General features: G+C 44.3%; 1 protein-coding gene across 2 annotated transcripts; it reads left to right on the top strand.

The window, feature by feature from the left end:
- Positions 1-61,584: 61,584 nt before the first annotated feature.
- On the top strand, positions 61,585-133,020 carry KLHL30 (kelch like family member 30). 2 transcript variants are annotated; one of them, XM_033959204.1, is made up of 8 exons: positions 61,585-61,646; positions 63,704-64,544; positions 76,465-76,621; positions 94,583-94,669; positions 102,582-102,737; positions 108,773-108,961; positions 122,355-122,500; positions 130,783-133,020. In XM_033959204.1, exons 2-8 carry the CDS (start codon positions 63,771-63,773, stop codon positions 131,029-131,031), a joined length of 1,758 nt encoding a protein of 585 aa, XP_033815095.1. In that variant the 5' UTR covers positions 61,585-61,646; positions 63,704-63,770; the 3' UTR covers positions 131,032-133,020. The 2 variants fall into 2 exon arrangements, with proteins under 2 accessions (XP_033815095.1, XP_033815094.1); XM_033959203.1 differs by having other exon boundaries at positions 61,596-61,721.
- Positions 133,021-144,179: the final 11,159 nt, after the last annotated feature.

Genomic DNA, 144,179 nt, shown 5'->3' with positions numbered 1-144,179 from the left:
CCCCTGTCCATCAGCATCTCTTTCGTTCTCCCCCTGTGCAACAGGTGCTAGAGTAGACGACTGTTTTTTTTTCCTTTCTCTCTCTGTGCTTGGATGCTGTCTGTCTGTCATTCTTTCTGTCTGTGTCTCTGTCTTGCGCCCTGCCTGCCTGTATTTCTCCATTGCGCCATGCCTGCCTATCTCTCTGTGGCCCCCTTCTCTTCCCCGGCATGATTGGTGTGTGCCCCCAGAACACCCTTCCCCCCAAAGCAGCCCTGTTTCCCAATGCCCCTGCCCCCTTTTGTGCCATGCCTGCCTGCTCTGTGGCCCCCTTCTGTTTCCCCATCTATGATTGCTGTCTGGCCCAGCAAACCCCTCACCCCAAAGCAGCCCCCTTTCCCTCTCCCCTTGTTGAGCCATGCCTGCCTGTTCTGTGATCCCCTGCCCATGACTGCTGTGTGCCCCCAGCACACCCCTACCCCCAAAGCAGCCCCTTTCCCTCTCCCCCTGCTTGCCTGCCATGCCTGCCTGCTCCCTGTGCATCAGCATTTCCCTCCCCCTCACCTGTTCCTTCGTAGCAGCATGGAGATAAAACGGCTCCCTTAGTTCTTTGCTGGATTTTTTTTTAAGTTTAAAGATGCCTACGCGGCTCCTCTCACGATCCTGCCTGCGTCGGAAGCCTTCTCTGACACAGGCCGGGATCGTGAGAGGAGCCACGGCGGCAGTTTTAAACTTTAAAAAAAAATGCAGCGAACTAAGGGAGCCGTTTTCAAAGCCGCCGCCGCGGCTCCTCTCATGAGCTGCACTTATATTATGTCGGAAGATGAGAGAGGAGCCGCGGCGACGGCAGCAGATTTCAAATTAAAATAATTTATGCAGCCAGCCGGCTCCCTCGAAACCCTCCCCCCCTTTCCCTTCCCGCGGTCCGTCTGGCTGCGTTGTTCTCTTCCTCATTCTCAAACCGTCCGTGCCAGCTGAAGTGGGAGTGGGGGGGACTCAGCACCGGCTGGGCGACTCGAGCCGCCGGCCCCCAGGAGCTCGAGGCCGACGGCGGACATGGCTTGCGTTGCCGAGTTTGGTGACGTACAACCCGCGCATGCGCACTAAAAAAAACCCGACATCAGGGAACACGTTTTTTTTAGTGCGCATGCGCGGCCTAGCATTTTATTATATTAGATTAGGAAGGAGGACATAAACAGATGAAACTACAGGTTACCATTTGGAAACAGATGGGATGACATACCCGTATATAGTATAAGAGGGTGCCCAGTTTTGGCACTTTGAGAATAATTTCTCAACAAAGATATGGATTAAAGTCTTCTTGTGATAATTTTCTCCCTCTACAAATATAAAATATTATTTGTGGAGTCTTAATTATGGCATTTTTCATAGAAATTGAATTAAAAAATAACTAATTGAAAATGTGTACATTGGTGCAAGTTATTAATCTAAGGTAGCCATATTGGATAGGGAAACAGTAACCTGTGCTCACAACCCAGTTGAATTTTCAAGATTTCCACAATGAATATGCATGAGATTTATTTGCATATAATGCTTCTATTGTATCCAAATACATCTCATGCATATTCATTGTGGAAATCTTGAAAACCCAACTGGGCTGTGGCCCTTGAAGACCATGGTTGCCAACCCCCGGAATATAAGATCATTGTAGAGTTTTCAGCTGTTTTTTAAGATTCAGGAGAATGAGGAAGGCAATTCTGAATTTCTAAACCAGTAAAATGGTGAAAATTAGTATTACTATTTAGCAGCTGCACTTCTGAAATGTAGAGCAGTAGAGAAAGGATACAGATTTCTAAATGCATAAATTTTACCTAGCGATCTCAGACTCCAGGTCTCGCTCCATATTTTCAAGAAAGATTTGAAGACTTTTCTATTCAGAGATGCGTTCTCTTAGGCAATTGAACCTTTCAAACATGCAATATGAGAGATACACATGGAGAACAATTAGACTGTCCTTCATCCCATAAGCATTTCCCTCCCCCTTTCTTTCCTATCATAAATTAGAGTTCTTCCCTTGTCCCTCTTATATTGTATGTTATTTTGCTTTTCTTTTATTTACTACTATTTTTTAATGATGTTAATTTTATTGTACGTTGATATTAATTTGAGTGTAAGCAACTTAATTACTCTGTGATTTGCAGGATATGAAGAAATAATAATAAACTTGAAACTTGAAAAGTACAGTCCCATTACCAGCTGTCAAATAAGCTTCCTCCTCTACAAATAGTTTAAAATGCAGATAAAATATAGAGGACACAACCCTAGGAGTTATCTTTATTTATTTTTTTATATTTAAGTATTTTTATTGATTTCAATATTATATCAAGTAAACTTGTACAGAAAGCAAATTTAACCACAGCATATTGCAATCATATAAATCCATACTTAACAGTGTTAAGCAGATTACAAAAGAAACTATTATGGTAAAATTAGCTGAAGTCCTCATTGGATCCAAAAGTTAATTGTGAGAAAACATTAAGAAAACTATCAAAGATGTAATGCAATTCCTATAAATCGGGAAGGAATTAACTATTTTCTTTAGAGCTTAACCTTGAGTTTTTTCTTTGTCCAGACGGGACATCGCTAGAAATTAGTCAAATGTTGAGGTTCAAAGAATACATATTTAATTGAATGGTAATGGACAATGCACTTACAGGGATGTCTCAAATAAAATGTAGCCCCTAATGAGATGACCCCCGGTTTCAAAAGAAGAAAATCATGTCTACGTTTTTGCGTTTCTCTTGTAACATCAGGGAACATTTGAATTTTACAATCAAGAAATTCCTTATGTTTATTCTTTAGAAATAGTCTCAGTAACCAAGATTTATCAATAGAGAGAGCCAAAGTGGCTACTAATGTTGCAGGTGTTACCACTTCCTTATCTGATTTCTCCAAAATCTCAATAATAATTAATACTTGTCCTTCAGTAGGCTCAGGTTGCTGTTGATGCGGAGTTTTACTGGGGAGATAATAAACTTGAGCAAATAGTGGAAGGTTACCTTCTGATATTTCCAAAATTTCTGATAAATATCTCTTAAGCATATCTCTAGGAGTTACCATGGTTATCCTTGGAAAGTTTATCAAACTCAAATTATTGCTATGTGCCCGATTCTCTAAAGACTCCACTTTTCTTCTAAGGTTCAAATTGCCTTTAATTATAGTTTCCTGGAGTTGTTTTATTGAAACCATATCCTGCTGAGTCTTTTGAAGTAAATTATTAGAAGTCATCCAATTTTAATTTTCCCAGTTCTTCTGAATGGTGGATAAGTTTTATTTTCAATCTGTTGGAAATTGGGACTAATTACCTTCGCAAAATTTTCTACCAGGTCCCATAAGGCTTCTAAGGTCACCTCAACAGGTCTATCCCAAAAAGTAGCTTGTATTATAGTACAGAGTTTCTCACCTTCCTATGGATATTCTGGTTTCTGTTCCCTCTGGTTCAGTCCTCCTCCAGTTGTTATGGACCCCACAACGTCTTCTTTGGAGATTACCTGAACCAGAGTCTCCATTTCCAAGTTTCCCAAAGTTAGATTGTCTGCCTCTGGGGAAAGTAATACCCCTTTCTCCAGGGTTTCCTGACCCGTGGGTGAGCTGGCCAACTGTGGTGGAGGAAGTGGTGCTCTGACATCCGGGCTAAGAGTGGTGTCTAGCCCAGAAGGGGTCCCGTCGGTCTCACCAACACCGGAGATCCTCAGGGGGCTTATAGCAGCCGGATCCACTGGAGCAGCTCCCTGCATCCTCCAAAGAAATTGCTCAATATTGCCGAGGGACGGCATCCCGGAGCGCCGCGAGGCACCAGCAGCGCTCCTGCCTTTCCTCTTCGGCATCGCAGGTTCGTCCAGGCCAGAAAAAACAGTTTTCAGCCGAAAATCGTTCAGGAAGAAGCACTTCAGTTAGGGGCTTGTACCCAATCTCCTGCGGCCATCTAGGATCCGGTCGGAGTTATCTTTATGTAGCTTTTAATATGATTTCATTTCTCAGAAAGGAGTAAAGACATCTATTTTTCCCAAAAATTGAGACTGAAGCTTTTTCACTATCTTAAAATAAACATACTTTTTAGTTCTGAACTGCGTTATTTGGAATATATTGGACCCCATACTAAGCAGTTTCTGTAGACCCAAAATGAGAGAAAACCTTCAGATCACATCAGTGCTGTTATCTTCTATGAAGTACAGAAATAGCTGTAGCCCTGCTGGCAGCCCAGTAACAGTGATTGATCTGTTATTGCAGCTGTGGTGTTTATTTCAAGGGGGGGGGAGCAGTTAATGTATGTGAATTATTTCTGTTCTATTCTAATGCTATACAAAGCAGTTTTACCACAAAAGCCCCTGAACCTTTCATACTATGGCCTTGGTAAAGATCTGATTCAATCTCCAATGAAAGAATAACATGAATATAAACACAATTGACTCATATTTTTTAATTAGCTCTTGGACCAGTCTTTACCTCCAGTTATCAAAGGCAACATTCTATTTAGCTTTATCCACATATAGCCCAATACAAGGTAAAATGATTATTCTTGGAATTTCAATTGCTGCTTGTTTGCTTCACTTACAGAAGCACCTCAAGCTATTTATGTTGTTCAATGCAATTGTTACCATCTGTAATGCTTTCACTCATGCCAAGTGTTCCTTTTTCATATGCACCCATCCTATTCTTTGCCATCTCTTTGGTTGTGTAATGGTTCAGTTATCACATTCTGTCACATCATTAGCAGTGCCTTGCTACACACAGTTGGCATAATAGATATTGCTGCATTTTGTGTGGGCCATCACCAGAGTCACAGATGGCAGACTTCATCAGTGAACCTGCACTTGGTCATTGTCTTCTTTAAATGCTTATCTTCACTGCAAAGTCAATTGATTGAAGTATTGACTTTTGTATCTTTTTTTTTTTTTTACAGCACTTTTTGAGATAAGTCTTGATAGCTTTATGAATGAGATACTTATGTTGTGATTTCATCTGTTTCCAAATATTTGCAAAGGCTTGCAAGTTTAGTATTTTGTGCAGAGATAGCACATCCATGTTCTAGCCCTTGGCTTTAGATGTTTCAGGAATTCTGGGTATATATTGAGTGGATGGCGGCAGAGGGTAGTGATCAGTGGAGATCGCTCTGAGGAAAGGGATGTTACCACTGGTGTGCCTCCAGGTTCTGTTCTTGGGCCTGTTCTTTTTAACAGTTTTATAAATGATATTGCTGAAGGGTTGTCAGGTAAGATTTGCCTCTTTGCGGATGATACCAAAATATGCAATAGAGTAGACATACCGGATGGTGTGAACAACATGAAGAAAGACCTGTGGAAGCTTGAAGAATGGTCTGAAATTTGGCAGCTAAAATTTAATGCTAAGAAATACAAGATCATGCATTTGGGCTGCAAAAACTTGAGGGAACGGTACGGTTCAGGGGGTGAAGAACTTATGTGCACAACAGAAGAGCGTGACTGATTGTATGTGATGATCTTAAGGTGGCCAAACAGGTTGAAAAGGTGACGGCTAAAGTTAGAAGGATGCTAGGTTGCATAGGGAGAGGTATGGCCAGTAGGAAAAAGGAAGTATTGATGCCCCTGTATAAGACTTTAGTGAGACCTCATTTAGGATATTGTGTACAATTCTGGAGGCCGCACCTTCAAAAAGATATAAAAAGTATGGAATCCAAGGAAAGCTACTAAAATGGTTTGTGGCCTTCATCATAAGGCATATGGGGACAGACTTAAAGATCTCAATCTGTATACTTTGAAGGAAGGGCGGAGGGGAGATATGATAGAGATGTTTAAATACTTACGTAATGTAAATGCGCATGAGTCAAGTCTCTTTCAATTGAAAGGAAACTCTGCAATGAGAGGGCATAGGATGAAATTAAGAGGTGATAGGCTCCAGAGTAATCTAAGGAAATACTTTTTTACAGAAAGGGTGGGGTGGTAGATGCATGGAACAGTCTCCCAGAGAGGTGGTGGAGACAGAGACTATGTTTGAATTCAAAAGGGCCTGGGATAGGCATGTGTGATCTCTCAGAGACAGAGATAATGGTTACTGTGGATGGGCAGACTAGATTAACATAGAAACATAGAAAAATGATGGCAGAAAAGGGCCAAAGCCCATCAAGTCTGCCCACTCCAGTGACCCTTCCCCCATGAGTTTGCTCACCAACCTCCTGCCCTTACCTCATTAGAGATCCCACATGAATATCCCATTTATTTTTGAAATCTGCCACGCTGTTGGCCTCAATCACCTGCCGTGGGAGTTCATTCCAATGATCGACCACCCTCTCAGTGAAGAAATACTTTCTGGAGTCCCCATGAAACTTCCCTCCCCTGATTTTCAGCAGATGCCCTCTGGTGGATGAAGGTCCCATAAGACGAAAGATATCCTCTTCCACCTCGATACGACCTGTGATATATTTAAATGTCTCAATAATGTCTCGTCTCTCTCTTCGTTCTTCAAGTGAGTACAGCTGCAATTTATTCAGCCTTACTTCATACGGAAGATCCTTGAGCCCCGAGACCATCCTGGTGGCCATCCGCTGAACTGACTCAACTCTCAGCACATCTTTCCGGTAATGTGGTCTCCAGAATTGAACACAATATTCCAAATGAGGTCTCACCATGGACCTGTACAGTGGCATTATGACCTCTGGCATCCTGCTGATAAAACCTCTACGGATACAACCCATCATTTGCCTTGCCTTGGAGGAAGCCTTTTCCACTTGATTGGCAGTTTTCATGTCATCACTAATGATTACTCCTAAATCCCGTTCTTCCGTGGTCCTAACTAAGGTCTCACCATTTAACGTGTAAGACCTTAGTTAGGACCACGGAAGAACGGGATTTAGGAGTAATCATTAGTGATGACATGAAAACTGCCAATCAAGTGGAAAAGGCTTCCTCCAAGGCAAGGCAAATGATGGGTTGTATCCGTAGAGGTTTTATCTGCCATCATGTTTCTGTAAATCTGTGATGATGTCTGATCAAGGTGTTTAAACACTATCTAATTCTACAGTTGAAAACAGCTTGAAGGTGGTAAAAACTTTATTTTGTATTTGAGCTTTCTTTATCAGTCATGGACTTGACATGGACTTAGCCCCTTGTGCTCTTGTTTAAAGCTGCCCTGGCTGCCTTCAACTGATATTTGAGTGCCTTTAGGTAGGTTTATGCTGTGCTACTCTGAGCCGATGGAGTAGGTTCCAGCTTTTGTGACCGATACGAGTGCAGTCAAGCTGTGTCTGTTTAAGCCAGGGATCTCAAAGTCCCTCCTTGAGGGCCGCAATCCAGTCAGGTTTTCAGAATTTCCCCAATGAATATGCATTAAAAGCAGTGCATGCACATAGATCTCATACATATTCATTGGAGAAATCCTGAAAATCCGACTGGATTGCGGCCCTCAAGGAGGGACTTTGAGACCCCTGGTTTAAGCTGTCAGCCACCCTGGGATCACCAATGGTTTCATACTGTTGTAGGATCAGAGCACTTTCTGCTTCAAAGCATGGTGTGTAATCTGACCTAAACCCATGTGAGATATAAGGAGCAATTCCATAAAGGTAGCCCAATGTTAGGTACCAAGGTGTAGTGTGTTACACACTTATTAAATTCTAGTGTAAGTTAGCATTTATGCCCCAACATTGAAACATTCCCACTGCTGCCATGTCAATAGTGTAAATGCACCTGCTTAAATATGTACTTAGGAACATAATTTACAGTTCTTTGTCCTACACTTGTCTTACCCATGTGCCTTCCCCTGCACGTCCCCTTGAAATTACATAGAAGGCAGATAAAGACCATATAGCCAATCTAGTTTGTCTAGCCATCTACTATATTTTCCTCTCCCTTAGAGATCCAATGCACTTATACCAAGCTTTTTTGAATTCAGGTTCCTTTTTTTTGTCTCCACCACTTCCACCAAGAGACCAAGTCTCGCATTCATCACCTTTTCTGGGGAAAAAAAAGTATTTTCTAAGTTTACTTCTTAGTCTATCCCCTTTCACTTTCGTCCTATGCCCCCCTCCTTCCAGAGCTTCCTTTCAGTTGAAAGAGACTCGCCTGATCCATATTTATGCCACATAGTTATTTAAATGTCTCTATGGTTCTCCTCTTACCTGCATGGAAGATAGTTTCAAGTAAAGAGTGGTGGTATAATCTCCGAATTACAAACAGTAAAGAGAGATGTACTGAAGGAATCTGCCTTAGCTTTATTATTTCACATTTATATGGTAGAAATAGTCACAGTCTTTCAGAGTTTACAGGTGCATTATAGAATATATGCTGATGATATTTTTTTTTGGGGGGGGTTCCCTGTAGGTAGGGATGAAGAGGAAATTGAAATAAGACTGAATTTTTCATGGAAAAAGTTGTTCATTAGATGAGTATGCATGATATGCAACTGAATGTTAAGACGGAGATGTTAATAGTGAGAAGAGATAAAGAATGAGATTTGTGTGTGTGCGACTATCTACCGGGTCCGGAGTACCATACAGATTAGAATAAAATGCCAAAAACTCCCGTCTGATCTCCGAATCTACCACCTTTATATCCCCCAACTGAACTCCCCGTATCCGAGTTATTGTGGCCCTATTCTGCTTAATCTTGATATATCTAGCCAGTTGAGCACCGGCCTTATTGCTATGTTCGTAAATTTGAAGTTGGAAACGTTCTCGCATCTTGTCAATATCTTCAACCTGGAGTTGGTATAATTCATCTCGCACCCTCTGTAATTGGGTCAATACCTGTGCCTCCCATGTCTCTTGATGAGTCCGTTCCAACAATGACAACCTCTGATGTAATTGGAGGAATCTCTGGGTTCTTTGCCGTTTATATCTAGCCCCCCATTTAATAAGTTCCCCACGAACCACTACTTTTAAGGCATCCCATAATACAGCATCGGTAACCTCCCCGTTATTATTCTGATCTAAATATTCAGTTATTGTGCGTTCCATTGCTGCATTCACTGCCGGGGAGCCCAAAAGAGACTCATTAAGCCTCCAGTATTTGCGCCCTCCTTGATCCAACATACCAGTGCAGGCCACCCAGACGGGAGCATGATCAGAAATATGCATCGGCTCTATTTCAGCCCGGGAAATCCCACCCATCTGATTTCGATGAATCCACAACCCATCCAGTCTAGTATAGGTATTTTGAGCATGAGAATAAAATGTGAACAATTTCTGGGATCCATGAAGTAAGCGCCAACAGTCTACTAAGCCTAATGAAGTCCTCAAATTGCCTAACGCCTTAGCAGGACTGTTTAGAGATCTACGCCCCCCGCCCGAGTGGTACAATACTGGATCTGGGGGAACATTAAAATCACCCCCAAGATAAACTGCCCCTCTAACAAAAGATCTCAAGTTGGATTGAAGACCCTTAAAAAAGGCGACCTGAGCAGAGCATGGCCCATAGATATTAACAATTGTCAACGGATGACCCTGCAACACTCCTTGTAAGGCCAGGCAGCGCCCTTCCTTGTCCCGGTATATGTGATCCACCTGAAGACCTAAACCCTTTCGTACAAGAATGGCCAGCCCTCCCGCTCGTTTAGTGGCACCCTCGCCTTGATGTGTCCAGATCAAATCAAATTGTGGTCTTTGAAGGAGACCAATATCTCAGGGTCTCAAATGTGTCTCTTGTAACAGACAGATGTCCCATTTCATACGTGTTAAGTCTCGAAACACCATGCTCCTCTTACCGGGACTATTTAGCCCATTGACATTCCAGGATCCGATGAGAATCTCCGGTTCCCTATCCCCTACGCTTTGCCTGGTTAGCTCCCTCCGTCTAGCCAATCCCCTCCCACCCCCCCACCCCCCCTCCGATTAGCCGATCTATCCAATTTGGAATCAGCCTTTATGGGAAATGTACGTCATATCAAAGAGGCTCATCTTGATTGCTTTCATGGTCTCTACAGTCACACAAGCCATTCAAGCATTCATCCCACTCCCCCACCCTCCCAGCGTAACTCTGCATTCAACAACCATACATACTCTTCCCGTACTGGAACTATAATAAAACATATCTAATCTAATCTAATCCTTAGGTTTGTATACCGCATCATTTCCACGTTCATAGAGCTCGACGCGGTTTACAGTAGGAGATATAGGAAGGAACTACAACAGAGGGTTAGAGGTAGAAGTGTGAAGAAAATTTAGAGGACTTGGGATGCCAAGATATAAGAGTTTCCTTGATTCCTAAGTTGGAGGGAGACTTACATTTTTTGAGAAAAGCCAGGTTTTCAGATGTTTGCGGAAAACTTGGAGAGAGCTCAAGTTCCGAAGAGGAGAGGTAAGGTTGTTCCAGAGCTCAGTGATTTTGAAGTGGAGGGAGGTCCCTAGCTTTCCTGTGTGGGAAATGCCTTTTAGCGAGGGGAAGGATAGTTTTAATTTGTGGGAGGATCTGGTGGTATTAGGGTTTGAGGAATTCCAAGAAAGAGGGATAAAGGGAGGGAGGATACCATATAGGATTTTGAAAGTTAAACAGGCGCATTTATAGTGGACCCTGGCGATTATCGGAAGCCAGTGGAGCTTGGCCAGGAGCGGGGAGACATGGTCACATTTACTTTTAGCGAAGATGAGCTTGGCCGCAGCATTCTGAATCCGTTGGAGTCTGTGGAGGTTTTTCTTAGTTAGGCTTAAGTAGATAGAGTTGCAATAGTCCAATCTGGAGAGGATGATGGATTGGACAAGGAGGGTAAAATGTTTTTGATGAAAGCAGAATCTAACTTTCCTCAGCATGTGAAGGCTGAAAAAGCATTTTTTTACCAAGGATTGGAGGTGGTCATTGAAGGACAATGTGGAATCAATGATGATGCCCAAGACCTTGCTCGAAAACTCAAGCTGCAGAGAGGAGCCACAGGGTAGTGGGATGGAGGTGGGTAGGTGATCTAGTTTTGGACCGAGCCAAAGAAGTCTTGTTTTGGACTCATTCAATTTCATTTGCACAGTGTGGGCCCAGGATTGTAGGTTCATTATACAAGAGGATATGTTCTTAGACAGGTCGGTGAGGTTCGAATCGGTCTCGAGGAGGACGAGGATGTCGTCTGCATAAGTGTAAATTGTTTCAAGGGGGGATAGGTGGAGGAGTTTTAGGGAGGACATATAGATGTTGAAAAGGATAGGGGATAGTGGAGAGCCTTGCGGGACTCCACAATTCGGTTTCCAAGGGGAGGATGAGGTGCCATTCATGTTAACAATGTAAGAACGAGAGCGGAGGAATTTAGAGAACCAACCTAGGATTGTGGAGTTGATACCTATCTCAGAGAGTTGGTAAACAAGAATATCATGGTGAACAATGTCGAAAGCAGCGGAAAGGTCAAATTGTAGGAGGACGGCGAACTTTTTTCGAGAGTGAAGTTGTTGAACCCTTGAAATCAGGGAAGACAGTAGGGATTCGGTGCTGAAGTTAGGATGAAAGCCATATTGATAGGGTAAAAGAATAGAGAATCTCTCTAAGTATGATGAGAGTTGGGAAGAAATGATGGACTCTAGCATCTTGGTTAGGAGAGGGATATTTGCAATTGGGCGATAGCTGGATCTAAAATTCAACCAACCCTCTCAGTGAAATAAAACATTTGCAGGTGTCCTGTTAATTAAAACATCGCAGTACGAAACAGACTAGTCAATGACCAACTCCCAACAAAAAGAGCCGGTGTGATGCATGTGAAAACGATAAACTGAACTTCTAAAGGAGCCTGCCATTTTAGGAAGGAATAACCAAGAAGAGCAATACAAAGGAAAGGAGAGCCGTTCAATCGCCTTAACTGGACAGTCAAGGACTGACCAATTTAGACACAGCCAATACATGAAATGTAAATCAAAACGATAAGGCTCACCCTAAAAGGTGGCTGTCACACTCCAAACATACAAGTCACTCTTCCCTCCTCCCCAACCGTCCATCAGCACTCTCCATTCAGCTAACAGTCATGCATTCCTAGCATTAAAACTATAAAAAGTAAATAAGTAAAGTTCAACAAGCTCTTGGAGGGAAGTCCAAGCATTAGTAGGCTGCCTCCCACCCCAGTCACCCCATAGGATATCAAGATATTCATCAAGGAACACACACATATAGAATATCATGGAGAAATCTGGCGTAAACAGCAAAGGTAAACTCCGAGTGAACCAACTACAGGAAGTAATCAGAACAGGAAAAGTCAATTCCAAGGACAGCAAAGCAGTTCAGGTCCCTGATGTTGATGGCTGAGGAGTCTCAGGGAAGACTCCCAAATCCCTGGTACCAGATTCATCAACCTCCCCTGTCGAGCACCGATCGCGACTGTCCACTGGCAATCGGCATCCCAAATCCTTCAGTGCAAGCCAGGCATCTGCCAAGGAATCCACACGGCGATGTTTCCCATTCACTGTAAGTAACAATCCAAACGGAAAGAGCCAGCGATAACGATAGCCCTCGGCCCGCATGAGTTGAGTCACTTCTTTAAAAGCACGGCATTTTTGGAGGGTCACAGCAGCCAGGTCCTGATATACCCCCACCGCTACTCCTTGCCAGGTAAAATTAGGGTGACGCCTGGCTGCCTGAAGGATCCGTTCCTTAAGCGGGAAGTCTCCAAAGCATTCTATGATGTCTCTATTGCCCGTGCCCCGAGCTGGACCTAGACTCCAATGAGCACGTTGCAAAACTATAAGACTCCTGTCCTCCTGGTCTTCTTCCCTGAGCAGATCGGTACAAAAGTTCTTAATCACTGTTCTTGCATCTTTATAGTGTTCCGTATCCGGAAAGTCCTTAAAGCACAGATTATGGCGCCGCGATCGATTTTCTAAGTCCTCCACTTGACTCCGCAGGTCATCTAGCTGGGACACCACCACGTGCAGTTCTGTGGTACATTCTTGTACAGTGGATTCCACGTGAGTCAAACGGCCCTCAGTCGCCGACACCCGAGTGCCCAGCTCGCTCACCTCCGAACGTATCTTGGCCAGGGCCACTCGAACATCCGAGCGTAGCCCCACCATTTCCTCCTTAAGATCCCGGAACCACTGCTCCAAATTCCCTTCCAGTAATTTGTCTCCCGTGTCGGCGCCGGCCATCAAAGCTCCCGCTTGTTTAGGCCCTAGCTGCTGCGCCATCTTAACAGAAGCCGTCGGGGACTCTAGAGCTCTTGGAGGGAAGTCTAGAGCGTGCGACCTCGTTTTCACACTCACCGCACCCGGATACTGAAATTTCACCAGCTTTTTCCTGCTCGCCATACATTCACGAATGCAATTCACCGGTGAATGAACTCCCACTAAACTGTAGAGATGTTTGATTAAACTGACATTGTCAAGCCCCTCTGGAGCTCGAGAATTAAGCGGCCATGCTTCTCGATGACTTCACTTCCTCCTTCAGAAATATACTGTTTTATCTTGATGCTCCAAATATCTCTAAGACTATTTTTTGGCTTCTTATTTAAAAATCACTGAGCGGCCTGATGTCCTATTAGATCTGTCTGGTAGCAGAGGATCTACAAGCTGAAATAAGTTTTTAAATCTTTCCATTCAGAGAACCCACTCTGAATAGCCTGCTTCAACTACAACCACCTATATTGTTGAGACTTTAGAATGCCAAATGATTGTTGTAGCTGTGAAAAATCAAGCAGTTTTCCCATTAGACATAACATCATCTAATGTCCTAATACCTGCCTGCATCCAATTCTTCCAGGCGATCCCAGCACCGCCTATTTGAATCTTGGAGTTTAACCATAAGGACTGCAAAGTAGATTTCATTATAGGAACATTTGTCAGTTTGTCAATAAATTTAATTGTTTTCCATGTATCCAATAAAATTATGTTGTCCTTAGCATATCTAGGTAACCTGATACTTAGTACATCTCCCTAAGGTCCTCTGTATCTACCTAGCAATCTTACAGATCTTCCGGTATTAGGCCTTGTGCATCTCATCCGTCAACTACCATTACTAATAATAGAACGGTTCTACGGACATAATCTATGCCTTCATTTCTATCTTGGAGCTTTGCACTTTGAGCCTTGAATGTTCTTATACCAAAAGAGACACAAAAAGCAGTGGTTAAGTGGATCAAAGAGAATCTCACTTGTTTGGCTAAATTAATTGCCTTGTTCATTTGCCCTGCATATTCTGGTCTAATAAAGAGGCCTGATATAATCTTAATTAATATATGATCTTAATTAATTCATCTGCATCTAGTTTCTCATCCTGCTCTAATTTCCACAGTATCACATAGGCATGGGGAAAATTATGGGGGGTCTATCTTGCCTACTTGCTTTGTTATGACTTCCATATCTGTTTGGGATAAGAGCTGCGAGCTGACTGGCTGTGTTACTCCTCCTGCCATAGGCTGGGATTGTGATACTTTTATCACTGCGGACACAGGCTTCATTGTAGCTCTATTTGTATCTGACTGCTTGTATAGAATCCCAGTAATGGCTGAAATTTCTAAATGGGAGTCCTGAAGTTTTTGTTTTAGGCCTTGTATTTCCCTGTGGCAATGAGCATGGTCTGCATTTTCACCTAGGGTGGGGACCTGCAATGTGAGCTCCCTAACTAAATGTTGAAACCTGGGACCTGGCTTGCTTGTATTTCTAAAGCTGCAATCTGTGTTTGCATTTGATCTTCCTGAGATATTTGCTTTTGGACATGTTCTTCTAAAGATTCTGACTGATACCGTAAGCAAAAATTATGTGTTACTAAAAATTAATTTTCCTGTTTCAATAAGGCACATTCGTTCTCTTTACTAATCAATTTCTCCTTTAAATCTGCATTATCGTTTAGCATTATTTTTTTTTTTTACAAATGGACCATGTTAACCAAAGGCAAGCTACATTTATTTTGTGCTCTGACTTCACAGAATACAATGAGCAATATTGTTCAAATTTAGATTCCACATCGGAGATGGACGCTATATCGTCCAACACACATGAAGTCCATGGGTTAGGCCCAGATGAGACTACACACTGCCTAAATAAGGTGGGAATGTCTACACCTAAAATAGGGGGTGTCTCTGGGGTACCTTCAGCATATGCTGCAGAATCAGCTCTCTTTTTACACCAGAACATTTTTTTATACCCTGAATTTCCCTAATTCACTTGTTGGTCCCGGGCCAAAGCTTGGTGTATTTAGAAACGCTCTCTTTTTTGGAGAAGAGAAGCTTAGAAAGATAGCTTTGAGGACATAAATTTCATGGGAGATCAGTAGAGATTAATGGCATGAAGACCGCCGTCAAAATGATCCCTGAGTACAAAGTATGCACCATCCTTAACAGTTGGAAGTTTTAGGAGGAAATACAGTTTAAGGCACGGGTAGGGAACTCCGGTCCTCGAAAGCCGTATTCCAGTCGGGTTTTCAGGATTTTCCCAATGAATATGCATGAGATCTATTTGCATGCACTGCTTTCAATGCATATTCATTGGGGAAATCCTGAAAACCCGACTGGAATATAGCTCTCGAGGACCGGAGTTCCCTACCCCTGGTTTAAGGAGAATAAAGAAGTCAGGCATCAGTTCCCATATATTTTAATAATATATGTTCTCCAAGATGCAGGCTGACTGGAAGATGGATATAAACAGTTAACAGTGATAGATTAGAACAGGGAAAGATGGGTCCACATGGCATTTAAAAAAAAGAGCTCCAATACAATTTCAATACTTTATTTTTTCTTTAAAGCACAAAATATACCCTTCTTATTTTCTTTAAAGCACAAAGCAGAACACAATTCCTATTTACTTTTAGAAAAGAAACTTTGTCTGTGCACTGTTAATCTTGCCCGCACATTCTGCACCATAATAATATTACGTTATAATTACTGCCCACGTTCTTTACAGCTGCCCAAGAAATCCTGACTGATGGGAGAACAGGAGGAGAGGGGATGTTGAGACATAGGTGGGGGTTCCCAGGGTAGAGAGGGAAGGAGTTGGGTGAGTATTGGGAGACCCTGTGCTGAGTTTCTGCCTTTTAAGTATGTCTCCCACAACAGCACCCTGGCCTGTGAGGCTGCCAGTGGTGTATTTAATGGGTGTGGGTTACAAGGTGTAAATGGGTATCCATTGGAGCAGTCAGGGATGCTGTGAGGGCCCTCTGTGGCCAGTGTGCTGTTCTTCATCACTCTCATGTTTGTCAGATGTATGTATGATGTAGGGGTTAGAACTGAAATGCATCAAGGAGGGGTCTGTAGAGACTACCTTTATTTTTTCCCCCAGCTGCTGCAAGGTAGAAGATATGAGTATGTGGCAGGTTGTGGCCTTTTGGATTGGTGGCTGCTGGTGGACAAATACCACCCCTCTCCCCCAAGCCATATCATGTCATCTCGTTTGGGATTCTGGGGATTTCAGGCACACTGAAAGGAAGGTTGCTATACAGTGAGGACAGGGAGGTTGCAGATGTGCTGTGGGTAGCCCTGAGTCACAATCTCATGCGCTAGATGAGGTTGGGATCCTCTAGGTAGCGGTGCTGCAGAGACTAAGTCACGGTGGGCCCCAAAGCACTTTCAAGACACAAGTTGTGAGAGACTGGGTTCAGATGATAGGCTTTCCTGGCTTTACATACGTGATTGTTGGGACATTCTGTGCAATGCTTCTCACATGGCCTGGGACAGATGACAAGGAGCTGCTTGCAGGGAGGGCTAAGGGGAGGACTGGCTAACATGGCCGAAGTGGATTGTGTGCTGGGGTGGACATGGGCCCAAGAGTGGACTGGTGACCTCTGTGTAGAGCATTTACACTGTTGGGGACAGGCAGGTGTCTGGGTGTACTTTAGTGAACTAGCCCCAAGATTAATCTATCTATCTATCTATCTAAAATTGGATGTATCTATGTGTGTGTTTGTATGCATGTTCCAGCATAACTCTGAAATGCATGGACAGATTTCAACCAAACTTGGTCTACATATCACTTACTATCTGGGAAAAAATACTGTGGGGTAGGAAGGGGGTGACATAAAAATTATCAAAAATGACAGATATTAGTGTCTAAGCCATAGTTTTCGGGGATAACTCTGAAACGCATAGAGAGATTTCAACCAAATTTGGTATACATTTGACTTACTATCTGGATGGGAAGGGGGTAACATGTAAAAATGATTGAAAATGACAGATATTAGTGTCTAATCCATAGTTTTTGGGCTCGCTGAGATGAATACTGACACTCCCAATACCGTTTAAGTCCAAGTTCAGCCCCATAGACAGGGCCATTCTTGCTGCTAAAAATGAAGATGTCCATGAAATAAGCAATCAAATGCTTCCTGTTTTACCAGGTGTAATCACTGAATACAAGTATATCAATACCAGAAGATAACTCTAAAACGCATGATAAAACTCTAAAACGATTTCAACCAAACTTGGTATACATATGATTTACTATCTGGGAAAAAATACTGTGGGGTAGGAAGAGGGTGTCATATAAAAATATTTTAAAAAGACAGATATTAGTGTCTAACCCATAGTTTTTGGCCTCGCTGAGATGAATACTGACACTCCCGATGTTGTTTTCCAAGTTCAGCCCCATACAGAGGGCCATTGGGATAAATAAATATCCGGGCAACGCCAGGTGATCTGGTAGTCTAACTATATAGGCATGGGGCAAGGGGGGAGAGGGAAGTTGGTCTTCCATTTGTGGGGCCCATCATTTTGGCAGGGCAGAGGTGGGGCAACCCTGTGAACTGCTCATGCTTTATTGTGTGTATTGTGCTTTGTACAATGGTGTTTTTTTTTCCCTTTGTGAGGCCATGAGCAATTGTATTTATTGGAGGCCTGTGTCTGTTGCTTACACATGAGCATTGCAGTGTTCCTGGGGGTCACAGTTTCCCCACTCACCTATGTTGGTTGCTGCAGATGGCTATCCAAGCTCTCGTGGAGACACTGAGGGGGACAGGTGGTAGAACTTGAATATGTGCCTTTTTTAGTGGAGGCACAGGAGCACCAGGGCCTCATTTTTTTTTTTTGGGGGGGGGAGTAGTTGGGCTCCCTCCTGATGGATATGCTTCTATGTTGACCCTCGACCTCTCTCTCAACCTCCTACTCTCTCACTCTCTCCTTAGAAACATAGAAACATAGAGACATGATGGCAGATAAAGGCCAAATGGCCCATCTAGTAAGCCCATCCATAGTAACCATTATCTCTTTTTCTCTCTGAGAGATCCCACGTGCCTATCCCAGGCCCTCTTGAATTCAGACAAAGTCTCTATTTCCACCTCCTCTTCCGGGAGACTAATCCACCCTTTCCGTAAAAAAGTATTTCCTCAGATTACTCTGGAGCCTATCACCTCTTAGCATCATCCTATGCCCTCTCATTGCAGAGTTTCCTTTCAAATGAAAGAGACTCAACTCATGCACAGTATTATTATGTAGGTATTTAAATGTCTCTATCATATCTCCCCTCTACCGCCTTTCCTCCAAAGTATACAGATTGAGATCTTTAAGTCTGTCCCCCATACGTCTTATCATGAAGACCACACACCATTTTAGTAGCCCTCCTCTTGACCGCCATCCTTTTTATATCTTTTTGGAGGTGCAGCTTACAGAATTGTACACAATATTCTAAATGAGGTCTCACCAGAGTCTTATACTTCAGTATTTGTGTTAATAAAGGATGTTGTTTTTCTTTTTACATTTGTCTGGTTGTAATTCTGAAAACCTAGGCTTAAACTTTGCACACACTTATGGAAGTATAAGGAATGAGTGGATCAAAGAAAAATTGTGGTACACCAAGATGGAATGCTTGATGGACAGTTGTAAGTATCTTGAATGGAATGTGAAATGGAATTGGTAACCAGTGTTCTTCACATTACAAGGGAGTAACCATTACATCTTTGGCAACCCTTTTTAGCTCAATGCTGATTTCCAAAGAGCAGCCAGGAAAGACAAGAACAACTTCCTGATTGCTCGATGCATAAACCTCAAAGAAGCCTATAAGAAGGGCCACACCAGGGAATTATCCGCCATGGTGAAACAAGTGAAAAAGGTTCTCTCACTATGCCAATCAACCATCAAAAACTGTGATGGGAATGAAATTAGTGATCAGCAGGAACATCAAGCAGAGATGGAAAGAATACACAGAGGAATTATACATCAGCACCAGCACTATCTACCATGAAGAGTTTGGAGGTCAAGATGAAGCAGAACCAGACCTATTAGAAAGTGAAATAGATTGGGTGCTGAGGGAGCTACCAAACAACAAAATACCTGGTATTGATGGAATCCCTGCAGAACTGCTCAAACCAATCCCAACAGCCACACTGACAGCACTATGCCAGAAGATCTGGAGGACCTCCACATGGCCAAAGGACTGGAAAAGATCAGTTTTTATCCCACTGAACCAGGAACTATACCAACTATAGAACAATCACCCTGATCACCCACGCCAGCAAGGTGCTTCTAAAGATCATCCAAAGGCACTTGGGAAACATCCTTGATCGAGAACTTCTTGATGTCCAAGCTGGATTTCGTAAGGGCAGAAGGACCCGTGATCACATTGCTAACTTGAGGTGGATCATAGAAAAGGTAAGGGAGTACCAGAAGAAGCTCTACCTATGCTTCATTGATTATACCAAGGCTTTTGACTGTGTTGAGCATGACAAGCTTTGGGAAGCATTGAATGAGGTAAGAGTGTAGGGCACCTGATCAGGTTAATTGGATTGCTCTACTATGATCAAGAAGCTACAGTGCAAACCAGGTATGGAGATACAGAATGGTTCAAGATCAAAAGTAATTATGAGGAAGCTGGGCTTAGATGATTCGAGTGCTGGAGTGAAAATTGGCAGATGAACATTGTAATCTGAGATACGCAGATGCTACTAGTCTGCTGGCAGAGAATGAGAAGGAATTCAAGAAGTTGATCCTGAAGCTTAAAGAAGAAAGTTTCAAGTTTAAGTTCAAGTTTATTATATTATTTGATTAAACGCTTAACAAACACATGAAACAGTAGGAAAGGAGGGAAAAAGAAAAAATACAATTAAAAAAAAAAAAATGTGTTAATCAGATTGGGTTAGAACATAAGGATGGTGTGAGAAAAGAATTTGAAAACAGGAAAATCTAAAAAGAGGGGGTATATAATCTGAATTAAATACAAGACGATAAAATTAGGAATCAACCAGAAAATAAACTTTTAGTTAAAGGCTTCTTTAAAGAGGAAACACTTTAAGCTATTTTTGAATTTTTTCAAATCTTGTTCAAGTCTTAAATATAGAGGGAGTGAGTTCCAAATAGTTGGGGCTGTAACCGAGAAGATCAGGTCACGGCGAGTACCAATGATTTTTAAAGAGGGGACATATAGGGAAGCTTGTGAGGATGATCTAAGAACTCTTGACGGGCTATAAGGAATCAGGAGCCTATCTATAAATGCAGGAGTATTATTTCTTATTGTCTTAAAGACTAATAGAGCTATTTTATATGTAATCCTATATGAAATTGGTAGCCAGTGAGCGTTTTGAAGCAGAGGTGTGACATGATCGAATTTTTTTGAACCTGAGATTACCTTTATTGCAGTGTTTTGTATGATTTGGAGGCGCCTTATATCCTTAAGATATGCCCCCTTTAACAAGGAATTGCAGTAGTCTAGTTTTGAAATCACTAGAGAGTGAATTAAAGTATTGAGCGAAAATGAATCGAGAAGGGGAACCAATGAACGAATCAGTCTTAGTTTATAGAAACAATTTTTAACCAAAGCACTGATGTGTAATCGGAAAGTAAGATTATTGTCTATAATGACGCCCAAGATTTTTGTATTGGTTGTGAGATTTAGGGGTTTGTTATCTATTAAGATTGGGTTGATGAGTTGTACACCTTCTTTCCCTGAGAAAAGCATAGATGTAGATTTATTGATACTTAAAGAAAGTTGATTATTGTTCAACCAATCATGAACTTTGGCCAGCTTACTATTGATTTCAAATATATCCTGGGAACTTGAAGAATCTATGGGGTGCAAAAGTTGAAAATCGTCCACGTAGGCATACACTGTGAACCCTATAGATTGACATAGGGTTAAAAGGGGGGTCAGATAAATGTTAAATAGTAATGGGGACAATATGGACCCTTGTGGTACTCCATAATTTGTTTGATATGGCTTTGAAATAGAATTGTTAAAGTGTACTGTAGAAGATCTATTGGTAAAATATGACTGAAACCAATCTAAAACTTGGTCTTTGATACCAATGGAAGAAAGGCGGTGAAGTAATAAATGGTGATCAATTGTGTCAAAGGCTGCCGCTAAGTCTAAAGAAATGAGAACAACAGATTTATGTTGGTCCAGAAAGTAATGAATAGTTGTGACAAGACCTAATAAAGAGTGTTCTGTTGAGTGATTCTTACGAAATCCTGCTTGATTAGGATGTAAGACATGAGTTTTGTCTACAAAATCTGACAACTGTTGAAAAACTACTTTTTCAGTTAGTTTTGCTAGGAATGGAAGACTCGCTATTGGACGATAGTTAGAACAATCGCAAGGACTAGTTTTGGAATCCTTGATAATTGGTAGAAGAACTGAATGTTTCCAGTCTTTAGGAATTGATGATGTAGACAAACTTTTGTGAATAATTTGAAGAATGATTGGACCGAAAATTGAAAAGTAGCGTTTAAGAAGAAAAGGAGGAAAAACTTCGATTTTAGAACCTTTAAGTTTTATTGTTTGAAATAACTGTCTTAGTTCAGATAGAGTAGGAAGGATAAACTTGGAACATGTAGCTTGAAAATTAAATTGATCTTCATCAGAAATAGAAGAGGTTTTGTTAATTATATTAGCTTTGATAGTGGTAATTTTTGTGTAAAAAAAATCAGCTAAACAGTCGGCAGTGAGGGAATCATTTGCAGGAATATCCGGTTTATGTTTAAAGGTAGTTAATTGTTTTAACATTTTGAAAAGTGATGAGGAATTCTTAGTCATAGATATTTTTTTATTATAATATTTTTTTTTTTGCATCGTTGATCATTAGGCGATAATATTGAGAGTGATTTTTGTAAGTATCCAGATTATTTAATGTAGGTTTTGCTCGCCATTTACGTTCAGCTGAACGTAACTGTTGTTTTAGTAATACAAGAGAAGAGTTGAACCAAGGGTTTTTTTGTTTTTTTGGAGAAATTGTTTTAATTGTTATAGGAGCAATTTTATTTAAAAGAGATTGACAAGTGTTGTTCCAGGTAAATAGTTGGTCATTTATAGATAGAGATTTAAAATTATCCAAATCCAGTAATGGTGCAACGAGAAGCGAGTCATCTATATTTTGGAGGTCTCTTACTTTAATGACTTTGGGAGTTCTAATAGGATCATGAGGGGGGTGAATAACCAGTGTTGATTGAATAAGATTATGGTCAGACCATGGGACTTTTAAAATTTCGGGATCTGAAAAATTTTCAAATATTTCCCCTGAGGCAAAAATCATATCTAGAGTGTGACCTTTAATATGTGTTGGGCCAATTTTGAAAGGTATAAGGTTAAGATCTTTCATGTGAACAAGAAATTCAGAAGTATAAGGATTGGATTTATCTTCGAAGTGGAGATTAAAATCTCCAAGAAGTATAGTAAATGGGGAAGTGGTAACAAAATTTGAGACAATAGATAATAACTGAGTGAATGTAGATTGATTGTTTGGAGGAGGGTTGTATAATAGAAGTAATTTAATATTTGGATTCGAATTAAGTTTTAATTGAATATATTCAATGGTACCAATGATTTGAGTGATTTCAACTACTGGGGATAAGTTAGCTTTGTAAATGATTGCAAGACCACCTCCTTTTTTTCCTGTGCGATGATTAAAACAAAAGTTGTAATTAGGGGGAGAAGCATAAGACAGATAAGCTTCATCACCCTCCTTGAGCCAGGTTTCTACAATACAAAGAATATCGAGCGATTGGTTGGTTAAAAGATCTTTAATAATGTGATGTTTGGAACGTAGTGATCTGACATTAATTAAACCTATTTTTAAAAACTTTTTTGATGTTGCTGGAATAGTGCATTTGGATGAGAGTTTATTTGATGACTGAAGAGAAGTAAACGAAGTAAGGTTAATTAAGTTAGAAGGGTTAGAAGTGGTCAAGGAGTCTGCTGGGGGAGGTCTATGACCCCATTGAACCTGAATTTGAGATGAGAAAGGATCCATGGATAAATGAATGGTGAGAGACCAAAATAAAATTAGAAGAATTCTAGATTTATAATGGATTTTACTAAAAATAGATTTTGAATTTAAGACGAAGAGAAAAAAAGAAAGCGCTAAGTAAAGACAAAAGAGTAAGCTGAATAAATCATAAAGTTGGCCACAAAGTTGCGCACAAAGGAGCGCAACAAGGAGCAGGATCTGCTCCTTGTTTGCGCTCCTTTGGCGCGCGCCGCAAGAGGGGGGAATTTAACAGCATGTACCAGCTGAGAGGAGGCGTGTCCAGCGGGCCGCCGCTTTGCGGCGGCGATTCAAAATGGTGGAGAGAGACTGAAGGAATGAAACACAAGACAAAAGATTAATAATGTGAACCTGCTTGAATAAGGGTGATAAAAGAAAAACTATAAAACTTGAAATATAAACTTATTTAAAGTAATGACTTTGGTAAAAACCTGTAGAAACCTAACACAAATAAAATAGAACCATTACAGCTAAAAGTTAAGTTTACAGATAAAATAACATAAAAACTTACAGGTAGAACTTACAGGTAAAAGATAAAACATGCAAATAGAATAAAATTTAAAACTTATGGATAGTGATGTTAGGAAACAAACACAATGAAATTAAAGACTTACGTACAAACCGGAGTGTGAGTGTTCTTAGAGTTAAATGGTGCTTAGTACAACGAACATAAAAACCGGTTAAACGGGTAAAACGGGTTAAACAATTTATGGTTGACAAAATACATCTAAAACCTTGATAACAATAGCGAAACAATCTAAGGTCTTTGGCGTAATAGGCGTGCGCCGCAAGAGGGGGGGAATTTAACAGCATGTACCAGCTGAGAGGAGGCGTGTCCAGCGGGCCGCCGCTTTGCGGCGGCGATTCAAAATGGTGGAGAGAGAGTACAAACCGGAGTGTGAGTGTTCTTAGAGTTAAATGGTGCTTAGTACAACGAACATAAAAACCGGGTTAAACAATTTATGGTTGACAAAATACGTCTAAAACCTTGATAACAATAGCGAAACAATCTAAGGTCTTTACCTGAATATCAAGACCACCAAAATCATGACTACCGCCAACAAGAAAGTCCACATGATTCGATTTCATTCATTGATGCTATGAAATGTAGGTCATTTATAAGCTGTCTGACCTGTGGACCATCAAAAATTCCTGCCTTCAGTTTTTTCATGGTAAGTCCAGGCAACATATGCACTAAGAAGTTCATAATTGAAACAGAAATACATTGAAACCCACCTAAATCGGCACTTGGACAACCTAAAGACACGTCGTCCAAGTGCTGATAATCAAAACAGGTTTTTAGACCTATCCTGGAACTTTTTAGGCCTCTGGATGCCACTGTACTGAAAGGAGCATTTTAGGAGGATTGGTGAGGGCAGGATTTGGTTGGGATGTGGGCCGATCTAGACTTAGTCATACTGCAAGTAGAACCAAAAGTTTTACGAGGATGCGTGGATGAAACTTATACGTTGTGACTTAGGCGATCTAAAAACAGGTCTAGGTGCCAAGAAGGTATCCGGAATGACCAGATAACCACTGAAGACACAAAGTACAGACCCCCACACACATAAGAACATAAGAACATAAGAAATGCCTCCGCTGGGTCAGACCTAAGGTCCATCGCGCCCAGCAGTCCGCTCACGCGGCGGCCCATCAGGTCCAGGACCTGTGCAGTAATCTTTTATCTATACCCCTCTATCCCCTTTTCCAGCAGGAAATTGTCCAATCCTTTCTTAAACCCCAGTACCGTTCGCTGCCCTATAACGTCCTCTGGAAGCGCATTCCAGGTGTCCACCACACGTTGGGTAAAGAAGAACTTCCTAGCATTTGTTTTGAATCTGTCCCCTTTCAACTTTTCCGAATGCCCTCTTGTTTTTTTATGTTCTGAAAGTTTGAAGAATCTGTCCCTCTCTACTCTCTCTATGCCCTTCATGATCTTGTAAGTCTCTATCATATCCCCTCTAAGTCTTCTCTTCTCCAGGGAAAAGAGACCCAGTTTCTCCAATCTCTCAGCGTATGAAAGATTTTCCATCCCCTTAATCAGTCTTGTCGCTCTCCTCTGAACTCTCTCGAGTAACACCATATCCTTCTTAAGGTATGGTGACCAATACTGGACGCAGTACTCAAGATGCGGACGCACCATTGCCCGGTACAGCGGCAGGATAACTTCTTTCGTTCTTGTTGTAATACCCTTCTTGATTATCCCCAGCATTTTATTCGCTCTCTTGGCGGCCGCTGCGCACTGTGCCGTCGGCTTCATTGTCATGTCCACCATTACCCCCAAGTCCCTTTCTTGGGTACTCTCATTCAATAACATCCCTCCCATCGTATAGCTGTGCCTCGGGTTTCTGATTCCCACATGCAATACTTTACATTTCTCAACATTGAACTTCATCTGCCATCTCTCTGCCCATTCTCCCAATTTGTCCAAGTCCCTTTGCAATTTTTCACAGTCTTCCTTTGTCCGAGCTTCACTAAATAGTTTGGTGTCGTCCGCAAATTTTATTATCTCACTCTTTGTTCCTGTTTCTAGATCATTTATGAATATATTAAATAGCAGTGGCCCGAGCACTGAGCCCTGCGGGACACCACTCGTGACTTTCCTCCAGTCTGAGTAGTGTCCCTTCACCCCTACCCTCTGTTTCCTACCCGCTAACCAGTTTCTGATCCATCTATGCACGGCTCCGTCCACCCCATGGTTCTTCAGTTTCCGGAGTAGACGTTCATGAGGCACCTTGTCAAAGGCTTTCTGGAAATCTAGGTATATGATGTCTATGGGGTCTCCTTTGTCCATCTGTTTGTTAATTCCCTCGAAGAAGTGCAATAAGTTGGTCAGACACAATCTCCCCCTGCAGAAACCATGTTGGCTGGTTATCAGAAGTTCGTGTTTTTCAAAATGTTCATCAATTTTTTCTTTTATTAGTGCTTCCGCCATTTTCCCCGGAACAGAGGTCAGACTCACCGGTCTGTAGTTTCCCGGGTCTCCTCTTGATCCCTTTTTAAAGATGGGCGTAATGTTGGCTATCTTCCAATCCTCCGGAATCACACCTGTTTTCAGAGACAGGTTGCAAATTTGCTGTAGTAGTTCCGCTATTTCCTCTTTTAGTTCCTTCAGCACCCTTGGATGGATTCCATCCGGACCCGGGGATTTGTCAGTTTTTAGTTTTTCTATCTGTCTGCGCACATCATCAAGGCTCACTTCTATGGAAGTTAACTTTTGTGCTTGATTTCCATTGAAGAATTTCTCAGGTTCCGGTATGTTGGTTGTGTCTTCGTTTGTGAATACAGATGAAAAGAACATGTTAAGTCTTTCTGCGACCTCTTTCTCTTCCTTCACCGCTCCCTTCCTGTCTCCGTCATCCAGTGGTCCCACCTCCTCCCTAGCCGGCTGTTTCCCTTTAACATATCTAAAGAACGGTTTGAAATTTCGTGCTTCCCTGGCTAGTCTCTCTTCATACTCTCTTTTGGCTTTTCGTACCACACGGTGACATTCTTTTTGATACTTCCTGTGCTCTCTCCAGTTTACCTCAGTTTTGTCCCTTTTCCATTTTCTGAATGAATTTTTCTTATTGCTTATCACTTCCTTCACTATTTTAGTTATCCACGCCGGGTCTTTTATTCGACTCTTGTTGCACCCTTTTCTGAATTTGAGGATATATAGATTTTGCGCCTCGCTCACCGTGTCCTTGAAAAAGGACCAGGCATGTTCTACCGTCTGCCATTTTTGGGAAGTGTTCCTAAGTTTCTTCTTTACCATTCCCCTCATTGCTTCGTAGTTACCCTTCCTGAAGTTAAAAGTTGTCGCTATGGTTCTCTTTCCTTTCAGTATTCCTACTTCCATCTTGAACTTGATCATATTATGATCGCTGTTTCCCAACGGTCCCACTACTTCCACTTCCTTTGCAGGTCCCCTTAGCCCATTTAGGATTAGATCCAGAGTGGCATTTTCTCTTGTCGGTTCTCTAACAAGCTGTTCCATGAAGCAATCTTGTACAGCCTTCAGAAATTCTGTCTCCCTAGCGCATCTTGAGCTTCCGAGACTCCAGTCTATCCCAGGGTAGTTGAAGTCTCCCATAATAACCGTGTTACCACCTTTGCATTCTCGCTTCATCTCGACTTCCATTTCTTCATCGATGTCTCCGGTTTGTCCGGGTGGACGACAGTATAGGCCTATCTTTATTTCAGGCCCTTTCCTTCCCGGTATTTTAACCCATAGTGATTCTAGCTTGTTGGTCGTCTCCGCTGTGTCCATTCTTGTTGATTGTATGCTTTCTTTTATGTATAGTGCTATTCCACCTCCTTTCTGTCCTGACCTATCCTGGCGATAGAGCTTGTACCCCGGCAGTGCTGTATCCCATTTGCTTTCCTCATTCCACCATGTTTCAGAGATTCCAATGATGTCTATGTCTTCTGCAATGATCATGGCTTCTAATTCCCCCATTTTGTTTCTTAGGCTCCTTGCATTAGTATATATGCAATTTAGCTCCTGGAATTTTGCTGCCTTTAATTCCTTTCCCTGCGCTTCGGTCTTTAGATACTTCTCTTGGGCTACAATCTTTCTAACCTTCTCTTCTTGGTTAGTCGACTCCTGTAATTTGTCCATTGTTTCTTCCCAGCCTTTTTTCCCCTCAGTATCTTCACGGGATACCTTTTTCCGAAACATCGACGCTTGGTCGACTGTCGGCTTTCCCCTTCTTCTTAGTTTAAAGCCTGTTCAATTCCTCTCTTGACATTGTTTGCTAGAAGTCTAGTTCCCGCTGTGCTCAGGTGCAATCCATCTCTCCTGTAGAGCTTGCTCTTGCCCCAGAACGTCGTCCAGTTCCTCACGAAGTGGAATCCTTCTTCCTCACACCATCTCCTCATCCACGCATTTATTGATTGTAGTTCATCCTGCCTTTTCACATCTGCCCTCGGTACCGGTAGGATCTCTGAGAATGCTATCTTCTGGGTCCTCATCTTCAGCTTCCTTCCCAGAATCTTGAACTGTTCTATCAGCGAACTTCTTTTGTAGTCTCTCCTGCTGACATCATTCGTCCCAATGTGGATCATTACTGCGGTCTCTTCCGTCTCCGCACCTTCCAGGATCCTTCCAATTTTGTCCACGATGTCCTTGGTTCTCGCTCCTGGGAGGCAGGTCACCAGTCGGTCCTCCCTCCCTCCTGCTATGTGGCTGTCCACATGCCTCAGGATCGAGTCCCCCACTAGGATCGCTGATTTTCCCTTCTTCAATGTTCGCTTCGGTCTCAGGTCAACGTCCTCGGTGTGCTTCGCTCTCTCTTCTTCTGGGCATCGACTGGTCAATTTCTCTTTGTGGGTGTCTTCTTTGAGGTCTTCTGCTTCTTGTTCTCCCTTCGATGTAGGTGTAGCTTCTTCTATCATCTGAAGCTCGTTCTCTTCCACCCTCCTCTTGTATGCTTCTTCAATGAATTTCTCAAGTTCCCTGACTTCCTCCTCGATGTGTCTCTCGCTCGTGAAATCTTCAGCTGTCCTGACTGGGTCTTCCGTGGTGTAAAGTCCTTCTAGTTCCTGTATCTTGTCCTCTAGTCGCTTGACTTCCTTTTTCAAGCTTTCCAGCTCCTGACACCGACCGCATACATATGACTGTCTCCCCGAGGGGAGGTAGTCATACATATGACAGCCGGTGCAGAACACTGGAAAGCTCATCTTCTGGTTTCCCTCTGCTTCCATAGTCGTTCCTACTTTAAGATAACACTTAAGATTACGTGCTCCTTTTGTGCCTGCTTTCTTCAGCACTTTCTTCTTGTGTGTGCTGCCCTCGCTCTACCTTACTATACTTTGTTTGTTTTGTTCTTTGTGTGCCTGCTTCTTGCCTACTTCTTGTGTGTACTGCCCTTGCTCTACCTTACCTTATCGTTGTTTGTGTGTGTCGTTCCTTCTGCGCCTGCTTCTTCCGTACCTTTCAGTCTTTCCCTGGTGTTCCTGGGTGTAGTAACTTGGCCCTTCTTGAGGCCCTTCGCAAAGGCGCTCTCGCTAAGGCGAGCGCCTTTGCCACGCGCCTTCGCCGGGCGCCGAACGGCTGGGCGCCGCTGGCTCCTCCCCCTTTAAGGGTTAGTCCGGCGCTGCCTCTGACGCGGGGGGGGGGGGCGGAGCGAACTCTCGCCGCTTCCCCGAGCCTGGTTCCTGCCTCCTTTCTTCGGTGCTCGGCACCGACGCTGTCTTCCTCCCCACTGAGCAGTGAAACGCTGCCTTTCTCCTCCTCTCTTCGGCACCGCGTGTGCCGCGCTGGCTCCTCCCCCTTTAAGGGTTAGTCCACCATAAAAATCGGAATAAAAACGTACATATCGGGGGGTCACGTGATGTCGAGCTGCTGAGCGGACGTCAGTGGAGTAAGGTCCCGATCCTGTTCCCACCATCAGCAACTTTTGCACCCCCGAGAGCCGCGATTTTGCCTCTGCGGTCCGGCGCTTGGGTCAAGGTTGACTTCCGCCTGCATTATTTGGGAGTTAGGGGCTTTATGACCAGCAGATTGCCCCGTCGGGAGAGGAATCGCGGCCGTGCGGGTGATTCCAAGATGGCCGACCGCGAATCCCCCCCGCCGCTCCCGGCGCCGACCGCGTGGGTTTCGGAGATCGTGGCGGAGGTGAAGCTTCTCCTAGAAGGCTCCCTGACAGCGAAATTGCAGCCGATCGTAGACAAACTGGACACGGTGGATATACGCCTGGAAACCCTGCAGGGTGAATTTTCTTCCTTTCAACACCGTTTCACTGCCCTGGAGGACCGCGTACAGCAACGCGAGGGGGACCATCAGCAGCTTCGTGCTCGACTTGTTACCATGGAGGCTAAGATTGAGGACCTTGAGAATAGGTCCCGTCGGGGAAACCTGCGACTGGTTGGCCTGCCTGAGTCGGTGAAGGATGGTGAGCTCCATACCTTTTTGGAATCTTGGCTGCAGCGCACTCTACACCTAACCACAGCACATGGTCCCCTGAGAATTGAACGAGCCCATCGGTTGGGCCCACTGGGTGAGCCTGGTTCGAGAGCTCGCACCGTTATACTTAAGTTGTTGAACTCAGCCCATAAACAAGAGATTTTGCGAGCTATCCGTACTTCGGGCCCCCTGATGTATGAAAACTCCAGGGTGCTATGCTTCCAGGATTATTCTCCAGCTTTGCAAGCTAAACGGAAGGAATTTACCCCCATCTGTTCCCAGCTGTTTCGGATGAAAGTGCCTTTTGCCTTACTGTATCCAGCCCGGTTGCGGATCAGACATGCTGGTCAGACCCGCTTCTTCACTGTGGCGGCTGAAGCTCTTCGATTTCTCCAGTCCCTGCAGGCTCCTGAACCAGCTCCTTGACTGATTTGGGTTTAGCTATTTTGATTCAGGTTGGACTTTTGTGTGGAGCATGGAACCCAGTGTTTTGCCTCAGCTTGCTGCATCCTGAAGGTTTTCGTGCCTGACGAGCCGATCACGAGGTGGTTTGACTGTTGCTGTGCCCTCTTTTGCCGGCTTGAGGGCCTTGCTCTGGGGCCTGGGGCACTGGATTGCTCTGGACGTTTTTTTGAGCCTATTTCTTTTCCTTCTTTTTGGAATGTGTGGATGGCTGGGGGGGTGGGCCTGTTTGTGTTGGTGGGGATGTTATGCCATTCCTTGATGGGGGAATGCCTGTTTATTGCAGATGTTGACTGGTTGTAGGAGGGGTACACATGTGTTTGCTAAGGGTGGGGATGTATGTATGTCGGGTGGGTGATAATGGAGATACAAGTGGCGACTCTCTGTACCTTTCAATGATGTTCACTAGTATATTGCTTTGTTAGGATTTACGGATGTCAGTTCTTGCTGCCCAACCTGTTCATGGGCATCTTACATGTTATGGCACTTGTGTTTGTACGGGTTGGGTGGGATATCGGGATATTCCTTTTTTGAGAGTCTATAGGTGGAGGTGTGGGCTTGGAGGGAGGTGGTTTATGCTAGGTCTAGTTTGCTGGGAGGGGGAGTTGGGAGCTGCTCCACAGGACCCTTAGACCACTAGTGGGTCGCATGAGGGAGGGGGACGGGGTGGTGGGGGGGAAGAGTGGGTGGGAGGGGGGATATGCTGGGGTTTTTGTCTGCTCTTTCTTTATATTCTTTTTTTTCTCTTGTTTCTCTTTTTTCTGCTTTCCTACTTCTTTTTTTGTATTCCTGGTGCTCTGCTTTTGGCCTTTTCTCCTTGGGTGGATGCAAGGGTCTAGATCAAGGTTTCGGGAGCTGGTCGCTGGCTGGGACGGCCTTGCTCTCAACTATATATTGAGATTTCATTGGATTTTGGCCATATCCTTTTTTTCTCATGAAACCTCTTAGATGTATTTCCTGGAATATAAATGGTGTCACTTCGCCTATTAAACGACATAAGATTTTGAGAGCCTTGAACCGCCAGAGAGCCGATCTAGCTTTCTTGCAAGAGACGCATCTGTCTGCGGCGGAGCATGCTAAACTTCAGACCTGGTGGGTTGGCCATCATGTGGGGGCGCCGGCGAATAACCGTAAGGCGGGAGTCTTGATATTGATTCGGAAGGGAGTATCCTTTGCTATTCAACAGCAGTGGACTGATCCAGGGGGTAGGTATATCATCGCCAAGGTGCTACTTAATCGTCAGCCATTAATCCTTTGTAATGTTTATGCCCCTAACAACTATGACTCTCGGTTTTTTTCTTCTCTTATTCGCCTTCTTGGTCAACATTCGGATATTCCCTTGCTTGTAGGGGGGGATTTCAATTGTGTCCATGACCCCTTCTTGGATAAATCCATTCCTGCTCCCCAAGATCGGGTGCATCCCGCTAGAGGCATTTCCCTACTTTGCTCATCCTTAGATGTTATTGACGTTTGGCGGACGCTTCACCCAGGTGACCGTGACTATACTCACATATCTAGAGCTCATGCTTCTTTGTCCCAGATCGATTACTGGCTACCCTCTAGCTCCCTGTTTTCTCGAGTTGAATCGGCTACTATTGGTTCCTTTGATGCTTCTGATCACGCCATGCTTTTGTTAATCTTGCATTTGGATGTCTCTTCTCCGGGCACCTTCCGTTGGCAATTCCCGCTCCGTTTGTATCAGGATCCGAGATTCAAGGACTTTTTACTTCAAAAATGGTCTGACTATCAAATCCATAATAATGAACATCGGACTGACTCTCCACTCTACTGGGAAGCCGCGAAAGCGGTACTCCGCGGTGAGATTATAGCATATTCCAGCCATCAACGTCGTGCGCGAGACAGGGAGCTCTTACAGTTAGAACGTAAGATTGGCAACCTCCATCGCCTTTATAGTCAGTCTCACGCTCCATCCTTACGTTCCCAGCTTTTAGCCTCCCAGTGTCAGCTTCAGGAATTGTTGCATGCTAGAACCGTCAAATCGCTAGCTTACTATAAGTATCAACTTTTTCGCCATGGAAATCAACGTGGGGCGCTCCTGGCAAAGGTGGCCAGAAGGTCGGCGGGTCGTACTCCTATCTTGCAACTTCGCTCAGTAGGGGGGGATATGGTCAGGACGGATGCCGAGATTAATGCAGTGTTTTTTGATTATTATAAAAAGCTTTATTCCCAACAACCTGATTTAATGGAGGGCTCGGCATATTTGGATGGCCTTTCCCTTCCGTGCTTATCTGATGAGGCGGTGGCCAAACTTAATGCCCCCATAACGGCAGAGGAGGTGGCAGGAGTCATACAGAAGGGAGCTTTGTTAAAGGCCCCCGGACCGGATGGTTTCCGGATGGAATTCTATAAACTTTTACATCCTACAATAGCTCCTGTATTGGCTGATACCTTCACAGCAGCCATTCAGCGAGGTGCCCTTCCGGTATCTCTCACTTCAGCTCAAATAATTGTGCTCTTAAAGCCCCATAAGGATGCGGCCCTCTCTTCCTCTTACCGCCCCATTTCGTTGTTGAATGTGGAGGCCAAGGTATTCGCCAAGGTTTTGGCTAATCGATTGGCTTGTGTCCTTCCTGAGTTGATTGCATCCCCGCAGGTGGGATTTGTGAAGGGGCGTACTAGTGTGAAAAACATTAGATCCATATTGGCGTCTTTGGAATTCGTGGAGAGAACCAACACCTCTTCTCTATTGGTCAGCTTTGATGCTGAGAAGGCCTTCGATCGGGTCTCTTGGACTTTTTTATTTGAGGTTTTAAATCGGTATGGCATAACGGGTCTTTTTCAGGATGCGATTCGGGTGCTTTATCATTCTCCTACTGCTTTTGTCTGGGCCAATGGACTTTGTTCTTCTTCATTCTCAATATGTCGGGGCACGCGTCAGGGATGTCCCCTTTCCCCATTGCTCTTTGCTCTGTCGTTGGATCCTCTGATCCGTGATATTCAGCTTAATGGAGCGATCTCGGGTATTCGAATTGGTTCTTCTGAATTTAAGATCTCGGCCTTTGCGGATGATCTTCTGGTCCATATTTCGGACCCTGTGATATCTCTTTCCAATCTGATGACCACGTTTCAAGAATATGGAGATTATTCTGGTTTTAAGCTTAACCTTGATAAATCCTTGGCGTTGGCCACATCCTCGGTTCTGCGGGACTCTTGGCCTGGACCGTTTCCTCTTCAATGGGCTTCTTCCTCGTTTCGTTATCTTGGGATCCAGTTGACGCCTCGTACTTCTGCGTTATATCGAGTAAATATTGATTCTTTGTTCTGCGCTTCGGCTGACTGTTTCGCTCGATGGTCTCCTCTTCCTTTGTCCTTGTCAGGCAGGATTCATTTGTTTAATATGGTCCTTTTTCCTAAATGGCTTTATACTTTGCAGATGCTTCCTTTCTGGCTTTTGAAACGAGATCTTATTAGACTACATTCTATGCTTTCTCGATTTTGTTGGGGGGGAAGACGACCACGGGTAGCACTGCGTTATCTGTTGGGAGCGTGGGGTGGAGGGGGACTGGGGTTGCCACATTTTCGGTTGTACAATGCTGCTTGTTTGATGCGATTTCTGGGAGAGTGGCTCTCAGATCGTCAGGATTTTATTCTAAAAGCTTATGAGAAGGAATTTTTTGCGCCCTGGCATATTTTGTCTCTGGTGCATGCGCCCCGTTCTACCCTACCGGCGCCCCTCCGGGGGAGTTTGTTGTTGCACTCGCTCCGCATTATTTGGTCTTATGTGTTGGACTCATGGAAGGGTACTCCCTCGATTACTAGATACTTACCTATTCAGGGGAATTTACAATTCAGCCCCGGCATGGAGAATGCGAGTTTTCGTAAACTGGCATCCCGGGATTTCACGTTACTTACCCATGTTCTCCAGGTTGATGGCTCTTTAATATCCTGGGATGCTGTGGTCCGGGCGGGGTTTTTTTCAGCGGGCGACTTTCTAGCGTTTCGGCAACTTCATCATTACGTCCGTTCCCTCCCCCGGACCGCTTTGGCCTTTCCTATTGAAGACAAATTAGCGGCACTGTTGGATCCCTATTTGGAAGATGGGTTTACAGTTTCGGGCCTTTATAAAGACTTCCACCTTTTATTGGGTTCGCCCGATCGTGCTGTCCTACATGCTCGTTGGTGTCAAGATCTGGGGATAGCGCGAGACGCTTTGGATCTTCCTTCCTTGATTGCACGAATCCCGGGAATCTCTGTTAATGCGGATCTACGGGATTGTCAGTTCAGGGTACTTCACAGGGGATATTTCACGAAGAGCCAATTGTATTATTCGGGTTACACGGATTCTCCTTTATGCCCCAAATGTCTCCAGCTGCCCCATTCGTTTCTTCACGCCTTTTGGACTTGTGTGAAAATCAAACATTTTTGGCGTCAAGTTCTATCTTATGTGGAGCGTGTGTTAGGCACTACATTACCTTTTTCTCCAGCTGGACTCCTGCTGGATAAGTATGAGGCCTTCCGTTTATCAGATTCGGGTCAGCGGCAGTTTATGAGACGGGTGGGTGTCTTGGGGAAGAAGGTAATTCTATCTGTTTGGATTGGGGAAACTTTACCTTCCTTTTGGGACTGGAGAAATCGTTTGCATGCTCTGCTGCTGCTGGAGCGAAAGGATGCGTCTCTTAGCTTGCGAAGAAAGCGCCAGTTTCTTCGGACCTGGGATTCTTATCTTTTTTCCTTATCACCACGGGCTAGAAGTGACATTCTAAATTCCTTGTGATTTTTGAGAACCGGGCTTGATCTCCATCTTTGCGGGGCGCCAGGTATACTTCTCTTTCTTCTTCTTTCTTTTCTTTCCTTCTTTCTTTCTTCCTTTTTTCACTGTTGGAGTCAATTATTGTCTTTAGCAGTGGGCTATCAGAGTCCAAGCCTACTGCAGTACATTATCTCTGCTTTAGCCTAGGGGGTTTGGGGATGGGGGGTGGGTTGGATGGGATTGTTGGATCTACTGTTTTGTTTTTGATTGTTTTCTTCTGTTGGTGTGGTTAGGGCATATGAGATTGTTTCTTGTTATTTGAAAATAAAAATCGATTCAACATAAAAATGTACATATCTGCCTCCAGAACATCAACACCTGGCATAGGAAAGCCTAGTAGAGCTGCACAGAGGTGGCTTAAGAAGTCTGGGGGAGTGGGCTAATGAACCATAGAGAGAAGGACCCAGGCCCATAAGCCACTCTAACCACTGCATTCATGGTGAAAAATGTGAGTCCACCCCCCCCAAACCCTACTGTACTGCCATATAGGTGCTACCTGCAGCCATAAGGGCTACTGGGGGTTATAGACAGGTGGATATTGTAGGTTTTATGGGTGTTGGGGAGGGGCTCACCAAGACCTGCAAGGGAGTTGTGATGAGATGTTTATGTGGCACCCTTTTTGTGAAGTTCACAGCAGTGCCAATGTACAGTAAGGTGCCCCACTACTGTTTTGCCATGTTTGGGTGACCAGTCCATCACTTTGCTGGCCCCTCCATTGTCTAAAAAGTCATGTTCTGGGTGTTTGGGACTTGGACAACATTTTGGATGAGAATGCAGTATAAAGATAGATGAGTTGGCAGTCTGGACGATCAAACGGCTGGACGTAGAAAAAGAAGATTTTCGGAAAAAAAATATTTGATGTATTTTTTGAGAATGGACTTTAGATGCTGCTGACTTTGGGTGACTAGTGCCCTAGGCCCAAAATGGACTTAGACACATTTTTGATTATGCCGCTCCACATATTCAGTGCACGAACCGTCTTTATATGTATGCTGGCAGCAGGGCCGGATTTAGATGAAAAGAGGCCCTAGGCTGTTCCACTTATGAGGCCCTTTCACCTTCCATTTTTAAGTTTGTAAATTACATGAGAGATAATAAAATACATCATTACTGTGATATATATCAATATGTTAAATGAAACATGTTGTTATTGGTACTAATCTTTAAAAAAATGTGACACGGATAATAAATAAAAAAAAGTCGAGAACACTTATTTGGACATTTATTCTCAGCACAATATATAGTACTTGTAACAATAACTAATCAAACATGACACACAACATTGCCCCTTCCTATGTCCATAGTACCCCCAGTGCGTCCTTCCTCACCTCACTCCCCTCCGATGCCCGCCTGCCTTCCATCCCCCTTCCATTGAACACCCCCATGCCATCCTGCCTGCCTGCCTTCTATTAAACCCCCACCCCCCCTCCGATGCCAGCCTGCCTGCCTCCCATCCCCCTTCCACTGAAACCCCTCACCCCCCAATGCCAGTCTGGGCCGCCCTGTCCTGACGGATCCTCGTTTTGCCTCTCTCCCCTTGGGGCTGGGCTTTGCCCAGCTGTTTCCGGACTGACGTCTTTCCCTCCCCGTTCCTCCTCCCAGGGCGAGAAAAAGAAAGGGAGAAGCCGAGTCGGCGCCCCGTTGCAGCCGGAGCTGGTTCCGATCCCGAAGCGTAGAATTTCTCCTTATTTTCGGTTCAGTGTTTTAGTGTTCACTCTTTTTAGAATAGTGTAATTTTAATTTTGCTAACAATTTGAATGTAGGCCCCTCTTGACAGGGCTGGATTTAGATGAAAAGAGGCCCTAGGCTATTCCACTTATGAGGCCCTTTCATCTCCCATTTTTAAGTTTGTAAATTACATGAGAGATAATAAAATACATCATTACTGTGATATATATCAATATGTTAAATGGAACATGTTGTTATTGGTACTAATCTTTATAAAAAATGTGACACGGATAATAAATAAAAAAAAGTCGAGAACACTTATATGGACATTTATTCTCAGCACCATATATAGTACTTGTAATAATAACTAATCAAACATAACACAACATTGCCCCTTCCTATGTCCATAGTGCCCCCAGTGTGTCCTTCCTCACCTCACCCCCCCTCCGATACCCGCCTGCCTCCCATCCCCCTTCCATTGAACACCCCCCCCATGCCATCCTGCCTGCCTTCCATTAACCCCCCCATCCTCCCTCCGATGCCAGCCTGCCTGCCTCCCATCCCCCTCCCACTGAAACCCCCACACCACCCCCACCACCCCGATGCCAGTCTGAGCCGCCCTGTCCTGATGGATCCACATTTTGCCTCTCTCCCCGCGGGGCTGGGCTTTGCCCAGCTGTTTCCGGACTGACGTCTTTCCCTCCCCGATCCTCCTCCCAGGGCGAGAAAAAGAAAGGGAGAAGCCGAGTCGGCGCCCCGTTGCGGCCGGAGCCGGTTCCGATCCCGAAGCGTAGAATTTCTCCTTATTTTCGGTTCAGTGTTTTAGTGTTCACTGTTTTTAGAATAGTGTAATTTTAATTTTGCTAACAATTTGAATGTAGGCCCCTCTTGATCTTGAGGCCCTAGGCTGAAGCCTAGTTAGCCTATAGGAAAATCCGGCCCTGGGTGGCAGTATGATTCTCTCTCGTGCTACCAAAGGTTCATTGATTACATTTTGTCCTCCAACCACCATATATTCCCTCAGAGACTAATCTTTTTTTGCCCAATGTTCATGTTTGGCTCTACTATCCCAAAGGCATATCTAAGAAAGTAGAGCTGATGCGGTCTATCCAATGCAATTTTCTGAATCCGTGCCCCAAATAACCCATGGAACAGGTCAAAAAACCCAAGGCACCAAGAAAAAAAATGTTTGTTTATTTTTATGTTGGCCTGCGTTATAAAGGGGAGGGGGAAACAAGGCATGGGACATCTGCCAGCTTTCTTATTAAAATAGCCACACAGATGTCCTTGCAGAACAGAGTAACTTGAGGCCTCTTCTATCAAACTGTGCTAGCAGTTTTTAGCGCAGAGAGCCACGCTGAATGGCCCGCACTTCTCCTGACGCTCATAGGAACTCTGTGAGCGTTGGGAGCAGCGTGAGTCATTCAGCACGGCTCACCACACTAACTGCTAGCGCAGTTTGATAGAAGAGGCCCTTACTGGTTAATGTGGACTGCAAACTTTCCTTCATTCTATATAGTTCATGTCTTATTTTAAATGATTTGAAAAGATACTTTAGAGATTTTCTATTATTTGTATGTATTTCAGCCTTAAACTTCAGAAGAAATTCTCAATTTCTATTTGTCAAAGGTAAATCCATTTTCTAAGGTGTCCTTTTACTAAGCTATGTTAAAAAGTGGCATTTTTTCTTCTCTACAGCTTCAACACGAACGAGGAAGATATGCTCTTCTAACAATAAATAATTTCTTTGTTGAAAAAGCAATAAGTCACTTGATACCATTAAGGAAGAGTAATAGGATGTATTCCTTCACCAATTTCCTGATGAAGCTCTTAATAGAGTAAAATGGAGTCACTCTGTTGAATCAGCAGTGATCAGTAAATACTGGTCGAGCTTTCTTTACAGCTTCCTATAACAAACTGTCAACATCAAAGCTACAACAATACAGCATAAGCTAAGTACTATGTACTTTACTTAACTAGCTGGTCTTTAGGGAATAATATTAGTAAAAAGAATATAGAAAAATATAAAAATATTCAAAAAGGGAAATATAAAAAAATATAGAAAAAGAATAACAAACAGGAAATTAAAGACCAATGATAGTCCACAGTTGGTAGTCTGAGTAAGATGATTCTAAATCCCAGTCTGCAGTGGATGCTTGAGGTCTTTTAGCCTTAAGAAATCCTAAACCTGCATACTATGCATACATATACTTTGGGGTTTATGGTATAGAATTTCCCTACTTTTCATTGGTCTTCAAGGGATATTTATTTAGTCGCCAACTTCCCTCCATCCCATTTGTAGTAGCTAGGGAATCTCATCTGTGAGAATATGCTGCCTGCTTGTCCTGGGATATAGCACAGTTACTTACCTGTAATAGGTGTTATCCAGGGACAGCAGGAAGATATTCTCACAATCCTCCCACCTCCCCTAGTTGGCTTCTTAGCTTGTTTACTGAACTGATGGTCCTGCGAGCCGATGTCGGGTGGGAAGGCACTCACATGTGCGGTATCGGCAGTCTTGAGACTTCTAAAGTAATTAAAATGACAGTACACTTTTGCCATACTGGACACAGTGGATGATGTCACCCATCTGTGAGAATATCTGCCTGCTGTCCCTGGATAACACCTGTTGCAAGTAAGTAACTGCTTTATCTTGTCTGGCAGGGCCCCACCAGCTGAAGAGTCCTCTCTGAAGTCCCCCTGAGCAGTATCATCCCAATGGTAGTTAGAAGCATATTCCAAGCTGTCAACACTGGCACTGCCTTGCCCTAAAGCATGTTCAGTTCAGTTCCACCAGCAAGCCTGTTGCCACAATGCCGAAGGAAGCTATTACCTGATGGTGTATGCTGAGCCAGTGTGGGGCCTTGAGGATCTGCGCATGTTCAAGGTCTGCTGGCTCCCATCTTCTTTGAGATTCTTGGAGGGGGCGGGAATTTACAGGACTTGAACATGATCAGGAGTTGATCATGTCCCCAGGACAGCATTGAAGTCAGCTTGACTGAGCACCAGAGCTGGAAAGGAGAATGTGATGGCGGAAAGGAGAATGTGATGTCGGGATGGAGTGCAGGGTAGTGCAGTAGCACCGGTCATCGGGGGAGGGAAAGCAGCGCCACTCATCAGTAGGGCTTGCAGGAGTACAGCACCAGTCATCAGGGGGTGGTGGGAATGCAGGAAAGCAGCGGACTATCATTAGAAAGGGAGGATATCTGGTAGATTCAAATATAAACCAAGATCCTCATTTGTGGGCCATTTTTGGGGGGCCCAAAAATCTCAATTTATTGAACAAGATGAATTCGTTAGGACTAGGAGAAACACTCACAACATGGGTAAAAGACTGGCTTAGCGGAAGACTTCAAAGGGTAATGGTAAATGGTATTCCCTCAAAAACATCGAAAGTGACCAGTGGAGTGCTACAGGTCTTGGGCCCGATGCTATTTAATATCTTTGTAAGGGATCTGACTCAGGGACTTCAAGGCAAAATTACATTATTTGCCGATGACGCTAAACAATGCAACATTGTGGGCAGGGCAACAGAACCTGACAGTGCAACCAGGCCCAACACTATGGAGCAGGACCTACTTTTACTGGAACAATGGTCCAGTATTTGGCAACTGAACTTTAATGTCAAAAAATGTAAAGTAATGCATCTAGGAAGCGGAAATCCATGCAGAACATACACCTTGAATGGTGAAAATTTAACCTTGAGTACTGTGTCCAATTTTGGAGGCCACACTATCAAAAGGATGTGAAGAGAATGGAGTCGATCCAGATAATGGCCACTAGAATGGTCTCAGGACTTAAAGATATCCCATATGAAGAACGTCTGACCAGATTGCACTTATATTCTCTTGAGGAGCGCAGAGAAAGGGGAGACATGATAGAAACATTCAAATATATCACGGGCCGCATTGAAATGGAGGAAGAAATCTTTTTTCTTAAGGGTCTCACGGCGACATGAGGGCATCCGCTAAAACTTAAGGGGGGAAGATTTCATAGTGACAATAGGAAATATTTCTTCACCGAAAGGGTGATTGATCGATGGAATGGTCTTCCACGACAGGTGGTCGAGGCCAGTAGTGTGATCGACTTCAAGAGTCGATGGGACAGGCAGGTGGGGTTGCTACAGAGTTATGCTTAAAAGATGGTTTCTCAAGGGAGGGAAGGTTCTTGAGTGGGCAGACTTGTTGGGCCGCCGTCCCTTTTCTGCCGTCATACTCTATGTTTCTATGTTTCTATAGTATGTACTCTTTCATTCAGATCTTTGGGGGGTGGGCATAACAATCTTTCCAGTGATCATTTGGCCACTTTGGTCACTTGATGCTTCTAAAACAGGTCTATGTCTTATATTCCATCTAGGATGTCTTTGGAAAGGTTCGATTATAGCCGCAAAACGACCAAGTCTAAGCCCGCCCAAAGTTGGTCTCTAACACGCCCCTTTACCAGTTAGACGTTCTGGAGGAAATACATCCTGCAAAACATCTAAGTTTCTTGTTTCAAAAATCAGCACTTGGACATTTTAGCAAGAAAAATGTCCATGTGCCGACCAGTGGCAAAGTAAGGGTGAGCAGTGCCCCTCCCCTGTCTCGCGTGCGCCCCCTTCCCTTTCCCCATACCTTTTTAAGTTCTCCGACGTGAGCAGCATGCTCACATCAGTATCAGCTCACCCTTTGATGTCACTTCCTAAGCATGAGTCCCGGAAGTAACGTCAGAGAGAGCCGATGACAACGCGGGCAGCAACCTAGCGCTGGGAAAGTAAAAAAGGTACAGGGGAAGGCAAGGGGCACGTGCGGCAAGAAGAGGAGTGGGTGGTGGATGGAGAGGAGGAGGGGTGCTGTGCCCTTAGGAAGATCACAGCCAGAGCAGACTACTCCCCCCTTTACTATGCCACTTGTTCCAACTTATTCATCGTTATGGATGTTTGTTAAAGTTTTGAAAATGCCCCTAATTATTCCACAAAGCTGCATAGCACTGAAATAAAGGACTATACACGTTTAAGTTATTTTGCACATCACCGAGGCTTTCAAGTTTCAAGTTTATTAGGATTTTATATACCGCCTATCGAGGTTATCTAAGCGGTTTTTACAATCAGATACTCAAGCATTTTCCCTATCTGTCCCGGTGGGCTCACAATCTATCTAACGTACCTGGGGCAGGGGAGAATTAAGTGACTTGCCCAGGGTCACAAAGAGCAGCGTGGGGTTTGAACCCACAACCCCAGGGTGCTGAGGCTGTAGATCCAACCGCCGCGCCACACACTCCTCCTCCTTAAAATATTCCAACATGGATTATTAGTCTCTTTATGGCAGTACACCAGCCTCTCTATTAAACTTTCTAGGGGGGTTATGAAGCAAGCAGCTGCTAAACAATTGTAAGATATCCTTGACACTGAACATTGGACACGTAGACACTTAGAAAAGTGTCATAAAATGCCAAAAGTATGCAGGTTAAAAAGTATTAGGTTACGTAAGCTATCGTCAATATAATGTTTTTCAACATGCTAAGAGCAGCACGTTAATTTTCTGAAAAAAAATAGAGGGCGCTCTTTACTTAGTAAGTTTCAAGGCAAATACTGTTTAGTTTCAGTTTCGGAAGAGACAGAAAAAGGGAAGTAAGAATAGAAAACAACGATTTCCTATAGAAGCAGCAGCAAATGTGGATGCTTGGACGGGTCTGGGTAAAACCAGGATTTGCAGGATCTCCAGGATCCTCATAGACTTGTATTGAGCATGACCTCATGGCTCTGTGGGTGTCATTAAGGACAAGGCTGTTTATAGTGGTGCCCCACATTCTAGAAATAAAAGGCCTTCTTGAAACCTCATTTGCTATATTTTTGTTTGTTTTCCAAATACAGCAGTAACAGCCTGTAAGCCTCAGGAACAGCAATGACAGGGCAAGAGTGGCTATGGGCTATTTTGAGGTGAGATCTCAAATTTACATCAGGCAGGAGATTGTGTGGCAGTGGTAGGTTTTTTTCCCCCAGATCATATACACTCTCCTCTTTCCCTGGCATCAGACCCGGGGTTAGGTTCCCAGCAGCACCTCCTGTAATGCAGTGCCTCAGACAACCACCTTGCTTACCCTACCCTAAATATAACTTTCATCTGTACTGAGACCAATGTTTTGTTTTTAGCATATTGAATAAAAGTTTTGAAAAAAAATGAGTGAAGTGATTAAACTTGCAGGTGGCAGTTATTCAGAGTTAAATTGTGAGCAGATTGAGTGTAGTCTCTAAATCAGTGTTTCTCAAACTTTCTTAAGCCGGGGTGCAGTAAAGGTAGTGGTCACGGCTTAAGGCACCCAGAGGTGTGCGGACGTCGCCATGATGACATCACGCATATGTGTGACATCACGCATATGTGTGACATCACTTTGACATCTGTGCATGTGCAGAGGCCCTCCAGATGGTGCCAGCAGAGAAGAGGGCCTGAGATAAGGAGAGGCACTGGTGCCAGCTGATTGTCTACAGCAGTGTTTCTCAACTACTTCAAGCTAAGTACCCCCTAAGTCTAACAAATATCAACTGAGTACCCCAACCACAGACCTCCTTAGGCCCATCCAAGCTCTGCCCCAGATCCCATCCCCTTTACTAATTGTAATTCAATTTTTTTCATTCATTTTTCATATACACACAATATACACAGCAGATATAAATTCTCAGAACTGACACATTTCAATCACTATTGAAAATAAAATCATTTTACCTAACAGCGATCCTCTGCAGGCTGCTGTAATTAGCTTTAAAGGTGAGAACGGGAGGCCAGGGGGGAAGCCAGAGGATGCTAGAGAGAAGGGGGAAACATGCAGGCCTTCAGCAAATCAGGCAGCGCTGCTGCTGCACCGCGTAGGGAAGTCAGCTGGCAGGTGCCTCTCTTCCTCCTCAGTGTGCCACGGCACACCTGGAATCTCAGGAGGCACACTAGTGTGCCTTGGCACACAGTTTGAGATACACTGCTCTAAATGGTAGATGAAATCAAATGTGGACAAGTGCAAAGTTAGAAAGGGAAACACAAGCAGCAGAACTGCAGTAATATGTCAAACAGCAAACAAAACAGAACTGCAGAGATGATGTACAAAACAAAATACCAAGAGGGGTATAATAAAAAAAAAAAACCCGTCTAAGTCCCCTTTTGGCCTAAGGCCTTAAACGTTGAAAGTAGAAGCAGGGAAAATGTCCATTATAAAAAAAATGTCCAAAAGGAGGTTTTTTTTGTTAATGGCCTGCCACTACATTCAGCTGTTTAAACGCCCAGACCACTACTACATCTACACTAACACCATATAATCAACCTAAAAAAAGCCTAACTCCCAAACGCCCAAAACAGGAGCTTTTAGGTGAAGGAGGAGCCAGTCCTTCACCTAAAAGCTGGATTCTGTAACCGGTGTCTGTCAAAAACAGCACTGGTTACAGAATCCCCCCCTACAATGATCCGGGCAGGAGGGAGACCAAGATCTCCTGCTCTGGCACCCCCGAACTCCCCAACACTATCGGGCAGGAGGGAGCCAAAGCCCTCCTGCCCTGGCACCCCAGAACCCCCCCGACACTATCAGGTAGGAGGGAGCCCAAGCCATCTTGCCCTCGACGCAAGGGCCCCCCCGAGCCCCCGATCGCCCCCCCCCGCCGACCCGCGACCCCCCCTTCCCGTACCTTCAAAATCGTTGGTCGGACGGACAGGTGCCAAGCCCGTCCGTCCGACAGGCCAGCCATCATTGAATGGCTGGCCTTAGGGCCTGATTGGCCCAGGCGGCTCAAATCCCGCCTAAGACCCTGCCCACAGGAGAGGCCCAAGGCTATTCCGGTTGGCCCACCTGTGGGCGGGATTTGAGCCGCCTGGGCCAATCAGGCCCTAAGGCCAGCCATTCAACGATGGCTGGCCTGTTGGACGGATGGGTTTGGCACCCGTCTGTCCGACCAACGATTTTGAAGGTACGGGGAGGGGGGTCGGCGGGGGTCTTGGGCTCCCTCCTGCCCCGATAGTGTCAGGGGGTTCGGGGATACCGCGGGGCAGGAGGGCTTGGGTTCCCTCCTGCCCCGATAGTGTCGGGGGGTTCAAGGGTTCCCTCCTGCCAGCGATGGTGATCTCCCACCCCCCTCCGAACTGCGGCACTTCGGGGTGAGGATCGCCAGAAGGGGAGATGCCCTGCCGCAATACTCACCCCAAAGTGCTGCGGTTCGGAGGGGGGTAGGCGATCACTATCACTGTCAGGAGAGATGAGCCACCTCTCCTGCAGCAATAGGCAGGTTCCTGGGGCCGCTGAGCTGCAGTGATCAGCTCAGCGGCCCCTTTTTCAGTACTTATACCTGTTTTGACTTGGTCTAAGTCAAAATGTATAAGTGCCGACTAGGCAACGTGCCTAAAGTTTTGGTTATACCTACTGTACGCCTAGGTCTAGGTTGGCCCACCTCCTGGCCACCTCCCACTCACCCCCTTTCCCCTACTCTAAAAACACCTCTTTTGGCTCTATGCGTTTAGAGGCAGGGGAAAGGCCTAAGCTGGTTTTAGATACGTCTAAAACCAGCTTTAATTATGGGTACTTGGACAATCAAGCTTTTTGATCGTCCAAGTACCCATTTAGGCCACTTTTTAGACGTGGTTTTTTTTTTTAAATTATGAGCCCCCAAGTCTTTAAGCTTAATGTTACCCTTCTCCTCCACTGCCAATTCCAGACTTCATTCCTTTCATGTAGCTGCCCCCTATGCCTGGAATAAATTACCTGAGTTTGTCCTTCAAGCCTCTTCCATGTTTAAAAGCAGATTGAAAACCCTGTTTAGATTGTAAGCTATTTCGGACAGGGACTGTTTTCTTACTCTTTGTGACTGTATAGCACTGCATGCGTCTGTAGCTCTGTAGAAATAAAAGTAGTAGTAGTAGTAGTAGCTAATAGCAATAAGCAGTTTGTATCCACTTTTTCTTTCAGTACACCACTGTGAAGGAACTTACAGGATTCATTTTTCTGTCCACCAAATTGCACTTTTTTTATCCAGTTGTATACCTAATGGTTCCCTAGAATGTGGTTTTAATACCTTTAGGACCCCTGAGGAAGGAGTGGTTTTCGAAACACGACCGTCTGCATTTTCCCATGCTCTCTCATCCTTCCCCACTCCCACCTCTGGGCTAACAAAACAGCTCCAGGGGGCTTTGCAGTCCAGGCATCTCTTCCCCTTCTGTCCATCTCCCTCCCTACCCCTCACCTTCCCAGTCTCCTTTGAAAGTCAAAATCCTCTGTTTCAGAGGGGCCCTGGCATGGCAGCCAATCTCGCAGGCTGCCCAAAAGCTTTCCCTCTGCCACAATCCACCCAGGCGGAAACAGGAAGTTGCCTAGAGGGAGGCGGATCATGGCAGACAGAAAGTTTCGAGGCAGTGCCGATTGCCTGTGTGAATGGCTGCCAATTTTGAAAGGAGACCAGGAAGGCTGTGTTGCACCTAGTATATTTGACACCCGGAGCTGCTAATTTTTTAACACCCCCCTCTATATTAAAAAATATATATTTTTTAGTAATCATGAGTCACACAAGAGTGCACCTAGGAAAAGGCAGCATCTTAAATGAGCATTAGAACATCAATACACCCATTGTAAAACTAAACAAGCCAGATTAATACATTTCAGTCTTGACAGTCAATGCTAACAGAAAACAATGTTCTTTTCATATACAGTGTTCCCCCGATTGTTCGCGGTATGCGGTCCCATTCATTCACGGTATTTTCCAACCGCGAACCGCTGACAAGGAGAGGGCAGCGGGAAAGGCAAGAGAGAGCAGCCGGAGTGCCGGCGAGTGCAGGAAATCACTTGCTGTATGCTCCAACCGCCTCTTCCTGCACTAAGTCGGGCCTTATCCATTCAGGAGCTGCTTTGACACGCAGCTCCTGATTGGTAAGGCCCGACTTAGTGCAGGAAGAGGCGGTCGGAGCATACAGCGAGTGATTTCCTGCACTTGCGGTGCTCCGGCTGCTCTTTCCTGCCTGTCCCGCTGCCCTCTCCAGTCTCCCCCATGAGAAACCGTAATCGTGGTTTTTCAAGATTCGCGGTACTGTATACAGAACACAGATACACTCTTGTCTAATATGGAATAGAAATATGTAGACAAGTTAAACTGAACTGCCAAGAAGCCAGACTGCATACAGTAAAACACCACAGAAACAGTGACACAGGCTTCTAATACTCTGCAAAATATAAAGATAGCAGATGAAGTTATTCATAGTAGTGAGGAAGCAAAGGGATTGCGAAGATCTGCAACGTGACATAACCAAGCTCGAGAAATGGGCATCGACATGGCAAATGAGATTCAACATGGATAAGTGTAAAGTGATACATGTCGGTAACAAAAATCTCATGCACAAATACAGGAGAGACCTCCCAGGAAATAAAAAGCCCGAGAGCTTGTCTCGACGGGCGGCTCTAACGCGGAGCTGGGAGGCCCGCGTTGCCGTCCGTCGGGAAGATAGTTAGGAAGGGGTGGTTAGGCAGGTAGGAAATTTTAAAGAAGGGGGGAGGTCTGTCCCACCGTGGGACGGACCTCCTATAAGGTCAAATTGGGGCCGCAGGGTTGGGTGGGTGGGGGGTATATAAGCTGAACGCTCGGAGGACTATAACGGTTTCCGGTCCTCCGAGGCAGCTTTGGGCGTCGTCAGGGTGGTGCGATCGGGCCTACCTCGTGTTTGCTATTCGATTCCTGAGGCGCCTGCTGTGCAGTCGGGAGATGGCCAGTTCGCCCTCTGTTGACCCCTCCGATGCCGTCGAGCTGTCCCTCCTCGCCGGTGACTCCCTCGACGAGGCGGACCCGGATCCGGTGAGTGTGGTGGCTGGGGGGGGGTAGAGACTTGCTTCCTCGGCGCTCGCGTTCAGCCGCCCGAACTGCGATAGCGCTGGAGGTGAGAGGGGAGGTGCCGGCTGATTGCAGTCCTGCGGGGTCTACCCGCAGGGGCGGTTGCCGCCGGTCGGGTGTCCGGGGGAGGGGCCGCGGCGTGTCCCGGAGTGTTGCTGGGCCGGAGGGAACTTTGTCTGGGGCTCTCGGTGGGGTAAGTGGGCCTTTAGCTGTTGGGGTCCTTCCTGCTCCTAGCCTGCCTTTGACTGCACAGGGTGCTGTGGGGCAGGTGGGAGCTGTGCTGGAGTCTGGCCGGTTTGGGGCGGCGTCTTCTTCCTCGGGGGAGGGTGGTATGGTGGGGGAGAGGGCGGTGGAGCTTCCGGCTCTTCCGTCGACGTCTGGGATGGGTCCTGGGTTGCCTGCTGGCCCTCCTGGTTGGTGGCCGCCTTGGATGTCTGGGCCTTGGGGGGCTCCTTGGGGCTCTGCCCCTTGGGCTATGGTCCCGCCCCCGTTTCCCGGGGTTGTTACTCCGCCGACTTGGGGTTCGGGCGCTGCGGTTGGAGGTGGCTCGCGGGGGTTTGAGGTAATGGGAGATCGGCAGGCGGGGGCTTGGACTCCGGGGCTAACGTTCCCTCATGCTGTGCAGGTTGCTGGCCCCTGTCTGGATTTTTTCCCCCAGGATGTCGTCGCTGGACGTGAGAGCCGGGCAGGGCCGTCTGCTGCGGGAGTATCGAGCGGAGGACATGCAGCAGCCCAGCGGCCGTGAGTCGAGGAGCCGGTGCGGCCAGCTGGAGGGAATTCGGATATGGTGGTTGGTGCGGACGGCGCCACTCCTGGAGCAGACGTTGCCGGATGCAGGACGGACAGCGACAGGATAACGGGTAACATGGCCCTCGTGGCTGGGACTGGTGGCAAGGGGAGGAAGGGGAGGGGGAAAGGAAAGGGGAAGAGTAAGAGGGGCCGTCGGTCTAGGGCTTCTTCTTCGTCCTCTTCGTCTTCTCTAACCTCTTCTTCTTCTTCGTCATCGTCTTCTTCGTCAGGGTCACCTCGGCGGGTTACAGGTGAGGGGCAAGTGCAGGAAGGAGATGATCGGGGGGCTCCTGCCCTTGTGGCCTTATCTGAATTGTGGGAGAAGGTTCCGAGGTCCCTCCGTCGCAAGATTAGGAAGCGTGCCTGTATTGACGTTTTTCAGCTTTTGGAGGGTAGAGTGCGCGGGCGTAAGAAGAAAGGCAAGAAGGCGGTGGGGAAGCCGAAAGTGGGGTTAGTCTCTCGTAATGTATTGAACTGGACGCGCGCGTTCTTGAAATTGGCCAGTGTTTGGGGGCGGGAGCATCCACAGGACTACGGTCTTTTGCTGGCTTATGCGGACTCCATTCTGGATGCGTGTCAGCGATTCGGCGGGTGGGCGTGGCTCAATTACGATGAAGCGTTTCGTGACAAGATGGAAGAGAACAGGCACATGTCGTGGGGCACGCAGGACATCAATCTGTGGTTGACGCACATGGCAAAACCCGGGGGGTCTGGTATGAGTGCTTCGGTGAAGCCGGGGTCTCAATTCCCTGGGGGGGTTCGTTCCTTTCGTCCCCCAGGAGGCCCGGGGGCGGGGGGTGGCCCGGGTGTCTGTTGGCTGTTTAATAAATCTTCCTGTTCCTTTCCCGAATGTCACTTCCGCCATGCCTGCTCCTTGTGTGGCCAGGGGCACTCGGCGCTCAAGTGCCCCAAAAAAGGAGCTGGGTCATCTCTCGCCCCAGCCAAGTGACCTGGGAGTTACTCGGTTGCCCACCCCGGTCAGGGTGGATGCCATGCAGCCTTGGTTGGATCAATACAGGGATGCGCAGGCGGCGGTGGTTCTGGCTCGGGGATTTAGCGAGGGTTTTGTGATTCCTTGTACGATGCCTCGGTCCAGTGTGCAGGCTTCTAATGCGTCTTCCGTATCTCAGTTGCGGGTGGAAGTGAGGCGGAAGTTGCGTGAGGAACTTGACAAGGGGCGGGTGGCGGGTCCCTTTTGGGAGCGCCCATTCCCGGTGATGGTGTTGTCTCCTTTGGCGATTATTCCTAAAAAGGAGCCTGGTAAATATCGTTTCATACATAATTTGTCCAGGCCCGTGGGGCGCTCCGTGAACGATGGCATTCCTCACGATCTCTGTTCGGTTCGCTATGCCTCCTTTGATAGTGCGTTACAGTTGGTGCGCATTGCGGGCCGTGGTGCCTTGTTGGCCAAAGTTGACATTGAATCGGCCTTTCGGTTGTTGCCGGTTCATCCGTCCTCATATCCGTTACTGGGGTTTCGATTTGAGGGTGCATTTTATTTTGATAAGTGTCTGCCGATGGTTGTTCGGTATCATGCGCCTTTTTCGAATTATTTAGTTCGTTTCTCCATTGGGTTACAGTGCGGCGAGTGGGGAGGAAGTCGGTAGTTCACTATTTAGATGATTTTCTTTTCGTGGGGGGGCGGGTTCTGGTGATTGAGGTCTGTTGAAATCTACGTTCGAGCGCCTGGCGGCGGAATTTGGGGTGCCGTTATCAGCTGATAAATCGGAGGGGCCTACTTCCTGTCTCACCTTTTTGGGTATCGAAATCGATTCGATGGCCATGGTGACACGGCTTCCACAGTGCAAGGTGCGTCAGTTGCTTTCCTTGATTTCCTTGGTACAGAGCACACGAAAGCCTACTTTGCGGGTTGTTCAGTCTTTGTTGGGGTCCCTTAATTTTGCTTGTCGGGTCCTGCCTACGGGACGGGCCTTTTCCCGTCGTCTGGCGGTGGCGACGTCGGGTGTTCATGATCTCCGTCACTTCGTCCGGATTTCGGCTGGGATCCGGGCGGATTTGCAGATGTGGTCTTTGTTCCTCACTCGGTTCAATGGGTCTCTCCCGATTCAGTTCCTTGATGTTTCCAGCGTGGATCTGGACCTGCAATCGGATGCTGCTGGTGGTGTGGGTTTCGGTCTTTATTGTCAAGGTGACTGGTGCGCTGCTGCGTGGCCGGAGAGTTGGCGTCGGGCTGGTGTTACACGCAATGTGACATTGCTGGAGCTTTTCCCCTTGCTGGTGGCGTGTGAGCTGTGGCCAGAGAAGTTGCGGAATAAGCGGGTCGTTTTCTGGTGTGACAACATGGGTGTGGTTGAGGTGGTGAATCGGCAAGCTGCTCGATGTTTGCAGGTGAATGCGGTGATGCGGGAACTTGTTCTGCGTTGCTTACGTCTCAACATGTACATGAGGGCTCGCCACGTCCCTGGGGTTCAGAACAGGCTTGCTGACGCTCTTTCTCGTTTTCAATTCTTGCAGTTCCGAGAGCTGGCGCCAACAGCGAAGGCGGACGGATCACCGATGCCAGAGCGTTTGTGGAGCCTGGTGGTGAGCGGATCTGACGAATGTTACAACAGTCGGTAGCTCCTGCCACTTGGACCCGGTACAATCGAGGTTTCTTGACCGTGTTCGGATTCCTGCTTACTCGGGGTTGGGTCCCTGGCCCTGTATCAGAGGTTTTGCTGGCTGATTTCTTGGCAGGTTCTCATCTGGAGGGCTGTTCCCGTAGTGCGGCGGCGGGCCATCTAGCGGGATTTGCCTTCTTTTGTAGGGCCTTTGGTTGGTCCTGCCCGGTGTCCGGGTTTTTGACCCGCAGGATGTTGGCGGCCTGGGGCAGGGTGGCTCCGCGGCTACCTGATTCCCGGTTGCCGGTCACGCATGCCTTGTTATCCCGTCTTCTTGAGATGTTGCCAGCAGTGGCGAGTTCAGCTTTTGAAGCCTGTTTGTTCCGTGCAGCCTTTTCCTTGGCCTTCTTCGGGGCCTTGCGAGTGGGGGAGCTACTGGTTCATCCGGCAGACGTCTCTGGTTTGCGGGGTCTCCTGTATAGCCAAGTTTGGGTTGATCAGTGTTCAGTGCGTCTCTTCATCGCCCGATCTAAGTCGGACCAGCTGGGCAGGGGGCACTCGGTGGTCCTGCACCGTGTGGAGGGTTGTGCTTCGTGCCCATTCCAATCCCTGGCTGCCTATATGGCGGTTCGTCCTAATTTTGATCTGGCATTGTTGATCCATGCGGATGGGGCTCGGCTCACGCGTTATCAATTTTTGGCGGTCTTGCGGCGGGCTCTGATTCAGTGTGGTGAGGAGCCAGCGCGTTATGGCACTCACTCCTTCCGCATCGGTGCTGCTACTAGTGCTTTTGAGGCGGGTGTGCCCGCTGAGGCTATTCAACAGCTTGGCCGTTGGTCGTCCGCGGCCTATCGTGGTTACATTCGTCCAGCGGGTTCTGGACTGCCGGGTTCCCAGTCGGGTAGACGGCGTTAATGGGCGATACAGTTTGTGGGGGATGGGGTGGTGTTGGTGGGTGCTTGCATTGGGTGTGGCTGCGCTGATTCACTGCATGGCTTTCTGTTACTAACCCCTTGGTTTCTGAGGACTTGTGCGTGACTGCTGAGTTTTGCCTTGCAGATGCTGTACAGCGGGTACTGTCGGTTTGGATCATTGGGCACTCCTTCGTCCATTAGGCAGGGGAGCGTGCAGTGGTCAGACCGTGCGGTCAGCATTTGGGCCTTCATCGGCGCGGAGTCTTCGTCTCGTGGTGGGGTCAGCGAGGCATGCGTTGGCATCAGCTGCTGCCTCTTCTAGAAGACCTTCGACATCGTGCTTGGCACCCAGATCTTTTGCTGCTTCATCTTGGGGGCAACGATGTTGACTCGCTTAGTGGAAAATGCTTAATTGACACTGTCATTGCTGATCTCGGGGTGATTTGGGGTTGGTTTCCTGCTGCCCGGATCGTTTGGTCCGACATTATACCGCGCCCGAAGCGGTTGGTGTCGCGTAGGTGGACCAGAGGGCTTATCAAGGTGAATCGTCAGATCGGTCGGTGGGTGGAATCTAGAGGGGGGTTGCAGATTAGGCACACTTGGGTTGATGTCTCTTGTTCTGGGTTGTTTTACAGGGATAGAGTGCATCTTTCGGACATCGGGTGGGATCTCCTGTTAGACGATTTTGCTTCTTGTTGTGAACGAGTGCTAGACTTCTAACCGCAGCTCTGTTCATTGTTTGGGGGGGCCTGTAATGGGTTTCAGGCCCGTGGCGGTATCCCGAGCTACTGGCGGCTGGTCTCATCATGGGATGAGTGGTAGGCCGGCTGGGAGCCGTGCCTGGTGGGTCGGATGACCCTGGACAATGGGGCATGTGGGGACATGCCACCCCTCGGACCCTTGCTTAGACGGCAGGGTCGGGGGCCATTTTCATCTATGCCGGTAGCTCGGGATTGGGGTCACAATGGTGGGTACCATTGTGGCGGTTTAATTAGATAAAATGTTATTTACGGATGTTTATAATATGTTGTTTACTATATGTAAATTGTTATTTAAATATGTTTTGTTACAATAAACAGGGCTGCGGCCAGGTTTATCCACTCAGGTCTACGTGTATTTTTGGTGAGGGGATTGGATTGGTATTCGAAGGGTGGAAAGGTATACATCGGGGAAGCGGGCTGCTCCAGCTTCCGCTTTTAGAGACTTGGGAGTTCTGATCGACAAGTCAATGAAGCCATCCGCGCAATGCACGGTGGCAGAGAAAAGAGCAAACAGAATGCTAGGAATGATCGGAGAAAGTTATCATGCCGCTGTACTGAGACATGGTGTACCCACACATGGAGTATGCATCCAGCACTGGTCGCCATACTTGAAGAAGGACACGGTACTCAAAAGGGTACAGAGAAGAGCGATCAAAATGGTTAAGGGGCTGGAGGAGTTGCCGTACAGTGAGAGATTGGAGAAACTGGGCCTCTTCTCCCTTGAAAAGAAGAGACTGAGAGGGGACATGATTGAAACGTTCAAGATACTGAAGGGAATAGACTTAGTAGATAAAGACAGATTGTTCACTCTCTCCAAGGTAGAGAGAACGAGAGGGCACTCTCTAAAGCTGAAAGGGGATAGATTCAGTACAAACGTGAGGAAGTTCTTCTTCACCCAGAGAGTGGTAGACAACTGGAACGCTCTTCTGGAGTCTGTCACAGGGGAAAACACCCTCCAGGGATTCAAGACAAAGTTGGACAAGTTCCTGCTAAACTGGAACGTATGCAGGTGAGGCTGCTAGGCAGGGTGGACCGCTGGTCTGACCCAGCAGCGGCAATTCTTATGTTCTTAAATTTGGGAAAAAACTAGCAAATAACAATCACCACTTTACAAACTAACAAATAGAAATAAAACAAAAATGGAAATAAAAAAATACCATTTTATTGGACTAATCAATTTTTCAATTAGCTTTCAGAGGCCAAAACCTCCTTTTTCAGGTCAGTATAGTATACTCCTGTTACGGTATCCTGTCCTGACCTGAAGAAGGGGATTTGATCTCCAAAAGTTAGAAAAAATATATATATTAAAATTAGTCCAATAAAAAGATTACCCTATTTCCATTTTCTGTTTATAAACATTTATCAGTACAACTACATTACTATTTTATTCTAAAGCAACAAAAAAATATTTTATCTACCTTTTTTCGTTTCTGTCCCCTCTCTCTCTCTCTGTTCAATGCAGCATCTACCTCTTTCATCCAGCCTTTGCCCTCTTTCTCTGCCCTTTCCATCTACACTGTGGACTCTCTCTCTTCCACCCATTGTCCACCCACTTCCCTTTCTATATGTTATCTTCCCTCTTTCTATGTTCCTTCAATAAACTGTCTATCCTATATCCCTTCTCTCTTTTGTATATGATTTATTTCAGCTTCACTTTCTCTCCATTTTGCTCTCTCTGTTCCTACCCCCTCCTCTATGATCTCAAATCTCTCTTATCCTTTCTTCCTTTCCCCCATCTCCCCCCCCCATGCCCTGGCAATGGCATCGCTCTCCAGTGGCTTAGTGAGAGTGAGAGGTGCCTGATATGGTGGTGCCCCTCTCCTGCCCTCAACACTATTGCAAACTTACATTTTACTTACTGTCAATCTTAAGGTGTCTCCCTTTCCCCTTTGAGTTACATTTAGTATATAATGTGAATGCAGTACAAAAATCACACATTGTTTTTGATCTGTCCCTGCTATTCTTGTGTCACAGACTATAGAAATCTGCCCAGTAGTGATGTTATATCCCAGTCTCTGGAGTTGCCATCAAAGCTCACTCCAGCCCAGCCATATTTGCCTTTCCATAATCAGTATACAGAGTGTAAAAGTCTGCTCTCTGCCATCTTTGAGATACCGTGTTTCCCCCAAAATAAGATAGTGGCTAATGCTTGCCATACTCATCCAGCTTCCAGCATTGGATGATGAGGAATCCTCTCAAATGGTTCTGTTGGGAGTAAATTATGTGGCTCCTGTTGTGAACTGAAAAAGCAGACCACATGTGGACAAGGATTAGCAAGTTCTGTCCTTTTTGGAGGTCCAAGTACAAAAAAAAGGGTTTAGTGCCTATGTGCTTCTATAAAATCAGCCCCAATAGCATGCAAATGGTGCACAATTATACCAACTCCAGTGTTATTTTAAAGATGTGTGTGCAATCTTGTATAGCTGTTATAGGGGAATACACCCTCCAAGGATTCAAGACAAAGTTAGACAAGTTCCTGCTGAACAAGAACATGCACTGGTAGGGCTAGTCTCAGTTAGGGTGCAGGTATTTGACCAGAGGGCCACCGTGTGAGCGGACTGCTGGGCTTGATGGACCACTGGTTTGACCCAGCAGTGGCAATTCTTATATGTTCTTATAAGTGTATATTGCAATTATGCCACCAGAAAATACTACACACTGCAAATGTATAAGTACATGCACTTCAGACTAGAGAGCTGCATGGGAACGAGAACTACGGGAATCCCGTAGGACCTATGGGTTCCCCGTTCAGGTCGTGGGGATCCCATAGGGATGCCCCCTCGGGTCGCAGGGATCCCGCAGGGTTGGAGGCAGCACTGCTTGAGCCGAGAGGTCCGCTCATCTTCCTGCCTGCAGCATGCTACGCGTAGCTGACCCGGAAGTCTTTCCCCGAAGGGAAGGCTTCATGTCAGTCACATGCAGCGTGCAGGGATCTTCTCAGAACAATGCTTTTTAATCTCCCTACCAAAGGCTCCATAGAAGCTGACTTTTGATTGGACATTGGAACGAAGTAGAAATCAGCTGATGAGTTTTAAGTTAGCAGCAAAAGAGATGCTGCAGCCATGCTGTTCAAATTACTTCTACAGAGTGTTTGGTAAGAAGATTTATTTATGTGTGATGTTAATTTACAGCGACAAGTAAACGTTTGAAGCTATTGTGAACAATGCTATTTTACCTTGCAACCATTACAACCCCTGCTGTTATCTGGACTCATTTTTAATTCTTGATAGCTTTCACTCCCTCTAGGTTTTTTGGGGGGTTTTTGGAATGAACTTCTTTAGTTTTCTTTCGATGCGATTCACACCTTTAGAGGTCCACCACAGGCTCTATGAATGCTGTTATTTGCTTATTAATTTTAAAGCCTTCCACAGCTGTTCTTTTACATCGGTTCATATGGTTATGGCTTAGTCCATTTAGCTCGCAACATGATGTTCACACATTTTTATTCCGAATATGTGAGTTTTTCTGTTATGACTGTCCATTTCTTATCAGTATTTAAACGGGCTTGCCATGAGTTTTAAGTCGGCTCTTATTGATTTTCATGTTTGATGTGATTTTTTTTTTATGCCTGGTTTATGAGTTTTTTTCCCTGTTATGATTGTCCATTTTTTGGTATCTAAATGTTCCTGCTATGTTTTAAGTCTGCTCTTATTGATTTTTATGGATGATGTGATTCTTATGCATAATTTATTCCTGTTGTTTGGGCTCTTTATTGTTATGACTGTTTAGTTTTAAATTGGTATTTTAAAGTGCATGCTATGAGTTCTAAGTCTGTCTTTATTGATTTTCATGTATGATGTTGCTCTCACGCATAATTCATTTCATTCACAGCTTTAGGTCCTCGTATTGTTTTACATGTATGATGTGGTTCTTATGTATAATTTATTCCATTCACAGTGTAAAGACATTCATTCTGTCTTTAGTCTGCATTTGTTTTCTGGGGGAATAGAAAGGGAGAATTGGGCATCGGTGGACAGCAACAGAAGGATTTACAGAAGATGGGAAAGTGGAAAAAAGAAACTGGGACCAACTTGATGGAAAAATAAGTCTTGAGACAACAAAGGTAAAAAACAGAATTTATTGACTAAAATATATCAGCTTATGGGAAGTGTATATAGCAGATGTCTTTGTATGTGTTCAAAAGAAAAGGAAATGCATTTCTGGGTTTATTTCTACTGTTGCTAACCCTTGCTGTGGCTGGTGGGAAACCCCATACACAGCCAGCAGAGGACCTCCTCTAGAGACGGCCAGAACTCCCCTCCACCAAGCACAACAGTTGCTGGCAGCATCTGTTATGCCCATGGCTAGCCAGGGCATGGCAAGTGGTCACTTTGGCTATCAGGTGTGAATCTTCATGTCTGCTTGCTTTTTAGCTGCAATACTTGCCTTACATCTGTGCCAGACAATTAGGCAGCCTAACAACTTACTTTCATGAAAGCAAGTTGTTTATTGATCTGTATCTGTTCCAACTTTCACTTTGTTTTAATGAAAGCAAGTTGTTTCAACTTGCATCCTGTGCTGTTTCATGTCTTGCAGAGGAAGGGTTCTCATGCTACTGTGATAAGGGAGGGTTCGAGCAGCAGTTAATATTCCATCTGTGAGAATTAGGAGATAAGGGAGACACCTGTTGTTACTGCAGAAACAGCAGTCTGTGTGTATGAGAAATTCAGCACTTTTCTGTGCTATATAAGACTGAGAGTCACATCTTAGAATTTGAATTCAGCCATGGCCCTGGGAACTATGTACTGTACCGACCTATTGATCGCTCGAATTCCTGATCAGGATCAGGCAGAATGTGGCAGACATAGTGAAGTATTCTATTTGGTGTATATAGATATTCTCTGCTTATATCCTGTATTTTATCTGATATCTATCTGCATTATTTGGCATTATCTGATGTTTATGCAATAAAGAATCATATTACTCTGAAGCTTTGTTGGAGGTGACTTCTACATACCCTTGTTAGATAAACATGTGGCAGAACAGCATCCAGGAGCCACTGAGGTGAAAACAAAGAAGAATCCTTCTGAGGCTTTGGGCAGTGAGCTCCCTGTTCTCCTCTGCCTGCTCATCTGATCGGGGCTCTGCTTGTTCTCGGAGAAAGCAAAGATACTTACTGATAGCAGATGTTCTCCAAGCAGTGGCATACCTAGCATATGTCCACAATGACTCAGATATCATGAAAAGACAATGTATAAAATAATAAACACTTTCAATAATAATTGATGCTATGATGTCCTATAATATGATATGAGGACAGCATAAGCTATTCAATAGCTGAAAAATGAAGGAAAAAGCCTCAGAAAAGGGCCTTCCCACCTCCACCGAAGTGGTTTGTTAAAGGTAGTTGAGCGGTCACCTCATTGGCAAAAAAACCTTCACTATAGTGAGAGCCTTATGCTGTGCTTCATTTAATGAAAAAACAAAAGATAGAAGAAAATCTTTTCAACTTATCTTCAGCTGATTGGTACACCAACGGTGGCCAACGTTTCACAAATCTGCTGCCTCAGGGTGTATCCCAACCGATCAGACCTCTTTCAAATGGGACGCCGAAAAAAACCGTCTCATGCATTAAGTAAAGCACAGCATAAGGCTCTCACTACAGTGAAGGTTTTTTTGCCAATGAGGTGACTGCTCAACCACTTTTAACAAACCACTTCGGTGGAGGTGGGAGGGCCCTTTTCTGAGACTTTTTCCTTCATTTTTCAGCTAATGAATAGCCTATGCTGTCCTCATATCATATTATAGGACATCATAGCATCAATTATTATTGAAAGTGTTTATTATTTTATACCTAGCATATGTGACACCCAGGACCCATCATTTTTTGACACACACACACATATACACCCCATCTGTATGAAAAATATGATTTTTAGTAACAATCCACACATCGCACAACAAGAGTGTAACTGGGAAAAGGCAGCATCTTACATACTGCAGTGAGCAGTAGAACATCAATACACCCATTGTAAAACTAAACAAGCCAGACTAGTACAGATTGAGCATGCACAGTCAGTGCTAACAGAGAACCATATTTTTTGTAAACACAGAACACAGAAAACACCTTTGTCAAGTATGGAATATGTAATCACAAGCTACCCCTCTTTTACAAAACTGTAATGTGGTTTTTAGCCACGGCAGTAACAGCTTAGACACTCATAGAATTCTGAGGGTTGGAGCTGTTACCACCACAGCCGGTGCTAAAACAAATGCTCTATGGATTTGTAAAAGGGGTTGTTACGCGGTTTTGCAGCGTCAGCACAGCCTGCTTATACATGACGGAGATACAGTCTGTTAGCCAAGTGGAAATAATTATCTTGGAAACAGCAATTCTTAGCCTATTAGAATAAAAGGTGAGAAAAACTGGGAGGGCCTTCTATATTACTACCACTTATCATTTCTATAGTGCTGCTAGATATACGCAGTTATGTAAATTAGACATGTAAGAGACAGTTCCTGCTCAATAGAGCTGACAATCTAATTAAACAAACAAGACAAATAGGGGTTAAGGAATTTCTTACAGAGGGAATGATAAAACAGACATGGACAGTGGCATGGTAAGGGGGGGACATACTGCCCTGGGCGCTGTCTTAGAGGGGGTGCCGACACCTCTCCACCTCCCATGCCACACTCTTTCCCTTTCTCCCCCACGCCTCTTTAAATCTTTGCCAACGCAAGCAATTTCTCCGGCCTGCTGCTCGCACCAGCCTGCCTCCTCTCTGAAATCAGATTTAAAGATGTATGGGAGGAGGCACAAGTGTGATTGTGTGTGTGGAGGGGGGAGAGTGGAGAAGGAGCAGGGTTGCATGGAAGAAGCAAGGGAGCACCACCGTCCCTCACTATGCCACTGGATAGGGAGACAATGAAGTGACTTGAGGAGAGGGATAATGTGAGTGTAGTGAAAATAAAAAATACCTGCTGGGGAGGGGGGAGGGAGCTAGAAAAGGCCCAGACCCCAGGAGGGCTGTTAAAGACTCCATCGTGAGTCTGACGATGGATCCGGCAGTCACACCAGATCTGCAGTTGTCACAGCCAATTCTGGGCCATTGGAGTGAGTGGGAGCCGGAGGAGCCCTGCAGGATATAGCGATGCTAGAAAAGGTTCAAAGAAGAGCAACCAAGATGATAAAGGGGATGGAACTCCTCTCATATGAGGAAAGACTAAAAAGGTTAGGGCTCTTCAGCTTTGAAAAGAGATGGCTGAGGGGAGATATGATTGAAGTCTACAAAATCCTGAGTGGAGTAGAACGGGTACAAGTGGATCGATTTTTCACTCTGTCAAAAATTGCAAAGACTAGGGGACATTCGATGAAGTTACAGGGAAATACATTTTAAAACCAATAGGAGGAAATATTTTCTCATTCAGGGAATAGTTAAGCTCGGAATGCATTGCCAGAGGTTGTGGTAAGAGCGGATAGTGTAGCTGGTTTTAAGAAGGGTTTGGACATTTATGGGAGGAAAAGTCCATAGCATTGAAAAAAACATGGGGCAAGCCATTGCTGGTGTGGGTGATACTCGTCGCTGATGTTTTGTGTTGCTTGGATCTAACAGTGCAACAACTTCAGCTATATTCTTCTTAACAAATTCACCATCAGAATATGGGTGTTTAGATGAGCAATATTCCATGATATAACAAAATTAGCTTTAGTCGTATCAGCTTTCATACTGGGATGGTTTAGATGGGCTGGAGTGAGATTTGAAGGAGACTTCAGTAGATGGAATCTAAGCACAGTTTTGGGTAGAGCTCTGGGTTTCTGGCCCAGAAATATCTAAGAAAAAGGACAATTTAAATTAAATCATGAATTTATGGAGCATGTACAGTTGGGCAGACTGGATAGACTATTCGAGTCTTTAGCTGCTGTCATTTACTATATTACTGAACATTGTCAACAATGTCTGCTGGCTATTTAGTGATGATTTTAACACAGTTAACTTGTTTTTCTGTAATTCTAATTTAGATGGATAATTGGATAAAATATTTTGTGATTTGTGACCTACCCATCACATGCTGGAGGGCCTCTGTACAAGTGCACCATTTGCTGTCTCCTAGTATTCTGGTCTGCGTGGGCTCACATGACACTTTGCTTTTTTGAGCTTGCATCTGCTGATTCTGCACAAGAGCATTTGCAGAGACCATTGCTGCCCCACACATCATACTCCACCTTTGCCTTTTCAGTTCGAGTGGAGGGCAAAAAAATGACATAGTGGCAGTACTGCTTGAATAAGATCCTCTGGATTCAGGCATATAGGTAGGTACCCACAAACATATGAACCAGCTCTGTGGGTGCTTGTGCACCCCCAATATTGAGCAAACTCTATGACTGTGTTCAGTAATGGGTTAATTTCCATTGAGTTTAATACCCTCAATCATTTTGAGAAGTTGGCTTCTATGGCTGTAGATACTTGAGCACTCTCAATAGTGAGCAAATGATTTAGTCTGTCCAAGGAGGTGTCATTTATAATGGGTTTAGCACCCCCAATCATTCTGAAAAATTGGCTCCTATGCCCACAAAACACAAAGAATTCACCCTATTGGGTGCCTTTTCAAGGTTCTGTGGGGATCCTGAGAAAGTTAAATTGCATTCTTGACTTTCATCTGGCCTTGAAGAATGTTCAGTATAATGATGGCATCAAGTCTGAACCATTCATAGCTCCCCCAATAGTGAAGGAAATAATATCCCCTCTTCTAAAGAAGCAGTGTTACTTCAGAAGGCTTCTTCCCAGCAGCACATCTTTGGATGTGCAGCTTTAAGAGCAGGTGGCCTGGAAACGATAAGCATACCATTCAAATAGCTCCCCTTCTCCTCCTCCTTCCACCAAGTTCCCATGTGTAGGGAATAATCTAAAAATAGACACCGACTAGACTGCTGGTTTAGTCTCTAGCCAAGGACTTAGTGAGATACCGAGTATTATATGAATTTAGAATCCAGTGTGGGCTTCCATTTTTCTTTATTCTCTCTTTCAGGTAGGACAGCTGTATTTTTTACCTGATGTAAGAAACTAAAGGACACACAAGACAGAGAGAATTTCCAAAAGAGAGGTATGAACTGATTTTTATTATTTATTACAGAGGCTTAATATAGATAAGTCAGAGAAAGTTGTCAAGTCATGGGAGAGTGGGGAGAAAGGAGCGGGAAGGCAAAATAAAGAAAGTGGAAAAGAGGAAGGAAGGAAGGAAAGGCAGGAGAAGTAGAGAGGGGGAAACGTGCCAGGGTAGAGGAATGAATGGGGTAGGAAGTTGGAAGGGACTACTGCTAGACTGGAAGTACTAAGAAATCAGAAAGTTATTTGAAAACTGAATGAAGTAGCCAGGTTCTGATTTGTTTCTTGAATTGAGGGAAGGAGTTCCAATGCGATGAGCCAAGGTTGCAAAACACAGAGGCACCATGCTCAAAAGATTTCCATGCTGGTAAGACTCATAAAAGCACAGCCTAGGATTTGTTTTATTTCAAGCTGAGATGAAAACAATCCTGCTGAGGCTTTACAGCCAAGGGTGTTGGGGTTAGGTTTTTTTTTTTGGTAATTTCAGACAGAGCTGAAAACAAAAAAGAACCCTTCTGAGGCTTTGGGCAGTGAGCTCCCTGTTCTCCTCTGCCTGCTCATCTGATCGGGGCTCTGGAACCCCATCAGATGAGCAGGCAGGGGAGAGCACTGGTGGCAGGAGTAGTTGTGGCAGGAGGGGCAGGGGAAAGGAGCTGTGCCCACTGATTTGCTTTTCTGAGCAGGTGCTAGGCACAATTCCCTCTTTTACCAGGCATATGGTATTCTTGAATAACATCCATGCATGATGTGAATTTTTGACCTTTGCAGCTGCTCCTTTTAGTTCCTTTTTTGACATTCTCTTCATATTATCATGGTTTCCTTTTTTAAAGTTAAATGTTATTGTATTAGATTTCCTGTGTGAACTTATTCCAGGGATTATATCAAATCTGATCATGTTATGATCACTGTTATCAAGTGGTCCCAGCACCTTTACCCCTTTCACCAATTCATGCACTCTACTAAGTACTAGGGCAAGAATTGCTATACCTCTTGTTGATTCCTGAACTAGCTGCTTCATAAAGCAGTCCTTGATTTCATCAAGGATTTTTATCTCCCTTATATATCTATTATTGTCGGGATAGTTGAAATCACCCATTATTATTATGTTACCCAGTTTATTAGCCTCCCTAATTTTTGATAACAATTTCAACATCTGTCCGTTAATCCTGGTCAGGCAGATGGTAATACACTCCTATCACTATCCTTTTCCCCTTTACACATGGAATTTCTACTGATAAGGATTCCTAAGTGTGTTTTGGTTCCTGTAGAATTTTCAGTTTATTATTTTTGAAACCTTCCTTAACATATAATGCTACGTCTTCACCAATTCGATCCACCCTATCACTGCAATATAGTTTGTGCCCAGCTATAACAGTGTCCCATTGGCTATCATCCTTCCACCAGGTCTCAGAGATGCCTATTATATCTATCTTTTCATGTAGAGCAATATATTCTAACTCTTCCTTCTTATTTCAAACAATGTTTGTCATATTTACAATTTGCTCAGCAGTTGGCAAGGATAATTTATAATTTACAATGTTTAAAATCAGCCTTCTCTGTATTTAAGAAAACCTGGTCCACAGTGACCTTTATTGCATTAAGAGACAAATGGGATGCCCACTTGCTTCTGTCTCTGGCACCACCATTTTGAAAAATGACAGCACCCAGTCCTACCCGGTGCATCTGCCATATAATTCCCTTATAGCATTAGTATCTTGCAACATAAAGAATAATAAACAGAATTAAAGTTGGTTCAGGTTAAACCGATATTTGCTATGCTTCAAAAAGCAGAAAAAACTGCAGTGGTAATTTTATATAGTTTTGTCAAAACATTTAAGACTATGGGCAGTTCTCAGAATTGAAGGTTGTTTTAAAATCCTTTTAGTCTGGGTTAAATTAAACTGAGTTAAACTAGTCATGCCTTTTTTCTACAATGCTGTGTTGATTCATTCCATTATTTGTTTTATTTTTTTGAGCAAGAGTTGTACCTTCCCAAACGGAAAACCTGGAAATCCCCGCACTCTAATTCCAATACAAAAAAGGCACAATGGTGAGAAACATTGATGACCTGGATTTCTGTCTCCCTTCTCATGCTGAAGCCATCCTGGATGGATTGCAAACCTTGCGCTCTAGTCCACATTTTTCTGATGTCACCCTCCTTGTGGGTGAGAGGGAGTTCCGTTGTCACCGTAGTGTTTTAGCTCTCTGTAGTTATTATTTTCATGCCATGTTTGCTGGAGACTTCATGGAAAGCACTTTAGCCCGTGTGGAGATCAAGGATGTAGATCCTGCTGTTATGGAAACACTGATTGATTTTGCCTATACAGGAAAGCTCACTATTAATCAGGGAAATGTGGAAGGCCTTATTCGGACTGCCAACCAGCTCCATTTTCCAACAATCCGCAAAGTCTGCAGCCGCTATTTGCAGCAACAGATGGATGCTAGCAACTGTTTGGGGATCTGGGAGTTTGGTGAAATGCATGGTTGTTTGGAAGTGACAGCAAAGGTCTGGGCCTTCTTACTGGAGAATTTTGAGACTGTCTCTCATCAGGAGGAGTTTCTCCTTCTCTCTAAAGAGCGTCTGGCAGAATACATGTCCAATGAGCTACTTCAGATTCATGAGGAACAGAGCCGTATCGAGGCCCTACTCCGTTGGGTGAAATATGATGAGGCATCCAGAGGTTCAGACCTTCCTCAGCTTCTAGAGTTGGCTCACTTATCCTCATTAACAGATCAATACCTACAAAACCTGATTTCTTTAGAGCCATTGATCAAAGAATCTGAATCTTGTCAAGCTATTATCTCCAGACACCAAAGCCAGGTGAGTTTTGTGTACCATTCCTTCACTATGTAACTGTTGGGATGAGTGTTGCCTTCACCTATGGACTCTATCCAAATGCCATTTTAAGGAAGGAGAAAAATACTGGAATGCTTTTCATTGTTCTATGATAAACTGAATTCTGTAATTTACTCAATAAAACTGAGTAAAGGCATCTTTGGTTAATACCGTTTTTAATAATGTCATTAGAAAGAAATCCTTAACTAAATTTATGTGATCACAAAAGATGGATTCAGGTTAAAAGAGTAAAAATTTATGTAGAACTGACTACTGAAGCAGAAATCCATTTTTGTGCATCATAGTCCGATATTACTTAATGTGAGAGAACTATATTTATGCATCTTATCTTGCGTGAAAAATACTTCATACAGATTTTTGACATTTAAGCAGTGATTACTAAATGAGAAATAAATGATAAAAAATAATGTAATACAATTTTACCTACAGGCTTGCACCACATTTTGAAAGGAAATTACAATAGGTTGCCTTTGAAAATTACCTTGGGGAAAAGTATTCACAATGATATTTGCACCTGCCTTTTCTGTAGATACATTTTCTATCTGACATAATGTGCATAGATTTGAAAATGTACATCGGTGTCTCTCAAACTGTGTGCCATGGCACAATAGTCTGCCCCAAAGAGATTTTGGGTGTGCCATGAGAGATTCCAGAATTTTACTTTATTCTTAAAAATTCCCTTCATAAGTATACATTATAATAGATGACATGTACATTGCATAAGCAAGAGTCTGTCAATGTTATGAGCATCTGTGTGCATTAGGATGCAACTGCCTAGACAAGCATCATTCGTTGATGTGATTGGTCCTTGAAAACTAACGGTAAGTAATCTTAGTTTTATTTTTTATGCAGTAACTGGAGAAACAAAGCAATCAAGGCTTTGTTATCGTTTGGATATTTTTATCTTTGTAAACTTAGATTGGATCTGATCCGTGTCCTTAGTGAATCTAGCCCTTAGTATTTATACAAGGGTTAAATATTCTTGGCAAGGAACCTAAAAACTGATGTCTTTGCCACTGGATTATTTCTCAAAAATCTGCAAAATAGTAATCATCTGTGTCTTGGTGAGAGGTACAAAAACATTACCAAGTATACCAAAGTCTAAAATATAAAAATTATCAAGTGTTCCTTCCTATCTATTGGGGATGCACTGGAGTTTGGTCCCTCTCAGGTTAGACTGGACTGTCTAAGGCACTTTAGCATGATGAACTTTCCAGGTCCTTCAAACTCCTGTAAAATACTCTCTAGCAGCTTAAACCTTCAGGTAACATGGTTTAGATACACCTCCCCCTCCCCCTTAGTTTATATAAAAAAGTTACTGGCCCCAGCTTTACATCCAAAAATCTCCTTCAAAATTATATGATCTACAAGGGGCCGCAGAAAAGTTCTCAGCCCAACCAAGAAGAGAATGATGTGGAGCCATGACACTTACAAGTTATTCCACACTTTTCTTGACACTTTTCTTGACACTTTTCTTTTCATTTTATATCATTGAAACAAAGTGTCAAGAAAAGTGTGGAATAACTTGTAAGTGTCCTGGCTCCACATCATTCTCTTCTTTGTTGGGCTGAGAACTTTTCAACGGCTCCTCATATTTCTCTTTTCTGTTCCTCTTTTTGCAGTTTGGTCAAGTTGGCCTGGTAAGCCACCTTTCCATTTGTTCAAGGCTTAGTCAGCCCTTGCACCTCTTAGGCTCTAACAGCTCACTCAGCAAATATTGGCAAAATATCTGCTTCTTGGACCCAGGTTAATAAGGCCTTTTACACTTCTCTCAAAAACACAGGGGGGACACACTCCATCAGTGACAGACACTTTGGTCCTCCCTCCATTACATTGTTAGCAGAAAGCATTAACTCCATTAACATGTTAGCTGCTGAATGGAATGGCAAATAAATATGTCCACTGAATAGATAACTTTGAATGACATTCGTGGGCCCACCTCTTACCAAGCTCTTTGCGAAAACCTAGAACTGGCATTTTAGCTATTTAAATTACCAAAGATATGTTTACTTGCTGCAGATTACAAAAACAGACCGTTATGTGATCAGTGTAACCATCAACTGCATGCCTGCTTCTAAATATTGACCCAGTTTTTGGTTTTCATTTTGTTTTAGAAATAAAAGGGGAAAAATCCAGGAAATTCTGTTTGATTTCCTAAGAAAACCATACAAATTAATAGATGCAGAGAGAGCTTTCATAAGATAAGAAGGGGTTTCAATAATAAGCATATCAGTCCTGGTTGGGGGAATGTTTTATTTGTTTGGATTTGTAAAGCACTTTGATTGATTGTTTTTATTAATAAGTAAGTGATATTTAAAAATTTTAATTAAATAAATTAGTTGCAATTTACTTTTTTAGCTGGTCAGATAAGAGTTTTTCAAACTACACATTAGAACATAAGAACATAAGAATTGCCGCTGCTGGGTCAGATCAGTGGTCCATCCTGCCCAGTAATCCGCTCACGCGGTGGCCCTCAGGTCAAAGACCAGTACTCTAAATGAGTCCAGCCTCACCTGCGTATATTCCAGTTTGGCAAGAACTTATCCAACTTTGTTTTGAAACCCTGAAGTGTGTTTTCCCCTATAACAGATTCTGGAAGAGCGTTCCAGTTTTCCACCACTCTCTGGGTGAAGAAGAATTTCCTTATGTTTGTACGGAATCTATCCCCTTTCAACTTTAGAGAGTGCCCTCTCATTCTCCCTACCTTGGAAAGGGTGAACAGTCTGTCTTTATCTACTAAGTCTATTCCCTTCAGTATTTTGAACGTTTCGATCAACTCCCCTCTCAGTCTCCTCTTTTCAAGGGAGAAGAGGCCCAGTTTCTTCTCACTGGACGGCAACTCCTACAGCCCCTTAACCATTTTAGTCGCTCTTCTCTGGACCCTTTCGAGTAGTACTGTGTCTTTCTTCATGTACGGCGACCAGTGCTGGACGCAGTATTCCAGGTGAGGGTGCACCATGGCCCGGTACAGCAGCATGATAACCCTCTCCGATCTGTTCATGATACCCTTTTTAATCATTCCTAGCATTCTGTTCGCCCTTTTCGCCACCGCCACACATTGCACAGACGGCTTCATTGACTTGTCGATCAGAACTCCCAAGTCTCTTTCCTGGGAGGTCTCTCCAAGTACCGCCTCGGACATCCTGTATTCGTGCATGAGATTTTTGTTACCGACATGCATCACCTTACACTTATCCACGTTGAACCTCATTTGCCTTGTCGCAGCCCATTTCTCAAGCATGTTTATGTCACGTTGCAGATCATCACAATCCTCCTGCGTCTTCACTACTCTGAATAGCTTAATATCGTCCACAAATTTAATCACCTCGCTCGTCGTACCAATTTCCAGATCATTTATAAAGATGTTGAAAAGCACAGGTCTAAGCACCGAGCCCTGCGGCACCCCACTGGTGATGCTCTTCCAGTCTGAGTATTGTCCATTTATCCCCACTCTCTGTTTCCTATGCTCCAGCCAGTTTTTGATCCACATGAGTATTTCACCCTTGATTCCATGACTCACAATCTTCCGAAGTAGTCGTTCATGTGGAATCTTGTCGAACGCCTTCTGAAAATCCAGATAAACAATGTCGACTGGATCGCCCTTGTCTATCCCCCTGTTTACCCCCTCGAAGAAGTGCAGCAAGCTTGTCAGACAAGATCTGCCTTTGCTGAAGCCATGCTGGCTGGTCCTCATCAGACCGTGTCCATCAAGGTGATCAATGATGCAGTCCTTTATCAGCACCTCCATCTTTCCCGATACTGAGGTCAGACTCACCAGTCTGTAGTTTCCCGGATCTCCCCTTGAACCCTTTTTGAAAATTGGTGTAACATTTGCCACCTTCCAGTCTTCCAGAATCTTCCCCGATTTGATTGACAGGTTGGCTATTAGTTGAAGCAATTCAGCTATAGTCCCTTTCAGTTCCTTGATGACCCTCAGATGGATGCCATCCAGTCCCGGGGATTTGTCGCTCTTTAGCCTATCAATCTGTCTGCATACCTCTTCCAGATTGACTATCAGCCCTGTCAGTTTCCCGTCTTTGTTTCCAGAATAGAGCCTGATGGGTTCCGGTATGTTGCGTATATCCTCTTCGATAAATACAGATGCAAAAAATGTGTTCAATTTTTCAGCGATTTCTTTATCTTCCTTTAGTATTCCCTTTATTCCATGGTCATCCAATGGCCCCACCGCTTCCTTCGCAGGTTGTTTCCCCTTAATGTATCGAAAGAATGGCTTGAAGTTTTTCGCCTCTGTAAGGTTTGTTAGTGGATGGCCCCCACAATGTATGGTTGGTGGGATTATATTAGAGGCGCCCTTACAAACGCCAGGTCCCAGGTTCAGTTCCCTCACTGAAGATTCACCAGGAGTAGAATTCAATAAGAAACACAGCCAGAGGTGATTGCATAAAGAATATATTATAGAAATAAGCTTACAGAAAAGCAATATTTATAAGCATTACAATTAAGCATTACAATTAAGTAAGCAGTTTCCCTGCCTTACAGAGTTCAGAGGCAAAGACACAGAGAGTCTGAAGTTCTAAGGAGAGCAAGAGAGAGAGAGAGAGAGAAAGCGGGATGGGGTGATGGTCTAAGTTTCGGGTTCCATAGATAAAGAGAAGGATAGACAGAGAGATAGACAGAGAAAGAGATAGCTCAAGAGAAACAAGAGAGGACCACAGTGCCAAGAGCCAAGAGAGGGGGGTGATGCTGCAAGGGGGCTTTTATAGTTTGGAAACTTATTCTAAAAACCAGAATCTATTGAGCTTCAATAGAAGTTAAATCTCCCCCCTCCTTCGTAGACAGGAGAAAAATAGGCTGTAGTCATATGTAATTTCCAGTCTGTCTCTGACAATAGTTTCTGATTAACTTTAGTTATCTGTGCACCTGGACCCATTGTCCTAAGCACCCTCTTAATCAGACATTAACACCTTTTAGCTAATCATGATTTAATCAGGGCTACTTAAAACAGTCTCCCTGCCCTCAGGGTCTATCTGCATTCACATGCCAGAGTCAGATTGATATAAGAACATAAGAACTGCCATCTCCGGATCAGACCCATGGTCCGGCGATCCGCACACGCGGAGGCCCAGTCAGGTATACACCTGATATAGTTTTAGTCACCCATATCCCTCTATGCCTCTCGTAAGGAGATGTGCATCTAATTTGCCTTTGAATCCTAGCACAGTGGATTCCTTAATAACCTCCTTTGGGAGAGCATTCCAGGCGTCTACCACTCGCTGCGTGAAGCAGAACTTCCTGACATTTGTCCTGGACTTGTCCCCCCTTAGCTTCAAACCATGTCCTCTTGTCCGTGTCATGTTGGACAATGTAAATAATTTATTTTCCTGCTCTATTTTATCGATGCCTTTCAGTATTTTGAACGTCTCAATCATGTCCCCTCGCAGCCTCCTCTTCTCAAGGGAGAACAGTCCCAGTTTCTTGAGTCGTTCCTCATATTCCAAGCTCTCCATACCTCTTATTAGCTTCGTTGCTTGTCTCTGCACCCTCTCCAGCAGTTTTATATCCTTCTTTAGGTTGGGAGACCAATGTTGGACACAGTATTCCAAGTGTGGTCTGACCATTGCTCTATAAAGCGGCATTATGACTTTCTTCGATCTACTCGTGATTCCTTTCTTTATCATGCCTAACATTCTGTTTGCTTTCTTTGCCGCTGCTGCGCATTGTGCCGATGGCTTCAGGGTCCTATCTATCAGTACACCCAGGTCCTTTTCTTGTTCGCTCTTACCCAGAGTTGCGCCTGACATTCTATACTCGTGTTCCTTATTCTTACTACCTAAATGCATTACTTTGCATTTCTCCACATTGAACTTCATCTGCCATTGCTCTGCCCATTTCTCTAACTGATACAAGTCGCTCTGGAGTTACTCGCTATCCTCCTGCGATCTGATTGTCCGGCATAGCTTTGTGTCGTCTGCAAACTTAATGATCTCACTGGATATTCCGTCTTCCAGGTCATTGATATAAATATTAAATAGGATCGGCCCAAGTACCGAGCCAATGGGGCACACCACTAATCACTTTCTCCCAATCTGAGAACTTCCCATTTATGCCCACTCTCTTCTTTCTGTTTTCCAGCCATTTGCCTATCCACCTTTGTATATCTCCCTCTATTCCATGGCTTTGTAGTTTCCGGAGAAGTCTTTCATGTGGAACTTTGTCGAACGCTTTCTGGAAGTCCAAATATATTATGTCCAACGGCATTCCACTATCAATTTGCTTGTTCACGGTCTCAAAAAATTGAAGTAAATTCGTTAAACATGATTTCCCTTTCTTGAACCCATGTTGACTGGGTTTCAGCAAGTCGTGTGTATCTAAGTGCCGGACTATGCTATCCTTGATCAGTGCTTCAACCATCTTTCCAGGGACAGACGTAAGGCTCACAGGTCTGTAGTTGCCCGGTTCTCCTCTTGATCCTTTTTTGAAAATTGGCATGATGTTCGCTATCTTCCAGTCGTCTGGTATCTGTCCAGTTCTGATTGTCAGATTGGCAAGTTTTTGCAATAACTCTCCGATTTCAACCTTCAATTCCTTTAAGACTCTCGGGTGAATTCCATCCGGTCCAGGGGATTTGTCACTTTTAAGTTTGTCGATCTGGTAGTATATCTGGTCCAACTCCACTTCAACTGTGGTGAGGCTGTCTTCTATTACTCCACTAAACACTTTCACTGCTTCTGGTATTTTTGCAGTATCCTCCTCCGTAAAGACGGACGCAAAGAAGGAATTTAGTTTGTCTGCAATTTGTTTATCTTCCTTGATGTACCCTTTTCTTCCCTGGTTTTGCAGGTTTTTTCTCTTTCACGTATCTAAAGAAGGGCTTGAAGTTTTTGGCCTCTTGCACTATTTTTTCCTCATAGTCCTTTTTGGCATCCCTCACCGCCTTGTGACATTTCTTCTGATCATATTTATGTTTTTTCCATGCTTCGGTTGTTTTCATGTGTTTCCATTTTTTGAAAGAGTCCTTCTTTTCTTTTATTGCTTCCCTCACCTGTCTGGTAAGCCATGCCGGTTCTCCCTTACCTTTTGTTCTCCCTTCTTTGGAAATCCTCGGAATGTGGAGATTTTGTGCTTCTGTGATAGTATTTTTCAGTAGGGACCATGCCTGGTCTACCGTTTCAAGTTTGTCCACCTTTTTCTTGAGTAGTTGTTTCACCATGGCTCTCATTAGTTATGCCAACTGAAAATGCTGAATGCTAGCAATAGCTATGCTTACAGCCTCCTTGGCTATTTTTTCCTTGTAGTCTCTTTTGGCTCCTTTTACCGCCTTATGGCACCTGCGTTGATGTTGTTTGTGCTTATTCCAGTTTTCATCCGTTTTTGACCTTTTCCATTCCATAAATGAGGTTTTCTTATCTCTGATCGCTTCTTTCACCTCTACAGTGAGCCACGCCAGTTCTTTGTTCTTTTTCCTCATGAATCCTTTGTTGATATGTGGTATATGAAGATCTTGCGCCTCGGTGACTGTGTCCTTGAAAAGGGACCAAGCCTGCTCTAGCGTTTTTACAGCGCTTATCCTCTTCTTAATCTTCTTCCCCACCATGAGTCTCATCCCTTCGTAATTCCCTTTATGTAAATTCAATGCCGTGGCCGTTGTTCTGGTCCAATGTTATGCCCCTATATCCAGGTTGAAGCGGATCATGTGATCGCTGTTTCCCAGCGTTCCTTCTACTTCTACATCTTGTGCCGGTCCTCGTAGTCCATTTAGAATTAAGTCCAGTATTGCATTTCCTCTAGTATTTTCCTTGACAAGTTGTTCCAGGAAGCAATCGCCTACAGCATCCAGGAACTTGGTCTCCCTAGCGCAGCCGGAGGTGCCTAGGTTCCAGTCTATCCCCTGATAGTTGAAGTCACCCATGATAACTGTGTTGCCTCCCTTGCAGTTGCATTTAATCTCGTCCGTCATTTCTCCATCAATTTCCTCGGACTGCCCTGGGGGTCGGTAGTAGATGCCAATCTTCATTTCCAGTCCATTCGTTTCCGGAAATTTGACCCGTAGAGACTCTAACTTATCTGTCAGTTGTGGCGTGCTCTCTCCAGTGGATTCAATTCCTTCTTTGACGTATATGGCAATGCCCCACCTTTTTGAGCCACTCTGTCTCTGCGGTATAGCTTGTATCCCGGTATCACAGTGTCTCAGATGTTTCCGTGATTCTGATGATGTAACGTTATCTTTTTGTGCCATTGCTTCTAATTCACCCATCTTATTCCTTAGGCTTCTTGTGTTTGTGTACAAACACGAGTTTGTGGCCTGATCCCTTCTTGCACTTTCTTCCCTCTTGTGTCCCTATCGGTCTGTCTTGCCTATGATCTGGTGAGTCTTCCTCTATATCTTCCTGCATGGTATCCTCCGATGAGTCTCCCTCTCTATCTTCCTGTACGGTATCCTCTGGGTATACCGGTTCCCGAACCATCGATTCTTTCTCTTGGTCGACTGTCAGCTTTCCCCTTCTTCCTTCTCAACTTCTCTCTTGAAGTTGCTTGCAAGTAACCTTGTTCCCTCTCTGCTAAGGTGGAGTCCGTCCTTCCTGTACAGCTTTCTCTTCCCCCAGAACATTGTCCAGTTGCGCACAAAGTGGAATCCTTCTTCCTCACACCAGCGGCGCATCCACGTGCTGACTCCTTGCAGCTCTATCTGCCTCTTCTCGTTGGCCCTGGGTACCAGTAGGATCTCCAAGATACCAGTAGGATCTCCAAGAACGCTATCCTCTGTGTTCTGGTCTTCAGCTTCCTTCCTAGCATCCGGAACTGGTCCTTCAGTGCTTCTCTGTTGTAGTTCCTGCTACTCACGTTGTTCGTCCCCACATGGATCATCACCGCTGTATCTTCTTCTTCCACACTGTTGATGATCCTGTCGATGCGGCTCACAATGTCTTCAATCTTGGATCCTGGTAGGCAGTCGATCCAGTCTTCCTCCTGCTATGTGGCTGTCGACTTGTCTGATGATGGAGTCCCCCACGACAATTGCTGTCCTTGACCTCTCTATCTTCTGTTGATTCTCCATTTTCTTTCTTCAGGCAATATGAGATAGTATAAGAGAATTATTTTGTACTTGGCTCAGCAGGAGAATCACTCAGCTTCACACATTACTTACCAAGGATGAGTACGACCCTAAAGCTGAAGAATGAACATATGGACCCAATCATCCAGTTGTACCACGGATGAAAGTTTAACTTCAGCTTCAGGATAAATGGTCTCAGATATTTCAATATACAGGGTAAATAGGAATATAGATATAAGGTTGTGGGATCTAGATTAGAGAATGACATGGGGAAAAATTTTTCCCTGTCCCCATTGGAACTCAATTTCCCTGCCTCATTCCCGCGAGTTTTATCGCTGTCCCTGTCCTATTCCTGTAAGCTCTGCTTTAACTACACAAGCCTCAAATACTTATGATTTTAAAGTGTTTGAGGCTTGTGCAGATGAGGACAGAGCTTGTAGGAATGGAGCAGTGACAAGAAAAGAACTCACAGGGGCAGGATGGGAAAATGATTTCCCGTGAGGATAGGGAAAAATTTGTCTCTATGTCATTCTCTAGTCTAAATGTTTAGATAGGCTGTGCAATTTCAGCAGATGCTATAGACCACAGTTCTTCAACCGCCGGTCCGCGGACCGGTGTCGGTCCGCAGGAAATTTTTGCCGGTCCGCACAGGGCCGGCAAGATCAACATCTGAAGTCTGCGCTGGGCCGGAGAGATCTTGGGGAGCCTCCAACAGTGGCTTTCTCCCCTCTCTGCAGCTCTCCTTTACTTCCCAGCGCAGCAATTCACGAAGGCAGCCTCGGGGCTTTTGCTGAGTCGCGGCTGCCTCTGATGATGCAACTTCCTCTTTCCTCAGAGGCGGCGCGACCTCACAAAGGACCCGAGGCTGCCTTCCTGAATCGCTGAACTGGGAAGTAAGAAGAGCTGCTGGGAAGGGAGAAAACCACTATCAGAGTCTGGGAAGCTGCTGGGCAAGGGAAAAAAAGGGACAGCTGCTACTGGAGAGGGAGAAAGAGAGATGCTTCTGGGAGGGGAGGAGGGAAATGAATCTGGGAAGCTGCTGGGCAAGGGAAAAAAGGGACAGCTGCTACTGGAGAGGGAGAAGGAGAGATGCTGCTGGGAGGGGAGGAGGGAAATGAATCTGGGAAGCTGCTGGGCAAGGAAAAAAAGGGACAGCTGCTACTGGAGAGGGAGAAGGAGAGATGCTGCTGGGAGGGGAGGAGGGAATGAATCTGGGAAGCTGCTGGGCAAGGGAAAAAAAGGGACAGCTGCTACTGGAGAGGGAGAAGGAGAGATGCTGCTGGGAGGGGAGGAAGGGAAGAGAGTTACTGCTGGACAGGAGGAGGAGGGAAGGGAGAATGAAAAAAGGAAGGAAACAGCTGGCAGAGAGATTAGAGGAGGGGAAGGGGAGACACAGGCATGAGAAAGTAGAGAGATTGATGATAGGAAGGGGTCAGCAGAAAAATAAGCAGAGAGGGACAACGATGATAGATCTGGTGTAGGAGAAATAAAAATGAAGAGATCAGTGAAGCTGGAATGAATCATGTAAAAAGGAGAGAGGGGGCACAAGCTGGATGAAAAGGGGAGAGGGGCATAGAAAGAAGACAGATACCATATGGAAGGGGGAGAGGTCAGACAGTGGATGGAAGGGACAGATGCTGGATTGAAGAGACAGAGTGGGCAGACGGTGGAAGGAAGAGAGTGAAAAGAAGATTGAAAGCAGAAACCAGAGACGACAAAAGGTAGAAAAAAATAATTTTATTTCTATTTTGTGATTAGAATATATCAGATTTGAATATATATCCTGCTAGAGCTGGTGTTAGACATAACTGGGGACTGCAAAACCCAGGCAGTGCTTCTTTAGCTTCCAGCTGGCTTAGGGCGCTCTCTGACCAGGGGGCAGTTGCCCTAGTTGCACTCCCCTAAAACTATTCCTGTCATTGCCCTAGTTGCACTCCCCTAAAACTATTCCTGTCATGTGTGACTGCAGTATTCTGTTAGCATGATATTTCTGTGTAGCATTCTGTAATAATTTGGCTTGTTCAGTTTTCTTGATAGTAGAGGGGATATATGTGAAGGGGAGGGGAGACAGGGGTTTTGTTGATCCTTGCTCTGAATTATTTGTATTTATAAAATGACAATTGTACAGAATATTGTTTCTTTTTATACTTTAATAAAATACATTCAATATAAAATCATAACTGAGGCTTGTGTGGATGGGATCAGATGATTTGTGGGGACCGAGCTCGCGGAGATGGGGCAGAAACGGGGTTTTTAAATTTTAGTCCTAGTAGTTTGCCGGTCCACAAAATAATTCTTTTTTTTCTGCCGGTCCACGGGTGTAAAAAGGTTGAAGAACACTGCTATAGACTTCAAAACAACCCACTATTGAACCTAAATTAGCATAGACTTTTTTTTTTGGGGGGGGGTGAAGGTTGGAAGGAGATTGCAAAAGTACATGATATTTTAGTAAAAAACAAAATGCCCCTAGAAAACAGAGGTATAAGTGTTTATGGGTATGTTTTCCTTAGATACTTTTTGAAATGAGGATATACATATAGAGTACTATCATTTGAAGCAAAGCCAGTGGGTGAAAAGTACTCATGGACTTTCAAGCAATAGACAAATGGCCATCATTATGGGCTCCTTTTACAAAGGTGCTCTAGCGTTTTTAGCACATGCACCGAATTAGCACGCACTACCCATAAAAACTACTGCCTGCTCAAGAGAGGCGGTAGCGGCTAGCACACGCTATTCCGCAATTTAAGGCCCTAACACACCTTTGTAAAAGGTAATGAAAATAGAAGTTACAAGTTTTAATATATCCAAAAAAAGGGAGAGATGCTAGCAAACATCTGTGGTTCCAAATAGTTAACTATATTTTCATCCTAGGTCAATGAGTCAGTTGTCCTGAGGACACTATCTGTCCAACCTCAAAAGCTACAGGAGGTGTTGGTGGTTGTGGGAGGCCGTGCCCTGGAAGAGACAGATGAAGAAGAAGATCCTCCACCAAACTCTAGAAATTTTACTTTCTATAATACCAAGAACAGTAAGTAGCCACCTATAAAGCAAAATAATTTATGGTGATTTGTAAACAAATAAAACCAAACCATCTACAATTATAGATATGGGTCAGTGTTCTAGATTTAATATACAGTAGTAACATAGTAACTATTTAAACACAGAGGAACCTTAAATAGAAAGAAGATAGGATCCTAAATTAACCTTATGGGGGCTATTGTGTTATGATGAGTAGCTGTGGTACTTTGTCGGCAACTCCAGCAATGAATAATAATAATTTTATTTTTATATACTACCAAACCTTCAGTTCGAGGCAATAAGAAAAAGCTGGACATAAAGCAAATTACAATATTCGTCAAATGGTTTCCCAGAAAAAATACAAATTACAATTAATTCAAAATCAGAATCAAAATTAATTAATTAGTCTCAAAGGCAGTTCCAAATAAGTAGAAGTAAAAGTTTAATATACAAGAATCATGCTCAAATATATCATAAAAGATTTAAAAAAAAAATACAATGGCATGCAGATTTCTACAGTCTATGTCCTACATATGGCAACACAGATCAGGATGGGCAGAACTGAGTTTCAGCATCAACTTTAGTGGTTGGGAAACATGGCCAATGCCAGAACAAAGATTTACACTCTGGGCAGGATTCTGTAAACAGTGCCTAAATTGGGAGCTGCCTACAAAAATGGTGCCGGCTGCATGTCAGTCACTTTTAAACTCTGTCTAATCTTCAAGGCCCTCAGAGGAAATGGCCCAGAGTACTTGAAGAACAAGGATCTTCCTTTATACAACTTCAAGGTCACTAAGGTCCTTCTGAGGAGTATCCCTAACCACCCTCTTTCCAAAGGATATCACATGATGATACCTGCTCCATCTTTGCTTACATCCTAAGCTGTCTATTAAAATGCCTTAGATATGGATAGAAGTGAGGCAATAAAAACCCTCTATAGCTTTAGCATAAGCTCTTTTAATAGGTCATCAGATGTGCTTTCCGCATTTGATCACTTTTAATCAACTAAAAAAGTACAGTACTTATCTTGTTCACTCTGGTCCCCAAACAACATAGTAGACTAGAGTGCATATGATAAATGCTTTTTAGTACATCTATTAAAATGAGAATTTTTGATCATATCTAATACTGTATATAAATTAATAAAATGTATGATAAAAGCATATATATAAAGCATAGAAGTATAGCATATGAATAAAATGCATAAAAAAAGCACATAAAATTGGATTAATAATAAGTGCTAAGTAACAAATAAACTTTTGAACTCGTGCACATAGTGTTAACTGTGAAACATCCCCAGGCTCCCTTTGTGTGAGTTTAGTGAGAAACCAATACACAACTAAGTGTTAACGGTGAAAAATAATAACAAATATAACTCACTCATAGAGTCGTTAAAGGCTGTCTCTACCCCTCATCCAGGGGGTAAAAAGCAGCGTCCAAAAGGGGGGTAGAGACAGCCTTTAACAACTCTATGAGTGAGTTATATTTGTTATTATTTTTCACCATTAACACTTAGTTGTGTATTGGTATCTCACTAAACTCACACAAAGGGAGCCTGGGGATGTTTCAGTTAACACCCTGTCTGGGTGTATATTTGTGACAGCTGGAGCTTTAGGGGCTCTGTCCCCATTGCAGACTGTGTGACTGAGGGCTCCCTTTCACTATTATCAATTTAATTGCATTGCTGTTTATTTGATAGTGAGCGGTTTGGGCTGTCTCTCCCCCTCGCCCTTTTGTTTCTGTTGGGGCGTAGGGAGATTCTCTCTTTTTTTGTCATTGTTCTCTCTCCCTCTTTAAGGGTTTGTTTTGCCTTCCTTTACAGAAACCATGCTGGCTTGTTCTCATCAGATTATTTTTTTCTATATGCTCATTGATACTTTCCTTGATCAATGATTCGGCCATCTTCCCCGGAACTGAGGTTAAGCTCACCGGTCTGTAGTTTCCTGGGTCGCCTCTCGATCCTTTTTTGAAGATAGGTGTAACATTTGTTATCCTCCAGTCCTCCAGGATTACCCCTGTTCTCAAGGATAGATTACAAATCTGCCGCAGTAACTCCACTGTTTCGTCTCTGAGCTCTTTCAGTATTCTCAGGTGGATTCCGTCTGGGCCTGGAGATTTGTCATTTTTTAATCTATCTGCTTGAGTACGTCTTCGAGGTTTACCTCCATGCATGATCATTTTACCTCTTGATCCCCGTTGAAGATTTTTTCCGGTTCCAGCACGTTGGATGTGTCTTCTCTTGTAAAGACCGACGAGAAGAACATGTTTAGTCTGTCAGCCACCTCTTTTTCCTCCTTCACCACTCCCTTCTTGTCTCCCTCATCAGAGGTCCCACCTCCTCCTTTCATATATCGGACAAATGGTTTAAATTTTGTGCTCCCTTGGCTAGTCTCTCCTCGTATTCTTTCTTTACTTTTCTGACCACTCGGCGACATTCTTTTTGTTGCTTCCTGTGCTCTTTCCAATTTTCATCAGTTTTGTCCTTCTTCCACTTCCAAAATGATTTTTTCTTGTCTCCTATCACTTTCTTTACTTCATTGGTTATCCGTACCGGGTTTTTTGTATGATTCTTTTTGCATCCTTTCCTAAATCTGGGTATATACAGGTTTTGTGCCTCGTTTACCGTGTCTTTGAATAAGGACCAGGTTTGCTCCACAGTCTGTGCTTTCTTGGTGCTGTTTCTGAGTTTCTTCCTCACCATTTGTCTCATGGCATCATAGTTCCCTTTCTTGAAGTTAAACGTTGTTGCATTGGTTCTCTTCCCTTTTGGTAATCCTATTTCCATTTTGAACTGGATCATGTTGTGATCACTGTTTCCTAATGGTCCCACTACTTCCACTCCCTTTGCGGGTCCTTTCAGCCCGTTGAGCATTGGATCCAGAATCGCTGACCCTCTCGTTGGTTCCTTGACAAGTTGTTCCATGAAGCAGTCCCGTACAGCCTCCAGGAACTCCGTTTCCTTTGTAAATTTTGAAATTCCAAGACTCCAGTCTATACCGGGATAGTTGAAATCTCCCATACCTATGGTGTTAGCGTTCTTGCATTTCCGCCTCAATTCGGCTTCCATTTCTGTATCATTTGCTTCAGTTTGCCCAGGTGGACGGTAGTACAGACCCATCTTTATCTCGGATTCATTTCTACCTGGTATTTTAACCCATAGTGATTCCAGTTGGTCAATTGTCGCTGCTGCATCCACTCTGGTCGAGTGAATGGTGCCCCTTATGTATAGTGCTATTCCTCCTCCTTTCTGATATGTCCTGTCTCTTGTACCCTGGCAGCAGTGGCGTACCTAGGGGGGGGCGGGGGGGGGCGGGCCGCCCCGGGTACCAGCCCTAAGGGGGTGTTCCCGGCCTTGCCGTTCAGTCCCCCGCCACCCCCGAAGGACCGCTCGCCCCACTGACCTTCCTGCACCACCTGTGAAGCAGCCCGCAGCAGGATCGCGAAGTCAGTGTCAGCATCCCTGCGCCGCGATCCCGCCCCTCCTCTGACGTCAGAGGAGGGGCGGGACCGTGGCGCAGGAAGCAGCGCAGGGATCGCTGACGCTGACTTCGCGATCCTGCTGCGGCTGCTTCATAGGTGGTGCGGGGAGGCCAGGGGGGCGAGCGGTCCTTCGGGGTGGGTCGGGGCATCAGGCCTTCAGGGTGGGGCGGGCGGGCAGGCAAGCAGGCTTTCAAGGGGGAGGGGGTGACAGGCAGGCAGGCAGGCCTTCAAGGGGGGACAGGCCTTCGGGGGGGGGTGCAGACCTTCAAGGGGTGCAGGCCTTCAAGGGGGGCAGGCAGGCCTTCAGGGGGGTGCAGGCCTTCGGGGGGGGTGTAGGCCTTTGGGGGGGTGCAGACCTTCAAGGGGTGCAGGCCTTCAAGGGGGGCAGGCAGGCCTTCAGGGGGGTGCAGGCCTTCGGGGGGGGTGTAGGCCTTTGGGGGGGTGCAGACCTTCAAGGGGGTGCAGGCCTTCAAGGGGGGGAACAGGCCTTCAAGGGGGGAAAGGCAGGCAGGCCTTCAAGGGGGGGACAGGCCTACAAGGGGGGGGGACAGGCCTACAAGGGGGGGGACATGCCTACAAGGGGGGGGACAGGCCTTCAAGGGGGGGACAGGCCTTCGGGGGGGGTGCAGACCTTCAAGGGAGTGCAGGCCTTCGGGGGGGGTGCAGTCCTTCAAGGGGGTGCAGGCCTTCAAGGGGGGGAAAGGCAGGCAGGCAGGCCTTCAAGGGGGGGACAGGCCTACAAGGGGGGGAGAAGCTACAAGGGGGTGGTACAAGCCTTCAAGTGGGGGACAGGCCTTCGGGGGGGGTGCAGACCTTCAAGGGAGTGCAGGCCTTCAAGGGGGGTGGTGCAGGCCTTCAAGGGGGTGCAGGCCTTCAAGGGGGGACAGGCCTTCAAGGGGGGGAAAGGCAGGCAGGCAGGCCTTCAAGGGGGGGGGGAGAAGCTACAAGGGGGTGGGACAGGCCTTCAAGTGGGGGACAGGCCTTCGGGGGGGTGCAGGCCTTCGGGGGGTGCAGACCTTCAAGGGGGGGACAGGCAGGCAGGCCTTCAAGGGGGGGACAGGCCTACAAGGGGAAGGGACAGGCCTTCAAGGGGGGTGCAGGCCTTCAAGGTGGGACAGGCAGACCTTTAAGGGGGGACAGGCCTTTGGGGGGGGACCATGATTTAGAAGTACATGGAGGGAAGGGGGTGTTCAAAGAGACATGTATATGCCAAACTTTGGGGGGGGGAAAGAAATAATGGGTCTGAAAATAGAGGAGAGGGAGAGAGATGATGGACCATGGGATTTAGGGAGGGAAGGAACAGAAAGGGAGAGAAATTGGACACAAGGGATGGTGTGGAGGAGGGATAGAGATACTGGATAGGAGGGTAATTAGGAAAAGAAACGGAGAGATGGTGGACTCTGGGATGGTGGGGAAGGAGGGAGAGATGCCGGATGAAAGGGTATTTAAGAAAAGGTGGATCTGTGGAGGGAGATGAAAAAAAGGAAAGATACCAGACTTCCTGGGAAGGGAAGGGAAATGGAAAGGGAGGACAGAGTTGGCAGATGGATGGTTAGCATGCAGAAAGAAGGAGACCCTGGCAAGCAAGTTATCAGAAGAAAACCAGAGCCTTGGACCAACAAGATTTGAAATATAACCAGACAACAAAAGGTAGAAAAATTAATTTTATTTTCTGTTTTGTGATTATAACATGTCAGATTTGAAATGTGTATCCTGCCAGAGCTGGTGTTGGACTGCAAACGTGAGCTAGGATTTAACAGAAAGAGGAAAAGTCCTTTTTGTTTCTTTATTTTATTTACACCACAGCGCCAGTGTGGTTAGGAGAAGCCAAAGGGGGTGAAAAAGCTATAAAACCCACCAGGAGTTTTGAAAAAAATCACCCAACTGGGCAGGAAAATCGAATTGAAAAACCAATTCAATAGGGCTGAATCGAATCAAATTTTTTTTTTCCTGTATCTGGCAGCATTAGTTTGCGCTACTGTCTTAGACTTTAGGACCTGGGATTGGGGAGAGATGGCATCCTCAGTACTTTATAATGCAAGTGAAACGAGGATTTGGTCAGACTTTTGAAGGGTCTGCAGAAAAAAAATATTGTATAGGCCGGGGACATGAGACAGCAGGAAATGGGAACTTTTCTTCCTTCTATTTTTGTGAATGGAAAGGCTGAGGATGTCAGAGAGGTCAGTTAAAATATGTGCTTTATAAGAAAATATAATAATGTGTTTTATAAAGTTTATAGCATAGCTGGCCTACCCAGTGAGGTGTTCCTAGTGGTGATGGTGGCAGCGTGTCAATGTGTTGAGAGGAAGAGTTGGTCTGGGAAATTCTGCTGAGCAAACTCTGGGCCCATTTCCACCCCCCAGTTAGTCCACTCCACTCAACTGATTCACACACTGAGTGGGTCTTTGGGTGTTGTTTTGGGATCTCTTCCAGTGGTTTATCTCCTTCTGGTCCAAGGAAGGAAACTTTGTTATCCTTAGCATTGACCTACAGAATATGTTTGTAACAGCGCTGCTTGTGTGGCATTAGGCTATGTAGTGATCGAAAGAAAAAAACAGACCTTTGCACATTTTTGCACTATATGGTGGGTGTATGAGGAGATTCACATTTCCTGCACAGCTAAGTCCATGTGAAGTTACCTTGTGCTGTATTTGACATCTAGCAAGGTCTCTGTTTGAAAGGAAAGATCTAAACTTAAAAATGAAGTGGCCAGAAGTTATGGTAAAAGCAGATAGTGTAGCTGGTTTTAAGAAAGATTTGGACAAATTCCTGGAGGAAAAGTCCATAATCTGTTATTAAGACATGGGGGAAGTGTCTGCTTGCCCTGGATCGGTAGCATGGAATGTTGCTACTCTTTGGGTTTTGACCAGGTATTAGTGTCCTGGATTGGCTACCATGAGAATGGGCTACTGGGCATGATGGACCATTGGTCTGACCCAGTTAGGCTATTCTTATGTTATGTTCTCATCTGTAGGGGCCTTTGTTTTCACTTCTTATTTTAATGCATTTTTTTTCTGGGAACTTATCAGTGTTTTTTATAATGGGAACAAAAATGGAAGAGAATTAATGTGTGTGGAATGGGGGGTAACTAATTTCTTCAGCTAAATAATTCAATCCACTTCAAACAGACATAGGAGAACTTGTGCACCATTCACACACCCTCCAACCAAAAACGTCAAAAGAAAAAAACTGTTCGACATCCTCCTAGCCATTCGAGCTGCAACACTCGACCCCCAACTCTACAACCAATTGATATCAACCACAGACTGCAAAACCTTCAAAAAGAAATAAAAACCCTTCTATTCAAAAAACACATAAAACCGAACTAACACAATCAGAACTGTCCCAAGCATCACCTGCAACTACTCCATATGTACTTCTAATGTCATGACAATTTAGACATAATTTATGTTATGTTATGTTTGGAATAATGGTTACATATATGAGGTTCAATAAAAGAAAATTTTCACTGCCTGTTTCTATTCTGACCATTTATTCCATTTCATGGTTATTGCAAAAAAAAAAAAAAAAAAATTTTTTTACATGGGGGGGGGGGGGGTTGTCAAAAAATGATGGGCCCCGGGTGCCACATACCCTAGGTACGCCACTGCCTGGCAGTACTATGTCCCATTTGTTTTCCTCGTTTAACCATGTTTCCGTGATCCCTATAATGTCTAGGCTCTCATTTTTGGCCATGACTTCTAATTCCCCCATTTTGTTCTTTAGACTCCTTGCATTAGTGTACATGCAGTTCAAGTCCTGGTATTTTCTCTTCCTTGCTATTTTTCCTTGCGTTTCATTCTTCTTTCTGTCCCCTTCCTGACCTGCCGACTCCTGATTTTTGTCTCTTTTGTCTTCCCCTTGTGGTATGTTCCTATTGTCCTCCTCTTGTTCCTTCCCTTCGTCCAGTTCCATTTTGACTTCCCCTTGTAGTATGTTCCTCCTGACCTCCTCTCGCTTTGTTCATCTACCTTGTTTTTTCAGCTCCTGTTGTTTGCCATTTGTGTTTTCCCAGCGTTTTTCCCACTCAGTATCCTCTCAGGATACTGTCTTCCAAACCATCGATACCAGGTCAACTGTCGGCTTTCCCCTTCTACTTAGTTTAAAGCTTGCTCTTCTGATGTTATTTGCTAATTGTCTAGTTCCCGCCGTGCTCAGATGTAGTCCATCTTTCTTGAAGAGCTTGTTCTTGCCCCAGAAGGTTGTCCAGTTCCTCACGAAGAGAAATCCCTCTTCCTCACACCTTCTCCTCATCCACGCATTTAGTTTGACTTTGAATTTTCCCTTTTATCTGTCATTATGCTTTAGTTAACACCTATTCAAACAATATTAGTTCTCTCTCTCCTCCTAACAGAAAAGATCCTTTGCAAAAATCTTTTCTTACATAGGAGCAGCCATACAGGTCAGGCAAATGGTCCATCTAGCCTAGTCTCCTGTTTCCAACAGTGGCCCATCCAGGTCACAATACTTGGCAGAAACCCAAATAGTAGCAATATTCCATGCCACTGATCCAGGGCAAGCAGTGGCTTCCCCCAATTGTGTCTCAATAGCAGACTATGGACCTTTCCTCTAGGAACTTGTCCAAACCTTTCTTAAATCTAGCCATGCTCACTGTTGTAACCACTTCCTCTGGCAATGAGTTCCAGAGCTTATCTATTCTTTCAGTAAAAAAAATATTTCTTCGTATTTGTTTTAAAAGTATCCCCATGTAATTTCATTGAGTGTCTCCTGATTTTAGTAGTTTTGGAAAGGGTGAAAAATCGATTCACTCTTACCTGTTCTACACCACTCAGGATTTTGTAGACCTCAACCCCCTTAACCACCTCTTTTTCAAGCTGATGAACCCTAATCTCTGTTGCCTTTCCTCATACAAGAGGAGTTCCATAAGAACCTAAGAATTGCCATACTGGGACTGACTGAAGGTCCATCAAGCCCAGTATCCTGTTTCCAACAGTCGCTAACCTAGGTCCTTACTCTATCCAAAGTAGTAAAACAGATTTCATGCTGTTCATCCTAGGAATAAGCAGTGAATTTCCCCAAGCCATATCAATAACGGCCTATGGACTTCTCTTTTAGGAAAGTATCCAAACCTTTTTTAAACCCTGCTAAGCTAACTGATTTCACTACATTCTCCGGCAATGAATTCCAGAGTTTAAGTACACGTTGTATGAAGAAATACGGTTTGTTTTAAATCTACTACTTTGTAGCTTCATTGCATACATCTACCCTTTCCACTCCACTCATTATTTTATAGACCTCTAACCCCCCCTTTTGTGTTTTCCCTTCATTGTCTTTCTTTACAATAGAATATTGTATTTCTTCCCCCGCCTTCCCCTTCGTACATGTATATATATTTGTGTCATTGTGATTACCCAAGCAATTTTATATTTTTAGCCTTTTTTAATATATGTACACCGCTTAGAAATATTATAAGCGGTATATCAAATTTTTAAAAACTTGAAACTTGATATCACTCCTGAGTCGTCTCTTAGCCAAGATGAAGAACCCTAGCCAATTTAGCCTTTCCTCATAGGGAAGTCGTCTTAATACTTTTATCATTTTTGTCGCCCTTCTATATACCTTTTCTAATTCCACTTTATCTTTTTTCAGATATGGTGACCAGAAGTGCATACAGTATTCAAATTGTGGCCATACCATAGAGCGATACAAGGGCATTATAACATTTTTGTCTTTGTTTTCCATTCTTTCCTGATAATTCCTAACATTCTATTTGCTTTTTTTAGTAGCCGCCGCACATTGAACTGAGGGTTTCAACGTATCCTCATTGATGACATCTAGATCCTTTTCCTGAGTAGCGACTCCTAACTTGGAACTTTGCATCATGTATCTATTGTTTGGATTCCTTTTACCCACATGGATCACTTTGCCTTTGCTTACATTAAACATTATCTGCCATTTTGATACCCAGTCTCCCAGTCTCATAAGGTCGTCTTGCAATTTTTCACAATCCTCTTGCAATTTAACAACTTTTAACAACTTTCTGTCATCAGCAATGTGAGAGATTCAGGGGGTTTTCCCTTACTGAAGCTGCAGTTATACCTCTTGGCAAGAGGGGGCATAGGCAAACTGGGGAAAACTATATGTCCCAGAATACCCTGAGCTTTGCATCTCAGTGTTGAGATCCTCTGAAGGTAGAAAATTATCAGCCCTGCTGGGTCAGAAGGACAGACATTATTTCCTCTTTCTTTTAATTCTTATCGTTTTCAGTTTATGAGGGAATACACATAAATTCAAATTATTACTCCCTTCTATTAAAGGGATTCGAACTTCAGGCAGGCTTCACATTCTTTGGCATTTACTTTGGAGAAAATCTGGAATGATCTTCCTTCAGTTATTAGAACTCTCCCTTCATTGACTTGTTTTAGAAAAACCTTGAAAACCTATTTGTTTACAAAATATCTTTCTGATTCCCTAGCTGACAATTTTATGGTGATATTTACTGACTTTCCATCTTCTATTACTCTATATCAATGTTCTTAAGATTGCGTTTTGTTAACCAGATCGAGTCTCTTTGGGAATGACCCGGTATATAAGACTAAAGATTAGATTAGATTAGTCCAGTGTCCCAGAGTTCTGGAAAACTGTCACTAGGAACACAGAACTTCTGAGGGAGTTGCTGCAAGCCCATAAGGGGGCCATCATGAAGCAACTAACAAACATTACCATGAAGTACTGTACTCAGATAATGGGGAACCCATCAGCTTTGTCTTGAGGATTCATCCAGGGCCTGTATAAGAGGTGCAAAGTAAAGAAGGGCAAGTAGCAGAGTCACAGGCTGCTAGCCCAGAGTTTACGCACTCATATTTTAAACTACTTTATTCTAGCTATATTTTAAACTAATGTTAAACACTATCATTTTGGTTGCTCTTCTGTATACCTTTTTTGAGATACGGCGACCAAAACTGTGTACAATACTCAAGGTGAGGACATATCACGGAGCGATACAGAGGCATTATAATATTCTTGGTCTTATTTACCATCTCTTTCCTAATAATTCCTAGCATCCTGTTTGCTTTTTTAGCTGCAACCGCACACTGGGCAGAAGATTTCAGCATAGTGTCTACAATGACACCCAGATCTTTTTCTTGGATACTGACTCCTAAGGTGGACCCTAGCATCAGGTAACTATGATTTGGATTATTCTTCCTGATGTGCATCACTTTGCATTTGTCCACAATATATTTCATCTGCCATTTGGATGCCCAGTCTTCCAATTTCCTAAGATCTTCCTGCAATTTGTCACAGTCCTTAGGTGTTCTGACAACTTTGAATAGCTTAGTGTCATCTGTAGATTTAATCACCTCACTTGTCGTTCCAATTTCGAGATCATTTATAAATATGTTAAATACCACCGGTCCCAATACAAATCCCTGAAGCATTCCACTATTTACTCTCCTCCACTTAGAAAAATGACCATTTAACTCTACCCTCAGTTTTTTGTCCAATAACCAATTCCTAATCCACAACTGAACATTGCCTCCTATCCCATGATTTAAATTTTCTCTTGAGGAATTTTGTCAAAAACTTTCTGAAAATCTAGATACACTGCATCAACCAGCTCACCTTTATCCATATGTTTATTCAAACCTCTAAGAAACAAAAGATGCTGTGGGGTGGTCTACGCCCTGATGGCAGGTCTACTTACTGCCCACAGCAAAAGAGCCTTGGTAGCACAAGAGTCAATAGATGAAGAAAAAAAAAATAGAACCATGTCCTGACAAAACAGATTGAAAAGGTAACGGCGAAAGCTAGAAGGATGCTAAGTTGCATAGGGAGAGGTATAGCCAGTAGGAAAAATAAGGTATTGATGCCTCTGTATAAGACTCTGGTGAGACCTCATTTAGAATATTGTGTACAATTCTGGAGGCCGCACCTTCAAACAGATATAAAAAGGATGAAGTCGGTCCAGAGGAAGGTTACTAAAATGGTGGGTGGTCTTCGTGATCAAGTTTCAAGTTTCAAGTTTAATTACATTTGATCAATCGCTTATTACAATATCTAAGCGATGTACAGTTTGAAAACCAACAGATTGTGGTAATACATATAATTACAATGGGCTAGACAATAGACAGACAATTTGGACAGACATGAATGAGTAGGAAAGAGAGGAAAAGTTACAATTATGATATTTGTTAAAATTTACATAAAAAGGAAAACACATTAGGTAAAAATGGGGTAAGGTAAGGTAGAAATTTGACTAAATTATTAGAAGAATAAGAGAATTTAAAATAGATCTGTCATAGGTCAAATGCGTCTTGAAATAGATAAGTTTTTAAAATTTTTTTAAAAGAAGTAATGTCTTTTTCATTTTTAATAAAATGATGAGGAGTATGGGGACAGACTTAAAGATCTCAATCTGTATACTTTGGAGGAAAGGCAGGAGAGGGGAGATATTATAGAGTCATTTAAATACATACATAATATAAATTTGCATGAGTTGAGTCTCTTTCATTTGAAAGGAAACTCTGCAATGAGAGGGCATAGGATGAAGCTAAGAAGTGATAGGCTCCAGAGTGATCTGAGGAAATACTTTTTTACGGAAATGGTGGTAGATGCATGGAACAGTCTCCTGAAAGAGGTGGTGGAAACAGAGACTGTGTTTGAATTCAAGAGGGCCTGGGAGATAGGTATGTGGGATCTCTCGGAGAAAGTAAGAAATAATGGTTACTGTGGATGGGCAGACTAGTATCTGCCGTTATATTTCTGTTTCTAAAATATCAAAATGTATTGGTGTTGCAAAACAAATTAATAACACAATATCATAAAAATCAGATGGATGCCAACAGTTATAGGACATAAAAATTGTGCTGTGTATAAAATACAATACTTCCAAATATAAAGTCCTAGGACTAATCAACGTCCCCGTGAGATGAAAATAAAGGGAATCCTTTTCAGATAATGACCAAAGAACCTCAAGTGTTCACATCCAACTAGAAGTGGAATATATCAAAAACAGAAGGTTCAAAATGTCCTCTTGGGTTTTACTGTTTTTAGTTTCAGCCCTGTTAAGCTCCTTCGAATTAGCTATTTGTCCAGCAGGTGCTGTTCAGTACAGTTTCACGTTCTCCACGTTCCTTACGTTGGTCGTACATCAGCGTGGCATCGGCTTGGATTTAAAATTCAGACGTTGCTGTCTATAAGTCGCCATTACTTTTTCACTTCACTGCGAGGTAGCAGTGTCTCCCGCTGTTCTGGTTTTGGCAGCGTTAAGGGCCCAAGTAAGTACCTTTTGTTTGATACTTCTTGCCTGATCTTTCTGACTAATAATTTGTATAAGTATTCTTTATTAGCGGGCTTAGGTGTACCAATCTTTGTTAGGAGACCTTTTATAGCTGTATGGAGCTGTTGAAAAGTAGTTCGTAATTACTGGGGTCATAATTATTTGGGTAATATTTTGATTTAAAAATTGTGTTGAAATTTTTATTTTGAAATTTTAGCATTTCTATCAAAATGTTTGCCAAAAAATCTTTACTAAAATCTTTATTTATTTTTCAGGGGGCTTTAAATTCAGCCGTTAGCCTGTTAAAGTTTTCCAGTTGTACTGGAAGGCCTGTCCCCCTTGAAGGCCTGCCCCTCTGAAGGCCTGCATCCCCCCTGAAGGCCTGCATCTCCCCCTGAAGGCCTGTCCCACCCCCCACCCCGAAGGACTGTTCTTCCCTCCCCCCTCGGAAGGCCTGCGTTTTCCTCCTGGCCTCCCCGCACCATTTACCTTTGAGAAGCAGCCTGCAGATGATTGCGATGCTAGCGATCTTTGCATTGCTTCTGAGATGTTTCCTCTGCTGCGATCCCGCCCCTCCTCTGACGTCAGAGGCAGGATCGCAGCAGAGGAAACAGCTCTGAAGCAGTACAAAAATCCCTAGCATCGTGATCTTATCTGCAAGCTGCTTCTCAAAGATAAATGGTGCAGGGACACCGGTTGAGGGGAAGCCGAACGCCGGGGGTGGGGGGTGGGGGTGGAAATGGACACCAGGGGGGGAAGCCGGATGGCAGCACTTTCTGACTGACCCTCCCCCCTCGCCCTCTAAGCAGGTGAATCAGGAACCAATTTTTTTGTTTGCTTTGAATCGATTCGAATTGATTCACCTGAAGTGAATCGGTGAACCGATTCGAATCGTGAATCAGGCAGTACTAGTATTTACCATCATATTCAGCTATTAGTTGCCCTGGGCTCTGGATTAAAGCTTAGTATTCTTTGCTTTATAAAGTCATACGTTGTCTATCTGGAGTTACATATTTTCCCAGGTGCAATATCTGATAGCTTGCTTTATTTTCTGATTTATTTTCTGATTTATCTTTTGATATATTTAAATTAGCCAACTTAATTAGTATTTGCTTATCTAAAAATCATTAGAGCAAAAGAAATATGACATTTTGAACCGGTGATAGTTTACTTTAAGTCCTTCTGTTTTGGATATATTCCACTTCTAGTTGGATGTGAACACTTGAGGTTCTTTGGTCATTATCTGAAAAGGATTCCCTTTATTTTCATCTCACCAGGCTGTGTACAAAATAACCAGATCCTACATGGTCCATGTTTCGGCAATGGATTGCCTTCCTCAGGAGTCCTTAGCACAGTAGGCTGGAAGTGAAGCAGCCGACAGCTTCATGGGGTACACTGTTGGACAAGTCCTCTGACAACGGGATTTGTGCCAGAATAAATCTCCCCTGAGAAAGGCAATTCATTGCCGAAACACAGGACGTGTAGGGTCTGGTTATTTTATACACAGCACAATTTTTTGTGTCCTGTACCTGTTGGCATCTGTCTGATTTTTATGATATTGTGTCATTGATTTGTTTTGCAACACCAATAAATTTTGATATTTTAAACTCCTGAAAGGCCAAGACCTGGTTCCACTTTTTTTTCTTCATCTATTCACACCTCTAAACGTTACCTTGCTTACGAATAGCAACAGAATGCACTGCAGGCTACTTTCGGCCAGTGATGGGTCTTCCCTCTGGCATGTCCTCCAACAAGATATTGCATCATCGGAAGGTGAAATTTCTGCTGTTTCTACTAGCAAGTAAGGTAATAGAAGCATAGAAATATAGAAACATGATGGCAGATAAAGGCCAAATGGCACATCTAGTCTGCCTATCCGCAGTAACCATTATCTCTTTCTCTCTCTGAGAGATCCCATGTGCCTATCCCAGACCCTTTTGAATTCAGACACAGGGGAGGGAGGGAGAGAGGAGAGGGAGGAATGTCAGATTAGGGGCTGGAAAGACAAGGGGAGAAAGCTTTGGATTAGGTGAAGCACTGGCAGTGATCTCAAAGGCTGGGGATTTTGGTGCCCTGGGCCAGAGCCTCATCTGGTACATTGGTGGATCCGGCCCTGCAAGTGTTCATGCATAGAGAATATGGACTTTAAATAAGTATTCTGTATTGTATGCAGTTCTGGTCACCCCCTCTCAGAAAGATATAGAAGAATTAGAAGGGCAACCAAAATAAAAAAGGGAATGGAACAAGATCCTTAAGCAGGCTTGCTGAATGGATTGGGGTTCTTCAGCTTAAAGAAGAGTTGACTAAGGGGATGGAATGGCAGAAATAGGGAACAGTTTATGTCTTCAGATATTCATAAAACTAATAGCTAGCCAAAGAAAATATTTCTTTCGCTCAATACACAATTAAGCTATAGAATTTGTTGCCAAAGGATGTGGCCAAGGTATTTAGCATAGATGGGTTTAAAAAAGATTTTCCTAGAGAAAAACTCCATAGAAATTATTTAACAAGTAGATAAAAACAAAAATACAAACATACCCAAAACGCAGCTAGGGATGTGCACACAAAAATATTTCTATTCAAATTGTAGGTCATTTTTGGACAGTTTATTTTTGTCTTTTTGGACATAGTTTCTATTTGTTTGACACATTTGTATGAATAAACTTTTTAAAAATGCATATTAATTGACATTCTATGAAGTAACAAGTGTAAAGGTTGTGTTTAAATCAATATAGCTTGTGCTTAAATTTTTAAGGTGCTAATGCATGCATATCCATAGTCACTGCTTTTTCCTGGGAGTGAGCTGCAAAGAATAGATCTACTCCTGGAATCTGCCAAGTACTCTCTAGTGAGTTTGATTGGCCATTGTTAGAAAAAGGAAGCTGGGTACTGAGACAATTTGGTCTAACCCGGCATGCTGTCATGTCCTTATGTAAAAATGTCCCAGGCTAGTGCTGTTAATCACTGCCATAAACCTAGAACTCCAGTATCCTTGGCCTCAAATATAGGAGAACATTTTCCCTTCCTGTCTGTCCTGCACACATAGTGTAAAGCAGTGTTCTCAAACTCATGGCCCAGGGGCCACATGCGGCCTGGCAGGTACTATTTTGAGGCCCTCGGTATGTTTATCATAATCACAAAAGTAAAATAAAACAGTTTCTTGATCATATGTCTCTTTAGCTATAAATTATAATATTATTATTAAGACAGCCAAAAGGAAATATTTATAACTATAAAGACTTTTATTTCATGCAAAATTGTCATTTCTTTATTAATCACCTCAGTGATAAGTACCTTAAGTATTCCACCTTATAAACCTCAGCGGTACTGCTGTATGACAAAAACTTAAGCACACAGATCAAATAGCACCAAAATCGTCATTGGTCTTTTATCTTTTGATGGTTTTTTAAATATATATACAACATTTAATATTGTTAAATATTATTTTTAAATAGTATTTTAATACTCATCTCTTTAGGAGCATAGCAAAGGGGATATTCATCCAACATAGGCTATGTTTTGCCCATAATGGCTGTATCAAGGTATTTCCCCTATCAGAAAACAAAGAGATTAAAAATAAGTACAAAATACTGACTACAAAGTAACTTTTCTCAGAAACAGTTAAGCCTTCATGGCAGAGAAATACTTTCTTAGTATCTACCAATTCAGCGTTTTCTTATAGTATAATATACTTATAATTACCTAAGTTGTGCCGGTTCCATGAATGCCATCAAATATATTTACAGGACGAACATGGCCGCGACTGTTTTTTTATTTTTTTTGTTTTAATTTTTTTATTTATATCCTTTTACATTTTCATCAAGCATAACAATCTTGACAAAGGATCAAAATGTACAAAAAGAAAAATTAACATATAAATACATCTAAGTGTATATTAGAAATACAATCAGCTATTTAATCCACAAATATTGGATTCAAGAAAGGAAATACATTTCAATAAACTGAACAAATTATTCTAATTTAGAGTAGCGGCAATGGTTATCCACCCTACAGCCGATAGACAGGTCATTCATCAATGGACTAAGAACCAACCCTTCTTTTGTCCCTAAAAAAAACTCTAATAACTGTTTAGGCTCAAAAAATAAAAATTTTTAATTTTGATAAGAAATAAAACATTTTGCTGGAAATTTTAATTAAAAAAATAGCCCCAAGGGCCAGGATTCTAGGCCGCAAGGCCAAGAACTCCTTTCTACACCTCTGGGTTTTCTGTGCTAGATCTGGAAAAATTCTGACATTTGAGCCCAAAGATTTCATGTATCTACCATCCTTTCTGTAAAAGACATATTTCTTTAGATTACTCTGAGCATATCACCTCTTAACTTCATCCTATGCCTTCTCCTTTCAAATGAAGGAAAACTCCAGAAAGAGAGGGCATAGGATGAAGTTAAGAGGTGTTAGGCTCAGGAGTAATCTAAAGAAAATCAGTGGCGTAATGAGGGTGGGAGGCAGCCAGGGCAGTGGTGCCTCCCCCCCTCGCCCTCTTCTCCACCTCCCCTCCCACTGCATGTGCTCCCCTTCCCTGTAACTGTTTAGCTCCCCGACGCGAACAGCATCTCTAAGTTGCTGATCACGCCAGCGTCGGATCTCCCTCTGATGTCATTTCCTAGTCACAGGACCCGGAAGTAATGTCTGTGGGGAACGCTGAGGCCAGCATGTGCAGCAGGTTGGAGCTGCTGTTCGCCGGCAAAGAACTAGAGGTATGGTGGTGGGGAATTGAAGGCATGCGCACGGTGGGGTAGGAGTGGGAAGGAGCAGGGGGTAGAGAGGAGGAGAGGTGCTGACGCTCCCACCAAAATGGCGCCTGGGTCACTCTGTCACTGTTTCAGTGGTAATAGGCTCAGGAGTAATCTAAGGAAATACTTCTGTATAGAAGGGGTGGTAGATGTGTGGAACAGTCTCCAGGTAGGGGTTGTGGAGACAGAGACTGTGTCTGAATTCAAGTAAGTGAGGAACAGGTATGTGGGATCTCCCAAGGAGAGGAGTAGATAGTGGATGCTGGATAGAGGGCAGTCTGGATGAGCCATTTGGCCTTTATCTGCTGTCATGTTTCTGAGAAACTGAGTGATGAGAAATGCAGAAAGAGAACTTGTTGATGTATCAAGTGGCATAAGTTCACAACTGGGATCAATTGTGATTGTAATGCAGCAAGAAGACTGTTTTTAGTATTACTATTTGCATTTTTATTTATAATTAACTATCTTCTTATCTTATATATTTCATCTCTGTCAGAAACATGGATAGCACTTCCTGACTTTCCTGATTACAATAAATGGGGTTTCTCTGTTGTGGCTCTGAATAATAATGTCTATATTACAGGTAAGTGCAATGTGAGACTTTTTTCTTAGAAAGAAAAGTGGCAGTACCAAGATTCAGGACCATCCCATGGGGGTGGGGGGGGGGGGGGAATTTGACTAGACATCCTAGGGCTGCTTAAGCTCATCTATAGCCACTTCCAGGTGAAACCACGCCCATGACCAGCCTTGGGTGAGCTTAAATGTCCCGATGTGTCTCCCTAAACCCGCGACAGATGCCTACAACGTAGGGTCACACCCGTGCTCCTGAAAGGCACAGCGAGCTCCGGGAACGTGACAAAGATCACTGGCCTGGTATGTCCCTTACCACCAAGGGACCTTTCAGGACTTTACCTGGCTTTGTTATCAGCCTATGGTGCATGCAAGGAAGAGTCTTAGTCAGAAATGGCAAAAACCACTAGCTTTATTTCAGCCACTGGCCAAGTAAACAAAAATGCAGGCTTCTGCCTGGCAGTTACAGAAAACATTCATTCCATGAAATCATAAGAAACAAAAACATCAAAATCCCAAAAACCAAAGTGTTCAAATCCGTCAGCAATGGCTTAAGTGTAGTCCCCTGCTTCTGGGCTTTAACAGTATAATATAACTCAGTCCTCTTCACCAGAGCAGATATACTTTAGGCATGTAATGTTTTATCACACAGTCCATACCAAACAAAATTACTGTACTGATCAAATCCCAGTATCCTGCATACGTTTCCCTCTGAAACGTTGCTGCAGTAATCATGCACAGCTGTGAAGGAGAAACGTGATTTCCTAGCTTGGTAAGTAGCTGAGAAAACATGCACACACTTGTAGGCAGCAAACCTTAAGGCTTTAAGGAACAATGCAAAGTTCATGCTCAAAAGAGAACCTAACCTTTTGCACAAAAAGGTATAGCTTAACTGGGCACTCAAATCTGTAGGCAAACACCACTACAAAGATTCACTGCACCTCCATTGCGATGGGGTAAGCCTCAATTCCTACCCTGCTTTCTTGAGTCTCCATGGTTTCTTCTTCCTGCTGCTTCAAAACCTCAGAGGCAGAACACATCTCCTCTGCATCGGACATTTGCCAGTCTGTGTCACCAGCCACTGCAGGTAGGGTAGAGAGGAACTTATCCTCCCCTGCTGTTTGTCTCCCTCTTGGCTGCTCCTCTCCAGTGTGCTTCCTTCCCTCTCCTGTTCTGAAGAGCCACGTTATATCCTGTGGAGAGCCACTCCCCCTCTGAGTAGGTGGGGGAAGGGTTTTCCACACACCAGCCTGCTTCCTATTACTACAGGCAGGTTTCTCTCTAGCCCTAGTTCTAACAGGCTGCTTAAACGGTATCAGACTTCTGACAGTGGCAGGGACAGGTTTGCACTGGGTGCAGCTTTCCACCCTAACCTTTTTCTGCCCTGCCTCTTCTAACTACCGCTACCTAAAACTGGGACACCATTTGTAGAATTTGCCTCCTTATGTCTAAGTGGGCATGGTTAAGGGGCAGAGTGCCGTTAGGCCATGATTCACTAAAGAACTTAGATGCCTACAATGTACAATGCAGGCATGTAAGTTTTTTTCGTAGGCTCTGTCGTGATTCTGTTAACGGCGCCTAAGCGTGATTGACATGTGGCTGGTGACCATTTTTGTTGAAGCCACCGATTTAGGTGCCATTTACAGAATCCAGTCTTAAGGTTATAGAATATTGTAACATTTAGGGCTCCTTTTACTAAGCTGTGCTAGCGGTTTTAGCGCGCGCTTAGTGTGCACTACAGTGCCTTGCACGCTTGATGCTAACGCCTCTATAAAGCTTGCTTTAGTATTTTTCATTTAGCGTGTGGTTTGCACGCGCTAATCTTCAGCGGGCGCTAAAAACACTAGCGCACCTTAGTAAAAGGAGCCTTTAGTCATGAACATTTACACCAGGCATTGATGTGTTAATAAGTGACTGCACTAAAATGTTCTAGTATGAAGCCTAAAATCATACAACCCAGCGGTATATGTCACAATCGCAAAAATACTGTAAAATACCACTTATATAGAACAATACACATCAGTATTGTTAATCCCTTACACTGTAGGGCTTACTATGCGGCCTCAGAGATGAAGCTTACGCACAGCAATACAATCACAAGCTGAGATGATCCGCGTAGATATAATACTCCTGCTCCAATCATTGGCCAATGAATACTTTTTTTACTTTTTTTGTGCTATTTTTTTAAAGCTACTATAAACCCTTCACCAATCACTACTGAAGATATAATGCGTTTTCAAAAAATCTTCAGTAAATACTGTGCATATTGTCCAAATTTGAAAAACTAGACCACACAACTTATCTTTTTTGTTGAATAGTCTTCACTGTGGGAGTCTTTTTTAAAACCTCAGTTAGTTCATGGCAGACGGACATGAACTAACTGAGGTTTTAAAAAAAACTCCCACAGTGAAGACTATTCAACAAAAAAGATAAGTTGTGTGGTCTAGTTTTTCAAATTTGGACAATATGCACAGTATTTACTGAAGATTTTTTGAAAACGCATTATATCTTCAGTAGTGATTGGTGAAGGGTTTATAGTAGCTTTAAAAAAATAGCACAAAAAAAGTAAAAAAAAGTATTCATTGGCCAATGATTGGAGCAGGAGTATTATATCTACGCGGATCATCTCAGCTTGTGATTGTATTGCTGTGTTTAGGCTCCATCTCTGAGGCCGCATAGTAAGCCCTACAGTGTAAGGGATTAACAATACTGATGTGTATTGTTCTATATAAGTGGTATTTTACAGTATTTTTGTGATTGCACTAAAATGTTGCCATGTAAATGCAGACTTATGCTAGTACAGAAAAACCCTTTGATTGCAAGTAACTTGGTTTGCAAGTGTTTTGCAAGACAAGCAAAACATTTTATTAAATTTTAATTTGATAAACAAGCAAAGTCTTGCAATACAAGTAATTACAATATACACACGTCACATCATCACAATTGAACCGATGGTTCTTCTCTCTCTGATGCTGCGGGAGTGTAGTGACTGTTCTAAATGAGCGAGGTCTTGCAATACGAGTAGATATAGTATTTTGTATTAAAGTTTTGGGTTGTGGAACGAATCATCTGAGAGTGGACAGCGTAGCTGGTTTTAAGAAAGGTTTGGACAAGTTCCTGGAGGAAAAGTCCATAGTCTGTTATTAAGAAAGACATGGGGGAGCCACTGCTTGCCCTGTATTGGTAGCATGGAATATTGTTACACCTTGGGTTTTGGCCAGGTACTAGTGACCTGGATTGGCCACCGTGAGAACGGGCTACTGGTCTTGATGGACAATTGGTCTGACCCAATAAGGCTATTCTTATTTCTTATGGAGAAATTTGCTTTGATATACAAGTGTTTTGGATTACAAGCATGGTTTTAGAACGAATTATGCTCGCAAACCAAGGTTTTACTGTATTCTATAATGGAAATTACTGTAGATGCAGAATTGCCAATCTAGAATTTGTGCTTAAAGCACACCATCCCAGCACCTAACTTTTAAATACCTCTAGAGAATTCTACCTCTAGAGAATTCACCTGTGGAGAATTCTACTGAGTTTGCATCTAGCACTTACAGATGTGAATGTTAACATCCATGCACATAAGTGCTGGTATTCTATAATCTAAGCACTCAAATGGTGTTTATATTTAGAAACTAAGGGGGTATATGCGTTAGAGGTTGAATGTTCTATCATTTGAGATTTTTATTAGCTAATCATTATAAAATAAACGTCAGATTTATAGTGATGTTTCTTACACATCTAACAGAGTAAACAGGTATGTTATACAATTAATAAACTAATATAGAATCTGAGATTCAAATTCAACAAAATGAAAATCTATTCCAGTGGTTCTTAAACCTTACCTAGGGGACCCCTAGTCAGTCAGGTTTTCAAGATATCCCTAATGAATATGCATTACAATATCAGTAAGAAGCCATTTGGGCAATTTCTAATAAATTTATTGTCAAACAATCAGTTTTTCAAGCTTTTTAAATTACATACATTTATAAATACCATGGGGCTCATAATATAAAAAAAACATTCAAATAGTGGCTTAAGACAATACTTGGACAATCAAAAAGACAGATCGTCCAAGTACTGATAATCAAAGCTGGTTTAAGACATATCTAAAACCAGCTTAGGCCTTTACCCTGCCTCTGAACACCTAGAACGAAAAGAGCCATTTTTAGAGGAGGGGAAAGGGTGGGAGATGTGCCGACCTAGACTTAGTCATACTGCAAGTATAACCAAAAGTCAAGGAGATCGCCCAGTCGGATCTAGAGAATGACACTTTGGCTGTTACCTGCGGTAAGCCGTGGGTAACCTGCTGAAATGGTGGGCAAAAAACAATGTTCACCGTGGCTATGAGGACAAGGATATTCACCGCCCCATGGAGCGATGAATGGCCTTATCCCCGCAGTTAAGGGACGAAACGCGCAGTCACCGATTGCGCTCCCTCCCTCCTTACTGATCGCTTACATTGCTGCTGCCGCCCCATCCGAGCATCTCCCTTACTCCCTCCCTGACCCTTACCTTCGTGGCGGGCAATTTCTAAATTTTCTTCCTACGAGCAGCCGGAGCATTGAAGTTGCGTGTGGCAACTGGAAGTTGCATCAGAGATGACCTTTCCTGCAGTCACATGCAACTTCAATGCTCAGGCTGCTCGTAGGAAGGAAATTTAGAAATCGCCCACCACAAAGGTAAGGGGCAGGGTGGGAAAAAGGGAGGAAAGGTATGGTGGAGAGGAATAGATGCTGAAGGGAACTGGTGAAGGTACGGTGCGGAGGAACAGATGCTGAAAGGAACTGGGGAAGGTAGAGTGGGGAGGAACAGACGCTGAAGGGAACTGGGGAAGATGGGGTGGAGAGGAACAGACGCTGAAGGGAAATGGGGAAAAGAGAGTGGGGAAAAGGCAGTTAAGGGAAATGGGGAACAGAAAGTGGGGAGAAGACGCTGGAAGGGAAGAAGACAGAAGATGCCAGACTATTGGTGGGAGCGGAGGGAAGAAGATGGGTGCCAGACCAATTGGGGGGGGGAGAGGGAGAGATGGAAGGGAGAGGCATAGTAACAGAGCAAATGGAAGACGCAGAGAGAAGGCAGACAGAGGATAGAAGAAGCTGAATGAGGACAAGACGAGGAAAGCAGAAACCAGACAACAAAGGTAGAAAATTTTTTTTCTGTTTACAGTAAAACCTTGGTTTGCGAGCATAATTCATTCCAGAAGCAAGCTTGTAATCCAAAGCACTCGTATATCAAAGTAAATTTCCCCATAGGAAATAATGGAAACTCAGACGATTCGTTCCACAACCCAATTCTTTAATACAAAATACTATACGTACTTGTATTGCAAGACCTCACTCATTTAGAACAGTCACTACACTCCTGCAGCATCAGAGAGAGAAGAACTAGCGGCTCTGTTGTGATGTGTGTACAGCATACTGTTTGCAAGTCAGTGTGTGTGTACTTGCTTGCAAGACAGTATGTGCACACTGTTTGCAAGACGGTATGTGTGTACTTGTATTGCAAGACATTGCTTGTATATCCACTTAAAATTTAATAAAATGTTTTGCTTGTCTTGCAAAACACTTGCAAACCAAGTTACTTGCAATCCAAGGTTTTACTGTATTTTTTTTTTTTTTTTTTGCTTTAGGATAAAATAGTTTATTAGTTGTGTGGATAAAAATGTATAAACAAAGCCCTGCCAGCTAAACATCTTTTTCTCTAGCTCAGCAGCCAGAACTTTGATTTATAAGGAAGGAGTAAGCTAAATATTGCAATACTGAGGCTTATATGGATGCTGCGGGGACAGTAGACACAGGGGCAGGGATAGTGGTCATGGGGACAGGGCGGGGACAGTGGTCACAGGGACGGGGACGGGGCAGGGACAGTAGTCGCGGGGACGGGGCGGTGATGGGGACAAATTTTTTCCCGTGTCATTCTCTAGTCGGAACTTAGACGTTTTGACTTAGACCAAGTCAAAACAGATATAAGTTCCGAATAGGGGCCGCTGAGCTGCCCACCCCCCCAGGGGAACGATCACGACAGGAGAGATGCCTAATCTCTCCTGCCGCGATCGCAATCCCCCCACACCGAACTGCCGTGAACCAGCAGGAGAGGTGCCCAATCTCTCCTACTGGACCCCCCTCCGACAAACCCATACCAGCAAGAGAGATGCCCAATCTCTCCTGCCGAAGGCACACCCCCTGTGACTACCAGCAGGAGGGATCCCATGCCCTCCTGCCGAAGACGGCACGGAACCCCACTGCGAGCACCCCACGGCACCCCGAACCCCCCCGAATACCAGTAGAAGGGATCCCAAGCTCTCCTGCCAGACGGCACGACACCCCTTGCGAATCCCCCATGGCATCCTGAACCCCCTGAATACTGGCAGGAGGGATCCCAAGCTCTCCTGTCAAAGATAGCACGGCACCCCTGCCCGTGAACCCCCAAACCCCCAAATGCCCCCCTCTAACCTGACCCCCCACTACCCTGGAACCCCCCCCCCACTAACCTTCTCTGGTGGCCGGCCAGACGGGTTTCTGGTCCGGCCGTCTCACAATCCTCAGAATGGCGGTCCTGCCCCTTCCCGGTGCATTGTAGGATGCACTGGAGAGGGGCCTAGGGCTTGATTGGCCTAGGTGTCTTAGGCTCACCCATAAGAGGGGTTCTAAGCAACTGGGCCAACGAGAATTGGGCTAGTTGCCTGAGGCCCCTCCTATGGGCAGGGCCTTGAGCACATGGGCCAACCCTTAGGCACATGGCCCCGCCCATAGTTTCAAAGCCTCCGTATCAACTTCCCATACTGGAGCCAAAAGACAAATATTCCCACTATGGGAAGTTGATATGGAGGCTATGAAACTTATGTTGATGCAACTATATGATAAAACAATAGCATGACACGATGGAATAGTGCAATGAAAACCCGAAGGAGTTGCAGCTCCTGAAGACTGGTTTAGCGAAACACAGTGCGGTATCATCATAGTGTGGTGTCGAAAGTGTGGCTGAAGAAAAATTTTCATTAAGGATTGGAGAACTAGGACATCAGTTGCAGCTAAGATCATTGGAAATTTTATTATTGAGACAACATACAGCATACAATATTGAGACCTTAGGGAACTGGTAGTGGTAAAGTGAAAGGAGCAGTGGTTGAAAGAATTTAAATCCACTCCGGGTTTTCTATCTCATTGGGGATCTTTTTTTCTTGAATTTCTCCTTTGAGTTTTATAAGGAATATATGAATTTATTTATGTGCATGATGTGGTTATATAAATGGTATTTATAAATGTATGTAATTTTAAAAGCTTGAAATACTGTTTGACAATAAATTTATTAGAAATTACCTAAAAGGCTTCTTACTGATATTGTATTGTAAACACAAGCAGAAGCCATTTTAGTAGGTTATAGCCCTGGTTTGTATTGTTTGGTTGTCTAATGAATATGCATGAGGCAGATTTTTTTAAAATAGAGATGATGGGAATGCAAATCTACCTAATGCATATTCATTAGGGACAGTGTTTCTCAGTTCGGTCCTGGAGTATACCCTTGCCAGTCAGGTTTTCAGGGTATCCACAATGAATATGCATGATAGAAATTTGCATATAATGGAGGCAGTGTATGCAAATCAAGTTGATGCATATTTATTGTGGATATCTTGAAAACCTGGCTGGCAAGGGGGTACTCCAGGACCGAGTTGAGAAACACTGATTAGGGATATCTTGAAAATTCTACTGCCTGAGGATTTCCCAGGACAGGTTTAAGAACTACTGGTCTATTCTGTACCAAGTTACATGAGGACTAATTTGTTCTTTCCCTCTGTGTGAAAGAGGACATGATTCCTCTTTCTTAGTCTTGGTTAGGTGGGGGGAGGAGGGAGTGAAAGGACAGAATTTGCTTTTTCCACAGTTTCTTTCTCTATTAGTTGATCATTTCTCTGTGTACAGGGGGATCTAGGGGCTCTCGAAATGACACTTGGTCCACTACTCAATGCTGGTGCTTCCTCTTGAAAGAGGGCAGCTGGAAACCCATTGTCCCGATGTGGAGGTCAAGAACCAATCATGCCAGTGCTGTACTAAATGGAGAGATCTATGCCATTGGAGGTAGGGGCTTTTACATCAGTCATATTCCCTTCCTACAGTCCTGTCTTTCTTGTCTTCCAAGTAGAGTTCCCAAATAATATGTTAAACTTCTGTTGAAAAGCACTGTTCCTTGAAAATAGGATACAACATCTACAATTGCACATCTTGCAATCATCCTTCAAACCAAAACTCTGCATCAGGGCAATGCTTTGAAATTTACAACTCAAAATCTAGATTGTGCACAAATATTCAAATAAAGAATTATTAGACTTAAACTAGCCACCAGAGTAATAAGCTTAATGAAAAGCTATGAAGAAACTACACACCAGTTCCTCAGAATGCCACACAATGTAAACGTATGGTAGCTGTCCTCATAGGAACCTTATAATGTGTGATTTTTTTCTTTTTTTCTTTTTATATATTTTTTGTTTCCTAATAAATTATAAAGTGCTTGTGCTTAATACTTTATAGCTTAGTAGCATAGTAGCAATTACTTAGCTTTTTTAGAAACTGGGTCTGGCTCAATCCCCACTGACGCGTTTCATTATTTCATCAGGGTCGGGGAAGAAGAACGCTGTAAAAAACAAACATTGTATGAGTTAAAGAACCCAACAATATAAACAACCTACGTTTAAAATTCGCTACATGGCTTACCAGAGCAGTTCTATATCTTAGCGAAATGCTAAATCCATGTTTAATGAGCCAGAAAATGAAAAAAACCACGGCTTGAAGGGAGCTAATAAGTCAAAACCCCTGATCATGTGACACCATGCAGGCCAATGAACTCCTTACAAAGAAACCTTTAGCTAAAGCCCGGGACGTCATTAAATAAATCATATGGTCGATGTTAACCAATCACTAGTTAGATTCAAACCATGAGGATACATTGTATTAAGTTTAAACATCCACCGGAGTTCTTTAATGTTTAAATTATGTTCATTGAGCAGGCGGTAGTTTTTCAGCTAGCGTGGGGGTTAGCGCATGATAAAAAGTCGCGTGCGATAAAGACGCTAATGCAGCTTCATAAAAGGAGCCCTAAATCTGTAAATTAGAGTGCTAGGATCAGTATAAAGTGAAATTGCTTTTGTTGGGCATGACTTACTGCCCTATACATGATGCTCACCATCCTAAAGTGAATTACCATTATGAGCCTATTATCAGTACAGTACCCCCTCCCCCACGATATTTGCGGGGGTTCCATTCCAAGAACCCCCGTGAATCGTGAAAAATCACGAATATGGTTTTTCATGGGGGAGACTGAAAAGGGCAGCAGGAGAGCAGCTGGAGCGCTGCAGGTGCAGGAAATCACTCGCGGTATGCTCCGACTGCCTCTTCCTGCACTAAGTCGGGCCTGATTGGATAAGGCCCGACTTAGTGCAGGAAGAGGCGGTCGGAGCATACAGCAAGTGATTTCCTGCACTCGAGGTGCTCTGGCTGCTCTCTCCTGCCTCTCCTGCTGCCCTCTCCTTGTCGGCAGTTCGCGGTCAGAAAAGACCGCGAATGATCGGGACCGCGAACCGCCGACCGTGAACGACCAGGGGAACACTGTAGTACAAGATTTTTTGGAATTATTATATGGCTGGAATGTTTTAGAGGTTTTTGTGCCTTCACTTTAAGATGAGAATTATATGCCTTTATAATATAGGCTTGAAATAGGCACCTTTCACAATTTTGACATAGATGCATTATTATTAAATTAGTCCCATTAAGGCTGATTTTCAAAAACAGTTATACAGCGAGCAGCAGGCCCATACCAGCTAAATTCTTCCAACTAATACCTGGTCTGGAGAACAGTTATTGGGGGGAGGGGTAAGAAAGGCTCACAGGCACATGTGCTATGCCTATTTGACATTGATTTATGGACTTATGAAAAATTTGGTGTACCTGAAATCAGTTTGACAATGACGAGAACCACCGAGGTCCATGCGTCAATAAAAAAATTATTACAGTTTAAGCGAGATGAGGATTATACATTTGTGAGTAGTGATATTTATAAAAGAAACAGATGTGGCTAAGTACCTTTTATAAACTAGTCAACCGAAATCTCCTTTAAAAAGTTACAACTTCAGTAATTCATATGTTATATTGTCTATGTGCAGATAGGCTTTGATTCCCCCCTTTTCTATTCCTGGGATCACCTATACATACACAGGTTAATTTTATAACAAGGTATATGCTTTAAGAGGGTAAGTAGATGCCTAATTAGGCTCTGTTTTTTAAAGACAAGCAGGTGCTGCCTTTTCTTTATAAAATATTAGCATAACCAGCAGAAATTGTACCTACCTTGGAGCAGAGGCAAATATACACACCTATAATTTTTAAATATGCACATGGATTAACATAGTTGACAATCTGCACATGCTCTTGTGAACTCAATCCAAATGTTGCCTTTCTACACGCCTACCAGCAAAGAATGCAAAAAGTCATGATGCATACTTTTATAGCGGTTGGTATTTTATAAGAGGCAATATATGGCCACAGACATGTGAAATAACTTTATTTATCTCCATCATGTAAAAATAGGTGCTTTCTTTTCTGAGCGCCTGTTATGCACATATCCCTCCCTCACCTCCCCCCCCGGCAATTAATAGCTTTATTATTATTATTATTACCGTATTTTCACGTAGATAACGCGCACCCGTGTAAAACACGCACACGGGTATAGCACGCGAAAAACACAAATTTATGTACAGAAATTTTTATATACCGCACACACCCGTATACCGCGCATGCTGCCCGACTCTCCTTTCGCCCGCCCCGACTCTCCTCTGGCCACCCCGACTCTCTTTTCGCCCGCCCCGACTCTCCTCTCCCCCTTGAAGTCCTGTCCGCACCCTGAAAGCCTGATGCCCCCCCGACGTCCAATTCACCCCCCCCCCACAGGACCGCTCGCACCCCCACCCCGAAGGACCGCTCGCACGCACCCACACCCCCACCCCGAAGGACCGCTCGCACGCACTCCCACCCGCACCCATACCCCCACCCTGAAGGACCGCTCGCACCCCCACAGCCTCCCGACCCTCCCATCATGTAGAAGCTCCTACCAGTGTCCTGCTGCTTCCTCTTGGCGGTCCCGACTCCCCGACACGATCGGGGCAAGAGGGAGCTCAAGCCCTCTTGCCCCAGCCAACCACGGCACCCCCGACACGATCGGGGCAAGAGGGAGCTCAAGCCCTCTTGCCCCGCCGACTCCCCAACTCCCCGACAATATCGGGCCAGGAGGGAGCCCAAGTCCTCCTGGCCCTAGCGACCCCCCCCCGCTAGTTGTTCGGGCCAGGAGGGAGCCCAAACCCTCCTGGCCATGGCGACCCCCTACCTCCACCCCGCACTACATTACGGGCAGGAGGGATCCCAGGCCCTCCTGCCCTCGACGCAAACCCCCCTCCCCCCAACGACCGCCCCCCCTAGAACCTCCGACCGCCCCCCCAGCCGACCCGCGACCCCCCTGGCCGACCCCCATGACACCCCTACCCCCCCTTCCCCGTACCTTTGTGTAGTTGGCCGGACAGACGGGAGCCCAAACCCGCCTGTCCAGCAGGCAGCCAACGACGGAATGAGGCCGGATTGGCCCATCCGTCCCAAAGCTCTGCCTACTGGTGGGGCCTAAGGCGCCTGGGCCAATCAGAATAGGTCCGGGAGCCTTAGGTCCCTCCTGGGGGCGGGGCCTTGGGCACATGGTCGGGTTGGGCCCATGTGCCTCAGGCCCCGCCCCCAAGTGTCGGGGGTGCCGCGGTTGGCTGGGGCAAGAGGGCTTGAGCTCCCTCTTGCCCCGATCGTGTCAGGTGTCGGGACCGCCAAGAGGAAGCAGCAGGACACCGGTAGGAGCTTCTACATGATGGGGGGGGGGTCTGGAGGCTGTGGGGGTGCGAGCGGTCCTTCAGGGTGGGGGTGCGGGTGCGGGTGGGAGTGCGTGCGAGCGGTCCTTTGGGGTGGGGGTGCAGGTGCGTGCGAGCGGTCCTTCGGGGTGAGGGTGCGAGCGGTCCTGCAGGGGGGGGGTGTGAATCGGACGTCGGGGGGAGAACTATGTAAAAAAAATTTTGTACAACGCACTCACGCTTATAACATGCAAGGGTATGCGTGGTACGTAAAAACCACGTATAACGCACGCGTTATATGCGAGAAAATACGGTACTACAGGAAGAAACAAAAAACAATGTGGAGAGATGATGTTTCTGAGATGGCTTTATTAATATTAAAATAATATTAAAACTTGGCAAACCACATAAAAACCTCTAGGACACAGTTTGCTGAAAAGCTTTGGTCCTAGAGGTTTTTATGTGGTTTGCCAAGTTTTAATATTATTTTAATATTAATAAAGTCCATCTCAGGAACATCATTTTTCCACATTGCTTGTTGTTTCTTCTTGGATTTGTCTGTGGAGATCATTGGGTCAATTCTCTTGTTTTCGACTGGCCTTAAGTAGCTTATTACCCCACATAAGGGTATAATTTCAGAACAGAGCAGCAGAAAAAGTGAGGTTTTATTAAAATAACCCAACATAACCACATTTCACCTATGGCAGGCTGCTTCAGGGGATTCTAAAGGTACTCTTCCCTTCAGTGGAGGAAAGGACTGCTTTGCACCAGCCATGGCACTACTTCCCAATAGCTCTTTATCTTGTCTGATCGTGGATCACACCTGCCTCTTTTGTGTCTGAATTTTATAGCATGGAATATCCAAAAAGATTCCTTCATAAAATAGATTCTAAGAACTATTCTGAGTATCTCATAAAGTTTACAAGCTGTGAAAAATGTGTAAATCTAAGCAGGCACTTCTGTGTACGTGCATATTTTATAAAATGTGCACATATAAATTCAGATCCACCAGAGCTATACTCTTGGGATTCTTGCACCCAGATGCATAAAGGTAACTGCAATTGTGCAATGCATCCACTGTACATTTTACACATGTATACCCATGCATAGATTTATGAGCCATTTTCCTTGTGTAAAATGTGCCTAATATGCAAAAAAAAAAATCTTTATAAAATGACTTTCTATATAGCCTAATTCACTGAGCAGGAGTCCTCCACCTACAGTTCTGCCAGTAAGATGTGCTGTTCCACTATCACATTTTCAATAGTGAGGGACAGGCAAATTTTGCAGGGTTCCAGGAAACCTCCTGTCCGTAGGGATAGAAAACACAATATTGAAGCATCACCCCTCACTGTAGCAATACAGTTGGAGGACTACTGCTCGGCTTAGAGAGAACAGTAGCCTAAGGTATAATTTCAGTGGAGACTGAGGGAAATGTTTGTGGTAAAATCCGATGGGTCACTGTTGCAGCCGTTATAGTAACTATTTTAAAAAAGAAACCGAGTCATTCTTTAAAAAAACCACGCATGCCAAAGAGGTTTGCGGAGGGTTGCTAAATTTGCATGAGATGAGTTGCTGGTGATAATGATTGGCACATGTGCTGAATATACCTGCAAATTAACACCCCCCCCCCCCCACCAAATCTAAGATTGGCAGGAGGGATGCCCACTCCTTCCCCCCTCCCCCTACCATCATCAAACAACCCATCCGACACTCCTCCGGAAGTAGTAACGATGCCCACTCACTTCCACCGCTGCCCTAAAACATTCCTCCCCCCCTGACAGTAGGAGGAATGCCCACTCCCTACTGCCCCCTGATACCCCCCTGGAAGTGGGGTTGACCCAGGCACTTAAGGCCCCTCCCATCTGTGAAGGTGCATCAAACATCTTATTACAGTGTGGTACAGATTTGAAATTCACTACCTTTAGATATTTGTGTAATGACTTCTTATATAGTCTTTTGTAAAAAAAGGTAACAACTTGGCTTTTTCATAAATTTTTATCAGGAGTGTAGTTCTCCTTTTGCTTGATGTATGATTGTCTCTGTATGTAATCAGAGTTTTGTTTCAAAATGATGTATTTTCAAGACACGCTGTACCCCACTCTGAACTTCTGTTTGTGAGGATATGATAGGATATAAAAAGCTAACATTACATAACATTAAATGAGAATTGCTACAATATATATGTTTGCAACAGCTGTTTCATGATGTTGCATTGCCTGTACTTGTTTGTGGCTGTAGGTACTGTGATGGACACATTGGAGGTTGAGTGCTATGACCCTTACAGTGACAGCTGGTCTCTCATCAGTCCAGCTCTGAAATATGTCAGCAATTTTACAGCAGCAGGTTGCCTGGGGAAGCTCTATGTGATTGGCTCATGCGCTATCAAGTACAATGCACTGACACTGCAATGTTATAATCCTGTTATAGGTAAGTGGAAACCTGCTACCTCATTGTTATTGTAGTGTCAAAGTTTATATCATAATACTGTATAGATAAGTAGTGAAAAATGGCATGGATTTGGGAGAGCTGCCAACATCATTTAGGGCTCCTTTTACTAAGGTGTGCTAGCGTTTCTAGCGCACGCTCAAGATTAGCTTGTGCAAACCACACACTAAATGAAAAATACTAACGTAAGCTCTATGGAAGCGTTAGCATTTAGTGCGCGCGGCATTGTAGCGTGAGCTAAGCGTGCACTAAACCCGTTAGTAAAAGGAGCCCTTAGTGTTTATTAGGTTTTGATATAATGTTTTAATTATAAAACAAGTTAAAGTGGTTCACATAAAAGTCAACTGCTAAAATAAAAGGAACTCCATAAAATTACAGAAAAGTGCAGAATCACACAGAAGTATAAAAAACATTGCAAATGCGGAGATCTAGAACAGTATCTTCAAGGCTGCTGCCACCATCAGAGAAAGCTAGTAAAAAGATGTGGCTGACAACAAAATTAGTTATTAGTCAGTTCAAACGCCAGCTCAAAAAATAGGTCTTAAGATCTTCAGGACATAGTGATAATGGTAAAAAATTCCACAGTGTGGGTGCCAGCAAAAAAAGGACTCCCACCATGCTCTGGATGGACCAGGAAGAATCAGCCTATGATTGTTGATCAAGCGGAAGAAACAAGTATGTATGAGGGAGCCACTGAAAAGTTTTCAGCCCAACCAAGAAGAGAATGATGTGGAGCTATGAAATGTACAAGTTATTCCACACTTTTCTTGACACTTGTTGTTTCAATGATATGAAATGACACAGAAAGTGTCTAGAAAAGTGAGGAATAACTTGTAAGTTTCATGGCTCCACATCATTCTCCTCTTGGTTGGGCTAAAACTTTTCAGTGGCCCCTTGTACATAGAGAATTGTGAGGGATGCTAATTAGTCAGGAATACCTATCTGCACAAGTAAGGCTTTAAAGTTAGAGTGAGCACCTTTATTTAATTCTGTACTCTATTTGCAGACAGTGAAGGTGAAGGAACAAGGGGGTGATATGATCTCTGTTTTGCACAGCAGAGTACACAAGCAGCTGTGTTTTATAGTGTCTGAAATCTTTTTAGTTCAAACTTTGAGACACCTGCATGAACTGTATTGCAGTAATTGTAGCAGGAAACAAAGAAGACATGAAAGAGGGAGTGCAATGAGCCTTCATCTAAGTCAGGGGTGTCAAAGTCCCTCCTCGAGGGCCGCAATCCAGTCGGGTTTTCAGGATTTCCCCAATGAATATGCATGAGATCTATTAGCATACAACGAAAGCAGTGCATGCATATGGATCTCATGCATATTCATTGGGGAAATCCTGAAAACCTGACTGGATTGCGGCCCTCGAGGAGGGACTTTGACACCCCTGATCTAAGTAATGGCAGATTGATCTTAGTTGACGGAGTGCAAAGAAACTACATCATACCACTGACGATATCTGTTGTGTGAGTTTCTTGCAACATAGCCATCCTGCTGTCGGTCAGTATATCTCGGGGCTCTGTCGTGGGACCACTTCTTTTTTTCCATCTATACTTCATTCCTTGGTTCTCTAATCTCCTCCCATGGCTTTCAGTATCACATCTATACTGACGACTTGCAGATCTATCTCTCTGTACCTGAATTCTCGACAGACATTCAGTCCCAGATCTCAACCTACTTGTCTGACATTACTACTGCTGTCTCACAGCCATCTAAAATTAAACGTGACCGAGACTGAGATCCAGTGTGTCACAGCTAACTTCTGTATCAGCCATAGCTGCCTACTCAAGATTATGAAGATAGGGTGTCTCAGTGTATCTGGCATCTGGTGAGAGGCTGCATCCAGCATACGGACTTTATTACTGAGCCAGCCTGTATTAGTTACTAGTCTTAGTTGTTGAACAGAATGCAGAGGCAGAAGTCTGCAGGGCTCCCAGAAATTGTGAGTTGTAATACTAGCCTTTCCATTGACTCTAGAACATGTATTTCCATTTGTTCAAAGTTGTTAAATCGCAAGAGGATTGTGAAAAATTGCAAGCGGATAAAAAATTGCAAGCGGACTTTGTCAGACTGGAAGACTGAGCGTCAAAATGGCAGATGACATTTAATGTGAGCAAGTGCAAAGTGATGTATGTGGGATAGAGGAACCTGAACTATAACTATGTCATGCTGGGTTCTGTGTTAGGAGTTGCTGTCCAAGAAAAGGATCTACAGTAGGTGTCATTGTTCAGGATATGTTGAAACCCTCGGCTCAATTGTGGCGGCTGCTAAGAAAGCAAATAGAATGTTGGAATTATCAGGAAAGGAATGGAAAAAAAAAGTTGAAAATGTTATAATGTCCCTGCATCGCTCTTTGGTAGCATAGTAACATAGTAGTTGACGGCAGATAAAGACCCGAATAGTCTATCCAGTCTGCCCAACCTGATTCAATTTAAATTTTTTTTAATTTTTTCTTCTTAGCTATTTCTGGGCAAGAATCCAAAGCTCTACCCGGTACTGTGCTTGGGTTCCAACTGCCGAAATCTCCGTTAAAACCTACTCCAGCCCATCTACACCCTCCCAGCCATTGAAGCCCTCCCAAGCCCATCCTCCACCAAACGACCATATACAGACACAGACCGTGCAAGTCTGCCCAGAACTGGCCTTGTTCAATTTTTAATATTATTTTCTGATTCTAGATCCTCTGTGTTCATCCCACGCTTCTTTGAACTCAGTCACAGTTTTACTCTTCACCACCTCTCTCGGGAGCGCATTCCAGGCATCCACCATTCTCTCCGTACAGTAGAATTTCCTAACATTGCTTTTGAATCTACCACCCCTCAACCTCAAATTATGTCTTCTGGTTTTACCATTTTCCTTTCGCTGGAAAAGATTATGTTCTACGTTAATACTCTTCAAGTATTTGAACGTCTGAATCATATATCCCCTGTCTCTCCTTTCCTCTAGTCTAGGGTATACATTTTCAGGGCTTCCAGTCTCTCCTCATACATCTTCTGGCGCAAGCCTCCTATCATTTTTGTCGCCCTCCTCTGGACCGCTTCAAGTCTTCTTACGTCCTTCGCCAGATACGGTCTCCAAAACTGAACACAATACTCCAAGTGGGGCCTTACCAATGACCTGTACAGAGGCATCAACACCTTCTTCCTTCTACTGGCTATGCCTCTCTTTATACAGCCCAGCATCCTTCTGGCAGCAGCCACTGCCTTGTCACATTGTTTTTTCACCTTTAGATCTTCGGACACTATCCCTTCAAGGTCCCTATCCCTGTCCATACATATCAGCTTCTCACCTCCCAGCATATACGGTTCCTTCCGATTATTAATCCCCAAATGCATTACTCTGCATTGAATTTTAGTTGCCAGGCATTAGACCATTCCTCTAATTTTGCAGATCCTTTTTTATATTTTCCACTCCCTCTTCGGTGTCTACTCTGTTACAAATCTTGGTATCATCTGCAAAAAGGCACACTTTTCCTTCTAACCCTTCAGCAATGTCACTCACAAACATATTGAACAGGATTGGCCCCAGCACCAAACCCTGAAGGACTCCACTACTCACCTTTCCTTCCTCTGAGCGACTTCCATTAACCACCACCCTCTGGCATCTGTCCGACAGTCAGTTTCTAACCCAGTTCACCACTTTGGGTCCTAACTTCAGCCCTTCAAGTTTGTTCAACAGCCTCCTATGAGGAACTGTATCAAAGGCTTTGCTGAAATCTAAGTAAATTACATCTTGCATATGTCCTCGATCCAGCTCTCTGGTCACCCAATCAAAAAAAATTCAATCAGGTACGTTTGGCACGATTTACCTTTTGTAAAGCCATGTTGCCTTGAATCCTGTAACCCATTAGATTCAAGGAAGTACACTATCCTTTCTTTCAGCAACACTTTCATTATTTTTCCAACAACCGAAGTGAGGCTCACTGGCCTGTAGTTTCCTGCTTCATCCCTGTGACCACTTTTATGAATAGGGACCACATCCACTCTCCTCCAATCCCCAGGAATCACTCCCGTCTCCAGAGATTTGTTGAACAAGTCTTTAATAGGACTCGCCAGAACCTCTCTGAGCTCCCTTAGTATCCTGGGATGGATCCCGTCTGGTCCCATCGCTTCATTTTTTCAAGTTGCTCATAAACACTCTCCTCCGTGAATGGCGCAGAATCTACTCCATTTTCTCGTGTAACTTTGCCAGACAATCTTGGTCCTTCTCCAGGATTTTCTTCTGTGAACACAGAACAGAAGTATTTGTTTAGCACATTTGTTTTTTCCTCATCACTCTCCACATTTCGGTTCCCAGTGTCTTTTAGTTTAGCATTCCATTTTTCATCTTCCTCCTTTCACTAATATATCTGAAAAAAAAAATTTGTCTCCCTTTTTTACATTTTTAGCCATTTGTTCTTCCGCCTGTGCTTTCGCCAGACGTATCTCTCTCTTGGCTTCTTTCAGTTTCACCCTGTAGTCCTTTCTGCACTCCTCTTCTTGGGTTTTTTATATTTCACAAACGCCAACTCTTTTGCCTTTATTTTCTCTGCCACTAGTTTGGAGAACCATGTTGGTTTCCTTTTTCTCTTGTTTTTATTTATTTTCTTCACATAAAGGTCCGTAGCCATTTTTATCCCAGGACAAGCAGGCAGCATATTCTTAACGCATGGGTGACGTCACCGAAGGAGCCCCGGTACGGACACTTTTAACTAGAAAGTTCTAGTTGGCCGCACCGCGCATGCGCGAGTGCCTTCCCGCCCGAGGGAGGAGTGTGTGGTCCCCAGTTTCTTCGTTTCCGCGGAGCGAAGAAGACGCATGTGTTTTCAACGGCTGTTGAAAAATCTATTTTTGCCTACCCGCTCGCAAAATTTTCTACTTTTTTGTTCTTTTTCCCTTCGGGTTCCTTTTCCGTTTAAAAAAAAAACAAAAAAACTTTGCTTTTTGCTTTTTCTTTATTTTTCAGGCCGGCCCCGGCGGGGCCTGTTGCCACCATACAGGCCTTGGGTTTTGATTTTGCGGAGGCCGTATTTCCCTTCATGCCCCCTCAGCCGGGCTTTAAGAAGTGCCAGCGGTGTGCACGCCCGATCTCTCTCACTGACCCGCACAATTGGTGCCTACAGTGCCTGGGTCCAGAGCATCGGGCTGACACCTGCACCCGCTGTGCTACTCTGAAAAAACGTACATTAAAAAATAGACAGATCCAACAGAATATACTTTTCAGCACCGGATCTGCCATGGAATCGGTCGCGCCGTCGACGGCACCGCAAAAGTCGGCACCGACTACTTCGACGACGCCTGATCCTTCCTCGGGGTCGCTAGCACCAGGTAAGCCAGCTAAGAAGCCTTCCTCTTCCCTTGAGCGCTCTCCTGCCACAGCGGCGACGCCGGTCCTCCTGGCATCACGCCGACCTCGCAAACGCTCCGCCCCGATTTCGGTGAGTGCCTCGTCATCGGCCTCCTCATCGCTGGGGCATGGAGCGGCACCTATGGTACCGAAAAAGAAAAAAGCGGTACCGGTGCCTCCTCTGGACGACCTCATTGCGGCCATACTCCAAAGCCAATTGCAGGAGCAACTACAGCAGCAACTCCAACGCCTGTTGCCAGCTATGTTGGCCCCACTCCTTCCGGTACAGGACCGGCCCGAGCCTCGCACCATACCACCGGTGTCGACCCCATCGGTACCGTTGAAAACGTCCATGCCGGTGCTCGCGGCTGAACCACTCAATCCTCCCGTGCAACCACGCTCTGATGCCGACCCTCCCCGACATCAAGACCGACACCGGTCCCCCCGAGACCGGGACCGGCACCGATCTTCCTCCCCTGGTACCGCCTCGATGCGCTCTGGCAAATCTCTCTAAGACTCGCCACACTGAGCCATCCACACCACCGTCCCGTCCTGCACACACCGACGTCAGGGACCCGGACTTATGGGAAGAATCCCCACCCGGTACCAATGATGAGGCTTCATCAACGGACGAGGAACCCTCGATGGTCGATACCGGTTCCAAACCTGAACAGTCCTCATTCACCAAATTTCTACGGGAAATGTCGTCGGCTCTTTCTCTCCCATTGGAATCCGACTCTAAGAAGTCCCAGGCTTTTCTCGACGCCTTAGACTTCGAACAACCCCCCAAAGAATTTTTGAAGTTACCCGTCCACGACATCTTAAGGGAAACTTTTTACAAAAATTGGGAAAACCCTCTCACGGTACCGGGAGCCCCTTGAAAACTGGATAGTTTGTACAGGGTCATTCCTATCCCAGGGTTCGACAAACCTCAACTACCCCATGAATCTCTTCTAGTGGAGTCCACCTTAAAGAAAACCCAGGGCTCTAGTGTTTATGCCTCCAGCCCTCCTGGCAGAGAGGGCAAAACGATGGATAAATTTGGCAAGCGCCTTTATCAAAATTCAATGCTTGCCAACAGGGCTAATAATTACACCTTCCACTTCTCCTTCTACATGAAGCATTTGGTGCAACAACTCTCCTCCTTCCAAAAATACATTCCTGACCGTAAAGTTCCTGTTTTTCAACAACAAATTTCCAGTTTACTCCAACTTCGGAAATTCATGGTGCACTCCATTTATGACTCATTTGAATTGACCTCTCGAGCATCTGCAATGGCTGTTGCCATGAGGCGCCTGGCCTAGCTGAGAGTTTCTGACCTCGACATTAATCACCAAGACCGCCTGGCTAACACACCTTGTCTTGGTGATGAACTCTTCGGGGAGTCCCTGGACTCAACCACCCAGAAACTCTCGGCACACGAGACCAGGTGGGATACTCTGATAAAACCTAAGAAGAAGACTCCACCTGCTCGCCCCTACAGACAGCAGTCTTCCTACCAACGCAGGTTCTCGGCCAGACCTCTCAACCCGCCTCAACAACAGCCTCGCCGACCTCGTCAACAGCATCAAACTCAGGCTCGCTCACAATCCCACCAATCTGCCAAGCCTCCCCCTCCGTCAAAACCATCTCAGCCCTTTTGACTCTTTTCTCCAGGGCATAGCCAGTCTCCCACCATCATTGCCTCTTCCTCAGCCGATCAGAGGACGCCTTCAACTCTTCCTCAGCCGTTGGGAGGTCATCACATCAGACCTGTGGGTCCTCAACATCATTCGCCACGGCTACTCTCTAAACTTCCAGACTCTTCCACCAGACAATCCTCCCAAAGAGTCTGTTTCTCACTCCTCCCAATCCCTTCTCCTCCTGAGGTAGGTCCAATCCCTCCTTCTTCTCAATGCCATCGAAGAGGTACCCCCAGACCAAAGGGGTCAGGGATTCTACTCCCGCTACTTCCTAGTTCCCAAGAAGACAGGAGACCTCTGTCCCATCCTCGATCTCCGGGACCTCAACAAGTGTCTGGTCAAGGAAAAGTTCAGAATGCTCTCCCTTGCCACGCTTTACCCTCTTCTCTCTCAACATGACTGGCTATGTTCCCTAGACCTCAAAGAGGCCTACACTCACATTCCAATCCATCTGACTTCACATCGCTACCTTCGATTTCAGGTACAGCACCATCACTATCAGTACAAAGTGCTACCCTTTGGCCTCGCATCATCGCCCAGGGTGTTCACCAAGTGCCTCATTGTGGTGGCGGCCTTTCTCAGGTCCCACAACCTCCAGGTGTTCCCCTACTTGGACGATTGGTTAGTGAAAGACCTACGTCTCCTCTTGTGCTTCAAGCCACTCAGCACACCATCTCCTTCCTCCACCTCCTGGGGTTCGAGATCAACTACCCCAAGTCGCATCTGCTTCCCGCACAGCGACTTCAGTTTATTGGAACCGTCCTCGACACCACTCTGATGAGAGCGTTTCTCCCCTCAGACCGCCATCGGACTCTGCTCCACCTCTGCCGTCAGGTGCTCCTTCGTCGCTCCATTCCAGCTCGGCAAATGATGGTCCTCCTGGGCCACATGGCCTCGATGGTCCATGTGCTTCCTCTGGCACGTCTCCACCTCAGGACACCCCAATGGACTCTGGCCAACCAATGGTCACAGACCACGGATCCTCTTTCTCATCCCATCTCTTGTGACATCGTCTCTTCAGCAATCTCTTCAATGGTGGTTGAACTCCTCCAATCTTTCCAGGGGTCTACTCTTTCATCTACCCCCTCACTCCATGATCATAACCACAGATGCCTCCCCCTTTGCATGGGGAGCTCACCTGGGAGATCTTCGCACCCAGGGACTCTGGACCCATCAGGAGCATCAGCATCACATCAACTTCCTGGAACTCAGGGCCATGTTCTATGCTCTCAAGGCCTTCCAGCACCTTCTCTACCCTCAGGTTCTTCTCCTGTGCACAGACAACCAAGTCGCCATGTACTACATAAACAAGCAAGGCGGCACCGGATCTCCCCTCCTCTGTCAGGAGGCCATCCGCATCTGGACCTGTGTCACGGCCCACAGTCTCTTCCTCAAGGCTGTCTATATCCAGGGCGAACAGAACTCCCTGGCCGACAATCTCAGCCGCATCCTTCAACCTCACGAGTGGACTCTGGATCCTCCCACACTCCGCTCCATCTTTGCTCGCTGGGGCACTCCTCAGGTGGACCTCTTTGCAGCTCCTCACAATCATCAGCTGCCCCAGTTCTGTTCCAGACTCTTCTCTCCTCATCGTCTGGCCCCGGATGCATTCCTGCTCGACTGGACGGATCGGTTCCTCTATGCCTTTCCTCCACTGCCTCTGATGTTGCGGACGTTATTCAAACTCCGCAGGGACAGAGCCACCGTGATTCTCATCGCTCCTCGGTGGCCTTGCCAACACTGGTTCTCCCTCCTGCTCCAGCTCAGCTCCAGGGAGCCCATTCCTCTTCCTGTGTTTCCTACTCTACTTACGCAGCAGCATCAGTCTCTACTACATCCCAATCTGTCCTCGCTCCACCTGACAGCTTGGTTTCTCTCAGGCTGACCTCTCCAGAGAATCTGTCTCAGCCTGTCCGTCGCATTTTGGATGCCTCCAGGAAACCGGCCACCCTCCAATGTTACCATCAGAGGTGGACCAGGTTCTCCTCTTGGTGTCTACTGCATCACCACGATCCCACCTCATTGGCGGTGGAAACTGTACTGGACTATTTGCTCTCTCTATCCGATGCTGGCCTCAAGTCCACCTCAATCAGAGTCCACCTCAGTGCCATCACTGCGTTTCATGAGCCTATCCTCGGAAAACCACTTACGGCTCATCCCCTGGTTTCCCAGTTCATGAGAGGCCTCTTCAATGTCAAACCACCTCTGAAGCCTCCTCCAGTCGTCTGGGACCTGAATGTTGTTTTATCAGCCCTCATGAAACCTCCGTTTGAGCCTCTTGCCACTACTTCACTCAAATTTCTGACATGGAAGGTGCTTTTCCTCATTGCCATCACCTCTGCCAGGAGGGTTAGTGAGCTGCATGCACTGGTTGCCGACCCACCTTTCACTGTTTTTCACCATGACAAGGTGGTTCTGCTTACCCATCCTAAATTCCTTCCCAAGGTGGTCTCGGACTTCCACCTCAACCAATCCATTGTGTTGCCTGTCTTTTTCCCTAAGCCCCATTCTCATCCTGGGGAACAGGCGTTACACACGCTGGACTGTAAGTGTGCCCTTGCATACTACCTTGACCATACCAGGGCTCACCGCTCGTCCTCTCAGCTCTTTTTGTCCTTCGACCCTAACCGTCTAGGTCGTCCTGTCTCTAAATGGACGCTTTCCAACTGGCTTGCTGCCTGCATTGCGTTCTGTTATGCTCAGGCCGGTCTTTCACTGAAAGGTGCTGTCACGGCCCACAGGGTAAGAGCTATGGCTGTTTCTGTGGCTTTCCTCCGTTCCATTCCCATCGAGGAAATCTGCAAGGCTGCCACTTGGTCCTCAGTTCACACGTTCACTACTCACTACTGTCTGGATACCTTCTTCAGACGGGTTGGACACTTCGGCCAATCTGTGTTGCATAATTTATTTTCCTAATGGCCAACCATCCCTCCTCCCTCTCTGTTAGCTTGGAGGTCACCCATGCGTTAAGAATATGCTGCCTGCTTGTCCTGGGATAAAGCACAGTTACTTACCGTAACAGGTGTTATCCAGGGACAGCAGGCAAATATTCTTACGTCCCACCCACCTCCCCAGGTTGGCTTCTTAGCTGGCTTATCTTAACTGGGGACCATGCACTCCTCCGTCGGGCGGGAAGGCACTCGCGCATGCGCGGTGCGGCCAACTAGAACTTTCTAGTTAAAAGTGTCCGTACCGGGGCTCCGTCGGTGACGTCACCCATGCGTTAAGAATATCTGCCTGCTGTCCCTGGATAACACCTGTTACGATAAGTAACTGTGCTTTATCGCTCCTTTCAGCCGTTATTGTACTGATTTAATAAAAGCGAGTCATTCTCCAAAAAATGCTCATGCAAATGAGGTTGGCAGAGAGTAACAAAGAGTCTCTAAATTTGCTTGTACCCATTGCTGGTGATAGCAATGGGCACGTGCGCAGAATAAATGAAAAAAATCCCCAACAAATCAAGCCACCAAAGTCAAGCAACCTCCCCCCCCCCCCTGGCAGCAGGAGAGATGCCCATTTCCTCCTGCCACCAAGCAATACCTCCCCCAACATCTTCCCCCCCCCCCTGGCAGGCAGTGGGAGAGATGCCCGCTCTCACCTGCCGCCAAGCAGCACCCCCTAATATCCCCCCAGCAGTGGCAGAGATGCCCACTCCCTCCTGCTGCCACACAATCCCCCATGCTTCCGATGACTCCCCCTGTCACCTCCTCCTTACTTTGCTTAGGATGGCTGGCCAGAGGGATGCTTACTCTCTCTGGTCAGCAAGCCTGCCTCTTCAAATGGTGGGCCTTCCCCAACTCAGTGCATCCTGGGATGCACCGGGAAGGGACCTAAAGTTGTTGGCCCAGCTTGGCAAAAAGACAGCTGGGGGGGGGGGGGATATGATAGACAAAATCCTGAGTGATGTAGAACAGGTGAAAGTGAATCAACCTTTTACTCTTTCAAAAAGTGCCAAGACTAGGAGGCACTCAATGAAGTTACATGGTAATACTTTTAAAACATATTGGAGGAAATATTTTTTCACTCAACAAATAGTTAAGCTCTGGAACTCGTTGCCAGAGGATGTGGTTTCAGTGGTTAGTGTATCTTGATTTAAAAAAGGATTGGACAAGTTCCTGGAGAAAATGTCCATAGTCTGCTATTGAGACAGACATGGGGGAAACCACTGCTTGCCCTGGATTGGTAGCATGGAATGCAGCTACTATTTGGGATTTTGCCAGGTACTTGTGATTTGAATAGGCAACTGTTAGAATCAGGAAACTGGACTAGATGGACCATTAGTCTGACCCAGTATGGTTATTCGTAGGTTCTTATGTTAAAAAAGGAGGCATGAATTTGAGTGGAGCAAGGGAGAGGCTAAAATATACTTTTACTCACTAAAATAACTGAATATTTTTCTGTCTTTAAGTCATTATTATGAGTGAATGAGGCCCATAGAAAATGATTCAGTCTTTGGCAGGCCTAGCTGTTTTCTCTTGTCTTTTAGATTTCCAGGTTAACCTACATTGGGCTCTACTAAGGCTACTTTATATACCACTTCCTGATTTTGTTTTCCCCAGTTTTAATCATCTCATCCCTTCTGTCTATCTCAATCATAAAACACTATCTGTCTTCAGCAAAGGCAACAGCTACAGCTCTTTTAACTTAACATGCACACACTCTGAATCTGGCCACCAGGTGTCATCATTGTGCATTGAATGGGACCTCTCCGATCTCTAATGTACAATTATTATCAAACAAAAAAGGAATATGTGAAAATATTATTACAAAACCCACATTACACAATTCCACATACAGAAACATAAAGGCAAATAAAGGCCAAATGGCCCTTCCAGTCTGCCCATTCACAGCATCCACTATCTCCTACTCTCCCTAAGAGATTCCACTTTAGGGTTACCAGATTTCATGAAGTAAAAAAAACGGACATGTGGCCCTGCCCCAGTTCTACTCTGTTCCTTCCCAGTCATGTCCTGTTCTGCCCAAGCCCTGTCCTGCCCGCACACAAGCTTTTTTTCCTCTCTTTCCTCAAAGTTGAGGCCACATCTGGAGGGCCTCCAAGCATGCACGGATGTGATGCAATAACATCAAATGCATTCACACATGTATGTGACATCATTGTGTCATATTCATGCATGCTTGGATGCATTCTAGCCATGGCCCTGAGATCAGCGTTCTTTGAAAACCAGGACAAACAGCTGTTTTATTAAAATCTATCTGGTCATCCAGACAGTCCTCCAAAAAGAAGGCATGTCCAGGTTTTCCTGGACACCTTATCCCACATGTCTGCCCACATTGTGAAGGCCTAAGTCATTTTTAGATACATCTAAAACCCGGTTCGATTACCGACACTTGGATGACTTGTCTCACTGATCATCTAAGTGCCGATTTAGGCCGGTTTTTAGACGTATTTCCATTTTAATTATGAGCCCCATAGTCTGCAATTGAGATAGACATGGGGGAACATAAGAACATAAGAAGTTGCCTCTGCTGGGTCAGACCAAGGGTCCATCGCGCCCAGCAGTCCGCTCCCATGGCGGTCCATCAGGTCCATGACCTGTAAGTGATCCTTTGTCTAAGACCCTTTAATCCCCATGTTTCTTCTGTCTATATCCTTCATGATCCTTTCTCTACCTCTATCTATATCCCTTAATCCCCGTATCCTTCAGGAATTTGTCCAATCCCTCTTTGAATCCCCTTAATGTACTCTGTCCTATCACATCCTCCAGAAGCGATCGGTAGCATGGAATGTTGCTACTATTTGGGTTTTTGCCAGGTACTAGTAACCTTGATTGGCCTCCGTGAAGATGGGCTACTGGGCTAGATGGACCATTGTGGTTAGAGCTGCAGCCTCAGCACCCTGAGGTTGTGGGTTCAAATCCCATGCTCCTCCTTGTGACCCTGGGCAAGTCACTTAATCCCCCATTGCCCCAGGTATATTAGATAGAATGGAAGCCCACTGGGATAGATAGGGAAAAATGCTTCAGTACCTGAATGTAAACCACTTAGGTAATAAGTGGTATAAAAATACTAAAATAAATAAATTAAAATAATAAATAAAATATTCTAATGTAAGTTTCAGGGTTTGCAGCAAGCCAGTTCCGGTGCAGAGTGAGTAGTTATTGTTTAATATGTATTTTTTTAATAATATATTTTTCTACTTTTAATATTTCAGTTCCAGTATAAATTTTGGTCTATACTCTTTAGTGAACTGCTTTCTTTTTCAGAGATATGGCTAATCAAATTAAACTAAATCACACATTAGGAGTTCTATTTACAGATCTCATTTGACCTTTGTGTTTCCATAGGTCTAGCAAAGGTAAAATTAACTGGTTGAGCTAAGAATGTTGCCTATCTTGTTTTTTTAGATGGATGGAGCGTGATAGCATCACCATTCATGCCCAGATACCTCTCTGCCCCCCGCTGTATCTCCCTGAATGGAGTCATCTACCTCATTGCAGACAACACCAAGAAAGTCTATATGTACGATCCCGATGCCAACATGTGGCAGAAGGTGGGTGGCAGACTATTGAGTTGTCAGGGCTTTCATTTCCATGTTCACTCAAGGCTTTTAATCCTCACACAGGGTTAGATGAACAAAATAATTCGTGTTTACATTTGCTTAGATTTTATGCATGTTTAGTTTTCAGGAGCTTATCCTCAGCCATGTTCATAGTTGTAAACCAGGATATTGCTTTGTTGCTGCTCATTACTCTAACAGCTTTATGATACAAAGTACAGTGGTGCCTTGGTTTACTAGCATAATTCTTTCCAGTAGCATGCTCGTAATCCAAAGCACTCGTATAGCATAACAAATTTCCCCATAGGAAACTCAGACGATTCATTCCACAACCCAAAAAGTTTGCTATGGTGGCCCAGGGGTGAGTATCTGCCTGAATGATGCCCGGGTGCCGCAGCCCCTTCAGCAGTGTGACTTCCTTCAGGTGGCCAGGTACTGGCAACCCTCGGGGTCCCCGTACAGCTGCCCTTCCACTTCAGGGCAATGCCTCTGCCATCCGCAGCTCAGGCTCAGGATTTCGCTGCTGGTCTCAGCTCCTGAATTAAGCCGGCCGCCATCCTGTTAAACAATCACGTACGCGCACGTCACGTGGCAGAGTGCTCATCAACGTTGTGTGTGCTTACACATGACACGTGTGTACGTGATTGTTTATCAGGACAGCGGACAGCTTAATTCGGGAGCTGAGAGCTCGTTTATTGGGATGGCGCTCATTTTGCGAGGTAAGATTTGCGGGAGTGTTTTGCTCGTCTTGCAAAACACTCGCAAACCGCATTACTCACAATGTTTTTATATATCATCCCAGCATGAAAATGCTATCTCTAGTGACCTAGACAAAGACATTCAAATGAATTCTAGGTGATAGCATTATTTTTGTTTGGAAAGGCTGCAACAGTCTGTCTATATAAGCACGTGTGAAAGGCCAGAACTAGAGAATGGCAAGGGGACAAATTTTTCCCCCGTCCCTGCAGGAACTCAGTTTCTCCGTCCCATCCCCACGAGTTTCGTCGCTGTTCCTGTCCCTGCCCCATTCCTGTAAGCTCTACCTTAACTGCACAAGCCTCAAACACTTATGATTTTAAAGTGTTTGAGGCTTGTGCAGATGAGAACAGAACTTGCAGGAACGGGACAAGGACAGGAAAATAACTTACTGGGACGGGACGGGAAAATGAGTTCCCGCAAGGATGGGGAAAAATTTGTCCCCATGTCATTCTCTATCCAGGACTCCATAATGCACAGGCAAGCTGAGGTTTTCAGTACCACAGACTCTGCGTCCTTTTGCTTTAAATCTTAAGAAAGTCTGGATTCTGCAATACTGGTGCTGCCTATGAACAGCAACTTCTAGCAACCTAGGAGAGTGGGTGGAAGCATTTATAAGCAGGACATCTGGTCTATATGTGAGGCTGTGTTGTTGCTGGCCTTGGGGAAGTTTTACCTAATGTTGTCTCAGTGTTAGGTTACAGACGTCATCATTTTGTAATCTTGATGCAGCTGTTCATATGGCATCAATACTCAGCTGACTAGGCTGTCCTCGCTTCAGCATTGTAACAGGTGCAGTGAGAATTCTGTGAGGCACTGTCCCTCTAATTCTTCCTCTGCCCATTATTCTCCACCATGAGAAGAGTGTGGTTTATCTCTGAGGAGCCCCTATACATTTCTGTTACAATGCTGTTTTTCAAATGCTATATTTGGAGAATATTTTAAATGAGAGCCTCATGTAAGCTTAATTTTATTAAGCTGTCTCCTGCCTAGTGTAGCATCTTGACAGAACTCCATGGCATAGAATGTTTCAAAAGAAAGCATTGCATATTCAGGTTGTGCCCTTTACTAGGCCTCAGTCATAAAAATTACCTAATTACATACTAAAACACCTTTATACTAAACTGTATTAAGCATGCAATGTCCAGTTTACACCATGTTAACTGTTAGCGCAAGGCCATGTTAAGGGGCTTTGAGGTATTTTCCCAGTTAGCACTCAGTAAACCAGGCATTAAGGCCCAAATTCTGTAACCAATGCCTAATGTTAGGCACCTCTTTTGGAGGCGCCCATCTAGATAAGCGCCTATCTAAATTGAACAACCCAATTAAGCTTTTTAATCAGCAATAACTTAGGCACCTATCAAGAAAGAGTGATTCTGTAACAAGGCGCCTCTAAAAATTTAGGCGACCTTCAAAAAAATAGGCGCTATGCATGTTAGGCCTGGGGCATGGCTATGTGTTAGGCACCTTGTTACAGAATCACTGCTCTTAAGCGTGCTTAAGCACTCGTCTAATTTTTAGTTGTATCTAGAGCTTGATTATTTATTGGGCGCCTCCAAAATAGGTGCCTCTCAGCGTGAGTCACTAAACAGCACCCAACTCTACTTGAATCTCACTGAACGGTGCCTATAGCGGCGCCTAACTTTTGGGCGCGTCTTATAGAATTTGCCCCTATGTGCTTTCGGTATTGGGGGGGGGCTGGCATGGCTGGAGAGAGGTGTGGAAGACATTTGGCAATTAACATGCTACCCTTACTGGGTGCTAAAGGGGAAGTTCTATAAATAGCACTTTAACCACCCTTACCACATTTATGTAAGGATACTTCTAGAATCATGAGCACCATTTCTCTTTTATTTGGTAGCTTGATCCCTAGTAATAGTTCTATGAGATTACTACTACAGGTCAGGGGCATTGTTTTGAATCCAGAACTTGCAAGAGCAGAAGAAACTGGAAATCACTCCTATTCTCACTAGATTACTAGGGACCATAAAGAAGCAAAGGACTTCAGGGAAGTTACTGCAGTGACAGCCATTAACATGACTTTGTCAAAAAAAAGCAGGGGGGGGGGTGTAATTCAAGAAAGCACTGAGGTTCAACAACCAACAGGGCATTACAATAATCTAAGGGGCCCTTGTACTAAAGCCTTAGCAAACATGGCCTTACCACAGGTCTTTACTGCACAAAGGCTACTTTTGTCACACCTAGAAAAAGGCTGATTTTCCCATTTTCATAATTACTGCCCGCATGCTAATTTTACCATTAGCATGAGTCATTAAAAAAATCATGTGTGAGCCTCTACTACCACCTATTTTGTAGGTGATTAGGGCCCCTGCACCAATCAATTTGCATATGGCAAGGCCTCAAGTGCTGATTAACACTGCTGTGCCCACTCTCCACATCCCAACATGCTCTCTTCCCAGAAAACTAAAATAGTTTTTATCACTCGCTATCAGGGCCGCCATCAGAAATTTCTGGGCCCCTTACTGAGCAATCCTATTGGGCCCCCCACGCACCCCTTCCCCCCAACCCCCCCTTCTTCCATGGGCCGAATACACACATACTTTTCTCTGTCGCCGCACTCTTTGACCAAAAGATTTGTAAGCCTGCAACCACGTCAAGGTAGACTCTTTCAGCAGCTCCCCTCCCTCCCCCTTACCTTTGTGGCCAAGTCAAAGTGATCTACCAACAATAAAATTTTAAAAACACAAAGCACGCTGTACGCAGAGAAAATGTTAATTATCATTTATATTCCGCGGGTTTTCAAAGAGGTCAAGGCAGATGACTTTATGCAATGTCACCTCACTAACAACTATACAAAAATAGACAAATATTCCCCCTCCTTTTTTACTAAACTGCGATAGCGGTTTTTAGCGCAGGGACCTGCGCTGAATGCCCCACGCTGCTCTTGAAGCTCATAGGCTCCCTGCGCTAAAAAACGCTATTGCGGTTTAGTAAAAGGGGGCAAAATATAGACAGCATATATAAATTCTCAAAATGGACACATTTTGATCACTAAATTGAAAATAAAATCATTTTCCTACCTTTGGTAATTTCATCAGTCTCTGGTTGCACATTATTCTTCTGACTGTGCATCCAATATTTCTTCCCTTTTTTCAGCCTCCTGTATGCTTCCTCTCCTCCAGACCTCATTCCCTCCCCAAACTTTTTCTTTGTTTCACCCTGCCCCCTTCTTTCTTTTTCTCTCTCTCCATACCCCCTTTCATTCTGTATGTCTGTCTTTCTCTCTCTCTCCGTGCCCCATTTTTCTTTGTTTCACCCAGCCCCCTTTCTTTTTTTTTTCTGGCTCCCTGTCCCCCCCTTTCTTTCTTTCTCCTTGCCCTCCCCTATGCCACCACCATTGGGAAAATGCTGCCACCGCCACTGGGGAATAGGCTTCTATCGGGAACAGGCTGGCGCCGAGTTCGCCCTGCTTCTCTTCCCCGCGGGGCCGACCAACTCTCGCCACTCGACGTCAATTCTAACGTCATAGAGGACATTCTGGGCCACCCAGGCAGTGATTGGCTGGCCCAGAACGTCCTCTCCGACATCAGAATTGATGTGGGTGGTGAGAGTTGGTCGGCCCCACAGGGAAAAGCAGGGAGAACTTGGAACCGGCCTGTTCCCAAAGCCGGCGGTGGCACTCAAGTGGCTAAAGAGGCGCAGTTTGCCAGCCTAGGGAGAACACTGGAGGGTGGCCAGCTGTGCACCCCTTTGGGGCGTAAACCTGGGGCAGACCGCCCCCACCCCCACCTTGGTATGCCACTGTCTGTACCTCACTCCCTCCCTATGACCAAAAATTCTTCTTTCTTCTATTCCCCAAGTACACAACCATCTCTTTCCCTCCCTTTCTCTCTCCCAAGTCCTTGCCTTCTGTGTCCAAAATCACATTCCCTCCCCCACCTCAGCATCTCTTTCCCTCCCTTCCTCTCTCCCAAGTCCATGCCTTCTGAGACCAAAAATGCATTCCCTCCCCACCTCAGCATCTCTTTCCCTCCCTTCCTCCCTCCCAAGTCCATGCCTTCTGTGTCCAAAAACCCATTCCCTCCCCCACCTCAGCATCTATTTCCCTCCATTCCTCTCTCCCAAGTCCATGCCTTCTGTGTCCAAAAACCCATTCCCTCCCCCACCTCAGCATCTCTTTCCCTCCCTTCCTCTCTCCCAAGTTCATGCCTTCTGTGTCCAAAAATGCATTCCCTCTCCCACCTCAGCATCTCTTTCCCTCCCTTCCTCTCTCCCAAGTCCATGCCTTCTGTGTCCAAAAATGCATTCTCTCCCCACCTCAGCATCTCTTTCCCTCCCTTCCTCTCTCCCAAGTTCATGCCTTGTGTCCAAAACACACTCCCTCCCCGTTTTGTGTTCCCCGTTTGCCTCCCAGCCCATCTTAGCAACTTTCTCAGCAAAATGTAGCTCGAGCCGCGTAGGCTTGTCTTCTATTTCCTGCCTTTCCCGCCACGCACACATAGCCGACCAGAAGTCTCCCCGACTTCAGCGCTGACGTCGGGGAAGACTTCCGATCGGCTGTGTGAGCGGCAGGGCAGTCGGAGTAGAAGACGAGCCTCGCGGCTTGAGTTATATTTAACCCCGCGGGTCCCCCATCGTTCCCGTTCAGCTCTCTCTCCTGTGCACCGCCCCCCCTAGGTACGTTACTGGCCCGGGCCCCCTGTCAGCTCCGGGCCCCTGAATGCAGGACTGATAGTACTGCCCTGATGGCGGCCCTGCTCACTATGCATTAGAGAGCTGCACGGGAACGGGGACGACGGGAATCAAAGCTGGATGTACTCAGTCGCGCGGCTCTTCTCCCTACCTTCTCTGCTTGCAGCACAGAGCCGAACGGAAGTCTTCCCGACGTCAGCGCTGACGTCGGAGGGGAGGGAGGGCTTAAACAAAGCTGGATGTACTCAGTCGCGCGGCTCTTCTCCCTACCTTCTCTGCTTGCAGCACAGAGCCGAACGGAAGTCTTCCCGACGTCAGCGCTGACGTCGGAGGGGAGGGAGGGCTTAAACAAAGCTGGATGTACTCAGTCGCGCGGCTCTTCTCCCTACCTTCTCTGCTTGCAGCACAGAGCCGAACGGAAGTCTTCCCGACGTCAGCGCTGACGTCGGAAAGACTTCCGTTTGGCTCTGTGCTGCAGGCAGTGCAGGTAAGGAGGAGAGTATCCTCGCGGTTCGAGTGGCTACCAAGGGAGGGGGCGGTCCGCCCCGCCACACCCCGCCCCGGTTGCAGCACAGCCGGCCAGGTCCCCTTACTTTTGTGGCACTTCCCCGACCGACCGACCGACCGACAACAGCCCCGGTCCGACAATCCTCCCTGCCCTGTAGCCGCGAATCTAAATTATCTTCTTACAGCAGCTGTAATAAGGTAATTTAGATTCGCAGTTAAGGGCAGGGAGGTTTGTCGGACCGGGGCTGTTGTCAGTCGGTCGGGGAAGTGCCACAAAAGTAAGGGGACCTGGCCGGCTGTACTGCACCCGGGGCGGTAGAGAAGGAGTGGGGAGAAGGACGCTGAAAGGCCATGGGGAAGACGGGAGGAGGGGGGGAAGGACTCTGAAAGCACTTGAAGACAGAGGAGGGAGAAGGACGCTGAAAGCACATGGGGAATACAAAGGGGTGGAGAAGGACGCTGAAAGGCATGGGAAGGGCGGGGGGGGGTGAAGGAATCTGAAAGCACTTGTGGAAGACAGAGGGGGGAGAAGGATGCTGAAAGCACATGGGGAAGACAAAGGGGTGGAGAAGGACGCTGAAAGGACATGGGGAAGACAAAGGGGTGGAGAAGGACGCTGAAAGGCCATGGGAAGGGCGGGCGGGGGGGGGGAAGGACTCTGAAAGCACTTGTGGAAGACAGAGGGGGGAGAAGGATGCTGAAAGCACATGGGGAAGACAAAGGGGTGGAGAAGGACGCTGAAAGGACATGGGGAAGACGGGGGGTGGGTGGAGAAGGACGCTGAAAGGCCATGGGGAAGACAGAGAGGGAGAAGGACGCTGAAAGGACATGGGGAAGCAGAGGGGGGGAGAAGGACACTGAAAGCACATGTGGAAGACAGAGGGGGGAGAAGGACGCTGACAGGACATGGGGAAGATGGGGGGGAGAAGGACGCTGAAAGGAAATGGGGAAGAGAGAGTAGGGAGAAGACACTGGCAGGGAAGAAGACAGATGCCAGACTATGGGGGAGCGGAGAGAAGAAGATGGGTGCCAGACCAATTTGGAAGGGGGAAGAAAGGGAGAGGCACAGTACCAGAGCAAATGGAAGATGCAGAAGGAAGAGAGACAGTGGATGGAAGGAATTGAATGAGAACATGAGGAAAGCAGAAACCAGGCAACAAAGGTAGGAAAAGAATTATATTTCTTTTTTTTATTTTGCTTCAGGATAAAGTAGTACATTAGTTGTTGATAAAAATTTATAAACATTAGAGGCTCTGGTAGAAACCCATTTGCAAAGTATGTATTCTTCCCAATTAATATTTTCAAATTAATAAAGTCTTTTTGCTTATTTGTAAATGGGTTTCTACCAGAGCCTTTAATTCAGTAGCATAATTAAATGAAATAACTATTTCTGAAGTTTATATGGACGGGCGGGAACGGAGGGGATTCCTCGCGGGGACGGGTGGGGACGGAGGGGATTCCTCGCGGGGACGGGTGGGGACGGGTGGAACTTTGGCGGGGACGGGTGGGATTTCTGTCCCCGCGCAACTCTCTACTATGCATGCACAGATTGATTATTTTATCACAGGACACCAGCATAGATCCTGCAGGAAGCCTTTTAATTATGTGGAAAGCACGCAGTAGTGCTAGGGCTTACTGCAGTGTAGTAAAAGGGCTCCTAATTTGTTTAGAACAAGTGCGTGAATTAGAGTCTTTAAGGCTTTGGGCTCAAAATAAGGTTTTAAAGACCCAATCTTACTAAGGGAGAAAAAACTTTTTGAAATATTTTTGAAATATGAGGTTTAAATGAAAGACAGTTTTTAATAATATGAAGGGTTGCTGAAAAGTTCTCAGCCCAGCCAACCAACTTCCTAAATTCTGAGCCTTATTTTGTCACTGTAAAGAATGTTATCTTATTTCATTAAGTGCCAATTTGCAGAAACAAACTTCTGTGTTTTGACATTGTTTCAGATCATTGATTGATCATATCCACATCATTCTCATCTTGGTTGGGCTGAAAACTTTTCAGCACCCCTTGTAACTCAAAGCAAAAGAAGCGGTTTCTTAATCGTAGGTTGCCAAAGAAATCTCGGGGCAAAACCAAAGACACTCTTTTTTGTCTGAGTTAATAGATAACTTGTGTTAAGTATTATTTGTTTGGCTGTTAGAACAAGGTCAGCTTTCCCATCTTGGTTCTGACTCAAGTCACCTGTCATATTTTCAGCTTGCTCATCATCTATGAATCCATGGCTTGCTCAACTGTAATATTTTCACACATGCTGTGATAACCCAATAAGATATATGTAAGATTATATGGTTGAGCTTTTTCTGTTTTTCCCAGAAGTGTAAGACTTAAATAAACTCGAACATCTTTCTTAAAGGTGCAACTTCTTCATACACTACATGAAAATGGAGGGATGGTAGCAATTGGAGGCAAAATCTACGTAACTGGTGGACACTGGAAGGGCATGGAAGGTGATTACCAGGTGGAGATGGAAGTATATGATTGTGCCAAGGATGTTTGGACACGGGCGGGAAGCTTACCCTGTCTCTGGCTCTATCACAGCACCTCTTCCATTTTCATGGACACTTCCAAGTGGACTGAACCTTTCCTTGAGACTGTGGAGTAATAAGAAAGACTGGGCTAACCACTGAAAAGCAAGGCATATAGTGAAGATCTTGTTTTGGTTTCTACCATTGGGGTTTTTATTTTCTGTGTTCAATTTTCATCTGGATTAGAACTTGTTTCTAGTTCCACTTAAAAGTGATATTCACTAGACGAAGGCTTTTAAGGAGAAGCTACCTTCTCAGAACACACTCTACTACTTACTCTGTGGCAGGCTTTGTTATATCATTTCTTGCTTGAATGTCACATAATGCAACACTAAGGGCTCCTTTCACAAAGGTGCATTAGGGCCTTAACGCGCGGAATAGCGCACGCTAAAATGTCATACGCGCTAGCCGCTACCGCCTCCTTTTAAGCAGGTGGTAATTTTTCAGCTAGCGCACCTTTGTAAAAGGAGCCCTAAGTATGTTGTTTAGTTTCTAGTCACTGCCAACATATTCCCTTTGTATACTCTTTTGTTTTGCAGCCTATGACTTATTTTTGAAGCTCTATTTATGTTTTTGATGTCTGAAAACCAGCATATGGATGTCTATATTGCAAGGATGACTAAATCCAAGTTTTATAAAACTTGGATAGAGTGTTTAAAAATGCAGTGCATCCATATGGGAAGGGGTCCTGGTCTAGTCATGTTTTGAGCAGGACAAGGGAAGGGCCAAAATATGAATGTCCATCTCTCATTTCAGGAGAAGGTATGTCTGTGCCCCAAAAGGTGGATATTGCCATTTAGATCTGTTTCTGGAGGTATGAAGTGATGTCCTCCTATAGTCTTCTGGTGGTTGGTGTCCCCCATTCCCCAAATGCTAAACTAGCGAGGGATACTAGGTTTTGTGACAGCTTCAGGAGATATTGACATTCATGGTACTACAAGGGCTGACATAATCTTTCAAATCCTGGTACATGGATGTCTGTGTGGTCGTTTTATAACATGGATTTTCCACTACTGTCACATTGGCATTCATGCCCCTGCTATTGCCCTTTTCAAATGTTAGATGTTTGAGTTTGTAAAATGAATGTTCATGCTGGAAGTGATCAGCACATGGGCGTCCATTCTCCTGTATTCTAGAACTGGCTCTACTATTGGCAGATCTTTTTCTAAAATGCAAGTGCCACCATGATCTACTGATCTGGACATCCTTTCTAAAATGCTATTTCATAGCTCTCTCGCCCATCACTTTCTAAAACGGATTTTACTAATGAACTTGTCCATCAACACATCTGACTCCTAAGTTTGCAGTGTTGATTCTCCAGGGGTATAAACATGTATGCAAATACATAGTTTACTACAGTTCTGTAAATGAAGATATTGCCAGGTAATTTTTGTATTGATATGACAACCACATTGTCTTATAGGGCACAGTTGGCTCAGTGTCTCAGACTTTTCTTTTTATAATCTTAAAAAAAAATGCTGTCTTATTATTTGGATGGAGAAAGATAATTTGATAGAAAATGAAATAAAATTGCAAGCTTTTATTTTTTTTTAGGATCAACTTTAACAGTTTAGGAGATTTACATAGGCATGGAGAGTTGCATTTTTAAAAGAGGACACTTATGAGAGAAGTTAAAAAAGGTACATTGCATTTAAACTTATTTTATAAGGGTAACTCAGCCCTATCTGCCATAGTCCAGCATCTTCTTCCTTCTCTCATGTGTCTAGTATCTTCCCCTTTTTCTTCATCCCCATTAGGGCCTACCTCACCCCTCTTGCACCTTCAGTTGCTGCTAATGCACTACTCTACCAAGTTTGCTTGGGACAATATCTTGGGTTGGCACAGGGCTTTGAGCAATCATGCATACACAAGGCCTGCTGTATCCTGCTCCCATAAAACTTATCAACTGGCCAAGCTGACCCTGCATTAATGACACTGAGTACTACGCTGGTGCTACGACTGAAGTTGTACCACTATAGATAAACACCTAGGGCTCCTTTTACTAAGGTGCACTAGCATTTTTAGCGCACGCAAGATATTACCACATGCTACGCAGCTAGAACTAATGCCAACTCAATGCTGGCGTTAAGGTCTAGCGCACACGGCAATGTAGCGCACGCTATTCTGTGTGTTAAAGCCCTAACGCAGCTTAGTAAAAGGAGCCCTTAGTCTGCCTGGTGATCAGGCTGGCTCTGTCTCAAGACCATCCAAAACAGTGCACAAAAGTCAATGCACAAATCCACACCAGATCCCAAAAAATTAATTTATATGCATACGTTCGTATTTTATGAAATATTCATGTACATTATAACTCTAGCCTCTCTTCAGGAACCACTTTGAACAAATTATGTGAAAGCAGGTGTACATTTTTAATGTGTCTACATTTTTATAGTTAGAAATATCTTTGTTGTCATTATACAAATGAACCAAAACAGCTTAAAGAAACAGCAACACAATACAATCTGAAATCTTGCAGATGTCGATAACACTGCACAACAAAGTTTTTGCTTCCTGAACACTGCTGGGTGTTTCTTATAGAATTTTGGGTGCTGATCATGAATATTACATCAAAAATTACCCATCACGTACCATTTCAGAGAAATCTTCAATTTTGTCGTGATTTTTTCTTATATTTGGATGCAAACAATTTTTTCTCCCATAAGTGTCTTATCAACAACGGTTTGTGCCGCCTGGGTATGTCCATGCATAAAATCTAGCCAGGTTGGAAGCTGTTTTATGGAAGATGACATCCTGGGCATGTCTGGGCAGGTCTGAACGAGCTTGCGCTGTCTCACCATGCTATAATGGTGGCTTCCATACACCGATCCTGCTCATTTGGTTAATATAGATAGTCCGTGTGTGTATATAGTATCAGTATAGTAAAGTATAGTAGTATAGTAGCTGTAGCAATATAACAGTAAGTAAGCTTGATGCTATAGACGTTTTGGTGTCGGGCAATATGTCTCGTCGGTGTCGTAACAGCCGCGACACATTCTGCTATATCTGTGGGGAATATACACTTACGCCTCAGAGACGTTCGATGACTGCCCTTGTAAAGAAAGCCTATCATCTGTATTTTGGCTGCAAAATAGGTGATCAAGACAAGCAATGGGCGCCTCACATTTGCTGTGCGACATGTGCTGTTAGTCTGAGAGCCTGGCTCAGAGGTACTCGAAAGACGATGCCATTTGCTGTTCCGATGATATGGCGAGAACAGAAAGACCATGTGACGGACTGTTATTTCTGTTTGACTAATGTGTCTGGTTTCTCTGCCAAAAACAAGAAGTCAATTGAATATCCTAATCTGCCTTCAGCAATGAGACCCATGCCACATGATGACAGTCTTCCAGTTCCGAAACCACCAGAGGATTGGACCTTAGACGAACCAGATGAAGAAACTGCAGTGCAGGGTTCTAACAGTGACATTGACCCGGATTTTGAACCATCCTCATCAGGCGATCCACATCTGATAACACAGTCCGAATTGAACGATTTGGTCAGAGATTTGGGTCTGTCAAAAGCAAAAGCTGAGCTGCTAGGTTCGAGACTGCAGGAATGGTGTTTGCTATCACCAGGTACGAAAATTTCTGTGTTTCGAGACCGGCATCATGATATAACCAAATTTTTTGCACAAGTCGACAGTCTCTGTTTCTGTTGTGACATTGAAGGATTGTTCTCGGTCTTTGGTTGTGATCACAACCCGGAAGAGTGGCGTCTTTTCATTGATTCGTCAATGTTAAGCCTGAAAGCTGTTCTGTTGCACAATGGCAACGTTTATCCTTCAGTACCTGTTGGCTATGCAGCACATATGAAAGAAACATATGAGAATATGGAAATGTTACTAAAGTATGTCCAGTATACCAGGTATAACTGGAATATCTGTGGAGACCTCAAAGTCGTTGCTCTGTTACTAGGACTGCAGCTTGGCTATACAAAGTACTGCTGTTTCATCTGCGAATGGGACAGCCGAGACAGAGAGTCGCACTATTCTAGAAAGAACTGGCCACTCCGTAAAAAGTTAGTTCCAGGACAGAAAAATGTAGCACATGAATCGCTTGTTGACCCGACAAAGATATTTTTGCCTCCTCTTCACATTAAACTGGGACTCATGAAGAATTTTGTGAAAGCAATGAACAAGGAAGGGGAAGGTTTTCGTTATTTAAGACAGATGTTCCCAAGAATAACTGATGCCAAGATCAAAGAGGGTATTTTTGTTGGCCCCCAGATCAGACATGTTATGAGTGACAAGCGATTTGAAGATCTGTTAGTTGGGCCGGAAAAAATTGGCTGGAAAGCCTTGAAAGACGTTGTTGACAATTTTCTGGGCAATTACAGAGCCCCAAACTACATTCAGCTGGTAGACAAACTTCTCAAAGCATACAAGAGAATGAAGTGCAATATGTCACTCAAGATTCATTTCCTCCATTCACACTTGGACTTCTTCCCCGCAAATCTCGGTGCTGTGAGTGACGAGCACGGTGAAAGGTTTCATCAAGACATAGCTACGATGGAGAAACGATACCAGGGCAATTGGAATCCGTCAATGCTTGCCGACTATTGTTGGATGCTACAACGTGATGCACCAGACACTGAATATAAAAGAAACTCGGGAGCAAAACACTTTTAATTCTGTTTCATTTAGTCGCTTGTGCGAAACGTAAACTTGACTATATATTTTATTGTCAGTAAACATAAAAATGTCTATTTCTCATAGTTCTTACGTGATGCAGTAAAACCAAAACCATATTTGAGCATACCAAGTTGGTACCTGTCATAATCACCAAAAACTTTTCAGGAATCAAGACTTAACCAAAAAATTGTTGTGCAGTGTAATACAAACCATACAATGACCAGTAGAAATGTAACAATGTTTTCTCACAGTCCCCCCTAACCCCCCCCCCTTTTTTTATTTTTCTGGAATTGCAGTAAAACAAGATCCATGTAGCAAAAAAGCCCAGATCATTGCAATCTAGGGTGGATAAAAAGGTGGCGTGAACCCTAGCGGGAAGAGTCTGTAAATATGGGGTCCACAATCTGAGAAATTGTTTCTTTCATTTTTGACTTCAAAAGTCTAATGTGTCTACATTTTAAACATGTGTACAGCTAGACAATTTTAGAAGAGCATTTTTCTACATGGAAAACATGATTTACCAAATTTTACAGCTTACATGTTGAAGTATGCATTTACAAAATTATCCTTGTGTTTTGTTCCATCAGAAACATATGGAATGAAAAAAATGGAAAATCACTGGACTAAGGGCTCCTTTTACTAAGCTGCATTATGGCATTAACGCACGGAATAGCCACGCGCGCTAGACCTTAACGCCAGCATTGAGCTGGCGTTAGTTCTAGCCGCATAGCGCGCGATAATATCCTGCATACGCTAAAAATGCTAGCGCACCTTAGTAAAAGGAGCCCTAAGTGTATAGCCTTCGGTGGAGACTGCCCCAACTTTGTTGGTTGGACTGATAACTTTTCAGTGGCCCCTCGTATATGCACAAAATTAAACACTGGGACAACTTTGCACCACTTCTATGTGATATATATGTAGGTGTTCTCTGGAGAAGAGTTATTAAAACAAAAACAGGAAATTTATATGAAGCTAGAAGGATGCTAGGCTGTATAGAGAGGAAGTATAACCAGCAGAAGAAAGGAAGTGTTGATGCCCCTGTACAGGTCGTTGGTGAGGCCCAACTTGAAGTACTGTGTTCAGTTTTGGAGACCATATCTGGCTAAGGATATAAGAAGACTTGAAGCGGTCCAGATGAGGGCAACAAAAATGGTAGGGGGTTTGTGTCAAAAGACATATGAGAAGAGATTGAAAGACTTGAATATGTATAATCTAGAAGAGAGGAGGGATAAGAAGATATGATACATGTGCTTAAATACCTGAAAACCAAATCTTTTCTAGAGAAGGGAAAACGATAAAACTAGAGGGCATAAATGAAAGTTGAGGGGTGGAAGATATAGGAGTATTGCTAGGAAATTATTTTTCATGGAGAGAGTGGTTGAAGCCTGGAATGCCTTCCCAAGAGAGGTGGTGGAGATGAAAATGGTGACAGAATTCAAAAAAACTGGGGTGAACACTGAGGATCTCTAATTAGAAAATGAATAGTATAAACTGAAGATCTAAGGCTGGTACTGGGCACACGTACACAGTCTGTGCCCCATATATGACAATTTGGTTTAGGATGGGCTGGGGTGGGTTTCAGTGGGAACTCCAGTAATTTGGAACATGAGCAAGCTATTCAGAGTGGGTTCCCTGAATGGAAAAATTTAAAAACTTTTTTAGCCTGCAGATCCTTTACTACCAAACTGATTTAGTAGGACATCAGGCTGCCCAGTGGTACAAATTGATTTCTGGATTTTTGAATAAAAAGCCAAAAAATAGTCTTAGAGACATCTGGAGCATCGAGATAAAACAGTATATTTCTGTGTCTCATTGGCCACGAATTTGGACTTGGAGATTGAAATGTACAGCGTCAGCATTTATGAGACAAACATGGTTATTTTTGTTACATAGGATTTTCTGGACCCCAGTTCGATTAAATAAAATAGATAGTTCTAAGTCTAATAGATGCTGGCATTGTCATATTGATATAGGGACTTTGGATCATCTGCTATATTGTTGTCCGTTTATATTTATATTTTGGAAGTCAATCTGGGGACAAATAAATCTAGTTTTGGATTCAAATGTTCCACTATCATATGAGGCTATAATTTGTGGAACGATATTACATGTGAAACCCACATTAGATATATTTAAGAGTCGTCTATTTATGATCATGACAGGCAAAGCCATTCAATTGATCACAAGTAACTGGAAAAATCATGACAGAATAAGTTACACTTTTTGGTGGGTGAATGTGTGCACTACATACAGATATGAAAGAATTAATACAGAGTGTAGGGGATTTAGTGGAGTCCATTGACTAAATTTCTAAATTTATGAAATTATAATAATGTCTATTTATCTTATCTTTCCTTCTGTTCATTTACCTTTACACATCCATTGGGGGAGGGGGGGGGTTTAGGGAGGGGAATAAATATTGATGGTGACATTTAGGTAACTTTATTCTTCATTTATATTATATATTATGTTACTATTATATATAGGAAAGCTGAAAATCTTGAATAATATATATGTTACCTGTACAGATATTAGTGCAATGCATATAATATTTGTATGGCACTGTTTTCAGATTAAAAATCAATAAAGATTAAAAAAAAAAGAACATGAGGACAGTGCTGGGCAGACTTTTACAGTATGTATCCGCCAAAAGACTAGATAGTTCAGATAGGCTGGAGTCAGCTTCATTGGTAACTCCAATAATTGGAACTTAAGGATAGTACCGGGCGGACTGTATAGTCTATGGCCCAGAAATATCAAAGAAAAAAGATTTAATTTATACATATTCATATTCAAGTACAATTTATACTATTCATATTCAAGTCTTCCAATCTCTTCTCATTAGTGAAAGGAGGAAGATGAAAAATGGAATTGTGAAACTAAAAGATGCTAAGAACCGATATGTAGAGAGTGATGAGAAAAAGCAAACATGCTAAACAAATACTTCTGTGTTCACAGAAGAAAATCCTGGAGAAGTAACAAGATACTTGTTACACACGAAAATGGAGTAGATTCTGCACCATTCATGGAGGAAAGTGTTTATGTACAACTTGAAAAATTGAAGGTGGACAAAACAATGGGACTGGACAGGGTCCATCCCAGGATACTGAGGGAGCTCAGAGCGGTTCTTGTGGGTCCTGTTAAAGACTTGTTCAACAAATCTCTGGAGACAAGAGTGGTTCCTGGGGACTGGAGACAGACGGATGTAGTCCCTATTCACAAAAGTGGTTGCAGAGATGAAGTGGGAAACTACAGGCCGGTAAGACTTACTTTATTTGTTGGAAAAATAATGGGAGTGTTGCTGAAAGAAAGGATAGTGAAATTCCTAGAATCTAATGGGTTACAGGATCCGAGGCAACATGGTTTTACTAAAGGTAAATCATGCCAAATGAACCTGATTGAATTTTTTGATTGGGTGACCAGAGAATTGGATCAAGGACATATGCTAGATGTAATTTACTTAGATTTCAGAAAAGCCTTTGACACAGTTCTTCAAAGGAGGCTCTTGAACAAACCTGATGGGCTGAAGTTAGGATCCAAAGTGGTAAATTGGATTAGAATCTGGTTGATGGACAGACGCCAGAGGGTGGTGGTTAATGGAATTTGCTTGGAGGAAGGAAAGGTGAGTAGTGGAGTCCCTCAGGGTTCGGTGCTGGGGCCGATCCTGTTCAATATGTCTGTGAGGAATATGTTCAGTATGTTAAAAGGAAGGGTTTGTCCTTTTGCAAATTATACCAAGATTTATGAGGAATATTTTAGAAGGAAAGGTTTGTTTTTTCGCAGATGATACCAGGGAATGGTAAACATGAAAAAGGATCTGCAAAAGTTAGAGGAATGGTCTAATATCTGGCAACTAAATTTCAATTAATGATTCAAAATGTGTGATCGTAGCACCTAGGTACCCCCCTCTTCAAACCCAGCATGCACCCAAAAAGAAGGAGAAAAAGCCTCAGACTAATGTAGCAGTATAGAACCAAAAGGTACAAATAAAACTGCTTTTGATATTTCACTGGCAAAAAAAATCCTCACAGAACAGCTCAGGTTTAGAAAAGTCAACTGGAGGCACGTTCATGGACTTAGCTGACAAAAGACGACTTGTCACGTGTTCTCCAATCTTCCCAACTAGCAACCTTGTTTCACCAATGTTTGGCTCATCAGGGGAGCAAACAATACAGCCTTGAAAAGTGCAGCCACGCTGAGCCCAGCCCCTGATGAAGGGGGAGGGTGGGGGGTGAAGAGTTGCCGGCAAATCCCAGGACTAGGGCTTATTTTTGGGGTAGGGCTTATTTTCAGGAAAACACGGTAGATGTTTAAATATTTAAAAGGTGTTAATATAAAAACAAATCCCACTGTACCTACATATAAGTGACACCTTCAGGCATAAAGGTTATTGATGTGGTGTACAGTTGGGTCCAGTAGGTTTTGGAGGAGGTTATGGTGAAATGTGTACCTGGGCCTTCTTATGTGAAGTTCATTAGAGTGCCACCTAGGGTGCCCTACTGCTCTGCTGAGATGTCTGTGTGGTCAGTCTACTAGAAATACTGGCCCTTCCTACATCTCAAAGGCTTATTTTGTGCATTTTTCTTTTGGATATGTTGGGGGGGGGGGGGGGGTTTGTTGTTTTTTTTCAAAAATGGTTAAAAATAGACATTTTGCAGCTTTGAAAATGGGCGTGTTTAGTACTGGATTTTTGTGCATGTCCCACAAAACATCTAAACAGAGAAACATAATGGCAGAATAATGTCAAACTTGGATTTAGATATATTGAAAATGACCATCAAAGTAAACGAAAATGCACCATGCAAACAAATAAATGAAAGCTAAATATACAGTACAGCATAGAAAATAGAAGATGCTTAGAAGATACAGACAAGAAAGACACATAAAGGAATACAGAATAAAGATATGTGATGATTTAATGTTTCTACTGAAGCTTAGCAGTAGGCAGGGAATTAGTGCACAGGACTAAAGAGAAGAGTCTCTTTAGCTTTTGAACTTATATTGAAGATATTACAGGGGTTTTTTTCTAGCAATATACTGCACAGAGCTTTTATTGGATTGAATGGCAGAAAAAAAGAAACATTTAAATTAGGACTGCAAGTTTATGTCAGAATAGTTTTATTAATTGAGATCACATAATACAATGATAAAGTCAAGGCACAAATATATTAGTAACCCCCCCAACCCCACCCTTCCCAGCCAAAAAAACAAGATAAGCTGGTAATTATTAGGATTATTTGAATTAATTATTAACTGCAGCTTCTCCTATGTCCTCCCAGCATCATTTCTGCTCTCTTCCACTCCCAACCCTGTATTTGGAGCGATCTGGTATCTTTCCCCCTACCCACACCAGTCTACCTTAAATGTAGTCTTCTGTTGGTCCTTGGCAGCAGCAGTGACGCACATATGCTGCCTATGACCTGGTCTGTAGCTGTCCCTCTGACATCAGTTCCTTTTTCCACATGGGTGAGATGGATCAGGGGAGAAATTTCAGAGCAGGCTGCAAGCAGTGTATGTGCAATGGTGCCACTGCCGAGGATCAACAGAATATCATCTTTAAGGTAAACTAGTGTGTGTGGGAGAGGGGTGAGATTGAGGAGACGGATGCTGAATCCCAAGTGGGAGGAAGGGAGTGAGCTGCAAACCCGCAAGCAAAATTGGTGGGGGGGGGGGGCACTGGTAGAAGCTATGGCCAAGAGAAGAGCTAGGTGCTGCTCATTGGTCATGGGAGTGAAGTGGTAGAACCTGAAGGAAGAAGAAAGGGAGAGACACTGGCTCTGGGGGTGAGAGAGAGGAAGATTATCAGGGCCGGATTCTCTAATATTGCTGGTAAAATCTAATGGACTGCTGTTGTGGCCGTAAATGTAACAATTTAAAAAAGATGAGACATTCTCAAAGAACTCCACTTGCAAATGAGGTTCATAGAGGGTTGCCAAATTTACATGAGATGAGTTGCTAATGATAGCAGAATAGTCCATAGAATGAGGCATAAATGTGAACATGTGCAGGAAAATGCTATGCTGTAGGCATGCATATTGTGGGCGTACCTTATTGGAGTACAATATATGCACATATCATAGGCACTATTGGATGGAGGGAAAGGGAAGGGATGGGAAGTGCAAGTATCGGCTTTCAACAAGCATGCATAAGACACACCTTTAGAACACGCACCCAAAACAATGCCTTTGAGACTTTTTTTACCCAAAACTATTATACAACTATACTACTATCATTAATGTGAATGTTTTTTACAGCCAGAAACACACGCCTGAGACATGCTTTTCACAGTACCAGCACTTCCAGACCAGCATGTAATTTTTGGTTATCAAAAGTCAGCGGCACCCTTGGAGAATCACCCAGTGATGATGTAGAATCACCCGGAATATTACTGAGTCCATTTTACTATCATTTTAATATTTATGACCTCATTGTAATACATTTGCATGGCAGAATCGGAGGCTGCTAGGAAGCTCGGCAAAAGACCATGGTGAGCCGTTCTGATAATAGTGCGGTAAAATACTGCCACACTAAACCGACAGGAGCCAGTTTAGCGACCATCATTAAAGACACAGAAAGTTTTGAGAATCCAGCCCTCAGTCAGGGAAGTAAAAGGGGATGGAATTTGATATACCACCTTTCTGTGGTTACAGTGAAAGAAGTTTACATATTATATACAGGTACTTATTTTATACCTGGGCAAAGGGAGGGTTAAGTGACTTGCCCAGAGTCACAAGGAATTAAAACATTTTTTTAAAACCATATGATTAATCATGATTAAAAATATTAATTGAAATACAGCGTAACTTAATCAATACAGCTCCTGTTCAGTGTATGATATTCATTTGCTAAACTGTCAGGTGCATCAGTCCATTGGATCTCCGGACAGGTAATAGATTGGTTCACAGGCTTCCTAACAAACCGTACCTACCAGGTCCACAGTAATGGAGCCTTCTCCCACCACTGGCGTAACCCTTGTGGAGTCCCACAAGGCTCTCCCCTATCCCCCTCCCTATTCAATATTTACTTGACCCCTCTGGCACGAAGCCTAGCAAACTCTAACCTAAAATCGTTCATATACGCAGATGACATCACCATCATTGTCCCCATTACCTCACTCACTCTAGAAACGGAAAAACTCATCGCATCTATCCTCACCAAGTTAGAACTGTGGACCTCAAAACTCAAATTAAAATTGAACTCTGAAAAAACCAAAATCTTCCTAGCGAGTCCCAACCACAAATTAACAAACACTTCCCTCAGATTGAATGGGCTAGATTACCCTATCTTACCCACCATAAAAATCCTTGGAGTCATCCTGGACCGCACCCTAACCTTCGATGACCATACCAGTGCCCAGGTGAAAAAATGTTTCTGTACCCTCTGGAAACTGCGCACCATCAAACGCTACTTCGACCACCAAGCCTTCCGTCTACTCGTTCAATCTCTGGTATTAAGCATATTAGACTACATTATTTACCTGGGATCCTATAAAAATACCATCAAACGTCTTAGAACAGTCCAAAATGCGGCCGTCCGCCTCATCTATGATCTCAAAAAATACGACCATGTTAGCCCCTACTACACCAAACTCCATTGGCTTCCAGTTGAGGCAAGGATCATCTTTAATTCGCCTGCCTCTGTTTCAAAACTCTTACAGGATCTTCCCCAATCTACTTGTCTGATCACCTTGAAATAGCAGGCCCCTCTCGCACACGAAACGCCCACCTATTCACCTTTCCCTCCCTAAAAGGCTGCCTCTACAAGAGATTCATTGATAGAACCCTAGCATTCCAAGCGGGCAAATGGAACAATTGCCTTACCGCCCTCATCTCCAACTCCCCGCCCTACCACCTGTTCAGGAAGTCACTAAAAACCTACCTCTTCGACAAATTCCGCTAACGCTGCCTTCCCTCCTTCCCTGCACCCTCCTGACCTCGACATGCCTCCATTCCCTCTGACTACGGCCCCCTCCCAAGCCACTATGGCCTCTCTTTCTCAATCTCTGTTTTATCTAATTGCCCTGCCTTTTCATTGTCTCCATTTACCACCGCTATAACATGTAACATCGCTATATACGTACTGTCTCTTCTTTAGTATATGCCTTTTTATTACTGCTATTTATGTAACATCTCTGTAAATGTAACAACACTGTAATATGTATCATCGCTGTAAATGTACAGTCTCTTCTATTGTTAACCGCATTGAACTTCCATGGTATTGCGGTATACAAGAATAAAGTTATTATTATTATTATTATTATTGGATCTACAACAATTTTTGAAATCTATCAGCCTGAAAAAAGTCTGAGATCAGAAAACAGTATGAAATATGTTTGGAAGGTAATATATTAATCTCCCACATTAAGACTGGTGTGACTATGTTATCTGAAGCGGGTGTAAAGCTGTGGAATACCCTGCCAAGAATTCTGCATTTGTGTGCTGCTAGAATGAATGAATATTAAGAAAATGTTAAAAATTCAACTTTTTGTGAAGGCTTTTTTTAGTTGAAATTTTATATTCAAACTGGATATGAAGATTTCTGATGTTTATCGACCATTTTTAAGAGTGTCATTCTTTTAACAACTGAATTATGTAT

Source organism: Geotrypetes seraphini, chromosome 9 (genome assembly GCF_902459505.1).
Source record: "Geotrypetes seraphini chromosome 9, aGeoSer1.1, whole genome shotgun sequence".
Lineage (NCBI taxonomy): Eukaryota > Metazoa > Chordata > Amphibia > Gymnophiona > Dermophiidae > Geotrypetes > Geotrypetes seraphini.
The sequence above is the reverse complement of the archived record's forward strand: the minus strand, read 5'-3'. Positions and strand labels throughout refer to the sequence as shown.

Excerpts from the sequence above, each read along its gene's own strand:
- KLHL30 (XM_033959204.1), top strand. The coding sequence starts at position 63,771 with ATGGTGAGAAACATTGATGACCTGGATTTCTGTCTCCCTTCTCATGCT. Across the intron at positions 94,670-102,581 it reads TAATAATGTCTATATTACAG|GGGGATCTAGGGGCTCTCGA; the intron begins GTAAGTGCAATG and ends CTCTGTGTACAG. Across the intron at positions 108,962-122,354 it reads ATGTTATAATCCTGTTATAG|ATGGATGGAGCGTGATAGCA; the intron begins GTAAGTGGAAAC and ends TTGTTTTTTTAG.